The 144,179-nt window shown below is 38.6% G+C and overlaps 4 protein-coding genes across 6 annotated transcripts in view; all 4 read left to right on the top strand.

The window, feature by feature from the left end:
• magi2a (membrane associated guanylate kinase, WW and PDZ domain containing 2a) overlaps positions 1–19,879 on the top strand; it is a 312,951-nt gene extending 293,072 nt beyond the window's left edge. The window contains exons 21-22 of the mRNA XM_036577226.1: positions 7,866–8,004; positions 18,680–19,879. Coding sequence (XP_036433119.1) covers positions 7,866–8,004; positions 18,680–19,377 — 837 coding nt within the window. The 3' untranslated portion in view covers positions 19,378–19,879. The remainder of the gene's footprint in view (positions 1–7,865; positions 8,005–18,679) is intronic.
• A 21,235-nt stretch (positions 19,880–41,114) lies between these two features.
• nup107 (nucleoporin 107) lies at positions 41,115–65,412 on the top strand. Its single transcript, XM_036577227.1, has 26 exons — positions 41,115–41,197; positions 42,287–42,375; positions 43,982–44,077; positions 45,402–45,511; positions 46,089–46,218; positions 46,661–46,764; positions 47,671–47,798; positions 48,179–48,227; positions 48,459–48,530; positions 48,636–48,724; positions 49,913–50,105; positions 50,236–50,326; positions 52,330–52,409; positions 52,862–52,921; positions 53,724–53,869; positions 54,496–54,544; positions 54,946–55,015; positions 55,105–55,220; positions 56,189–56,378; positions 57,666–57,778; positions 58,993–59,095; positions 61,451–61,611; positions 62,183–62,308; positions 63,080–63,193; positions 63,884–64,051; positions 65,208–65,412. The coding sequence occupies exons 1-26, from the start codon at positions 41,190–41,192 to the stop codon at positions 65,313–65,315; spliced, it is 2,763 nt and encodes a 920-aa protein (XP_036433120.1). The 5' UTR covers positions 41,115–41,189; the 3' UTR covers positions 65,316–65,412.
• A 932-nt stretch (positions 65,413–66,344) lies between these two features.
• On the top strand, positions 66,345–77,087 carry slc35e3 (solute carrier family 35 member E3). Its single transcript, XM_036577228.1, has 5 exons — positions 66,345–66,737; positions 67,682–67,792; positions 70,089–70,247; positions 71,138–71,220; positions 75,513–77,087. Exons 1-5 carry the CDS (start codon positions 66,345–66,347, stop codon positions 75,697–75,699), a joined length of 933 nt encoding a protein of 310 aa, XP_036433121.1. The 3' UTR covers positions 75,700–77,087.
• Positions 77,088–81,050: 3,963 nt separating this feature from the next.
• On the top strand, positions 81,051–105,338 carry mdm2 (MDM2 proto-oncogene). 3 transcript variants are annotated; one of them, XR_005007531.1, is made up of 13 exons: positions 81,051–81,115; positions 82,992–83,060; positions 83,237–83,311; positions 84,489–84,622; positions 84,994–85,043; positions 85,203–85,261; positions 85,780–85,849; positions 87,331–87,488; positions 88,001–88,144; positions 88,501–88,569; positions 89,186–89,832; positions 94,405–94,462; positions 103,235–105,338. XR_005007531.1 is itself a non-coding variant. In XM_036577229.1 (11 exons), exons 2-11 carry the CDS (start codon positions 83,001–83,003, stop codon positions 89,822–89,824), a joined length of 1,458 nt encoding a protein of 485 aa, XP_036433122.1. In that variant the 5' UTR covers positions 81,051–81,115; positions 82,992–83,000; the 3' UTR covers positions 89,825–92,402. The 3 variants fall into 3 exon arrangements, 2 of the variants coding, with proteins under 2 accessions (XP_036433122.1, XP_036433123.1); XM_036577229.1 differs by lacking the exons at positions 94,405–94,462; positions 103,235–105,338 and having other exon boundaries at positions 89,186–92,402; XM_036577230.1 differs by lacking the exons at positions 81,051–81,115; positions 94,405–94,462; positions 103,235–105,338 and adding an exon at positions 81,963–82,898.
• Positions 105,339–144,179: the final 38,841 nt, after the last annotated feature.

A 144,179-nucleotide genomic window follows, 5' to 3' on the forward strand; every position in this document is an offset into this window, starting at 1 on the left:
CACCTCTGGCTGAAGCTTATTTTTCCCATTCCACCTTAAATTGTGCAGCAGTAACATTCAGGTGACAGAATGGAACTGCTGCATGATTTAAGGTGGAACTGGAAAATGTGAGGGCAGCACGGTGGCGCAGTGGGTAGCCCTGTTGCCTCACAGCAAGAAGGGCCTGGGTTCGATTCCTGGCCGGGTGACCAGGGTCATTTCTGTGTGGAATTTGCATGTTCTCCCCATGTCTGCGTGGGTTTCCTCTGGGTACTCCGGTTTCCTCCCACAGTCCAAAAACATGCAGTCAAGCTGATTGGACACACTAAATTGCCCCTAGGTGTGAATGTGTATGTCTGTCTGTCTGCCCTGTGATGGACTGGCGACCTGTCCAGGGTGTATCCTGCCTTCCGCCCAATGACAGCTGGGATAGGCTCCAGCACCCCACCACGACCCAGAAGGATAAGTGGTTTAGATGATGTATGTATGTATGTATGGAAAATGTGAATAAGAAGGCAACTTCAGCCTCTTCAACTTTTGGAGGTCTCTCCACCGGTGATGTGCCCTTGCCTGATTCTTGTCTTGAACCACTTTGTTTATTTCCCATTCCCCATTAGGGCTTTGTATGAACACCAGATTTTTTTCCAAAGCGCACAGAGAACAGATCAGATTGCTAAATTTGACAAAAAGTGTATTGGATTGAAATCATATACTTTACCTTTAAAAAATATATTTTTTGTGAAGACTTATTTTATTTTGTTGTTATTTTATTTCTTTGACATGATGTTGACTTCTTATTTATCAGCTCCATTTCGAAATTAATTTTACATATAAGGTGACTGAATGTAACTGCTGCTGGCGATTGAGACACCAACTCCAGCTTAATTGTGTTTATTATTTAGCAGCTTTGGCAGTTTTGGTAGCCATTTTTATTAGCTTTGGTCTGTTTTGCTTGGTCTTCCTCCACCTGCAGGGTTGAAGCTGCAGCAATTTTGACACAGTTAGGGTAACAGCTTGCCTTCCAAAATGGCAGCAGTTCGTTCTTAATGATGTAATCGAAAACTGGTTGTACTAACAACAGTAACAAAAAACAAAAAGGTGTAAGCTTTTACAGCATCCCAGCTGTTCAACATCATGAGAGAAAAGAGGCTGTAGCGCTGAGCCAATGAAATAGAAATCATTGGATAGCAAGAATAAACAGGAAAAATTTCAGCCAGCTCCCTATAGTGTTCAGAATTGTTCACGATTGATAATCGACATTGATTGATATATATTGATATATTAATAATGCAATAATGCATAATCAAGCCTCGATAACTTATCAGTTTGGTATGGATCAACACCACCGATCAAACTGAGCTTTTTTCTTGATATCTTGAATTGGAAGCCATAACCGGCACTGACTGCTCACACACAATATGCTGGCTGCAGGACATTTTTCTGGGTTTTGCGAATTCTACCTACAGTGGAAGCATACTAGAGCTATTGCATATATATTATTGCATATTATTTATTGCTTTGCAGAGGCACATAAGTAGCAACACAATGACATCCAGTGAATCATGACTGCACTGTAAACATTAACCCCAAGGAAAGACATCAAACATGAGAAGAGGATAAAGAAGTACTGCTCTGAGGAGTGTGCTGCAGATTATAAGGAAGCTCCAGCTTTCCTCTCTCTATAGCTTTCTCCTTTCTGCATACTGACTGTAATCTGGTCTGCACCAGCAGGATCAGGTTTAGCGCCACAGGGTTTGCTGTAGGCTAGCTTTTGGCACATTTCACTCACTCACACACACGCATATTGTACTGAAACACACACTCACGCACACACACAGACACATACACACACACTAGAGCTACTAATGTGGATACAAATATCCTTTTGTGATTATTGGATTGATTGATTGTGATTAATTGATTATTAACAAGTGCTGTGTGAACCAGGTTGTGATGGTTATAGATGAATTTGCCTGCAGTATTTTGGACAAAATGATTCAAATGATTTACCTTTATAATGAACACCCACAGAAATGCATCCTGTATTATACGGTTCTGTGCAGAAGCCCACCTATCATCGTTTAATTAAATTTCCAGTCAAAACAGTCAGTAAGTAAAAGTTATTAATTTTTCAGTGTCACAATATTAATTTTGCAGCATTTAGTTTGTCCACACTTTGCCTTTATTACATCTTCCATTCTTTTGAGTAGACTTGCTTTCAGTTTTTTTAAAGGAATCTGCAGGGATTTTTTTTCCACATCTCTGAAGTTCAGTCTTAGAAGTTGGTTATACTTTCTGCTTCTCACGATCCAAATAATCTCAGACATAGTGATGTTGAGGTCTGGGTTGGTCAGTCCATTGTTCTGAGAACACCAGCAGCTTCTTTGTATGATTAGCAAATGGTCTGCAACCAACTTCTAAGACTGAACTTTGGTTTTCTCAGTAATAGCTTCATGACAGCTACGTGTCCTTTCAGACTCAAGGCATTAAGTTGTCTTCTCACAGTGGTTGGACAGAAACACTTGTGGATTTTTTTTAGATCTTAAGCAAGAGTGGAGCTTGATTTTCTCAAAGATGAAAGCTGTAAGTACTGTTTATCTGACTGTGACAGTTTAGTGGTCTTGCACAGTTCTAAAGAGTCCTGTTATTTCTGTATTTTTTAATCATCTTTGAACTTCAGTTTTTGGAAACCCTTTTTTCATGTTTTCTTTTGGCTTTGCCCTTCCTTACACTAGTGGATTAACTTATATCTAATCTCTTCAGAAATATCTCCTGAATCAATTTGTACTTTATATAATAGCATCTAAGTAATGTTCCATATACCTAACCCTATCCTTTGAGCATTTTGTTTGTTGTCTGTAAGTTACATGTGTTTTTCTCTGTTTTTTGTAGTCAGGTACGAAAACAAAGACACTCAGGCACACACACACACACACACACAGAGTTGGCCCCTGTGGCCAATGCAGGATGTTTGTCAATAGTGAAATAGTGAGAGATGGATATGTAGGGGTCCGCTGCTCTCTGTCCTCCATTTAAACAAGCTCTTAATGAGGGCTAATGAGCTGCAAGCTCTGGCTCCCTGTCCCAACCGCCATTACAGCCAGACCGCCACATTTATTACACTAATTACTTTATACATTCCCTCCCACACAGATCTTATTAGGAGTCCTCACAAGCTACACTTCAGCAACAGGTTGCGTATCAGAGAACTCTCACTGTAGAGAACAGACCTTTACATTTAACCCTTGGAGGTACAATCGTCATTTTGCTATACCTTGAGTTTCCATTACATAATTCACATTACATATTACCCTAACTTTTGTGCCACTATAAAGCTGCAAACTGTTTTTGTGACGCTTAAACTCTATTTGGATTGGACTAATTTATCAGGGGGGACATCCATGAAAATGCATGAGGGCAACAAAGGCTATCCCCTCTGGTCTGAGCCAACAGGAGGGCTACTGTGGCACAAGTCATTGAAATTTTTAATGCTGGTTACATGAGAAATGTGTCACAACACACCGTGCTGCTGATGGGGGTGTGCAGCTGCAGACCAGTCACAGTGCACATGCTAACCCCTACATCAAAAGCACCTACAATGGGCAAGCGAGTGTTGGAACTGGACCACGAAGCAAAGGAAGAAGGTTGCGTGCTCCGATGAGTCCCATTTTCTTTTATATCACATGGGCAGCTGGGTATGTGATGGTACTAGGATGTGCTGTGGGAAGAAGACAAGCCAGTGGAGGGAGTGTGGTGCTCCGGGCAGTGTTTTGCTGGAACATCCTAGGTCCGGACATTCATGTGGATGTCAATTTGGCACGTGCCACCTACCTTCCATTGTTTTGGACCAGGGACACCCCTTCATGGCAGTGGCCGCTTTCAGCTGGATAATGCACCCAGCCATACTGCACACATTGTTCAGGAATGGTTTAAGGAACATGACAATGGCTTCATGGTGTTGCCCTGGCCTTCAGATTAAGCAGATCATTAGATCTCAATCCAATGAAGCATCTGGGAAATGTGCTGCAACAAGAAGTCCCATCTGCAGCAGCTCAGTCTCGCAATTTACAGGACTTAAAGGATCTGCTGCCAACGGCTTGATGCCAGAGACCACAGGGCACCTTCAGAGGTCTTGTAGAGTCCATGCTTCTGCAGGTCACGGCTGTTTTGCCAACAGCATATTAAGCAGATGGTCATGATGTTTTGGTTCATCCCTGTGGCTGCCATTATATTCACCACTTTAATGAGCCTGGGAGGCTCTCTATTCTCTTTTTGCTTTAGGGGACCGAACACAGTGAGTAGCAGTGGTCAGAAACCTTTTTTTTTTCAAAGCGAGGTGACATCTGCCTGGAGAAACACAGGGAAAATCATGGACATGACCGATCCGGACGGCAATGTAATCACCATGGAGCTCCTGTAAAAGCCTAAATTGACCTAGGATCCCATATAAATTTAATCCTGTCCAAATAAAATATCTGCTCTTCTACTTACAAACACAAATGTAGTGTCAGTATGTGGAACTGCTAGCTAGCTAATGTAAGGTTGTAGCGTATACCAGTAGCTAACATGGATGAAGAGATATGCTGATTTTCACTGTTGTTCTTGACATATATACCAACATCATCACTAAAAAACAGGAAGCAGGACAATATGTTGCCTCAAGCTGAACCAGTAAAATTAAGCTATGAACACAAACAGACACAGAGAGATACAAGTAAGAGCTTAGCTAAGTAGCATTGCTAGAACTGTGGCAGCTGCTTTGCCTATCAGATATTTATATCTAAAAACCTTAGACATATTACATGACACAAAATTGCACTCAATCTGTTCTGAAAGTGTGATCTAAATGTCATTTGAAAATAATGATGCACTTTAAATGTTGGTATTTTGACAAAATCTGCAGACTGTCATTCGGTTGAATGGGATTTTTTTACTAACATTCTGTAGGGCTGAACTTGCTTTTGGATTGCAGCCACATATTCACTCAAACTAACTGTTTCTGCCCATGTGTAAGCTGTCACTGCAAATGTAGATAAGATTTTACATTACTGTTGTAAGAATATTACAGGATGATTCACCCCATTTCACCCCAGTTTTATCTAGTGAAATTACTTTATTATACTGGTAGTTTTTTGGTTGTTTCGAGAAATAATGCTTGAAGGAAAAATTGTGATCTGCCAGTGCAATAAGACCATTTCCATAGATAGAATGACTTAAAATAAGTAAAATGTCTAGAAATTGGTTAAACAATGTCATAATATTCTTATAACAATCCTTCTCACACATACACTAGTGTATATCTCTCATCTGCAATAAAGCTGAGTAGATCATCAGTATTCTCCCATCAGTCATCGCTGCCCACAGAGAGGCGGCAGCAATGATTCATTCATTTATTCATTCATTCACTGACATTAGCAAAACGCTGCTGCAGTTAATTACTGCTGACGGCCATCCATGAGTGCCAGCGCCAATTAGACTTCAGCCTGAGTTATGATTTCTATTGATCCTAATGAGCCGTTATTCATAAGGAATGACATTCATACGCACATTATCACTGATGCCAGATTGGTTGTATTTCCATAATTTTTTTGTTTCTTTATGTTTTGACTATATTAACATATGGTATTTCAGTTATAATTGTAAATGGGAGTATTTACGGTGAACAAATTGATTACATCACAGACATATTGTAGCGACCTGCTACTGGCTGGTGCTGACTCTGAGAAGCTTGGGAGTTATGGCCATGCGAACGGCCACGCAAGAGGCTCATGGTAGGCGCGCACCCTCCTGAAAAGGGACTTTGATGTCTTTGCTTGTTAGGTAGGTGATAGATGCTGGCCGAGAGGTTCAGAGGTGGCCACGGGCTGTGCGTCGAGCACACCATGGACAGCAGATGGCTCATTGTGCACACCATTACGGTCTCACTGTTCCCACTTAGACTAGGTGTGCTCATGCACACTGAGAGGGGCACATCAGACAGCAGGAAGGCGATGATTGTCCAGCTCAGGTCAGTCACCAGCAGCAGAGGTGGGGTCAAAGTGCACACAGGGCACTTATATTAGCATCGATGGTGCAGTGGGCAGTGAAGAGAGAGGAAGGTGGCTGGGTGGAGCTGCCCACATCAAGTCTGCTGCAGCTGGCGCGCTGTAGGGAATTCTGCAGGCGGAACCGGCACACTGTAGTGCTACTACTGCACGCACCCAGGTGCTTGGCTCAAGCTGGTGGGTCACCGGGATGGTCTATCTTTGAAAGGGGTGCTATGTAGCAACCTGCTGCTGGCTGGCACTGCTTCTGAAAAGCTCAGGAGGCATGGCCATGTGAGTGGCCACATGTGGAGGCTCATGGTAGACACGCGCCCTCCTAAAAATAGACTTTAATGTTGTTTAAATGTGATTGTTTCTTAGTATACAGATGTGTTGTGTGTTATTTGTGGTTAATTGCGTCTTGGGGGTGTGGGTGTTTTCTGGGGTTCTTTTTTGTGTTCTGGGGGGTATGGGGTTTGGTCACTGTAAGGGTGAAGACTATGGCTAGTGGTGACCTCACCCGCAAGTTCAGTGCTTTGTATGCGTTTTTTTTACCTTGGTTTTTAAGAAAAGCACTTCTCGTGGTGAAAATTACTGCCACCCCTTGTGGTGAAAAAGCACTGCTTCTACCGCTTCCTGTTGACACTGCAACAGTTCAAATAGTTCAAATTTAAATAAGGCTACAGTTAACTCATACAAGTCTAGTTAACATTGTTTTTCTATGGATTCAGTTTACAATGCCTAGTTATTTTAATATAACTACAAAATTGCATAATAAGACTTTTAGAGGTAGTGGTAAAAACAAAACAAAAAAAAACTCTGACAATTCAATCCCTATTGGATGCTAGGCACAAATCAGATGTATAGTATGTTAGCGCTAAGCTAACACTGGTGCACACAAACATTTTTTGACTGTTCTAGATTAAATACAGACATTTGAAGCTTGTGAAATGCATTCCGTATGTTTTAGTTGATGCCTCTGTTCTTTGTTTCTCAAAACTGACTGAAACCTGGTTAGACTACTGTTCATATTGATAGTCAGTAATGCATCTAGAACTTTCAGAGTTTCACAAAATTGGCCCCACGCTTTGAAAATATAAACATGATTTGTTGATTCGACTGTCAGTTCCTAATTAGGCTGGTAGTTAATCTAATGTTTGAGGCCTTCTGTTCAGCTCCTGAAGGCCTAACAAATGGGTGAGCTAACTTGGTTGTGTCTACCTAGATACCACATCAAAGAGATCCTGATTGGGTGATGTCCATTTAGGTTTTTCACAAATATAACTCTTTTGATTCCAACTAAATATAAATAAATACAAGTATTTCTATAAACTTGCAGAGTTTAAATATAAGCATGAAGATTCTATTAAATAACAATGAACTAAAAATTACAGACATGCATTTTTCAGTACTCAGAAGTCATTAGGCATTCTCTGAAAGCCCAGAAGGCTCAGATGGTTCTGCGCTAAATTAATTGCATAGTTGTGCAATTCATTACATTTATATCCAATTTCTTGACAGGGTGGAGTGTACACTGCACTTTTACTTTTCTTTTTCTTCAATGTAATGAAATGACATAAACATGGCAAAATATAGAGGGTGTTTTTTCCTTTCTGCAAAACAAGACTGTACACATATGACAGTAACTTTTCATCAAATACAAATCATAATAAAATATATCCTCATCTGCTAGCCCAAACACATGCTAACTCTAGTTTCTCTCTAGTCTCTCTCTATTTACTGTTTTTGCTTCTGGATTTCCAACCCACAACCTCTAGTTATTTCCCCTCCCAATGGACTAAACTACTGTATTCTTCCCTACACACTAACCACTGTGTTTCCCCTGTGTGTATGTGTGTGTAGGTTGGAGATCAAATCATTGAGATAAATGGAGAGAGCACGCGGGACATGACCCACGCTCGGGCCATCGAGCTCATCAAATCTGGCGGCCGCAGAGTTCGCCTGCTGCTGAAGAGAGGCACAGGGCAGGTCCCTGAGTATGGTGGGTTTAACCCTGTTCTGTACATGCACACATGTTTGCTTTTTATCAGCTCTTCAGAACAAGTTGTCATACATGTCTCCCATTTGTATTACTTAAATATAAGTGCCTATATGCCCCATATATATTATGTATATGTAAATACAGTACAGTACAGAAGGCAGTCACAAAAATTGTTTAAAACTATTTATCTGGGCAGTTTTTGCAGGCGGAAACACTTTAGAACATAAATCCAGTAAAACATAACAAGAATGATTTGTTTTCAACAATGTTATGCATATGTTTAGATAAACACAGTTCTTCTAAATAGCACAATAACACAGGTTTTGGGTCTTGACTTCTTGCTGCACTCCAGTCATTGCATGCATTTCTTACATTCCATCAGCAGCACCTGATTTAATTTAATGAAGGATTAATTAGAAAAACTGTATTGGATGGTAAATTCACTTCCATGAAGAGAGCTTAGGAAATGGCCAAGGTATGGAGCTTTACATATAATTTCTTCATATACCTATGGCTTTTGCATAGTATTGTACCTATGTAATAATAATAATAATAATAATAATAATAATAATAATAATCTCTGCAGTAACCATGTTGGTGCTTGTAAAAACACTATATATCATTAAAATAGACACAAATAAGCATAAATACAGTAAAAGGTAAGTAGAATTTCTTATTTTGAAAAAGTAGTGGATATCTTGTGAGTAAGTTTGGTTCCAGATGTCTCCTGGATGCCGCCAGCCATTACATAGAATTGTTAAACTGCACTGATTAGCCAAAACAAGTGTTAGATGGTAACCACAAATAATACTGGGCTGGCATGACAAGATGTTTGTAAATGGTTAAATATTAATATTATCTTTTTATTTTAATATTACTGTTTTTCTGAACAAATAAACACTTACTGCCCAGATAAATTGCTTTTAATTCAATTTTCTCATGTGTTTAAACCTTTTTCAGTACTATATATGTAAGTATTTCTATGTAATAATAATACATTCTAAATGTATTACGTATACAGTACTGTACAAAGGCTTTAGGCATCTGAGAAAATGTAAGCTATTTTTCTGGGCAGTAAGCATTTTTTGCTCAGAAAAACACCAAAAACTGGTTTGTCTAATCAATCTTTCATTGAATTAAATTCAAGTGTTCTGATGATGAAATTTAACAAATCCATGTGATAATGGGGGGGAGTCTAGAACTAAACCTGTGTTCCACAGACCAGCTCACAAGACAACAACTGCTTTCTTGAAAACTTCTTTCTTGTTACTTTGTACTGCTTTCATTTTTGTTTGTTTTTATTCTAATGTTATATAGTGTTTTACTGGCAAAAATACACATACTGCCCATATAAATAGTTTTAAACAGTTTTAACAGATCGCTAAGACTTTGCACAGTACTGTATAACTATTAATAACTTGACATGGTTAAAAGTTGGCCTGCATTAATTAGATCTAAATCATTTACTTTTGTTTGGATTAGATGAATATCTTGATTAATCAAAACACCCATAGAAACACTCATCTGGATCAGTAGAGCAAAGACCAATATCATGATAATAAATACCAAACGATATATTATGCAGGCATAAATCTGGAAGTGAGTAGAGTTCAGAGACGAAAAGAAATTTGGAATATTTCACTTTATTAATGTCAGTGAGGCTCTGAGTGTTTTAATACCTCTTCAGAACCTCTTAATAATAGTAGTCACTCCTAAATTCCCTCTTCTTCTTTCTCGCCAACACTCTTTCATAACAAACCCTATCGAAGCATGCTCTTTGTATTTATTAACAATGGTGTAATATAATTACTCATTTTCTTCTCAGCTAGTGAATTATAGACTTCTTTGCTTTCTCCCTGTGTCTCAAATCGAGGACTTGTGTAGTATACAAGTGACTTTTAGTGCAAATAGTGTATTCACACAGGAACCATTGAAAAATGAACCGTCAAACACTGCGCACTGTTTGCTCTAAGCAACTGCGTGCTAACACACATAAAAGAAGTATGTCCATCAGAGGAAGCTCCAGTTGAAATGTTTCAAATTTTCACATAAGTTCATCTGTCCTTAAATAAATGTATTCTATGTGACAGAGATTCACATTAGGCTATTTACACACTGATTTCAAAATGTAATTAGGGAAATGGATATGTTATGCTACAGCTAACTCACCTTGCTAAAGTTAGCTAACTGGGAACCTAGGTGTGATTCAGTGATGTCATATTGCAGTTTGTTAGCATTAGCTAATTGATAAACCTGATTAAGTGATGTATGAATGCAAGACATTAGTGCTTAATATATGATTACCTTCTACATGGAGTCTAGCAGAGATCTTCAGATCTGGACTTTGAATCTAGTCCTTGTTTTTGTAATCACTGGTAGCTGTGACACAAGGCCAGGGTGTCTCATTTTAGACAACAGGCCACATTACACAGCCCAATGTCAAGTGGGCTAGAGCAAAGAAATCAGTTTAGTAATAACACAACAACTCCTTAGAAATGTGTTCATTTGCCTGAAAGGTAGTGAAGGAGCAAACTGATTCAACAAATATCACCTACAAAAAAGAGTAGATGGTCAGACCAAAGTCTGTTGGTCCAGTGTTAGATGCTGAGGATATCGTCTTTTACACAAAGCCTTTACGAAACCTCAAATAATTCAAAGGATTGCATGCATATGAGTGCATTAAGATTTATCTTCAATCATAATGTTTCAAATACAGTCCTGTTTAACTTATTTATTAAGCTGTCAGCAATGTTAGCATCTAAGCTGAGAAAAGCTAACTTAACCTGCTAAGTGATGTTAAAATGAATGTGCAAGGTTATTTACTGTTAAGACATCATATTAAAATGGATATTACCAAATACAGTAGTCTATATTAAGTTGAACATACTTTAGAGCTGCTTGTTAGTAGTTTTCTCATTGAGTGTCTTCCACACAGTTTAATCCATTAAATAAAAACAGCACCACCCTCCAGATGACTAGAGTAGCGTGCCTGAATACACATGTCTCAGTAACACCTTTCCACCTCTCTTAGCCTGAAAATTGTGACTAATTTACCACCAGCACTGTTGTCGCTCCAGGTTTATTCTGAGAAGTTTTTCTGGAGTTTTTAATTCACTTGTTGGAAGAGTTAGAGCTTAAAGACTGCTGCTAAGCAGTGATTAATCGAGCATCATGTCAGTCATATTGCAAGTGATCAATTACGGTCCACAAGATGATTTTAATTTAGAACATGAATTCTAAATTCATCTGGTGGCCGACTGAGAACCGTAATCAGCCCGCAAGATTTATGTTTGACACACCTGCACTATTAGTCACATCAGCAGTTCTAAAACCTATTACAAAATCCAGGACCAGAAACTAGACTCCAGATTTGGAAACCTCTGATGTATAATCATTCATAAGAATGAAGGACATAGTGCCCGAATTGAGACACGGGGTCTTTCTCAGTCTAATATAATCTCTCTTGCACACAGTTTAACATTTGTTCTTCAAGCTATTGTTCTAACCCTAATGATTGGTCTAGGTTGTTACTTCCCCTTTTATAGGAATGGTACCTTCCAGCCTCTCCATGTGCATGAAAAGTGACAAGCATGGCTCCCCCTATTTCTTCTTAATGGGACAGTCTAAAGATACGGTTTGTAACAGAGTGCATGCGTTCTAACACAAAAACTTCTACTACTGGTGTTGTGTGCTGTGGGTGGAGAATTTTTGTTTTTTAAATTGCTTCGTGGTTTCCTTCCTTTGTTTGGAGTGTATTTTTTTCCATGCAGTTGTTTCTTTTTACTTTATATGTGTTTTGCTTTCTTTCCTAATGGGTAACATTTGCATTTGTGTCACAGTATGTAGCTGTATTGGAGCTGGATTAGTCACTGACAAGATCTATGATTTTAATCCAGAACAAATCTTCAATATTGTTGTCTGACAATAAATGGCCTATTTGTCAGTGGTGAACTGTGACTATTAGGGGCAGTCGTGGGCTGGAGGTTAGGGAACCAGCCTTGTGACTGGAAGGTCACCGGCTTGATCCCCTGAGTGCCTTTGAGCAAGGCACCTAACCCCCAGCCGCTCCCTGGGCGCTGTGGATAGGGCCGCCCACTGCTCCGGGCAAGTGTGCTCACTGCCCCCTAATGTGTGTGATCACTAGTTTCACTGCACAGATGGGTAAAATGCAGAGGAGAAATTTCCCCGTTGTGGGACTAATAAGGGTCTCTTAATCTTAATTAATCTTAATCTATCAGAGCCAGGACTTCAGGCCAAAATGATCAAAACTTGGTCCAATAATGAGGGAAAAACACCTATTTCTGCTAGTGCTTTTTTAGCACTAAGCTAACACTGGTGCACATGAACTCTAGATTTAAACATGGACATTTGAAGCTTGTATAAGGCATTCTGTACATTTTATTTGAAGCTTGTAACAGACATTAACGTATATTTTACCTTGTATGTAGCAGCTTTACAGTGACTCTTTCAGTAAAGAGCCCTGCCATAGAGCTGCTTCCACTGTTTTCTGTTTCCATTTCTGACAGAAACTTAATGGTTTGGCTACCACTGGTAGTCACAGTCAGTGACTTCCAGAAGGCCTAGAGAGGTGTTTTTTTCTCAAGAAATTGGGCCCATCCATTTGCTAGCAGCCCAGAGCTTTACTTTACTTTTGTAGATTTTGAATATAACATTCATAATGATATTATTAAATATAAATGAACTAAAAATTTCCAGAATCCCAGAAGTCATTAGGCCTTCTCTGAAGACCTAGAAGGCCCTGAGTGTTCCCTTCTTCTATTTATTCTCCCCCATAAATGCATTATCTCATAGCAACAGGTGTGAGGTTGGACTATAGAACACTGGTAAAAATCACACTGGAACTAATGAGAAACTGTACCGCTCTCCGGATGAGTTTCTAGTTTAAAATGCTACACTACTGAGCTGAGCTATAATGTTGTAGCTAATCGAAACTAGACAGGTTGGAAATGATGGTGACAAATGTGCCGTCTTATTAATTTATTTTTTTAATACATGACAGAGAAGCTACCCTTGATGTAGCCTAACAGTGCGACCTTTTATAAATATCATTTGAAATTGATAACTCACTCTATATGTAAGTCAAGTTGGATTTTTTACCTTTTCTGAAAGCTTGTCCAACCTAGCAACAGTAGCTAAGAAAGTTTGTGGGCAGAGCAAGTACAGGCTGTATAGGAAGAGTTAATGTAGCTCAGATCCACCTCACGCTAATGGAATAACAGAACCTACTATTAGACACGGCTGTGCGGGTTACTGTCATTCTTTGTGTGTTATTGTGGCATATCACTGACATGAACATCTGGCCTGACCTTTCAGGCTAGGCTATCTTTGAGAAATTGGGGAGATTACACAGATACTTTATCCTGAACCAGTCATCCAGTCTGACAAATGACATTGCACATCTTCCTCTGTTAAACAAATGCGGCTCCAATAGGGCTTTTGTCAGTAGAGTACTGTTGTCTGTTGTGATTGTGTGGGTTGTGGGGGTTTGAAGTTATTTATTATTTATCTGTTTGGAGTGATGTAACAGTGTGTTCTCAAGACTCTGTCACTGTTTTGTTTTAGGCAATGTAGAGTGCACACACACACACACACACACACACACACACACACACACACACACACACACACACACCTTTTCAGAGCAAACACACATTCAACAGGTGCATACCATCTCTCTCTCTCTCTCTCTCACTAATGAATTGTTATGTGTATATATATATATATATATACTACTGAATTGGTTCAAAGTCAGAGCTGAAAACACATTTCAGACTTTTAACTGACTTTCACAATAAGCTAAGCTTTGAATGACCCTGTAAAAAACAAATGATTGAACAGTCCTTTTTCTACAGAGCCCCGCTGGTGACATCCTGTATAAATAAAAATAATGTGTGGCCACGACTTATTAAGGCGTGGGAACGAGATCCGTATGACTTAGTAAGCAAGATCTTGTTCCCACGCCTTACTAAGTCGTGACCATGACTTAATTATCTCATTGCCATGCCTTACTAAGTCGTGGCCACACCTTAGGATCTCATTCCCACACGTTAATAAGGCGTGGCCTCGCATTATTTTTATTTAGATAGGATGACAACAGCAGGCTCTGTATTTTTCACTACCAAAATTTATATAGGTAAAATATATGTATATAGCCACGTCCTGAAAGAAAATACACTATGAATGATGATTTTGTTTATATTTAGCTTATTGCTACAATTAATGCCCTTGGGATAAATAAACACAGCAAATATCAATGTTTTGTTCACATATTTTGTTATTATTGGATAATACTCCATACATATATTTCTCTCCCACTATCTGTGACTTTCTCTGTCAAACACCCTGCCCCCCCCTGCTCCCCCAGACACACACACACACTCACACACAGCAGGTTCTGGATTCAGGTTGAGTGTAGCAGTGTTACACTTTGGCTGAAACACACTTTCCCGAGTCAGCGCTGCAGGCTGTCTGTCTGTCTCTGTCTGCAGCAGTGAGTGTGTGTGTGAGTGTGTGTGTGTGTTTTTGTGTGAGTGTGAGTTCAAAGCCCTTTATGATCCAGGTTTCAGTGTGTCTGAATCACTGTGTTTCTGCCCTGGAGCAAAATAAACCCAGAGAAATACACCCCCCATAGCCACTCTGCAGTCAGCCCACGCCAGGCATGCTAAATCAAATGCCTATTGCCTCTCTCAGGAGTGCCAGTTTATAGCACAGGAGTGGATATGTGGGTATTTGTTTGCTTTTGTCTTGTCTGTATGAATGAATTGTTTGGCCACACTTTGATTGTTGACATCCATAAAAGTGCCAGCCTGATTTAATTTTCTGTGTGTGAGTGTGACTGTGTGTGTGTGTGTGTGTGTGTGTGTAGTGAGATGTGAGCAGAATGTGAAATCTTTGTTCTTTTTTGTATGTGTGTGCCCGGCAGGAGCCCTCTGGGACCATATTATTTATTCTCTGTGTTGTGTGTGTCATTCTGATATCAAAGTTTAGAATGATGTGTTGCAGGATTAGCTAGTGTGTCTCAGTTTACACCAAACACACTGAACAGCGTTGTATGTTTTCTTTTCTAAACTAGACTGCTGTGTAGTGTGGTGTAATAATACATGACCAGTGTTGGGGTAGTTACTCAAAACAAGTAACTGATTACAAATGACTCGTTACCTATCTCAAACTGTAATGGGATTACTTTACTTATTCTTTCTGGAACCGGGGTGATCTTTGCACTAGGCAAAGAAAGGCAGCCACCTAGGGACCCCATGAGCCAAGGGCCCCATAATAATACAAATTAAGTAGCCCATGCTCAGCAGACCATACATAATGCTTGTGTTAATGTTATTATTGATAGCACCAGTGTAGGGGTAGTTATTTAAAAAAGTAACACATTACAAGTTACTAGTAACTTCTCTCAAACTGTAATAGGATTACATTACTTATTATAGACACATTATATATATACGTTAATAAAATAACCAAATTATCTGTACCAAATTATCTCACTATATTGGTAGATATTGCTTGTTCCAAGCATATGTCTTGAAACAGGTAAAATTATCTGCCAATACAGTGAGATACTGAATAAAATAAATTTATGAGGAGGGCAGACACTTCCAACCACTAATCACACTACAGAGCCCACCCTCCTTGGACACAGTTTACTCTAAACAGCACAACTACACTAATAACATCAACAATAACAGCAGCAGCTGTATCTTTTTAACCCAGGAGTGCGGTGCCACCCGAGATCCGCTTTGCATGGCCACTTCTCAAAGTTCCTCGTGGCTGTGCGGTCCGTGACAGATGCCACAATATCATTTTTGCAGTGTAGATAGTTGTGCCACTCAGAAGCCCAGAGCCACAACTAATTTAATAATGTATGTCCAGGTGGCCCTGTCCTTTGACTAAAGCCCTAAAATCATTAAATCCACCTCTGTCTGGAACAAGTAATTTATTTACTCACTTACTCAACTTCTGCATTATTTGGTAAAACCCATTGACATCTGTACTAACTGTACAAGGGAAAACCTAGTAGTCATTTTCAGTCATTTATTTGGAAAGAAATATACAATCACGGTAAACATCACCTAAGGGTTTTTCCGCAACTACGGGCAGTTTTGGCTGTCCAAATAGTAAGATAAATAATGAACATGTCTTCCTTGTGATGAGGTCAGTAGGTCTGCCCCATCACCAATACTATTTTGGGACCTTTTGTGTAGACTTTGGGGATTTTAAAACAAAAACATATGTAAAAATGTGCACAATTATTTACTGACCTGTTGATCTTGTCTTTCAGGTCCAATTCGTTTAGGATATTGGGGGAAAGAACAATGTGAAGTAGAAGCAATTGAGAACATACTTGCCGCTAATATGAGTGAAAGGCCAAATGACATGTCAGCATGTATTTTGTCCACAATGATGTCTGCATTAATATTTTTAAATTCTTGTACTATCCTCTGTTAACCCACTTGCTCATAGCAGTGGTTTAGCCCAGTCTGATTGGGGCAGGGCTATGAGTTTAAATGGGGGGAGCGTGAGGCCTGTATGTGGGGTTAAAAGTCTAATCGGCCTTGTGGCCTCAGTCGTCATCCTGTAGTGTAGTTGAGTCAGGAAAACGTCCTTTATTAGACTGATGTTTGTGGCTAGAACAAGTCAACTAGAGTCTGTATGTCTGTAAACTGCTTTTAATTCATTTACTTTCCTTTTTGCAGTTTTTCTTTTTTTTCATGTGAACACTAATAAATATGCACAATATTTATGGCACCTTAAGTTAATTTAAGTTTCCGACACTTTTCCGTGTTCTCTTTGGATAATGTGTGTTTCCATTGAAAGTAGGTCTGTTTGGTATTGAAAAAAAACTTTATATTAGGTCATTTGGTCAGTGTAAGGACATAAGAACACAGAACAGATGTATTTATCAAAAAAAAAAAATGACACAAGTGATTGATCAATAACTATATTTGTTTAAATATGTTTTTATGTAACATTTATACCATGCAGTTTTATCAGAATTTTTGTATTTAATTTAATATCTTATTTTAATGCATTGAAAGATTAATATCACAGATGCAGACCATAAATAAAACTGGTATGTAGTCCAAAATATGCTTTATAAATTAATTAAATGAATTAATGTAAAAATGTCTTATGACACTAATAAACTATTTTCTGTGTTTTGCTAAAAATGTGAATCCAAAAAGCCACAGCCGAGACCTAGAAGTGCCAGTAGCTGCAGAAACCCCCTTTAAAATCATGTCAGTATTCCTGCCTTTGAAAAAACTCAGCCAGTTATGTTAACTGAAACAGTGATGAACAGAAACTAGTTAGCAGAAACAGTTCAAAAACTGCAGCTTCGAAATAAAATCTTTTTATTCTGTTCTGTTCTCTGTTTACAGATCTGTTTATTAATGAAAATTGTGGCCTGTATAGGTGAGGCTGGCTGTGGCTCTCTCTTCTTCAGCTCCATCAGTTTTATATTAGCAAGATTGGATGCTTCGAAAGATTGCTTGTCAAGTTGACGGCCCCTCCCACGCTTGGGAAGATATTCCCAATCAAATTCATGTGGTCAGCTGACACAAGCAGGACAGGACAGGCACAGACAATCTATATAGAAGATATCTATGTTTTAAAAGCATCGTGCATAATTTCGTTCTCTTTGAGACTTTGAGAAATGCAATATGTCTCAAACACAGGTAATCAAAGTAACTAATGAGATTTACAAGAATTTAAACTGTAATGGAACACTGTATCACTACTTGGTTACAAAAAAAGTAATTCTATTACTGTAACGCATTAACCCCCAACACTGGACATGGTTAGTACCTTGCACATCTTATTATTTAAAGGAATAGTCAGATTTACTGTTTCTCCCTCATCCCCAAATTTGGCGTCTGAAGTTTGCTTCTTTAGGTTTGCACTGGAGCTGTACGGTTAATTTAGCTAATGAGTAATAGAGCCTCCATTATAAGCCATTACAAGCTAATCACAATCATCTCTAAGCATTCCTTCCTTCATCAAGCTAAAACATTTTAGAACAAACCTGCAGTGAGAATGGTGGCAGCAGTAAATTGGTTAGAATTATTAAACTAAGAGAAGTGAAAATTGCTCCTGTGTAATTCAGACTCATGCTGTCCTGATTTTAGTCATGGCCAATTCACACCTAGGTGTCCATTTATCACACAATGCTAGCAGGCTAGGAGGGTGAAGGCGAGCACAGACTTCCCCAGAGACACTTATAGCTCCACAGCATCGTTTTTAAACTGCTGCTAATGCGTCATTGGACAGCTCAGCATGCTTGGAAGAGAACTTGAACTGCTAATTCTGTTCAGCTGACACCCAAAACAAACAAGTAAAAAATCGATTTTAATTCCTGAGCCCAGTTGACAGCCCTATTTGGTAGCTACATTAGTTTTTTGCTTTACTAAAGAAGCAGATGTTTGGCACCAAGCATGTCTTGGCTGATCGACCTCTTTTTGGGTAAGGGGATTCCTTTAATGACATCATCTGATGATAGCTTGTCAATATAAGTGGTGTCTTAATTCTTTTCTGTTGTTCTCCATCATTCTCTTATTCTTGCTTTATTTCACCTTTAAGTGTGAAAGCTTGTTTGGGCTCAAAGCTTTGCGCTGTCACTTATTTTATTGCTGTGTTTTTCCTTCAGCAGATAGCTCCGCCCCCTGGGATGCTAGGCCTACAGCCTCCCCAAGCCTGTCGGAAGTAGTAGCCCCACCCCTGGACAGTTTAAACAATCAATCGCCTTCATCTCACGTGAACTCACCATTAGATCCACCTCACGTTTCACCAATGGAAGCCCCTGAAAGCTGTCTAGAGGGTCTTAGAGGCCAAGGCCCGGAGCCCCACAGTGCCGGGAGGCGGTCAGGACAGGCCGGGGGGCGAAACAGACCCAGAGAGGGGGGCAGTGGCAGGAGCGGTCGCCATAGCAATGGAGGCAAGGGACATCAGGGGCATCAGCAACAGCACTTGGATGAAATTACAGGGGCGTCTCGGGATGCCAAACCAGCCAAAAGCAGCCGGGCGCGATCCAAGGAGCGGTCCAGTAGCAGCCAGTCAAGAAAACGGGATGTGCCTAAGTCCCCTAAACCTTTGAGAATGGATACTGGCATTAACGGAGGCAACAGCAGCAGCCGGGATGGCAAAGCGCAGCTAAAAGAGCCAGAAAAGGTTGCAGGAGAGACCCAGCCCAGCCGTATCTCCAAGACGACCAACACCACCACCAGCAACAGCAGCAGCAGCAGTTTGGCAGGCAGAAAAGCTACAGTGTCCCCCGGACCCTGGAAAATTCCTGGCTCTGACAAACTCCCAAGCAGCCTGCGTTCGGCCACCTCTACCATTAGCAGATAACAGCCCTCTGTTTAGGGCCTGGGCGATGAATCGATATCGATAATTATCAAAATCAACATAAGCTTAGGGATGCTTTGATTTGATTTGAAGAAAGAAGCAGGAAACTCGCTATTACACATCTTAGAGCAACTTTGTAGTGCATAGTTAACACTGGAAACTACTTATTTCTCGTAATCACTCTAAAAAATTAGTCCAAAGTATAACACTGTGCTTATACTAAAAACAGAGCTATTTTACCATATTATTTTAGCATTTTAAAGTAATTGGCAGCCTAACACATCTTGCTTAAATTCACTTGGCTTTACTAACTTCCATATAATCGCAATGTGCAGCTGTGTTGTCTAAGAAAATACAGTTAGTCAATATTAAAGGGGCATTCTGGCCTAAAACTAGCATGTAATCAGCATCATCTGTTTGAGAGAATTTCTGACTTTATATCCTTTTTGTGTTTTCATCCATTAGTTTTATCTCACAACAATACCCAGCATGCATGCCGGCCTAAAACTAGCATGTATTATGTCATTTGTTACGTTTTGCAATATTCTGTAGCACGGCATAACATTCCTCATCCTCATCGATCTGACAAAATTCATGATTTTGTATCCATTTTGTGTTTTCATCCTCAGTGTTTTTTCACTGCGATACCCAGTATGCCTGATGAGGCCGAGGGATGCAATGCAATATCATCATGCAACCCTTGATGTAGCCACGACTGTAGAGGCTAATAAATGCAAATGTGATCTTCGGCTTCCTCGCAGTAATGTTAGTAATCTGGCTTCGTTCTGCATTTGCCAGCTAGTGGAAAAAATATTTCAAACAGCCCACCCTCATGTGTCCTCCGCTAAAGCAGTTTCTCAAAATTTTCTCCCACCTTCAAGATGCGTCATCAGAATGGTTTAAACAGTAATCGTTACATTTGTATTTTGGTGAGAATGCCTCTTTAAGGACTTGGATCAGGACCAGGGGAAAAATGGATTGGCATATACTTACATTGAGATATTTTTAGTATAGTGATCATACAGTCATGTTCTTCAATCTGGTATTAGCTCCAAAAGGCTTGAACTTGAACAGCTGTACACTAGCCGGCAATGTTCGCCTTTCAGGCGCTGTACAGAGAGGGAAAGCAGTCTAGCTGTTTACTTGCAAAGCACAAATTAGCGGGATATAGAGAGAAAATACTTCCACGAGTATCCAGGAAAACATCTTGGATGTTGTGGCAGAAATGTATCTACAACCCAATGTGGAATGAGTTCAGTATTATTACATCTGATGTAACCCAGAGCAACCAGATTAGCATTTTGTTCTCTTCAGGGTTGAGAATATTACTTAACATTCAGCAGAAGAAAACATTAAAAATGATTATTGATAATTATCGATATCGAATGAAATGGAAAAAAAAATATTCTGATTACTATAGTCTGATTGGCCAATATCGCCCAGCCCTACCTCAGCTCCACCAGCACGGCTCTGATTTCAACCTGGCTAAGCTACGTTTAGGCTTGGTTCCATTTAGCTTGCTTTTTGCCCTCCTTTGGTTTGCTGTCAGGCCTGGCTGACCAGTGTCCACCTGCTTTGGCTAGTACTTGGCCTGGATCTGAATAAACCTGGTTAAAAACCTGGATTTCATACCTGGATTAAACCGGTGTGGGCCTGAATCCCTTTTCCCCCCCACAACATTCACGAAGGATTTCTCCACGCATTCACAAACAGAAGAGCATTTTTTAAGTTATATTTTATTTCTAAATTATTATTTTGAAGAGACGTGACACCCACCACCTTAAAAAACTGGAAGTATCCTCTCGGAAAAGGACCCACGGCAGGATGTGCGTGTGTGTGTGTGTAGCGTGCGGCTGGCCTTCTGTGTGTCCGGCAGAGGAGAAGCACCAAAACTAAACTCTTTACATGCATTACAGAACCACTGACTTTCAGCCACGAGCTTGTGGCCACAGCAAGTTTTATACAACGGAATCTATTTTATGAAAAAAAGAAAAGATGAAGAAGAAGAATGTTGAAGGAGTTTGCCTGACATATAGCTTTTTGTGTGTGTATTTGAAGAGAACGAATGCAAGTGAATAAAAAGAGATAAAGAGTATATTAGAATATTAGAAGACACTCTACAATTGAACGCCTTAAATAAAAGAAAGAAAGCTGTACTGATCTGCAGATATCTCCAATAAAGATTTATGTAATGATTATAGAAATAGGTATATTATATGAATATAGATCTGAGACACAGTGTAAATATGGTCATTATCACAACATCCCACACAGCTGCAAGTGTTAGAGACCAGAACCCTTTCTGTATTTGTTCACTAAAGGCCCGGTATTGGTCAGGCTTTTTTGGGAAACCACTGGGCACTGACCTTTCCTCTGTTTGCATTGACCACTGGCTTGCTTCATTCTCCTGTTGTTCGCAAACAAAGCAATCGGAAGAGGCTTTAGGAGGGTTCAGGTGAAAACAGAATGGGTTTTGACTGGGCAGAGTGCCTTATCCAGAGGGTTTGATGATATTTTTGAGCTCCAATTATCATAAAACTAACATAACACCAAGAACAGAGGCTGCTAATGAACTATGGGTTGGTCTACCAAATGTGGATTAAGGCTGGGATTAGGCTAAATTCTAATACTAGTGTCTATCCATGCTCCACTCACAAATGCATCACTTTATATCAGCTGTTGCTGAAGTCCCATTGAAGCTAACAAGAAACGAGTGCACAACTCAGTTTTAGTCAAAATACCTAAATTTAGAGCGCAAATGACATTTGTTCTGTACGTGTGTTAAAAGTCACACTTTGGAAAGATGAGGTGTAGTTTATTTTGATGTGTAGACAAGCTAATGTTAGCATGTTTGTCGGTGTCATTTCTAACCTAAGTAGCTTCGATTAGCTGCAGTAACACACTCTAACTTGGTAGCCTAACATTTTAAACTGAAAACGCAATGTTATGTAGTCAAATGCCTACATTATTCTCATCAGATCGCTCCAACAGAGTTGCTTAGAGTTGCTAAATGACTGCTGAGCTGGACTGCATTGTAGTTATTTGAAAGTAGGCAGATGGAAAATGCCACTGCGCTAACACTAGCTCAATTACACACAAAGAGACTACACCTGATCTATTCTAACAGTGTGGCCTTTCAGACAAGAACAAAGTTCATATTTAAAATTAATATTATAGCAAGTACGATTTCAATCATGCTGACTAAAGCAATAAGTCATGAGAGGCTGTGGGTTACTGTGATGTTTATCATGGTTATTCTTATGCACGACATGAAGCAGACTATGGGCTGCTGAAGGAGGACAAGAACTTTCAGTCACCTATCATTTTATATTGCGGTAATTTAATGAACTTTTCAATTTTTTGTCATACAATAATGAAAATGTCAATATACAGCAGTGATTAATGCAGAAATCTTCATTGCATAATTAGCTTTTTCTTAGCAAATTACCACCATAACGATAATGCTAATCTTCTCTGTGCGATTTCCTGTGTTATGCTAGCATCAAGCTAGCAGTGCCAATTTTTCCCCACACCGTGTTTAATAGTGCAAAAGGCAAATCTAACCAAAAGCATGAACTTTTGAAGACATTCATGTTACGTATTCTTTCCTTTTTTAATTTTACTGTCATTTAGTAAATATACTTCAGGTCAAATCCTAACTCTGAATATTACTGGAGGAGCGGTTTAGCCTGTTAGCTATCTTTTACCCTGTTTAGTCTGCTATCTTTTAGCCTAATCAATTGTTGGCACCTCAGCTTAAACAAAACAGAGTTCTTACTTCATCTATCAGTACACTAGGTTGTCCATGCACACAGCATATTCAGTTCAGTTGTTGTGAGGTGGTCAAAGATGTACAAATAATGAGCACCTTGAGCAAACAGCTCCAAACGTTGCCTTTAATAGAAAATATAAAATTCATGAGCAGAGCATGGATAGGACAATAGTAAGGGGTTCTACCCATTAAACCATTAAAAATCCTTTACAGTTTACACTTAATCTGGTTTTGGGAAACCAACCATGTGTAAATCAGTGTGAGAGTACACCATGATCACCATGATCCAAAATGCTGATTTGAGGGATGTTTTTTGTTTTTTTTCCACCCTAATAAATACAATTATACAGCCAGAGGAGACTTGATCAGTACACTCACTAATGCACCGAACTTACTTGATTTAGTTGTGTGCATCATTTCTGCAAATACATCAGCCATAACATTATGACCACCTCCTTGTTTCTACGCTCATTGTCCATTTTATCAGCTCCACTTACTATATAGGAGCACTTTGTAGTTCTACAGTTACAGACTGTAGTCCATCTGTTTCTTTACATACTTTGCTGGTCCCCTTTTACCGTGTTCTTCAATGATCAGGACCCACACAGGACCACCATAGAGCAGGTATTATTTGGGTGGTGGATCATTCTCAGCACTGCAGTGACACTGATGTGGTGGCGTGTTAGTGTGTGTTGCGCTGGTACAACTGGATCAGGCACAGCAGTGAAGCTGGAGTTTTTAAGCACTCACTGTCCACTCTATGAGACACACCTACCTTGTTGGCCCACCTTGTAGATGTAAAGTCAGAGATAGTAGCTCATCTGTTACTTCACAGTTTGTGTTGGTCATCCTCTAGTCCTCATCGGAGGTCACAGGATGCTGCCCACAGGACATTGTTGGCTGGAGCAGTGACACTGAGGTGTTTAATACCTGCTCTGTGTTGGTCCTGTGGGGGTCCTTACCATTAAAGAACAGGGTAAAAGGGGGCTAACAAAGTATTCAGAGCAACAGATATACTACAGTTTGTAATTGTAGAACTACAGAGTGCCCTTGTATGGTAAGTGGAGCTGATAAAAGAGACAATAAGTGTAGAAACGAGGTGGTTTTAATGTAATGGCTGATTGGTATTACATCATTCAGTTACTGCCAAAAGTAAACTGAAAGACAGCTTTGTGTTGATGAATTATAGTTCCTTCACGTGGAAATGATGTATACATTTGAAGTAAATTCAACGCTTTATCATTTTTGGTGTACTATTACTCTGTGACTTTAGTTAAATATGGGCTCTGGATTGAACATGTGTGCTTTATATTCCTGTAACTGGATGCTGGATGGTCCAGCCTCAAAAAAGGCAGGATTTGTGTAATTCCTGATTTAGATAGGTCTAGAGATCATTATATAATTTAAAGAGGCTATTTTCATATATGGGAAATATACTCAAAGGTGGCAAATTCTTCTAAGAGAAATGTATATATTTATCAGAAGCAGGAGGCAAGAGTCCATGTGGGTGTTCAGCACTTTGTCTATTAGTAGACACTGAATGGTAGCGTTGATATATATGCAGTATTGGAATATAGGAGAAAAGAGCGGTCAAGGATGTTAGACTCTATTTCTGTGAAGGAACATCATCTTCAGTGTTCATCTTAAAGATTCCTTTTTTTTTAAACTGTGTTATACAAATCAGTGGTAACTGTCCCTAATGCTTTCAGTTTTACCTGTGTGTTGTACTCTGTGATCAGCAAGTGGGTGCAATGTCAGGTTTGCTCCATACTGTAGTCCATACTGTGCAAAAAAATCACCATATATGGATCACCCACGAGTCCTCACAAACATAAATGCAATGTAGCAGTTTCTATCACCTTAAAGAATAAAGAATACGTAAGTAATGGGGAAACATTGAAAAGTAGAAATATCCCAATGTTCATCATATATGCATGCTCCACTACCTGTATAACTTTTGACTTAAACCTGTTTGGCAAAGGTTTAAAGGGCCCATATCCATGCAATTTGTTTCTCCCTTTGAGGTGCATATAACATTATTTGTATTTTTATGTACCAAAAAGTCATAATTTATTTTTTCATGACCATTTCCAACCATGGTTTATCAATTAGAATTAATCAGGCTGTTTTGTTACTGTCCCTGTAAGACTGCTGCATTTAATTGATCTCTGTTCTGATTGGTTGCACTGTATTGAGTGTATTCTGGGCTGAAACTTTCTTTATTACTTCATGACTGGGCGGGGTTAAACTGCAGTAGGCTGAATAGGTGGAGAAATGTAAATATGTTAGTTATCATGACATCACAGAATTACAACGAATTCAAAACAGGATGTTTGTGCGCCTTAGTTTCTATGTATGGACTGTACAGACTAGGGACAGAACGTACAACAAGGACAGTTCAGTTTTGCAAGAAATGGGCCCTTTAATCTCTGAGAACTTTGGCTGTAGGTGATGGCATTAAAGGAGAAGTCTGCCGTGTTTCAACTTAATCTCTGTCGGCTCCATCCGTAGCATATGAATAATTATAATGGACAGTAAATGTTGACTCAAAACGCACTTACAGTAGAAGCAAATGGGCAGATGCTTAATGTAAACATTGTGGCTTCAGCATCTGCCCATTTGCTTCTATTATAAATGTGTTTTAAGTCAATTATTTTTCTGTCCTTTTCTAACTACTTTTACCAAATTACCATTGTCTTTGGTAATCAACCATATGTTACAAATGCAGCATATAGAGATTAGGTTGAAAACTGCTGGAGTATTCCTTTAATTCATTCATTGCTTCTCTGCAGTCTGTGATGGGTCGAACCATTTTAAGCTCTTTTAAGGTGACCCAGAAATATGTACTTGTGTTTTTTGTCTGTCATCTCCCACCAGGTCATCACTGGTCTGCTGTTCAGAGGGAGGAAAGAAGCAAAGATTAATTAGACCCTCTCTTTCTAATTGTAAATGAGGACAGGGAGACCCGACAGTGATCTAGTAATTACAAGATAGTGCGGGTCATTTCACCGATAAAGAAAAAAGTAATTGAACAATTGGAATGTGGTCCTGCCTTTGGAGCAGTTAAACCTGGCTTGATAAATTTCCTCATAAAAAAACCCTAACAGTCTTAACAAGAGAGTGACTCTGCTTTAATCCTAGTACTGAAGGTCTCTCTGTGCATATAAAACAAATGCCACATTTAACAACTCTCTGTAGCACTGTGCTCTTATAAGAACTTGTCTGGCATAATTATCTTGCCTTTTGTGTTTTTACCACCCTTACCGAAAGGTCACAGGCATATCACATGTGAAGTGTCTAAAAAATACATGTGATCACGTGAAGTGTCTAAAAAAATACATGTGATCACATGTGAGGTGTCTAAAAATCACATGATCAAGAAAACACATGTAACATTATGTGAATGTGTTCAGATGAGGTGGCATGCCCTGGAACGGCACTTGATCACATACGTTTTTCACATGTGATCATACATTTTCTTCATACGTGATAAAATGTGTGATAACATTTGATCATGTTTTTTACTCGTGATAAGACTTTTTTTTTACACATGATCATATATTTTATCACACATTTGTCACACTTAATCACATTTTTTGCATGTGCTAACACGTTTTTCACATTTGTTGACCTTTTTTACATGATCACATTTTTCACAGGTGATAACATATCTCACGTGATCACACTTTTTTCATGTGATAAAATGTTTTTTCACATGTGATTGTTTTTTTTAGATGATCACATTATTTCACAGATGATAACACATTTGTTCATAGGTGATAACATGTCCCACATATGATCACTTTTTTTCGTGTGATAAAATGTTCTTCCACATGTGATCATGCGTTTTTTCACATTATCATGTTATTTCACATATGATAACACATTTGTGTGAAAAATAGCATGTGAAGTGTAAACCACATGTTTAGAATGACTGGATGATATGGATCAAGGGGGAAACTGTGGAAATTAGATTTTTTTTGCATAGCTACTTTAATCCGATGCAAAGTCACTCTCTTTTTACATAACTTTACTCCCCTGAGCAGGTAACAGAGCGGGCCATTGCTAAGTATTAGCCCAGGTTTAACCATTAGCCCCAATTGTATTTTCCCTAATTATTAAGATAATTTATATTGTTTATTAGTGTACCAACATCACGTTTAGTACTTCAAGGAGACAGGAACATAATTCAGTTCTAATTCAGTATTAGCATTGGTCATGATGGTCATACAGTTAGCATACAAATCTGCATCTCATAGGTGTGATTCCATTCTACTTGCCTTTCTGTCCAGGCTTTTATGACCAACGGAAACTCAAAACAGTTTATGGAAACGTGCAGTATGTGATGTAACATAGTATGAAATGAGACTCTTTGCATCCTGTGGAAAAAAAGGCAGATTGATGAGTCTGACTGGGCTCGAAATCACTGTGTAGTGTTATATTAGCAGTGACACTGTTCAACCTGTAAAACTCTATAAAACAAACTCCATGTATACTATTACTAGTCACAAAAGACTGTAAGCGAGCAACTATTTTTTATGAAATGCAACTCTATGGATATAATAACTTTTGCAGAACAACTTGTTTATTGTACAATACTCTGAAATACTGTCAAATAAAACCTTGACATGGTGTAAAATATATTCAGTTAAGTCACTATTGTGGCTGACTTATCCTTTCTTTCACTTCACAATGGTGTTGATTTTCTAAAGCAGGGCTTTTTCAGTAGGAAAACATCTGTAATTTCATAATTTGTGGGTTTTTTCCTTTAGAAAAGGAACATGAATTAGGTTGGACAACACGTGGCTTAGAAGGTGATAAAAATTCATTTCACGTTTAAACCCAATCAGAATTTCTGCAAAGGTAAGTCAAAACACAGATGAGAGCCGGCAAATTGTAACCTTTTATAACATTTTCTGTCTAACCCACAGACTACTTTAAATACACTAGTCACCTTTTGAAAAACAAAAACATAATGTTACATTTAAAGGGGAAGTCCATGTATTTTTCAAAATTTATGCATAAACCAGTAACTGAGATGTAAACAAAGCCATTCAGATTTATTTGATGGGAAATGGTTCATTGTAGAGTGTATTACTCAGATTTCTTTCCATGGTGATGATAGCAACCAGGGGTTCTGAGTTTTTCTATGTGAGAAATAGTGATAAATCAGAAAAAATATTTTTGGGGGGACTATTTAGCCTGACAGCACCTTATGTGCACCTCTGCACCATGAATGTATTTTAAAGATATGTTTTAGGCCAAAATCATACCGTAAAACTATTGCAAAAACTATTGTTGTCAGGAAACATATTTGTAACCATTATATGTAAAATATTTAACTGAGGGAGCCTTAAGAGGCATTAAACTCCTCAGACAGCTGGTTCCTGGCCCCCTAATTAAGACTCGAAACAACAAAAAAAGGTAAAAACAACAGTTCGGGGGGTCGAAACGTTTATATATATTCTTCTTAAATGTAATTGTAAATATAACAATAATTCATTTCCAATTTTCATGCCAGGAAAAATCTTGTAATACGATTTCAGTCAACCCTAAAGTGGACCTTGACGTTAGATGTATAATTCCGGGTTTTCTGGGGTCCGCTCCTCGACTACTTAATATGAACCAAGACGGCCCCGGAGCCGATGATAAAGGGACACAGCAGAGATTAAACCATCTTAAACGTAGTTTACCCACTTTTGAGTAGCTACAGATTACAGTCATATGAAAATTCAGCTTAAACTGTTCTCAGTTTAATAATAATAATATATGTATATGTATTAAACTATGTTCTCAGTACTCGAAGTAGAGTACTGAGAACATACTGTAGTCAGAATGATCTGAAAAGGAACCATTTTCAAATTCTTCGTCAGTTCTGTGAAAATGTTGGATGTAATCTTGTTCCTCTCTTTAAGAGGCTGAAGTTGGCTTTGTATTCGGATGCTCCTTGGCTTTTTCGGTCCACCTTAAATAATGCAGCAGTTAGGTGCGCCGGGGGTGTTGTAACAATTTATCCTACCCATCGAGTGGTCCTACTGAGCATGCGCATATCATTACTATAGCGTAATAATTTAATGTTTCAAACGTTTTCTTGTGTTTTTGGTTTTTGGTGTCTTGTGGTAACGTTAATTCAGTACATACTCCGATTAATATTATTACTTAGTCCCTGATAAGGTGATTTGGGGATCACAATATCCTAATTATTCTTTTAATGCTGGTAACGTTACTGATAAGGAGATTTAGGCTATCAAATTTTCCTACCTATAGATTTCACTGCTGGTAGCATTTTCTGATAGGATAATTTGGGCAATCAAAATATCTTACCTACAGTTTTATATAGAGCGCTACTTAAAATATGCAGTACAGTAGGACATTTCGACAACGTAGCACAACTGCTCAGAACACCGGCGCTAAAACAGAGATATTATTGGGAACTGCAGCGCCATTTAAGGTGTGACGGAAATTTGAATAAGAAGCAAATCTCAGCTTCATCCACAACGTTTTGTGAAAGATATTGTTTTCGTTCCTCGTGCCGTTTATAATGGGCACCTCAAATCATGAAGAAGATGAAGGGTTGTGGTACAGGATGTATAGACAACGGTTTTGTGAACAGAGTTTGTGCCCACAGCCGCTGGTGAGAAGCGGTCGCATTGTTTAAAGCTGGTAATCAAACTCAAACTCACCCAAACTTACCCAAACTCACTTTTCCTGCGTTACACTCGCCTCTGTCAGAATGTCCCTCGAGCCGATTACACTGAAAAAAGAGAAGAAGAGTCGACTCTGAGCATTTCTAGTCAGAGTCATAGGCCAAGAGTCGACCCCGACTCTCAGACGTGCTGTATGTATCATATCAGTATGTTATCACATCAGACATTAAGGCAAACTGTACTTTCAGAAACTGATGGATGCACAACAGTCATGTCCCACTGTTCTCAACTATTTGCTAGGACGTTTAATAAAGTGTGGCTACTGATAGTAAAGAGAGCTCAAAGGCCTAAGCTACAGTGACTATCTCTTCCATTAATTCAGAAATTAAAAACATATGGCTCTTATGGAAAAGATCCTGTAGAATATGGATTTAATTTTCAAGGAACATTTACATTATTGTGTGGTCTACGCCTTTAATGTTAATCAAGCACAGGCCTACCTGCTATGTGATTGTAACACATCTGCTTACCTTTTTGGCACATTGACAGCATCTCTGGCTCTGGTATAGCACTGTGTGGGTCTGTGTTTGAGCAGAAACGATGGTCTGCTTTTGTTGTGTGTGTGTGGGTCTGACTTGCTGGCAGTTTGGCTCTAGAATATTTTGTTGGTGACCCCTGACTACAAAGACCTCTTTCATACTCAGAGCTGTTTTGTGGGTTCTGGCAATATGCTCTGCATTCTGACATAGACATCTTCCATCCTCAAGAAAACTAAGACATGAGCTGCTCTGTACTGCTGACTGTATCCAGTGCTAGATAATTTATTGGTGCTTCTCGACCTGTTAGTTCTTTAATCAGCATTTTATATCCCCTAACAAAACTCTCTACAGTAATTATCATAACAATAGCAACACTGCAGCAATTCTCAGCAATTCTCACCCCCTCATTAAATCAGTTCCTGCTTTTGTTAAGTTTTAACATACAACTGAATGAATAACCTGATGTAAGTTTAAGTTTATTACAGTACTGTGTACTTTACTATGTAAACACTGTACCTAGGTAAGTTATTTCAATACCTCAAAATCAGTTTTTTTTTTGTCCATAGTTGCCTCTGAGGAATGAAATGTTCTCACTTCATTACTCAGGCAGAGAGAGAACCTCAGTGAGCATGTGCAGAGTGTCATCACTTCTCATTGGAGGAGCTAACTTATGATCCTGCTTTAGTTACATAAATATTTCATTATGCATATTTTTATGACATTAATGTCGAAGAATCAAACCCTCTGGAAGCATCCTATCACCATACATAGTAAGCCATATGGTATTTCAATGAGTGAACCCCTCCCTTTGGGATTGTATTGGGTTTGTGGAAATAAGGCTTATCCATCATTTCCAGCTGATTCATGGTGTGGTTCATGTTGCATGTTGTTATGTCTCCTATTATGGTCCATTCCAACCCATGGATCACTTTACAATCTCATGGTCGTTTACATCGTATGGAAAAGAAATTGACACCACTAAGTCAGGTAGACTAATATGTAATGGTCATATTATGGAGGTCCCCTGGTCTAGTATAGCAGAAACTGTATGATGAAAATATTTCCATTTGTAGACGCCTTACAGAAAATACATTTCTTGGCTTATAATATTGCATAAGGCGTACAGATCATTCCTTCAATGTACATTAATATTAAAAATGTTTTTCCTTCCCTTTAGGGCAGGGGTGTCAAACTCAACCACTAAAAGGGCCATATTAAAAAATGTTGAGGGAATGCCTATTCTTTTAAATTCATTTTTAAATAGCATTTTGCTATGACCTAAACTGGACATTGTTTATTCAAAATACTGCAAAAAGTCAACAGCAAAATATATGCACTTGTAGTAGATCTTGAAATATTATATGAGAACTTGAAATATTTTAAAAACCTATTTATTTGCTTGATCTACACATCTGCCACCTTTTGCTGTAAGTTCATTCATTCGTAGGATCAGTTGAGCTGCTGAGCCACTGAGCTGGGCGTTTATAGTGTTGAAATTTGTTTAACTTCAGCTGAAATGCAGTTAGTGTGTTTTGTGATATGACAGGTGTGGTAGGATTGAGGTGTAACCATTGTCTCATAGATTGTTTTTGGGGGGATTTTTGGGGGTGCGCACCACAGTTGCAGTGCATGATGAGTATTGTAGTGCAGCACAATGTGAAACAGCTAATATTAATAGAAAATAATATAATTTTGCGGGCCGGATAAGATTGTGTCGCGTATGGACTTCAGGGCGCCATGGACCACACATCTCTGAGAATTAGGTAAGAGTGAACAGTTGTTTTTGGTTGTATTTGGCCATTGTAACATTATGTTGAAAGATTGTTGGCCAGCAGAGTCAGATTATTAATAGCTACTGTTAGCGATAATGCTAGCTAGCTATGAAAACTGAGACTTTATAAGAAATATATACAATATCAAAACACTCTCTACACATTTCATATACATTTAATGATATAGGGATATCTCCACAAGTATTAAATCCATGCTTGACAAATGTGACTTTTTACAATTTCTTTTGACAATTCACTATTATAATAATTAATTATATAATTAATTAATTATTTCCACCACATTGGTAATTCAGTTCATGTGAGCCTGACACTGATACAAACTCCTCTCTTCAGCATCTAGCAGCGATTATAACTATCAAGATTTGAAATAACTGCAGACAAATTTTATTTGCACTCATGTAGATCATAAACCCTTATAAATATAAAAATTGTTGAGAAATGTAAACACTATAGTGCTTTTTATCCAGAAAAACTGCAGCTCCTCCCTTGTATTTATGTACAGGCCAGTCTTGCCAGGACCAGTATGCCAGACGTGTTGACATATAGCAGCAATGAGCCAAAGCAGCCAAAGTCTAGGCATTGATTGGTTAATTTCTGAACTGAAGGGTAATTAAACAAATCGATCTTAGACATAATCGAGGTCTATTTTTATTGCTCTGATTGTGATTGGGCATCTCTGTTTTCATACAATATAAGAGGTAGGTTATTTTATGTTGTAGTGTGTTTAGGGAATGTGTTTGGGGTTATTCAGAGGGTGCTTTGCTGGGGGACTTTTATGGTGAAGAGTGATATTGGAACTCAGCATCTTGGGCTCTAGTGGGAAGAACAAGGTCACCAGCTAACTCATCAGAGACCTCTGTTAGCATCACATTCCTTATGTGAGGCAAGCTGTGTAGTGTGTATATATACACACACTACATATATTATTATTATTATTATTATTATTATTATTATTATTATTATTATTATTTTAATGGTTGAAATTTAAATATATGTTACACATATATGCTTGTACAGGTTAATATGTGGCTTAAAGTAACCATTCAGCAGAATCCAGACGCGTGTGGATAAAAATCACAAGATTGGTTTTATTAACAGTAGGCAAAAACGTAGTCAAAACACAGGCGTGGGTCAAAACCGAGAAGTGCAAAAGATCACAAAAGTGATCATATCACAAGGCGAACAAAACAATAGGGCAAGACAAAAGACAAGGTCAAAAGGCAGGCAAAAATAGTCAAAACACAGATCCAAAATACCAGGCAACAGTACAAAAGGAAACAGGCAAAAGGCAGAGTCAAAAACAAAGCAAAGGTCAAAAACAGAATCAGAAATAACGCTCAGTATGTTCTCTGGGAAGCAATACCTCGCACTGATACTCACTAAAGCCCGGGCTTATATACTACTCTAACTAAACACATGACTAGGCACACAGGTGAAACCAGTTAATACTCAGGAGACTGAGATCTCTGATAGGCGTGTGAGAATGTGTCGGAAGTCACATGACCCCCGCTTGGCTCTTGGGTAATGGAGTCCACTTTGGAAATTTGAAGTCACGTGATCTCCCAAGGGAGCTTGGGAAATGAAGTCCATTTCAGTCTGCGAGCTCGTACAAGGCGTGACAGTAACCCCCCAAAAGAGTCCGGGTGGGCCTCGGTACAAGGGCGACCCGGACAACCCCCACGCCTACCAGTGGATCCCTGAACAGGGGCCGAACCAGAGCTGCCGAGGTGCTGGACCGAGGAACCCTCCTCACGGGAACCTTGCAGGCGGGCCGGAAGAGAACTGGTCAGTTGCTTACGGGGCAACCCCTGGGATGAGGAGCTGGCTTCTCCAGGTGTCGACTGTGGAAGTCCGCCACGAGCGCTGGGTCCAGCACATCCTTAGCTGACACCCAACATTGCTCCTCCGGGCCATACCCCTCCCAGTCCACCAAGTATTGAAGAAGCCCGCCATGTCTTCTGGAGTCCAGCAACCTATGGACAGCGTAGACTGGAGCCCCGTCTATCACCTCCGGTGGCGGATGGGAGACATCTGGAGTAGCCTCGTCCAAGGGCCCTGCAATGATAGGTTTAAGAAGTGAGACATGGAATGAACGTGATACCCGGAGGTAAGTCAAGTCTGTATATGACATCATTTATTCTCTTAACTATCCTAAAAGGCCCAATATACTTGTGCTGTAATTTCCTACAACTTCCCTCTGAGCTGCGGAAGTCCTTAGTGGCCAGCCACACCCGATCTCCTGGTTGACAGATGGGGGTTGGACCTTTATGTCGGTCAGCTTGTTCCTTTTGGCGCTGGAGAGCAGTCTCAATGCGTTGGTGGGTGTCCTCCCAAACCTGTTCGCTTTTTGTCATCCACTCATCCACTGCTGGAACATCAGTCTGCACCCTGGTCCAAGGCGCTAGGGGTGGTTGATAGCCTAAGACACACTGGAAGGGAGTCATCCCTGTGACAGAACTGGTTAGCGAATTTTGTGCAATCTCAGCCCATTCTAAATATTTAGACCAATCAGAGGGGTTTTCGTGACAGAACAATCACAGGAACTTGCCTTATTCTTGATTTACCCTTTCACATTGGCCGTTAGACTGGGGGTGATATCCTGAGGATAGACTAATGGAAACACCGAGGTGTTCAAAGAATGCTGCCCATACCTGGGATGTGAATTGTGGACCTCTGAGACAATGTCTTCTGGAATCCCGAATATGCGAAAAATGTGTTGGAACAGTGCTTGAGCGGTTTGAAAGGCACTGGGGATGATGTTAAATGGCACAAATCTCACTCCTCTAGAGAATCGATCAACTACAGTCAGAATCATGGTATATTCTTGAGATGCTGGTAGATCAGTGATAAAGTCTATTGTGATGTGTGACCAAGGTCTGTTGGGTACGGGTAAAGGTATTCATTTTCCTGCGGGTCGAGTTTTAGGTGTCTTACATTGGGAGCATATGGAGCATGAGGATACAAAGGAATGGATATCTTTCATCATTGACTCCCTCCAATAACGCTAGGCAAGGAGCTTGTGGGTTCTAGTTTCACCTGGATGTCCTGAAGTTAAAGCGGAATGGGACCAGGTGATCAGTTGGTTACGGAAGGGCTCAGGAACAGAGTTTCTGTGGGGGACATTGGCTGGGAACTTGGATACGGAGCAGTGCCCTTTCTATTTCCTCATCCACCTCCCAGCGTATAGAAGAGACGATTACATCAGAAGGCAGAATGCATTCTGGGACTTCAGGTTCGGCTGTGGAGTCAGTCTCCTGATGGATTCTGGACAATGCATCGGCCTTGGTATTACGAGACCCTGGTCTATATGTTATGCTGAAATGAAATCGTGAGAAGAAAAGGGACCACCTGGCTTGACGAGCATTAAGTCTCTTCGCACTTCGAAGATACTCCAGATTCTTGTGATCTGTTGGCACTGTAAATGGATGTTTACTCCCCTCGAGCCAATGTCGCCACTCCTCCAGTGCTAATTTTACCGCCAATAGTTCCCGAACTCCTATGCCATAATTTCTCTCGGCTGGTGATAGTTTATGGGAATAGAATGCAATAGTGTACATCTTCTGAGGAGACCCCGTTCTTGGGGATAGCACCGCCCCAACCCCGGATTCAGAGGCATCCACTTCCACTATGAATGGCTTTGTCAGATCAGGGTGTTGCGAAATTGGGGTTGTAGTGAAAGCGTCTTTGAGACTCTTGAATGCATGCTCTGCCTGTGCAGACCAGATGATCTTCTTGGGGGTTCCTTTTAGCAGTGATGTTAGGGGAGCTGCGATGCTGCTAAAGTTTCTAATAAATCTATGGTAAAAATTGGCAAACCCCAAGAATCTCTGCAGTTCTTTAACTGAAGTAGGTGTGGGCCATCGAATGACAGCATCTACTTTATGGTCATCCATAGTTACCCCTTGTGAACTGATGATATATCCCAAAAATGCTACGGACTGTAAATGGAACTCACATTTCTCTCCTTTTAAAAGAACAGAACAGATCTCACATGTTGGACATGTGTTTCTAAGTAGGTGAATACACCAGAATGTCATCCAGGTAAGCGATAACATACTGCCCTAGCATGTCTCGAAGGACGTCATTAATGAATGCCTGAAACACCGAGGGGGCGATAGAGAGTCCGAAGGGCATCAACTGGTATTCATAGTGCCCCCTGGTGGTCACAAAAGCAGTCTTCCACTCATCCCCTTGCTTAATCCTAACGAGGTTATAAGCGCTACGTAAATCCAATTTGGTGAAAAATCTTGCCCCTTGCAATTGTTCTAAAGCTACCGGAACCAATGGAAGAGGGTAGGGATAGGCCTTAGAGATCTGATTCAGAGCTCTGTAGTCAATGCAAGGTTGTAGACCACCATCTTTCTTTTTAATAAAGAAAAAACTAGAGGTAATCGGGGAAGTAGAAGGCTGAATGAAACCCTGCTGGAGGGCTTCTTGGATGTACACGTCGAGGGCTTCTTGTTCTTCTTGTGTTAAAGGGTATACTCAGGACTTGGGGAACACAGGGTCCTCTATAAGTTCAATTGCACAGTCGTATTCTCTATGTGGTGGCAGCTCTGTGGCCTTTTGTTTGTTAAAGACTTCTTTGAGATCTAGATACTCAGGGGGAATGACAAATGTGGTATCTGCATTGAGGCTTTCTATCGAAGTGGACAAAATGGACATAGGTGTTGTCAGGCAGTACTGGACACAATAATCTGACCATTTAGTGATGGTATGTTCAGACCATGAGATAGTGGGGTTGTGTTTTTCTAACCAGGGAAGGCCTAAAATTAAGTCAAATTCAGATTGTTCAAGAACTAGGAAGGACAGTGTTTCCTTATGGAGGGCGCTGGTTTGTAATTCGAGAGGGTCTGTGATGCGGGAACACCACATGCTTTCCAGGGGTCGGCGCCTTGCTTTGTTGTTGTCTGGCTCTGCACTCGCGTACTTGATGTCCCACCTTTCCACAATAGAAACAGAGCTGATTGGTCAGACGGTGCAACCTTTCCTCCTGAGACAGTCGTGACGAATCACATTGCATGAGCTCGGGGAATTTCTGGGGTCTCTGGAATGGGGTTTTCACCCGAGGGAAAGTTCTTTCGAACGTTTCTTCCACTCTTTACTTGGGTTCGATGGTGCATGAGATGATCCAACTTGATGGCTAGTGTTATTGATTGGTCCAGCGTCAAATCGTCATCCTTGCTAGCGAGTTCCGTTATTACTTCAGCATTAAGTCCTTGACGAAATATAAGTATATAGTAGTGCTGCCTCATTCCATCCGCTACTCGCGGCTAGAGTTCTAAACTCAAGCGAATAGTCTACCACTGAGCGATTTCCTTGACGTAACTTAGACTATATCTCTCCACTAATCTTACCCTCATAGGGATGATCAAACACCGTCTTAAATTCAGGAACTGAGCATATGAAAGGCGGTGTATTTGATTCCAACTGGCAGTGGCCCATTCTAGCGCTTTATCTGCTAGTCTAGAAACTATGAAAGATATTTTAGCTTGGTCAGAGCTATCAGGGGAATTGTCAAAGTAAACCGAACACTAACAAGAAACCATGACATTTATCAGGGTCTCCCCCGAATTTATCAGGCTTACTAACCGGATATACAGCCATTGGTGTGCCTTCAGTCGTGGTTGAGAGCCCAGTGTTGGTTGAAGTGTCCGTGAAGTTCATCGTCTGTAATTGTCTGGTCAGTCCTTTCACACTAGCAACTAGTTGAGCCAACTGCGCCTGTTGTTCAGCTTGCTGGTGAACGAGTGACTCAAGGGAGTGTGTCACTCCGGCCAAAAACTGCTAGTGACGACCTAGTAGTTGCCCTTGTTCGTTCAGAGCCTTCTGAAAGGCTTCCGGGTCTGCGTCTGCATGTTAGGCGAGGTATTCTGTAACCATTCAGCAGAATCCAGACGCGTGTGGATAAAAATCACAAGATTGGTTTTATTAACAGTAGGCAAAAACGTAGTCAAAACACAGGTGTGGGTCAAAACTGAGAAGTGCAAAAAGATCACGAAAGTGATCATATCACAAGGCGAACAAAACAATAGGGCAAGACAAAAGACAAGGTCAAAAGGCAGGCAAAAATAGTCAAAACACAGATCCAAATACCAGGCAACAGTACAAAAGGAAACAGGCAAAAGGCAGAGTCAAAAAACAAAGCAAAGGTCACAAACAGAATCAGAAATAACGCTCAGTATGTTCTCTGGGAAGCAATACCTCACACTGATACTCACTAAAGCCCGGGCTTATATACTACTCTAACTAAACACATGACTAGGCACACAGGTGAAACCAGTTAATACTCAGGAGACTGAGATCTCTGATAGGCGTGTGAGAATGTGTCGGAAGTCACATGACTCCCGCTTGGCTCTTGGGTAATGGAGTCCACTTTGGACTCCGATTCTGAAGGGAAGTTTGAAGTCACGTGATCTCCCAAGGGAGCTTGGGAAATGAAGTCCATTTCAGTCTGCGAGCTCGTACAAGGCGTGACACTTAAAATTATGTCCCATACTTGAAATGGCCAATTTAAAAAATCTTGTGACAAATGTAAACTAATGAAAGGGAAATCCATATATGTTAATATGTCATATTGAAATATACATGTATATTGCCATATATCAGATTTCTGTATGGGCCACCAATCAAAGAACACCTGTGTGTGTAATTAGGTGCACTTTAAATGTTGCTGTGTGAAATCCAGCTGAACCAAATGAAAAAGATACAATGTCACAAAAACCTAAACTCTTGTGTGAACTTTAGCAAATAAGCTTGGTGTGAGCCGTACAGCCTTAAAAGGGAACTCCACTGATTTTTTTAAATTCTGTTAAGATATAAAAAAAAAAAAAATCATTCAACGTGGTTTGAAATGCTCCATTCTAAAGAAACTTGCCAAATTGTTCACAGTGGAGGTGATAGGAACCAGGCATCCACCTCTAAAAACTCCCTTACAGGAACTTATTACATGAAATGGTTATGAATACACTGCCTGATGTCTGAGCTTTTGTTTTATGATAGTTTTGTGATAAAGTTTTGGCCTAAAACATATTTTAATCAATTTATTTTAATCTAGTCATGGTGAAGGGTTACATTAAGGGTGTTCAAAGTTAACATAGTCCCCACAGAAAACTCATTTTTTCAGGTTGACCACTATTTTACCATCAGCAACATTACATATAAAAGCTCAGAAGACATGTGTAGGTTCACTGGTGATTTCAGATAATAAATAAAATGGCTATACTTGTGTTGTAGACGTTGCGACCCCTGGTTCCCACCATCACCACTATAAAGAAATCCGAGTCAGTAAGTTTGTCTACAATAAACCATTTCACATCAAACCACTCTGAATGACTTTGTTTACATCTCAACCACTAAATTACGCTGACATTTTGAAACATTGGTGGAATTCCCCTTTAAAGTTACAATTTCAGATATCTCAAAAGATGTTTCTGGAGATTGTGTGCTGTTTCAGGAACTGGAACTTTGAGGAACTGAGCAAAAATGTAACCTCATTCACGCACCTGACTGAGCTCCAGAAGGGCTTTTTTTGTAGTTAAAGATGTGATTCAGGTTTAAGAAAACAAACCACAGCATGTTGTGTGTTGATTTAATGTAGCATAATGTTTCGCAGCTCCAGTCTTGTAGTCCAAATTCTTGTTGCCTTGCAGCTGAATGACATCATTAGGTTAGCTAATGATCCTTCTGAAGCTGAATGAGTCAGGGAAGGTATACAGCACAGGTGAACAGGGACTGAGCTGGAGGAATTCTTGTATCTAGAGCCAGTTTAGGGGATCACGACCTAATTTTTATTCATCCTGTTATACCAAATTCGTGACTGCAAAATGCTAAAGGGCATGTATGAAGGATTCCTCAATGAATGAGACTGAACAGAGCTATTTGGCTAAACATGTTAATTACCTTCTATTACATAAAAAAATCAGAGAACTCACTGGTATTTCTCTGTTTTTCAATGCTATGCAAACTTTGGACAGTAGGACACTTGCGTTGTTGCTACTATACTGTATGCAAATAACATTTTGCATGTAACACAGCTTTCCTGTTGTGCATAAGAAATTTATGAACAAAGATAGAGAAGTGCATTTGAAGATCGTTTACAATACTTACTACAAATGGGATAACAACAAAATTCCAAAAACAACTTTAGCTGCCCCGTCTGTTGAGTTAAATGTGAGTCTGTACCTCATTTTTTGGTTGACTGTCCTGTTGTTTCTATTCTGGCTCTGACTTCTCAATTTTCTTTGCAAAGAAAACAAACAAATACTGCCTTTAACTAAAAGTTGTGTGATGTAATATGCTGCTTCTCATAAACAGACCAGTTGTGGAGCATGTGGTAAATATTATGATTTTAATGAGTAAATAAATACCATATACACAAGTGCAAAATGTTCCCAACAGTTCCCAGGTTTGATTTCTTCTTAATGGACGTTAGTTCACTATTAAAGACATTTAGATTGATAAACAACAAGAAAAATTTAAAACCTATTAGAGTTTATGATTATTTCATGAGTGCCTTATGAGTTATTTTTTCTTTTCTTTTCTTTTTGCTCTTTTCGTTTTTAGATCACATATGTTAGTGCATTATAGAATATATTCCTGTTATCCATATTTATTCTCTCTGTCATGTAACATATTATGAGGACTGAAAGTCGTTGCAATACAAAAGCACGTAGCTCCACAGCACCATTCATTTTGGACACGTGAGCGCCCTCTAGCGTCAGACCAGTCTGTTAAAGGTCCTTGAGAGGGAGCTCTGCGTTGACTAAATATTCTCCACGCTGTAAAACCTACAACGAAGAAGCTTCTTTTTTCACGTAAGAGTAAGTCTGTTTGTTAGTTGTATTTTCAGGTGTTTTGTTGCCCGTTTCTCGCACTGTTTTGTATTGACTGTGTGAATGAAAACTATCAATTCTCTGCTTGTATCGTTCTCCGTTTCCCTCCTACCCGGCGTGGTTGTTTCTTTCTTTGGCCGCTGGCGGCAGCAGCGAGCAGAAACAGCTTCGCGTGAAGCGGAGAAGAAGAGCAAACGGCAAAGGCGCAAATCCAGCGGCACGAGTTCGAAATGGATTGGTAACAATCAATTAATAATCATTATATGAGTTAATATTAACAATGAGAGATTATCTTTTTGTACCTTTAAATTTGGGACTCAGCGAGCTAACGCGAAATAAGCTTCTACATGATGTAGTGTGAAGTAGTTAGCATGAGAGGCTAAGCTAACTGGCCGTGACGTTCAGTTCAGAGACTTTATTTATGTTTACTTGTGTTTTGCACGTATTTATGTCTTTTTATTGCCTGTAAAACAAAAGCTTTTCCCTCATGTGCTTTACTTACAAAACCTTCTTCTTGTTGCTGTAACAGTGTTGTGGCTGCTGTCAGTATGATGTTATAGAAAAACATGAAAACGGTGGTGGGAAAAATATTGAACTCAATAATGTAAACCATTAGTGGTTATTCTACACACTTAAAAGAGATGGTTCGTCAAGGGTTCTATAGTAAAGGCAGTAGTGCTGTTTAGTTCTGTATAGTACCACTTAATGCTTTTTTTGTGGCGTGGTAAAATGGTTCTTCAGATTGGTGTGTTGTATGTGGTAAATAGTTCTATATAGCACCGAAAAGATTCTTCTTTTAAGCTTGTAACAACAGAAGAACCTCTGCTGGTGCTATATTGAACAGTTTTCTCAAAGGTTGTATTTAGAACCATATGCAACACATTTTCTATAAATCTGAAGAACAATTTCACCTTTAAGCTTGAAATAATTTTATCTAGATCTCATAGTTCTAATTAGTTAATTAGAACCAATACCTTTCTGAAATAAACCCTTGAATAATCATCTTTTTTTTAACTGTATAGGTCTGATTTGCTTTATTCATTTAATTGCTTATTGGTCGTTATCTGTTTATATCATTCTTTAGTGTTCATAGATTAGAGTTGTAGAAATAATTTAGTGCAGTAAGTTACTGTAAACAGTTGCAGGTCATATTTTGGTGAACAAAGGATGATAATTTTGTGGTTATGTTCAGTTGGGAAGTTTGATGGAAGAGCAGTTAAAGAAAAGGCTAGATATAGTTTAAGGTCTTTACCCCAGATTTAGCACTGCTGGTTGTAAATCGTGATTGTAATGTGTTCCACATCACTGTGTATTTGTTTTGTTGTAGGAGCCAGAACTGGTTGAGTTCTCCCGTTGTTCGCGACTCAGAGGTGACTCGAGCTGCGCGGAGAAAAAGCTCTCACAAAAAGGTGGCATGTATCCTTACCAAGCCTTGCCAGGTCTGATCTGATTGATGTAGAGCTGTGTCAGTACTGGAACCTGGTCCACTGATTGTAAATGTATATGTTTTTACGTATGTTTTAATAAATCAGGGTACTTCATCCAACAAAAACTAATCCAACAAAAGTTAATTATTTTGGTAAAAAATAATGCAGGACAATTTTTAACCATGTCACTAATTACATCAGTTACATCTATGTGTACATAATAGCTTGGAGTTTGTAAAGGTGCCATAGAATGAAAAACTGTATCGACATTGGCATAGTTGAATAAGGAGAGTTCGGTACATGGGAACCTCAAACACTATTGTCTCCACCTTCAAATGCAAATCCCACATCTGCAAAAGAGGGTGGTAAAACAGACCAGTTCCAGAGTCCTAAACTGTTATGTTATAGTCTTGGCTTATTAATATTTATGCTCTCAAAATTTACTTGTAGAGGCACCAGGATGTAACTGCAGCACTATTTATTGTGGAATGGAAAATTGGCAAAACAAGTTGGCGCACAGGAAGCCAACTTGAGCTCCCACGTCTTTAACAGGATTCTGGACAGTTTTAATTCAAAGTTGTTAGTTTGCTCTGCACATTTCACTCTGGACAGTTTCTCAAATTTTGGACTGTATTGAGCTCCTTTTGCTCAGCGTTTGACACTGAAGAGAGGAGCAGTTCCAACTTTATTAGTATCACAACCTCAACAGCAACCTGTAAGTAGCCATGCTGTGTGATTTTATCCACTTTTTTGATGGATGAAGCCAGATCATCTTTAATTGCAAGATACAGTTGAGAAATAACATCACAAGTGAAGTTAAAAGAGCTTCATTATTGGGGCACGGATGGCTGGAGCTTCAGTCACGAAGACTGCTTAACTGTCTAGTGATTCAATAGGAACAGTGACTAAAAAGACATCTGCGTTTAGATATTTGGGAAAGATAGTAAATGGGATTGGAAATTGTAGTTGAAAGTTCACATTCAGTGAGTGTGACTCTTTAATACTGTAGGTAAGGAAAACAGAAGCGCTGCTGTTCCTCAGATGAGTCAGAATGTCAATGCAGGACTGTCAGCTAGAACAGTTTGTCCACAACCGCTTAGAGAGGGATATCCTAGTAGAGCTGCAGTGAATAAATCCCTCATTGCAAAGACAAATGCTTGTTTGTGAGGGTAGTGTGAAAAGCTCGAGGCTCTGCACTGCAGAGGTGTGTAAAGTGGTATGATCAGATGAGGCATTCTTCCAAAAGAATAGTACAGGCCTGAATGCATGAGGCCTACAGAGAGGGGTCTAGTGACTCTGTTATGCTGTGGGGGCCATTTTCCTGGTCTAGTTTGATAGTGCCTGTCCTCCTTAGGTGTCATAAAGCAGGCACACATGGTATTACAGAAAATGCTTCAAAATGTCAAAGCAATTCTGTGTGAGAGTCAACGGAGGTTGTTTTCATCGAACTCTATCTTTTGTAATCACATTAAGCTTAGTTGGACCATGATAGTCAAGCTGCACTGTGTACCTGGTCATGTTTAGACTAATATTGTGACTGTAATAGTATTTTGTCAGTGTAGTGCTTTCTGTTTGATCCTTAATTCTTTGTCCAGTTCCACTTGCGCAGGTTGAGTCTCCTTCAGCCTCCACAGCCACTCCTGCTCGAGCTCTGCTACGGCACACTCCTGGGTCACTCATCAAACAGTCCTGTAAGGTTTCTCCCAACACACAAGCCTTATCCCTCCCACCATCAATGTTGTTCCCCTCACACATTGCCAACTATCTCAGAATAACACACTAATTGCTAGGCTAGGGAAAAAAACTTGATACCACATATTATTACAGTATTGTGACATTTTGCGATAAACAGAGGCTTAAGTACATTTAATTCATTATATAGTTGTAAAAGCATTTATCATAATATGGTTCTAAAATCTGATTGACAGAGCTGTGTTCAAAGCCAGTGTAAAACACTGTATGCTGTGCTGTGCACATATCTATGACCACCAATGCACCAATCGCTAATGCATCAATTACTATAACACGTTGTGCTGTTAATAGTGTTATGCCACTCACATGGTCCGCTGAGTGTACTGATGGTAAATATTCAGGTTTGTTTAAACTGAGGTGCTGACAACTTATTTTCTTAAAAACTAGGCTGAAACTACTTCTCCATTCAGTATTTGAATTGATGTATTTACTATATTCACTGTAAAACTGCAGAATAAAAAGGAAAGTGTATGTTATTTGAGTAGCTTACATGCTTTACCTGTCTGTATTTTTAGTTAAATCTGCCTTAAGTAGTGTTAAACGCAGTGTTTACGAAAATGAATGTGTAACAACGTTGGCGTGATGCTGTCTTAACAGGAAATTGAGGTGCTAGATTAGCATTATCATTGAGGTGGTAATTTGGTGAGCAGAACTACTAATAATGAGAGTTTATGGATTAAACGCTGCTATATTATGATGCTTTCATTGTTATGTGACAAAAAATGTACAAATTTATGAAATGACTGCAGTTTACAATGAGAGGCAGTGAAAAGTTCCCCTCCTTCCACAAAGAAAGGTAATTTGTGTAGGCTGTTGTTGTCAGGCAGCCATTGACTGCTGAAGAAGGAGACTGATGTATGTAAATGACCTCTTCTGATTGGCTGCTCTGTACTGCGCCTCATTCAAAAAGCTGTCTTTGAAAACGTCAGTGTGAATCGGCAGGGCTAAACAGCTGTAGGCTGGATCGGCTGATATGTAAATATTTTTGTTGTTGCTGTTTTTTTACAAACATCACAAAATGAATGAATTCAGGTTAGGTTGTTTTTTCTCAGTTTGCATATGTGTAGTCTATGGACTGGGGAGTGAATGGTATGTGTTGAAACAATGTTTATATAGTTACATACATAATTGAATGTGCAATTGATTTTCCCTGATGAGTCCTTTAAAAGTGTCTTTTTTCTTTTTTGTCTATGTCCCTCTTTTTCTGCTGAATATTGTATGTGATCTCTGGTGTTGTTTTGTTGTTCTCACTCTCTTACGTAGTCACCCCCAGAAGTGCTCTGAAGAACCCAGATGTGTCGGCTATTTTAGGCACAGGGAGCAGGCCGTCCCGCTTTGTGAACACACCACGCCCCAAAGGCAGCCTCAGCATGGTGAGAGTCACACCGGGTCACCGTTTAACAGCTTATAGTGGTGGCATATATAACTCTGCCCTCATTACGATTCCATTACCTTTTTTTTGAAAATTGTTTTTATGGTTAATCAAATCTTGCATTTCACCTCAGTTCAGTTCAGTTCATGCAGCAAGGGTGTGAAAAAGGCATTGATGCATTTTATTTCCTCATTTTATTTAAATCTCTTTTATGTTATAACTGATTAAATCTCATAAAGATAGAAGGTGAGATTTGGACGTTGTGGACTGATTCCCAGACTTGGATTAAGCCTAGTCATGGATTAAATTGCAGTGCTAATGCTCAATCACCATTGAAAATTCTTTTTAATGTGTGTTTGGGTTTGAGAAACTTTGTTTCAAATATTTAACATTTGTAATATTGAATGCTCTAATAAACAAAGTTTGCATAATACATCAAACTCTTAATATCGAATATCGAAAAATGTATTGAATCAAGACACCATTGTATCATATTGAATTGAAAAATGAATTTTGTAAATCGTTACACCCCTACAAATTATCTAAAATCTCTCTCTGCTCTTTGTTCTACACGCCAGAACCTGGACGACAGTGACTGGACGAACAGTCTGTATCCCTCTCCGCTCTCTGTGCTGGGGGACGCCAGCTTCACTGATGAGATGAACATGAGTGCTGTGATGCTGAAGGAGGAGGACCCTGGAGAGGCTGGTACATGCTCACGTTTCTGCATATTTATAAAATATAACTCTTTCTTTCTCTGTTTCTTTATTTGTTACTACAGAAGATTCTCTACTCTTCATATAGTAATAGTAGTAGAATGGAGGTTCCATAATTTGAGCGATTAGCGATGAGATCTGTGATTTTACTTCAGTATGAATCTGCAATGCGGTGTTCAAGACTGCTCAGTAATAATTCTGGAAAGAATTATCTTCTATAATTCGCTATATCAAAATAATGAGCTAATAGTACTCCGGTTCGAATAGACATCATAGCACAGGGTCCTGTCGTCTAAACTGACTACTGATGAAGGACTAAAGTGCAGCAGAATGCCCAGTCAAACACCGACGAAGACCATGTAAAGGTCATGCCAATAGATGTGAGTAAAATTGATAAATAATGCACTATTTAATACACTCTTTTTCTCTTTCAGCCTCTGTGAGCCTGTTTCCGGAGTTTCTGCAGTCGTACCTGCGTCACTCGTCCAGCGCTGTGTTTGACCTGTTGGAGGAGTATGAGACTATCTGTCAGGATAAGGTATAAATACACACACACACACACACACACAGCTCCCTTTTGACTCTGTCGGTCATCAAAGATCTTCATATTGCTGCTGTCACAACAAAGCCTTGTATCTCCGGAAGTGGTGACTTTCAACTCCTGTTTTGGTGCAGTGACAGTAATGACAACACCGACACTGTTTATCACTCATAAATGATCCACTACTGCTGTGATTGTTTATCCATCAAATAAGCTTAGTAATGCTGACCAAAGCCATCATAAGTAATCATGCCCCTCCCACCGAAAAAACTCCAGTTAAGCTTGTAGATGCATTTGTGCAGAACACATTACACACATTAAAAGTAAACATTACCTGTGCAAGGGAACCACAATTCCACTAGCCAACAATAGCATATCGCTAGCTAGCTTTTTTGTGGATTTAATCCAACAGTTCAAACAGTGCAGGGTAGAGCAATTTGGGGGCAGGGTTTAGAGAGTGTACCAGTGTTAGCCACTGCAGTCCAGCACCAGAAGTTTAACAAGTCTTGTAAATTCTCATAACGACATCATGTCTGGCCTCACGAGGCTACACCAGATTCCTCAGCACTCAGTGATCTGTGACCTCATAATTTACGAATGAGGTGCTTGATTTTGAATTCAGGAGACATTTTTAATACATAAAATATTTTAGAAATTCAGTCGATTCTTGAACTCAGAATGAACAGTCAGAGCGGACCTGGAAATGTGTTTTGCTGCGCCCCTAAGTGAACGTTGTCCATTCATTATGAAAATTCATGCAATGTCAAGAGCAGCTGGTGTTTCAGATGGTGGGGGAAAAAAAAAGCAGAACAAAAACGTTTTAAGGTTGAATATAACAGTGATGATGACTACCATTAAACTGTCGGTAAGTCCACATGGTCCTGATGGTGAAGTATTGTTTAGGTGAACACGCTGCAGAAGTTGGTTCTGCGCTCATCCTCCAGTCAGCAGAAGTCCTCTAAAACTGCCAGCATCACCTGGCTACTGCAGCAGGAGATGGTCACCTGGAGACTCATCACCTCTCTTTACAGGTACACACACACACACACACACACACACACACTGACCAGTATCAGCATTTATCTTTCCTACACTCATCATCAGATAAGTAACACTGTCCTCTCTGTTTCTGAACTTTTTCTTTCTTTGTTTTTTTTCTTTCTATTTCCCATTTTTACTCTGTGTATTTATGCCTCCCTCTCCTTTCATTCGTCTTTTGTCTGTCTTTTTTCTTTCTTTCTCTCTTTCTTTCTCTCTTTCTTTCTTTCTATTTCCCTTTGTCTTTTTTCTTTCTTTCTTTCTATTTTACTTTCTGCCTTTGTTTTTTTTTCTTTCTTTCTTGTTTCCCCATTCTCTCTCTCTCTCTCTCTCTCTCTCTCTCTCTCTCTCTCTCTCTCTCTCTCTCTCTCAGGGACAGGATCCAGACAGCTATGGAGGATGGGCTGATGATGGATATAACTGTAAGTTAATTCTGATGGCACACTGTGCCATTTGTTTGTGTTTATGTGTGTTTGTTTGGTGTGTGTTCATGCGTGCTCTGTGTTTCTCTTCGACATTTTCTGCATTGTTTTGGGCACTGAATGATCTAAGAAGAAAAGGAGAGATGTTTGAATGAGAGACTATAATGATGTTATAATGGTCTGTAGTGGTGCTATAATGGTCCTAAATTGCGCTATAATGGTTTGTATCAGGCACCCAGTGAAAGTGAGAAGGCAATAATGGAGCAGTTCTTTCAGAGGGACAGCATGGTCCGACAGAGCCAGGTACACACACAGATACATACATACACAATTTTATAAGTAGATGCAGGATTAAGCCTTATCTGGGTAACTCCTCCGTTTGATTATTTGTTTGGGTTTCCCCTGCAGCTGGTAGTGGACTGGCTGGAGAGCATTGCCAAAGATGACATTGGCGATTTCTCTGATAATATCGAGTACTATGCCAAGTCTGTGTACTGGTGAGTGAACATTTCTCCTTATGTAGTGATCAGAGAGTTGTAGTTCTTTTGTTAATTATTGACTTTATGGTTTGTGATTAATATACAAAGACCACAGAGCCCATAAGGCGCTTTCTCATTGGAACCCTTTTGTTCTGAAACTCTTTTGTTGCTCAAAATTGTACAGCAGGGGTGCTCAGTCATGGTAATGGAGACCTAACACACATAGCCCTAATATTCAGATGCCCCTAAAAGCCATCATTTTCTGGATCAAATGTGCTAAATTAGTGTTAGAGCAAATGCTGCGCAATGGTTGCTCTCCAGGACCATGACTGGGTACCCCTCATCTTGAGGATCTAAAGAGTTCCGGGACCTCTTGAGGAACTAATGAGTTCCGGAAGCTCAGGAGAAACTGCCGCATTCTGGGACCTTTTGAGAAGCTGAAGAATTCTGGAATCTCTTGAGGAACTGAAGAGTTCTGGAACCTCAATAGGGAACAACTTATTCCTGTGGGCTTTAAAAATGTTGGACATGAGGGCTCTGTGAACCTTTCATTTAACCAGTCAGTGATGTTTAGGATAGCAAGGATGAAACTGACCATAGACCAGCCAAATTCTTTGTAAAACTGGGTGATGATGGGCCGGTTTGGGTCAAAGTGCCAAGTAAAACCTAATATTTCTAATGATGCTACTGGTTAAATTGCCATTTAGTGACAGATTAATAAAAAGAAATCTAGCATATGACAAAAATATTTTTTAGACAGCCAAACAGCCTTTTGGCTGCACTAAACTGTCTTCACTTGAGTGTATTTGCTGTTTCTCGATGCTTAATGCCAGCAATGACATGAATGTGTGACTCCAGCATTCCAGATTAAAAGTACTTTTAAGGTAATGTAAGGGAGGAAGGTCAATTAATGAGGAAAAACTAAAAGTAGGGGGAAATACAAGGGTAAAAATTGTTAAAGGTGGGAGGCGACTTGTGAGAACCCAAAAGTGAAATCCTATCAGTGAAGTCCTGTCAGTTTTGGACAAGTATTTAAAGTGGTAATAGGTAACTAAAAAAAGGTCCTGCGGTCAAAAGGTGCCTGTAGAGACTAGAGACTATGCTCACATTTACATCGTCGGATAGTTAACTGGTGATTTGACTTCAAAGATATGTCAATAAGACATGTCAGTCAGTAGACTTATGTGCCTTTGCTCTTGTGTGTAGGGAGAACACCCTGCACACTCTGAAGCTGAGGCGAGATCAGTCCAGTGCAGGTTTCAGCAGGCCACTGGTGACGGAGCTGGACCCCGATGCCCCCATCAGGCAGAAAAGGCCTTTGGCTGATTTGGACCGAGAGGACGACGCTCGACTGCTCAGATTTCTCTTCACACTCATTCGCGCAGGAATGACTGACGAGGTGAGTCTTTATAGAAGATGTGGGTCTGATAAATAGAATGTGAAGATGGATTATTCTGTGCCATGCTTCTTTTTTATGGATTAATTATGTTTTTTTCTCTCACATTCTTCATTTTCTATTTTGCACTTAGGCTCAGAGGTTATGTAAGCGCTGTGGTCAGGCTTGGCGGGCTGCCACTTTGGAAGGGTGGAAGCTTTACCATGACCCCAACATCAATGGAGGTGAGAACACACACTAATGTACACAAATGTTAATCCTGCCTATTTGGGCTATCAAACACTTAATAATTAATTAATAGTGATTAATCACATTATTTTGTGTAGTTAATTGCGATTAGTTGCATGTGTCTGATCAGATTTGACCCCTAAAGAAAGATTCTTTCTGTTTAAAAAGCAGTGCATTTTCTTATGGCTCTATGAGTGGACAAAATTGGCTTCATTAGAAAGGATTTTATTACTTTCTGTAATTCAGTATCAATGTTTTCATTGTGTGAACACAGAGTTCACTTGAACCTAAACAGGAAAGTCATGTGTTTTCCATGGAGTGAATATATTTTCCAGGTTTCATTACTGACCCCCAGTGATTGTTGCCCACTCACTCTTATACCATTAACGGAACCAGTAATGGAACTTCGTACCTTTTAAATTCTGTATTTGAATGAGCGGGCTACATCTGTGGCCTCTATTGTGGCAACAGCATGCAAGCAGCTGGGCTACAGCTGATTTGAAGGTTCACACTTGGAACATGCATTAGTGGCATTAATATATCACATTAACACTGTAACTATGACACCACTAATTCATATCTTAATCTGAAACCTAGACAGATATTTACTCAGTTAGATTTTTATAAGAACTAACAAATGTTACATTAATACATTAAATAAAAATACATTATGGAACCCAAAACATGCAGGGTCCTCTAAGGCTCTAAGGTAGAGAAGAGTTAGCCTACTTACCTGTAGTAGCCTGAACTGATAGGTGAGAGGGTTAAATAAGAGCAGCAGGCCACAAAGGAGAAGTTTTATTTTGCACTGAAACTTTTAGGACTAGCCAGTATTTTACAAGCTTTGAATACTTGTTGGTGTTTCCAAACATATACCCTAAAATAACATTTGCATATCATAATTACCCATAATTTTAAGCAATTTTATTACTGCAGTCCAAAATATATCCAGTAGGTGGCAACAATAGTAAGTGTAATACTAGTGATAGTAAAGTATGTAGGGTAGCAAACAGTACTCAGATAAGTATTGCTATACTTACATATTTGAGATGATTTATCATATGGTTGGGCAGTATGACAATATTTATCGTTATCATAATAAATTGCTTCACACTATGTTACCAAATTTCCTTTTCTGAGCACATTGTGGATATTGTCAGTACTTCCCAAAGGCATTTCCTAACAGCATGTTTGATTCCAATAGAGCGTAATTAAATACCAACATAACAAACTAGTACTTGAGTAACCAGATTATTTGGGTCAGCTCTTGTAAATATCGTGTGACATCACACTGTATAGTCACTGCCACTTTGAGGACCGAATCAGGGAGTGACTGTGCTGTGCAATGCCTTCAGTTTGCTGTGCTTAGTGAATGATTCACCTGCAAGATGCAACAGAAGCCTTGAATGACGAGAGACTACACAGACCTTAAATTCAGTGTAGTAGAATTTCAGGAGTATTAATTTTTGTTGTTTTCAGTTTTTGACATAATTTGAAAATGCCTGTTGCCCATTACATTGTTTGTAAATTTCATGATGAATGGATCAAAAGAAACGACCCTAAATGAGTTAGAAAAAAGTCTGGTTCCATTGACTTACATTAAAAGTTAAGTAGGTTTTTTCCTTCTCCTGTGAAGTTACCATTTTGGAGATACGAGGTTTTCTTCTACGTGAAGAGCCGGTGGGCTTCTGTGCTTTTAAATGCTTTGACAGACTCCCCAGAATAGGGAGAGGGTTGTGTATGAGTTAAATATAAATGTCAGGAAAACATAAATTTACAAGCACAAACCAATACAAACCTTTAAAATGCAATTAAAAAACGTTATTATTGACTATTAAAGGCAATCTTAGTTAATCATTAAAAGCCCTTTGCCTGCAGGATGCAAGGTTGGGCAGTTAATATTGGGCAGAGTACTGCTCTGTTAGGAATTGAGTTCCTTTTTTATAGTTTTATTCTCAGTCAGCCTATGTCTAATGCCTGTTTGTGTCCGTGTGCGCAGGTGGTGCAGAGTTGCAGCCAGTGGAAGGGAATCCTCAGAGGTGTGTGTGGAAAGTGTGCTGTTGGAGGATGGCAGAGGAGGTAAGATCCAAACACTAATCACTTCACTCAGTTCCAGCAATAAAGAGTCCAGTCTCGTGAGGTTCTTTCAAACACACTAACCCCTCTATTCAAAATAGCGGAAAAAAGCAGCTATAAGCTACATATTTTTATAAGCTAAAAAAATTTGGGTCAGAATTGTCAAATATTCCATAGAAGAGCCATATTTTTTTTTGCTCTTTTGTTTAATCATAATTTACATCATAAGAGTGTAAAAGATCATTATTCATGTTTTTTCACCATAATGTATCACATTTCATCATCACATTTTTCCACCGTAAGTAAACGTACAAACAAATTCAGAGAAATTAATTCTATATTTTATGTGTCCATCCAGTCTTTTTTATTTGTTTATTTATTCATTCAATATGTCAAAATTTACCTAAATATGTGGATTGAAACCTGTCTTGTGTGCATTTGATATTTGTGCTCAGGAGCAGTTTAACAGGTATGAAAGAGCCATCTATGCTGTGCTGAGCGGAAACCTTCGACAGGTAACTCTTCAGAAACACCCACTATATGGGACTTTATGAACGAATTGTTTTGTTTGTTTATTTCTTTCTTTCACTCTTGCTGCTGATGATGCATAAACATTTTGTAAAAAGTAGAAATTGGTACCAATCCATCTACGTGGATTAGCATTACAGAGAAAAAACGACATTTATTTCTGTAGGACTACAAATGCAGTTAATACAATTTAGACATTTTACCACAAATATCGGTATAATTGATCTATATTGATCAAATGTAAACATCTTCCCAAAGCTGTTGTATTTTTTTTAAGCAAACATCTGCGTATGATTCCGATATCATTGTACATCCCTTTTTCTTTTTATTTTATTTATCCAGTAGTGTGAAGAGTAGCCTACACCCAAGCTCTAGGAAAAATATTGTTAGTGCAGTGAAATAATGACTACAGTCGAAGTGCCTTTCAGAAAAAGAAAGTTGCTATGAAAGCAGCAACTCAAAACACTGCTGAAGTGTTTGTGTAACTTCTAGAACTGCAGTGGAAATTCTTATTACATCCAGCATCTATTAACTGATGTTTGTTCAACTCTTCTTCTCTTTTTGGATCCTTTTTGTCTAAAATAACAGAACACAAGAAAAGAATTAATAACTAGATGTTAATGACTAAAAGGTAACAGAGTAAAAGGTAGTTTGATTTACTCACTAATATATTTGAGAAGAAGTAAAAGTATCATTAGAAAATACTCACCAAAGGTCAAATCCATCATAACAGTAATCAAGTACATGTATTTGAGTAAATGGAACTACTTTGTTTCTCTCCCCTCATAGCTGCTGCCTGTGTGTGAGACGTGGGAGGACACTGTTTGGGCATATTTCCGTGTTCTGGTGGACTCTTTGTTGGAGCAGGAGCTCCGTTCCTCAGGAATGAGTCACGAGGACCTGGAGGAGCTGCCCAGAGAATACCTGGAGGCCAGGTAAGGACCAGCGGACAGCATCCAATCATGAGCAAAGAGACGTTTTTTCCTTAGATAAAACTGATTTAAATGAGCTGTAGCTTATTGGACTCTGTTGTGCTACACTGAAATGTTGTGAAAGGATAATTTATTGAATTTATTGGTGTCTGAAGTTTGCACTGGAGCTACCAGGCTAATGAAGCTAACAAGTACAGTAAGCTTAAAGTCATCAGTCAGCATGGTGCTAACTGCCTAAATCATCACACACCCACCTCAAACCATGTCGAACTGTTAAGTAATCTTAAATTGGCTTGCTGCTTATGTGGTTTCTGACACTGTACACATAAATGACGGATAACAATAAAAAAACAAAAGTACAGACAAAAATCTTGAAGGTTTTTTTTTTTTTTGTGTCATTGCAACATACTTGTCTATATGCAAGCACCATGTAAATGTAAGCCCACCAAACCCAGTGTTTCAGCTGACTGTACTCGATCCACAGATTTTCCAGTGTTACAAGGCTTATTCCTTTCTGCCGCAAGTAAAGGAGTTGGAAAGCACTCTGTAATTACTGTTTGTGTTTGAGTGAGTTAAAGGTACACTGTGTAGGGCTTGATTTGATTCTTTGTCATTATATTGTTTTTCAGTTGGACAATGGAGAAAGTATTTGAGGAGCTACAAGCTACTGAGTCAAAGGTTGGTGTGATGGATGGTATTTATCCTGCAGTAGTGTCATAATAGGATTACATCAAATGTTGTCTGTTGACCACTAAGTTGTAAGTCTTAAAGAGGACTTCCACAGTTTTTCGGAGTGGTTCGACTCCGATATTTTTACAGTGGTGGTGATGGGAACCAGGTGTCCCAATATAGCCATTTTATTCACTATCCAAACCACCAGTGATGCAGTGATACAAAATAAATTAATTAAAACGAATCACATCGATTGGGCTTTTCTTAAATATTTCAATATCTGAGGTAATATTTATAGAATATTAGAAAAATGTTTAGTAGTTGCAGTCCTACTTCATAGTCAAGCTGTCAGTAATTTAGCTTGTTCTTGTAAATATTCACATATTTTTTAATTGTGTGTTTGACAGAGGGTTCTGGAGGCAACCAAGGAGCACTACCACATCATCCAGAAGTTTGTCATCCTCGGAGATTTGGATGGTAATGTTGTAAGAATGGAGGAATGTGTGTTTAAAGTGCAGTGTTAAGGCATGTTTTGTGGGTTTGAATGTGTTTGTGTTTTGTTGTAGGTCTTCTGGAGGAGTTCAGTGACTGGTTGGGGAGGAGTCCGCCGTTGCCGGCACATCTGCTGCGCTTCATGACACACCTGGTGTTGTTCTACCGCAGTCTGGGCATGCAACTGAAGGTGCACACATTAATGTTAGAAGTTGTAGACGATTCAAGAAGAAACTTTTTTATGAAAGTTTTCTCCGACAGGGGTTCTTAACCTTTTTTTATGGTGTGATCTTTTTTTTTGAGGTTAAAAATATTTCGCGACCCCCTCTTTGCTATCCAGCCCCCCTCCCCACTCACACCAGTATACACATTAAGGCAATTGCAGAAGAATAATCAAGTAATAATCTATTCACGTAGTGAGCTTGTATTCCTTAGCTAGCACTTCGCCACAAATCTTTAGAAGAAATGCTTTTAGCGGTCAGTCAAGACATCTCTCGGTAACACGCTCACCCAGTAGAAATTTAAAATTGACATTAGCCTCTCGTGTGGCCTGTAGGTGAAGCCATTCAGCAGAGAGCTTGTATGCACACACCAAAATTATTCTGTCTCTGTTTGATAAGGTAAATGTCTTGTTGGACCGCTCTCTTCTTCAGAATCTGACCAAATGGGCTGCAGGTCGGATGTTCTAGAAGTTATCTAATACATCCATTTTCAATTTCTGTATGCATGGTAAAGTAGGAACATAGTAACAGCTGCAGAATAAAGTGAGTCATTACTTGGCAACCAGTGCGCAGCGGATTAATACAGTCATTGTGCAAAGAAATTTGCTGTTATAACAAAAAAGTTATTGAAAAAAAAAACAACACAAGTGAAACATTTCTTAACTAATCCAATTGTGCCGCCAGAGCTGACAGTTACGTAAAAAAGCGACATTGTCCTTGAGGTCATGTGCTACAGTGATTTTACTCCACTTTACACTGGGTCTAAAAACAAACCCTAACCATCAGAAAATCTCAGACTTGAGGTTTTAGAATATGTAGATAGAGGTCTGGATTATATTGTGTTTTTAAGGGTCTCTTTTCTCTCTCTCTCTCTCTCTCTCTCTCTCTCACTCTCTCTCTCACTCTCTCTCTCACTCTCTCTCTCTCCACCCTTCAGGAGGAGGTGTGTGTGGATGTGTTGAAGGCATACATCTCTCTATTAGTGAAGGAGAAACAAGTGGAGCTGATCGCATTTTATGTCAGTAACCTGCCAGCGGACATAGCTGTTACTCAGTACGCTCGATTCCTCGAGGAAGTGACCGAGACAGAGCAACGAAAACGCTGCCTGGAGCTGGCCAGCCAAGCTGGTGAGAGAAAGCACCTCCTTCATTCATTCACTACATACTGTACTATGTCCATCCATGTAATCATGATACTTGCCCGTCAATCTATCATCAATCCAGCCATCAATTAATTCTTCCGTTCTTCATTTCATGCATTTATCTGTCCATCCTTTAGTGAAATTATTTGTCCATCCTTCTATTTACCTGTGTTATGCATCGGCCTGTCCTTCATTCCGTGCATTCGTCCTGCTATCAGCTCGTTCATCGATTCATCGTTTCACTCACCTGACTAATGCATCCACCCATCAGTTAGTCCATCCGTGTATCCATCAGATCATTCATTCATCCATCCATGCTTCTGTTTATCCCTTATGGATCCATCCATATATCATTTAATAAATCTTATCATTTCATGATATTTATTCTTACATTAGTTAAAGCATCCAACCCTCATTGAGGTTATTAATCTGTCCTTCTTTCCATCCATCCATTCTTCCATCCATCAGTTGATCTGTCTGTCATTTCATAACATTTATCCATCAATTTATTCAGCCACCCTTTGAATTCATTCCTCCATTCTTCTTTTCCTCCAGTTATACATACACCCGTCAAGCTCTAGATTCAAAAAGGATTAAATAATTTCTAGGCAGTATTTTTGCCTTGTGCATATCTTCCAACTAAATTGTCACCAGTTATTCCTATAAAGGAGGAGGTTTAAATACTACTTCTTTAAAATGCAATGATTGGAGCTCGATGATGATGATTTTTCATACCAGTGGCAGCTCAAAGTGCTTTACAGACAGGGGATAAAGCTTAACACTAACAGAAGAAACTATTATTATTTATTAAAAATCTTATAAGACAATGACACAGATCAAATCAAAAAGATAAATACCAAAAACACACAGAATTTTAATTAAACGCTAAGTTAAAGAGACGTTTTCATATGTATCAAAGGTAGAATTGAGGTCCACAGTTTAGAATATAGTAAGAAAAAGAAGCCTTTCCATGTTTTCTGTATTTTTGGGAAGGTATTTGAAGATTTCACTTTTTAAACATTTTTGAAAACTTTTTTTAACAGTCTGATTCTGCCAACTCGGTTCCAGAGGCAAGTCTAGGGTTGGAAGATTAATTGTTTCTGTATCAAAATTGCAACAGCTGCCATTTTTATTATAGCCTATAATATAGGCTTGGCCATTTAAGACAGCATGTTAACTCTGATTAGTTACTGTGAAGCTCCCGACTGAGGGAATCAGCATGAGAGAGAGAGAGAAATTTATTTATGTTTTTGCGTGTGTGTGCGCTTTTCAGGTCTGGATGTGGCAGCGGTGACTAAGACGGTGGTAGAGGCCATCAGAGACAGAGACAGTGAGGAATTTTCTCACCATGACCTGACACCTGCACTGGACACGGGGACTTCAGCGGTACAAGACATACACACTCGCACACACTCACACACAGAGCTGGGACTTATACAAGAGATTTTTTTGGTCTGCAAGCAGAGAGGCACTGTGTATATTGGTAATTACAATATTTATATTATTAGAATTCATTTATTTCAGTTCTTTTAAATCAAGCATATGTTATTAGTTAGGCACCTTATTTCTAAACAGAAAGAGTCCCTCATGGAGAAGTAAGATTCTGATTAATGGATTCAGATTGAAGTCAGCTGAAATCAAACTATACCCATATAACCATACTTTTCAAAAACCTACAACATCAGTATCATGAAACCACTGTATCTTTCCTCTTTACTCACTAACTTTACACACTAGCCCCTCTTGTAATGCTTAGTTTTTCTGAGTTTTTTCATGGCTTTCATTTTTCCCCCCTCTTTCTGTTAGCACCACCTATCGGTTCCCGAGTTCCGACACCACCAGTCCCCAACCCCCTCTAAAATATAAATGGGTAGAACGTGTTTACTTGGCTGTTCAGACATGGAGTGGAAAATTGGGCACGTCATAATTTTGAAATTCCTCACGGTATTTCATATTACCGTTATATTCCTCAACCCTAATGCTGATCAAAATGTGAGATGCAGGGTTTACACTGCCCTCTGGTGGAGAACAGTTCAGACAACTCAAAGTTTCAGAGAAGCTGAATTGATTACCAAAACATCTGTTTTACTTTTTGACTTAAAACGTCCATGAAAAGGTGAAATTTCTGACTTATCCATAGTAGATACTCAGCTTTCTTTAACAAACGTTCAATTAAATATGTATTAAATACAACTGAACTTTAAGTTGAATATAACATACAATTAATACAGACCTTTTAAACATAATCAGCCCAAAACCTAATGCTAATCCTATTCCTAACACTATAAGTGAAATTCACCAGGTAGTTAATAATAAAAGCATCTGAGGAAGCTCTATAGAGGACTGTCAAAATGAATGTTACCAAGAACGTTGTAGCTCTTTCATTATTGCATTAAGTTGACCAGGTCTGAAAAAAAACACAAGATCTGCATGCTTTTCGTGAGATTGAGGCTTATAAATTTGACCTGATTGCTTAAAAAAAAGGTTTATGTTTTAGACCATAGATGGATTTGGAGTTATAAAACATGCAGGTCTGTGTGTAAATACATATGAACAAAGATATAAATCCTTAAAGCCTTTTTCTCTTTTTCACTCCACAGGAAGATCAGCAGAAAATTGATGTCATTGATTGGCTGGTGTTTGACCCTGCCCAACGTGCCGAGGCTTTGAAGCAGAGTAATGCCATCATGAGGAAATTTTTGGGTGGGTGGAGCTTCAGCACAGCCTGAATAAAATCAAATATTTATTTTCCCACATCTTCGGATCTGCACACATGACTATCAGTATTGTTATTTGTGGTAGAGTTTTCAGCATGTAGTCAGAAGTCAGTGGTTGAACTGCAACTGTAGATTGTTGCGGCCTATCGTTTCGAAGTATTGGTGACTACTTTTATGTCCACTCCAGTTGAGAGATCTGTCCCAATTGAATTTTGTAAGTTTTGTGATTTTCTCTTTGAGGCTGTTTACACTTTGCATCAATATGCACTTTCAGTGATCGAATCAGTTTCGGATTTCACTTGACCAAATGTAAAGACAAGCATAAACACACCCAGGATGCATTGTGTTTGGATTACGATCGCATCGCTCAAACCATATTTGGAGGTGGTCTGATACGGATCTTGACCACGTTCAACATAAGCTTAAATGGAATACGTTTTTTGTATCTGAACACAATTATGTAAGCGGAAATTAGTCAGTAACACAATTAAGTAATTACAGAAACTGCAAGACAAAGCCGTCCCCTCCGCCAGTGCAGACAGTCTGTTACCTGTTTTAAATGACTTCTTCTGATAATAGACAGAGTGTTTAGGAGTCCTTGGTACTTGCACTTGGTAGTAGCAGGTGAGAAACCATGTTTACAGCAGTTTACTAGAAGTAAAATGCAAACAGTGTATGTAGTGGTGTTCCTTTTACACAGGAAAGTAAAATCAGGTCTCATCAGATTACACTGCAGTACTGTGCAAAAGTCAGAGACTGCTGTTTTGTGCCAACAAAGAGAGGGTCAGGAGACCAGATTGCCGTGATGAAGTTGAAGGTGAAGTTCTTTCTTAGAGAGGGCGCTGTCCATCTTAGAATGTTAAATAAATATACAGACATTAGTACTGCAACTTGGTAATAAAGAATAGCGACTGAGACAACACTGCAAATTATGAAAACCAGAAAGTATGACAATAATAAATTACACCCCACTCGTTTTGACAGAAATTCATGTTATTCAGTTTTAAGCGTCATGCAAAAAGTGGGAGACCTCAGTTTCGCAAAGAAATCTGCAGGGATATTTTTCTGTCTTGTTTGGTTGCATTTTCTGCTTCTCATGATCCAAGTCATCCTATACACATGATGTTGTGGTCTGCTCTCTGGGGTGGTAGCTTTTTGACAGCTACACATCATTTCAGACCCATAGTTTCTTGACAGCTACACGTCAATACAGACCCACAGTGTTGAGTTGTCATCTCACAGTGGAAGGATGGACAAACACCTGTGGATTTTTTAGATCTGAAGTAAGAGTGGAGTTTGATTTTCTCCTCTCTCTCAAAGATGAAAACTTTAAGTACTGTTTACTTATGTTTTGGTGGTCTACAAAGTCTTGTACAGTACACTTTATCATCTCTTTATCTTTTAGTACTTCAGTTTTGTAAATTCCTGTTTTTTCCACATTTCTTTTATTTTCCTCTTCTTTGTGCAAGTGGATTATTTGATATCCACTCTTCTCAGAAATATCTCCTGAAAAAATGAATAATTTGCACTGGCTGTTTTAAGTAAGTGTTTTGTAGGTGGTCTCTTTTTATTATTATTATTATTATTATTATTATTATTATTGTTATTATTATACTGTATATTCAGATAGGATCCAAACATGAAACACACATTAATGCAAGTGTAAATAGCTGATGCTCATGATGCTCATGGATCCTAGGTGCTACTCTCTGACTTGGAGGTCTACGGTATATATTCTTTAAGCGTATCAGAAATATATTCTGGACCTCTTGTTATTTATAGACTAATAGCAGCACTTTAAATCTACTCTGTAGTTTCTATAGTACATGTCTGTTCTGTAGTTTTACTGTACAAAGCATTAACAAAACTTTAGATATGGACTCATCTCTTCCATTTTGGGAAGAGTAGCATGAGTACAATTCAGTCATGTTGTTGTAGTGGATAACCAAGAACAAAGTCATGATAGGGTGTGCCAATCAGACCGGCTCTCCTCGATGCCATGTAAACTAGTACGTTCTTTTATTTTATTTATTTTTCATTCATTCTGTCTTTTCTTGCTTTGCAGCCATAGTACATGCGCAAACTGTTTAAACACAGATATTTAACACAAGACTTATGAAATGAACAAAGACTTTTTCAAAAAGAAATGATAAAATTACAAAGACCATAAATGCATCAAAGAAACCTAGAACCTGTTACGTTTTCAGTCTGTCCTTCGTTGTTTATCAGCATTATTATGCTGGGAAAAAGAGTTTTTAAATTTAAACATTTTTTTGTGTTGTATTGTTTCACTCTCATTGCAGCACTGTTTCTGATCTAGTGTCTGATCTCTCCCTTCCAGCCTCTAAGAAACATGAGGCTGCTAAGCTGGTCTTTGCCAAAGTTCCAGAAGATTCCATTAGGGAAATCTACCGTCAGTGGGAGGAGCAAGGAATGAACACGGCGGCTCCTGCTGAGGAGGAGAATGCCATTCGTGAACACCTCTGTATCCGGGCCTACCTGGTGAGAAGGCTTGCTCCCTCTCTACACTGAATTGTTGCTCAGTGTGACAAATCAAGAGATCCAGTGATTATTCATGAAAATGTATATGTTGTCATCAGTGTTGTTTAAAGAAAAAAGTTACTTGAAACAAAAATTATTAATATTTAGCATTCACATGATCCATATGGGCATTCTGAGAGATTGTAATACACTAAAGGAAGTGTAGGGGTGATCTGGCTTCTAATGTTTAATTTAAAAGGACTTTATAATACCCTGTAATGTTCATATGATCACTTATTCTGACAGATTGTAATACACTATGGCTACTATGGCTTATATTGCTTTGTTACACTGTAAAAGAAGGAAATTGCTTGTTGTAAGGTGTAATGGTTCATTTAGTTAATTAATAAAATAATAAGTAGATTAACTGATTTTGGAAATAATTTTTAGTTGAAGCCCTACAGTGAATCCTGTATTTCTGTACTAAGTTTATATTGTAAAAAATGTTCGTTTCTTCTGGTCTTCAAGTAATTTAAGTGAGGCCCTCAAGCTGCATTTATGGTGTATGTTATATGTGTGTGTATTTTATCAGGAGGCTCATGAGGCCTTTAATGAGTGGTTCAGGCACATGAACTCTCCTCCCGTACAGCCCACCATGCCAGCGCAGGCCAAGTTCACTGAGAAGGTGGCCTTTGAGATGAAGGAGAAAGAGTACAAGGTCAGCGGTATCCACCATCATCACATTCATCCTACATAATGTACACTGTTGTCAGAAAAAAGGACAGTTCAAGGCAAAATAACAATAGTGAGATACTAATAGCTGCTTACATCAGAACTGGAAGCACATTTTCATGCATTGTAAGGCTTAACAAAGACACACAGTGTCAGTGATGCAGAGCTCAGCTGATAACACTGAGAATGACAATAGTCATCATGTATCATGTTTTAAGCATTTTTACAGGTTAGTAGTTCAGGATATTTTTGAGCTGGATTTTGTAACTGGCAATTTAGCTGAAAGGTTTAGTTACTTGCTCTCCATGTGGGAGAACAAGGTTTAAGCCCACCACAAGGAAGCACTTGTTGGGCTTCAAACCCTACTTTCCGCTAGTCTAATTACGTTACTATGGCACTTTTTATCTATTTATTTTTAATTATAAAGTACAATTTATAGTGCAGCCCTACTCCAGTGTAGGCAGTCCCAAATTACTGAATGTAAAACAGAGTTAGCTAGAAATACTGTCATTTTAAGGCACACATTGCATTTAATGGTTAATGACAGGCTGTTATTGGTTTGTAATAGAGCTAATCTTGTTTTCCCCTACATTTGAGAAATTTACCATGTTTAAAATATGTTTGCATAAGTAAGCATGTTTGTGTCTTTATGTTCAATTGATAGAAAAATGCATGAAATAATGTTTGGAGAAAGCAAACATTTGCATGCAATTAAGTGCTATTAAATATTATTTTTTCATTGTTCTCTCTCTCACAGTTGGAGTATGAGAACTGGAAAGGTAGGCTGGATGCTCTGACAGAGGAGGTGAAGGAAAGGATCTACAACGTTCTGTTGTTTGTGGATGGCGGCTGGATGGTGGATGTCAGAGATGTGAGATAAACACTATAATACATCCTTAGATGATGATCCACACAGTCATTCTGACATACAGTAATACTGCTACTGTTTCATTCTAAAAAGCTATGTGCTCTGTAATAGACCTCTGAAATCAGGCATCATTTCGTAGTCAGTGTTTTGCATGCTTAAAAAAGATGGTTCTTCAGGGTATTTTTTGGTAAAGGCAGTGGTTCTGTTTAGAGCTATGAGTTTTGTATAGAACCATGTGTATGCTTAAATGGTTCTTTTCATGATGAAATTGTTCTTCAGATTGATGGAGAATGTGTTGTATATGGTTCTATGTAGAACCTTTTTGAGAATGGTTCTGTATAGTACCATAAAAGGTTTTTCTACTGTTAGAAGCTTGACATCATAACAATAGCAGAACCCTTTTTTGGTGAACCATGCAGTCATTTCAACAAACTGTAATACAATAAAAAAGTGCAGAGGCTTCTATTGTTTTGTTGCACCATGAAAAAGAAACTGCTACACAAACATAATAGTGGTGGTGGCAAAGTAAGAAGCTGAAGTAGGTGTAATGTTTAGTTTATTAATCAAATAATATACAATAGATAAATAGTTTTTAGAAATTATCATTAGTTATAACTGTACATTTGTAGATCAGATGTTTTCAGAAACCTGGTAAAAGTCCAAAACATATTGTTTGCATGTGTTTATTCTCAGGATGCTGAAGAAGACTCTGAGCGCTCTATCCAGATGGCTCTTTTGCGGCGTTTGTGTTTACCAATGATGACGTTTCTGCTGCTGACGGTTCTGCAGCGGACGGAGCGGCACCAGGAGAGCCTCCGCCTTGCTGACATCATTGCCTCTGACCAGCACAGGCTATATGAGGTCAGTCTCTACTTTCTTTTCTGTCCTTTCCTCATGTCCTCTTCTCCCTCTGCTCGCCTGTCTTCTACACACTGGCCTGTTTTCTCTAACCTCTCTGTTTTAGATATTCACTGTAGTGGAAACAAGCTTGTATGCGAGGACAACAAACTTCTATATGTTGCTTGGTTGCCTCTGACAAGATGATTAAAAACAGTTACTATTTACAAGAAAAAGCAACTGGCATTAACAAGTATTCTGCCATTACAAAAACTATAACTGTGGTTGTTGTTGTTGTTGCTGTTCAAAGTACCAATACATAAAGCATCACATATATACATACATAAATTACATATATACATACATAAAGTCGATTTGTATGATAATTCCATTCATTTATTAATTCAGACATGCCGTATCTACTGCTCTGTCATAAATGAATCTACAAAGGCAGATTTAACTAATTAGTAATCTAAATTAGGATAATAGTTAGTTATAGCTGAATTACAGTTAAGCCTGCTCAGTGTGCAGCTTTCATTGTATCAGCTTGTCATTTGAGTTCCTCTTGAGTGCAGTGCTTTATTTGTGCTTTTAATAATGTAAGCATTAGCCTAAGCTGATTTAATACACTTTGGACATTTTATGTGAGGTAACCAACCACAGTATCTGGTGGTGAAGCAAATCTACACATCAGATGTAAAATTTAGCTAACAAATAATTTTGGACCGAGTTTAAGTATAAATTGTAAATATGTTACGGGCCGTATGAAGCTGTCTCGTGGGCTGGTAGTTGAGACCGCTGTTCTAAATGCAAACTTTACTTACAGAATGCTTTCCATCTGTTTTACAAAGGCGTAGCCAAAAACAGTAGCAGCAGACATTTTATTTTGTCCAAGTTTATAGACAACAGTATGTCATGCAGTGTCAGAAACCATATAAGCAAGTCTATTAGAGATGACTTTACTGTTCAACACTGTCTGAGCCAGTGTGCTGATTGGTGTGGTAGAAGCTTCAATTACTTTAGACACCAAACATATGTTGTCTAATCAACTACATTTGGGCTAAGAGGGAAACTGAACTATTACTTTAAGACTAGCAAATCTTTTTTTTTTAGTACGTCTGTAATGTAGCTAACAAAAAAAGTCTTTATCTCAGCCTCAACCAAACTGTGTGTTTCATAGGTGTTCTCTAAGGACGAGCTGCAGAAATTTCTTCAGAAGATGAGGGAGTCGTCTCTGCTGCTGTTAGATAAAGGACTGGATCCTCTTGGCTATGAGCTTCAATCCTAAACACCACTTCTCACTCTCTTTCTGTTTCTTATGTTTAAAAGAATGAGATTTGTTTTCTATTTTGTATTCCAATAAAGATTTGTTAATGGTTTGTGAACTTTCTGGATGCCTTTTTGTAGAAGCAAACAAAACACTGGATGTGCTACAAGCTTGCCATTTTATCACGTGTTGTTGCATTGTTGCTCAACGTTTTCTCTCACCAGCTTTTCAAAGGCCTGTGTGATGTCCGTGGTGTTTATGTAACGGTTTTTGTCAGGACAAGTTTAAGGATTGAAATTTGAGTTTAAGAAGGGTACAGTACACCTACTTACTGTACTAGCAAGAAAAGCACCATAAGTGACTCTGGGTAAAATGGTTATTCTCTCTTAGATTGTGAGGTGTGATGTCACACGTGTATGAAACAGCCCACCAATCATTACTCGGTAGCAGTAATGCCAACCAATCAGCACCCAGTAGCAGCAATGCTAATCAACCAATCAGCACTCAGTAACAGTAACGCTAGTGTCCTAGGTCCCTAAACCTGTTTGCTGTAGAAAAGAGGAAATACGGGGGTGAGTTTTCCTTCCTGGGCGAAGTGGTTTGATTAATTTTTATGTTTAGCTCTATTCACCCCCATTCATTTAGAGCTCTTTGGCGGGCGCTCTCTGGTGTTTTGTGGTCATGTGTCTGATGTAACTGGGGAGATGAGACGTGGCCAGGTTCCCCTTAACGGGCTCTGTCTATGCTCGTTTGTGCCACTCGGTGGCGGAAGGGCGCAGTGACGTGGCAGCGCGGCGCCGGAGTCCTCCTCCGAAGCGGCGCCTTACTGACGTCAAGCGTGCTGCGTCTTGTTGAAAGTTGTCCATCAGCGGCGGGCAGCGCAAAACCGGCTCATCAACTGAGGGAAACCTGCGATGAAATCAGGACTCTACAGCTGCTCCTTGTGGACTGATCATCTGGAAACCGCTCATGCCCTTCATAGAGGGCTCCTTCGTAACATATTCGGTCCAGAATCGCCTCTGAAAGTTTATTAAAGGCGAGTTTTGCGCCATGCCTGTTCGACTGTTTGAGAACAGCCGCATCGCCACTGGACTGCTGGTGAATTTACTCTCCTCTATCTGCATCGTCTTTCTGAACAAATGGATCTACGTCCACTACGGCTTCCCCAACATGACCCTGACCCTGGTTCACTTCGTGGTGACCTGGCTCGGTCTGTTTGTGTGCCACAAGATGGACATTTTCTCTCCGAAAAATCTCAGACCCACCAAAATCATTCTGCTGGCTCTGAGCTTCTGTGGATTCGTCGCTTTCACTAATCTGTCCCTCCAAAACAACACTATAGGCACCTACCAGCTGGCCAAAGCCATGACCACTCCTGTTATTATCGTCATCCAGACCATCTACTACAGAAAAACCTTTTCCCTGAAGATTAAACTGACTTTGGTGAGTAGCCGGACGTGAATCTGAACAAATCAGTGTGTGAAACTTTACCCGACAGCTCTTTCCGCTCCACGCTGACTGGTTGGGTTCATGTCTATTCAGTATTATTACACGGCTACGGCTGCATGTATCGTCCACTTTATTAGAAACTCTTCTCCTGTAGTTCCCCTTTGCTGGTGTACAGTTGGAGACTGTAGGCCTTATGTGTTAGTCGTTCTCTAGTCCTTCATTAATGGTCAGTTTCTGACCATAGAGCTGCCATTGGCTGGATGTTTTTAGGTTGTGGTCCACTCTCAACATAGCAGTGGCGCAGCTGTGTCTGATACACTCGTGCCTACAACACACGTACACTGCCATGGCAGAGTCACTGCTGTGCTGAACATGATCCACCATCCAAATGATGTCTGGACAGCAGCAGGCCTAGAAACTGACCGTTGTAGAGCAGATGAACTACAGTCTGTATTTCTACACTTAGGTAGAGGAACTATAAGGTAGGTGGACCTCCTTAAGTAGCCAGTGAGTGGAAGTACAGGGCAGGAGTAGAGGTGGACAATATGTCACAATATTTATTTTTTCAGACATCTGATCAGTTGGAACAGAGAAGAAGAACTAGTAGTGCTACTTAAACCTATCAACAACTGTGAATACAATTGTTTATTCAATATGTTGCACTAAATCCAGTTAAATGGGACTAATTTTGCTGTCTTTATAATGAAACAAGCAGTTGGTCAGTGTTCTACAAGTACTGACGATTTCCATGATATGTTCAGGAAAGCACATTGTATTGTATTGTGAAATCATTTTTCACGATAACGAAATATGTTGTCTTATTGCCCAGCCCTAGATAGGAGTATCTAATAAAGTGACCAGTGAGAGAAAGTAGAAGGTAGGTGTTTCTAATAAAGTGGCCAGAGAGGTTGGTTTAATATGTATTTGTCCTTTAACAGGTGCCAATCACTCTGGGGGTCATACTGAACTCCTATTATGACGTGAAGTTTAATTTGCTGGGCATTGTTTTCGCGACACTGGGAGTTTTCGTCACATCGCTGTACCAAGTGGTAAGTGGTATGTTAGTGAAAGAATGACTGTGTTGAAACTGGCAAAGTGTGACTTTTGTAGCATTTTAGTAAAACATGTTACTGATTAAGGATTGTGCACTCTGGTGACTCTCTGACCACTGTTATTATCATCAGTGTAAAAATCGTTACTTGCACATTGCTAGTGAATTGCATTCGCACTGCTGTCACAAAGGGGTTATACTTTAACTTATTTTATTTCTCATGGTTTCAAACACACCTTCGTTCTTGACACGGCAGGGGAATTAGAAAGCAAGTGTAACTGTGATGAGGCCTCTAGAGGGTGTAGAGTGTAGAGAGAGATTTGCTAGTGGAGCTTCAGCTAATGATTTCAACTAATCTAACTGTTGTGTCTTCTTAATTAAACTATTATGTGTTCTTCACTTTGCTGCCTCCATCGTTTAAAGTTCCAGCACCGCAACAAGTTGTGTCTGCGGAACAATAGCAGCCGTTTTGACCTGTACACTTTCTGTAGTGCATTACGATCTGACGTAAAATACACCATACAAACATTATAGAGTGCTCTTTTTGACTTACTGTTATTGTTGTTATTATTAATATTAAGATTATTATTAGTAGTAGTAGTAGTAGTAGTAGTAGTAATAATAATAATGATGATGATGGTGGTGGTGATGATGATGATGGTGGTGATGATGATGATGATGATAATAATAATAATAATAATAATAATAATAATAAAGAGAAGGGACCCTTAGAACTTAATAGAGAATTTTAGATGGCTTCTGTTTTTAAGCAAATATTGCTTGTGTTATTTTGTGTGCAACATCATTGGTGACAGATCATTGCAGCTAATGTTTGTTGTGTATAATGTTGTTAGTTCTGGGTGTGAATTTGTGTCTGTATATCTAACATAACAGGATGCACAGAAACATTCAGAGAAATGAGGTAGTAAAATATAATTGTGTCGTGTGCGTCCTTGTGGTGAGCACAGGTACGGCAACACCTTAAGCCTTTAAAATCCTTTAAAATGATTACATCTTGAACTTACTTTATAAAAGGCCCAGTTATTACATGGACAACAATGCGAAACGACTGAGTTATTCTTCAAGGGGAATTCCACCAGTTTTTCAAAAGTGGTTTGATGTGAAATGCTCCTTTCTAGAGAAACTTATAGAGTCAGAATTGTTCACAGTGGTGGTGATAGGAACCAAAAGCACCTTCGCAGAAAACCGTAACTTGAAATGGTTATGAATAAACTGAATGATATCTGAGAAATTGTTTTACAATAGCTTTTAGAAGGGTTTGGCCTAAAACACCTTTTTTAAATCCGTTCATGGTAGAGAGATAGATGCAGGGCAAAATAGTCACAAAAAAGCTTATTTTTTCCACTAATTTATTGCTATCAATATTTCATACAAAAACCTATACACATGTAGGTTATCTAGTAAGTAAAATGGCTGAATTTGTGTTGTAGACATCACAACCTCTGCTTCCTATCATCACCAAAGAAATCTGAGTTCATTGTGAAGTTACAATGAACCATTTCACATCAAAACACTCGGGATGGCCTATGTCTATGTCTCAGTGATTCAATTATGCAGAATGTTGAAAAATTAATGGAATTCCCTTTTATGTTAGTTGTGTCTAACGAACGTGTGGAGCCACAATTAGGTCCTGGCCGTTTGAGGGTTTGAACAATCTATGCTGTGCCCAAAAAAACATGTTCTTTCATAACAATTGTTGAAAGGTGTGGAACACTGGCAAAACCCCCTAAAATTTTTAAAAAGTTACCCACCTAAAAAGTACCTGTGTTATTAAAGCGGAATTCCATTTATTTTTCATTTTTTCTATGTAATTAAATTGTTAAGATTAAGTCATTCAGAGTGCTTTGATGGGAACGCTGCTTGTGAACCTACTGTATTTTACTATTCAATGCCTATACTTGCATTGTAGACATCTTGACTCCTGGTTCCTATCATGACCACTTTAAAGAAATATAAGTCAGTATGTTTCTTTACAATGAACCATTTCACATCAAACCACTCAAAGACTTTATTTACATCTCAACCACTGAATTACACAGGAATTTTGTAAACTTTGAGAAACTTTGGTGGATTTTCCCTTTAACATCATATGGTATTTATTGAGTATGAACATGAAAGGTCACATTCCAGCATCATTCTGTAAAGCTTGCCCAGTGTTGCAAAAGTAGCTACAAAAGGACACATTTAAACATGGCTAGGTCAAATCAGTGCTCTGTTGTGTGAGAAGTAGTTCTGGTTGGTGGAGCTAATTCTTTCCTCTGCCTCCATTTTAGTGGGTGGGTGCGAAGCAGCATGAGTTGCAGGTGAACTCCATGCAGTTGCTGTATTACCAGGCCCCGATGTCCTCCGCTTTCCTCCTCATGATCGTCCCCTTTTTCGAGCCGCTCACTGGAGAGGGGGGCATCTTCGGCCCCTGGTCCATACAGGCTGTGGTGAGTGAGTGGGTGTGAGAGCGTCTCTGTTTGACTGGGCAGACACACCTCTACTGGCTTAGCCACAGGAAATTCCTGAACGCACTTGCACACCCGGTTGTAACAGAGAAGCCTATGTTAGCTGCCCCCTCAGAACACTATGCGTGTGCACTATTTTGAGAAGCATTACCTTCACTCTTAAATCTGCGCTTCATGCTTGCTTTAAAAGCCGCTTATCATGGAAAAACAAATTTGACTTGCATTTCTGGAATGAGTTTGATATATATTGTGTTAAACATTGTTAAAATTGGTTAAAACACTTTAAAGAATGTAAAAAAATGTAAAAAGAGTTCCAGAGATCCACTTCATTTATTTTTCTACCTGAAAAAAAAAACATTAGCATCACATGTACAACTTCAGCCGTCAAAAAGTTTTTCTCCACTACTGAGTTGACGGGTAATGTATGAAAATCAAAAAACCTGGCTAACACTTAGCAGGTTGGTCCAGCTTTGACCAGCCGGGGGGTTAACCTTTTTTCCTCTTACCCTTCTGGCACTGGGTGAAAAAAATCACTGGGGAGCTAAGTGGCTAACAATAAGCCTGCTATACCAGCTTTATAACCACAAAGGGGTGATTGTTTTTTTTTCGCCACCTAAACCTTTGGGGACCAGGTGAAAAAAGGTTTTAGCATTAGCGGTTAGCTCCCCAGTATTTCATGTGTTTCATGAAGGGAATGTGAGGGGAGAACAAGCCCTTATGACTGTTTGACTGTTTTGGGTATGTAAAATGAATGTGCTCCTACGACTTCACAAAGGATAAAATGGGCCTTTTAAGGCACACAAGCAAAGGTCAGAGTGGGAGTCTGGTTTGGATGTTTGAACACCTTTTTTCTTCTTTACCTCTTCTTCTAGACGATGGTTTTTCTGTCGGGGGTTATCGCGTTCCTTGTGAACCTGTCCATATACTGGATCATTGGGAACACCTCTCCAGTCACGTATCCTTTCCTTCTGAATGATCAGACTGGTCTTGTTTGTTGGCCGTTCTGAAAGTGTGTTCCTTGCTGCCAAACAGTTTTGTGTTTAAATAACCATATGCTGAACCTTTGGTAGAAGTTGGTGGCATCCACAGTGTGGTAAAATCTGTATTGTGGGTTAATGCCACATCACACCAAGTTCTTTTTGGACAAAAGAAAACTATGCAGTTTTTGAAGTAGTGGAACCTTTACTTCATGTCCAATGTGTAAACATTCTTGTGGAAGAATGCAAGAGAAGAAATGAGTTTTTCAAGTAGTAGCGAACCATGAACAGACTAGAATATACCTACACTCTTAAAGATGGTTCTTCAAGGGTTCTTTGGTAAAGACAATGGGCCTCATTCACCTATATCTTCCTTTTTTCTTAAATTTGTTCTTGAGAAAGGTCCTAAGAAAAAGTCACTGTCAGATTCATGATGTGTTCTTAAACTGCAGAGTTGTCTCCATCTTTGTGCTCTTGAGTGTGTTTAGATTCTGTTCTTACCCAAGAACAATTCCCAAACAAGAATACACTGGTGAATATCAGAATCTTCACGAAAACTGCATAAGTGGGTTTTAAGAAAAATTTCTTCTTAAGCACAGTTGGTGAATAAGCCCCCCTTGGTTCTATGTAGAATCCTGAATGTGCAAAGTACCATCTGCATGCTTTAAGGGTTCTATGCATCCTTCTTTAGATTGATGGAAAATGTGCTGTATATGTTTTTTGAAAATGACTCTATATAGCACAGAAAGGGTTCTTCTGTTGTTACAAGCTTGATATTGTAACAGTAGCAGAACCCTGATCAGTCAGCCTGTTTTTTTTAATACATCCTTAAAATCGTTGCAGTGTGCAAGTTTCAGACTTGATGAGAAAGAGCATTAAAATGCATGTGTTTCGTTTTCAAAACTAGATGTGAATATGCCTTATGACTGAAAAGCTGCACCCATAATATTTGTTCAGACTGCAAATAACATAAGGACTATTGAATTATTCAAACCAGTGCAGTTGGTGACAGTAATATGAAGCCTAAGAACACGGGTAATGTATTCATAGTGGTCTAACTCTGTTACTTTGAGAGATTTGAACTTTACAGTGTAATGCCATTTCTGTTTCTTTGACCCAGAAGTACTATTAAATAGATAGCGTAATAGAATATCTAAGTTCCAGCACCTCTTAAAAGTCCGTTATAGATTTGCAAACTCCATTTGGTCTTGATGATTATGCCTTGCTTCATACTACTTATAGTACTTCAAAGTACTACTATTATAACCAGCAAACAAGCACAAGAAATAGCGTTCTTGCAAACTTAAATGTGTGTTGTTGTTTTTTTGTTACTGCCTGTTTGTTCTAGTTCACAGGGGTCTGTCTGCAACCCCATCCATCAGCGTTTTTCCAAACTAAAGCTGTTGCTTTCCTGTCCTCAGAACTTTTCCTAGTTTGACCAGTAGAGGGCGTCCTGCTTACATCAATCTGCTTCCAGTGATTTCAGAGAGCATAAGCTGGCTACAGTGGCCTGCCATAGCTGAATAGATAGCTTCTTTTAAATCAGCTGATGTAAAAGGAACATGACTACCCAAGGTAATAATAATAATAATAATAATAATAATAATAATAATAATAACAGGCAACAACTTCCTAATTTATATAGCATAAAAACAGCGAAATATGCAACTTTGCAGGAGAATCAAAAAACATTAACTTTCAGTGTAAGTAAATGTAACTAGTTTTTATTCAGAGTGATTTTAGACTATTTCTGTTGGTCCGTTTGTCATAAAATTTTGACACAGTTTAAACAGCAGCTGTTTTTGAATATATATGGTAAAAATGGAGATACACGGTTTTGTTCTGACAGCAATGATTTATAAATAAAATAGTGAAACAGTGCATGGCAAAAAATAATGTTAATAAAAGACTTTAATAAAAGTAAAAAAAATAATAAAAAGTATAATGATAACAGAAGGCTGCATTTTGTACTTCATCCTTGAAATACCTGACGATCCACATAGTCTGTCAGACATTCTGAAATGTATGAAGGTCCAGTAAAAGAACCTCATTGTAGAATTATTAAAGGCACAGGCAGCCAGTACATTATCCTTAAACATGTGCAATGCATGTAGATCTAGATTTATTAATGTTATGGAGTGTACAAAATGTACCAGTCCCTGTGTTTTAGACAATTCTATGTTAATTTAAACTTGCTGTGCTGTGTAGTGTCCTGAAGTGGGGAGTTGTTCACACAGGAGGATGTCTTAGCTGGATAAATTTAGCCCAAAGTGAGGATTACCCAGTAGAAATGCCACTTATCTCTTATCAAGCTGTACAGGCTTGACTTTGGGCTTAAAGGAGTACTCCAGTGGTTTACAACCTAATCTCTATCTGCCATAGTTAGCATGTCAGTGTCGGACAGCACTTTACAGAATACATGCTTAACACACATGCAGACTCACATATGTATAGACACACAATGCATACGAACACATGCATGGTACATAAATACTTTTATATGTATACAGTGTCTATAAAAGAATGAGTCAAAAGCTTTGACACTAAACATGTCATTTTTAAAACATCAGTTTATTGTCATGAACTGCGTTCTTGAAATGCAAAACAAATTATTATATAATAATATTGGAATGTTGCTGCTCTTCAGAACCAGTGTGCATTGTAGTGGGCATCAGAAATAGCTAGTAAACAGTAATAGGGCTGAACAGTCTGGTTCCGGAAGTAAAAATCCCATTCATTATCCAGCCAACGTAGACTTACTATGTGCTATGAGATTGTGAAGTGATGATATAAGAACTTTAGTTAAAGCCACAGGTCAGTCTGATTTCACAGTTCCAGCAAATTCCACCAATCAGGGACGTCGCTGTTACCATGGAGATTCAAACAGTGTGGTTTGACACAGAAAAGCACAAAGTAAAGGGCTCTCTGTCAGGTATGATGTGTTTATTTAGGGATAAGGAGAAGACATTTGTGAGCGGTTCGGAGTCCAGCCAACTAGTGAAATGTAGTTTGTGTGGGGGCAGCTGGTCAGTTCTGTCAGAGTTAATATGAAGGACATCACATACAGAGCTGTGGAGTGATTTTTGTGAACAAATATTATTGACGCAAACTCCACCCAGATCATACCAGAATGTCACATTTCAAAATATATATAACCATGTAGACGACAAGATTTGCCTGAATTGAGCAGTATTAAAATTACAAGCTAATGCGAAAGGTATACGTTGTCTTTCACAAATTTGTCTGTGCTTTGTTTCAGGAATGACAGGAGGGCTTGCACAAACAGGGAAATATTTTGTGAGTGCGCCGCCATCCAAAATTGGAAAAGTTGGAAATATAAAAACTTTATAAAAGTCATGAAAAAAAAACCCTGATCTAGGCTCCCATACATATATTGAGCATAATGTAACATGGTTTAGTCTGAAAGGGTTAAATGAATATGAGTTAAATATCATATTAATTATCATAAATACCATATTCAAAAGATTCCAGTAAGACTGTAAAACTCAAACAAGCAAACTAAGAAAGTCATACTTAAATCTCTGCTTCGGGCTTCTATTGCTTAGCACATGTTAAATAGGAACTAACGTAATCGTAGGCTTGATGCTAATATAACATGGGAATTCCCATTGACAGGCTAATAGAAATTAGCATTCTGCTTGTGGTAGAAATTTGATGAAAAAATTATTTCAACTTCGTGCTGCACGCTATTTTAATCGTCCTTTAGATGACAAGACAGCGTTAGTCTGGAGCCTTGCCTACACACTTAAAAATGATGGTTCTTCAAGGGTTCTTCAGTAAAGAAAATGGTTCTATATAGCACAAAAAAAGTTCTTCTATTGTTACAGGCTTGACATTGTAATAATTAAAGAAACCTTTTTGATGCTATATAGAACCCTTTCTTAAACCATCTACAGCACATCAGTATAAAGAACTTTTTCACTGTGTAAAGAACCATTTAGTCATAAAAAGAGAACCATGATAGCTAAGATTAGATTTACTGATTGGTGGTGCAACCAAATTTAGCAAAAGGATAGTTTGAAACTAACCAATGTTAACTAAGTACTTAGTAAAGACTTTATGTACAAATGTAAGTACAATGCAAAAACCTGTGCAGCCCAGTCCTGCTTTGTGATATATACCCCCCTGGCCTGTAGGTTGCAGCGACTTTTCCTTCATTTAGGCTTGTAATAGAAGCTTTTGTCTGGCCCTTGAGTCTGTATATGTCTAATGAGGTTGTGTTATTGCTCTTTAACCCTAAACTTTTCAGCTACAACATGTTTGGACACTTTAAGTTCTGCATCACTTTGCTGGGGGGATATGTGCTGTTCCACGACCCGCTCTCTCTGCACCAGGGCCTGGGCATCCTCTGCACGCTCAGCGGCATCCTCGCATACACACACTTCAAATTGGCTGAGCAGGAGGAGGGCAAGAGCAGGCTGGCTCAGCGCCCGTAGGCCATCCGCCAAGTACTGTTTAAGAGTTCCGGCAGTGCCTGAAGGACGTCAGAGACAATATAATGGACCATAACCCAAACACTGGGACAGTTTAGCTGCTGAAGTTATGAAGCAAAGGTTTACGAGCCAGGTAAATGTTCAAAGACAAATGAAGAGTCTGATTGCGTTATTCAGTGTCAAAAAAAATTAAATGTCTGCTGTAAAAGTGGATGGTACACTGTATGTCCCAAAAGTATCCAGACAATCTTTCGAATGAGTGAATTTAGCTGCTAAGGTGCACCCACTGCTGACACAAGCGTTCAGTTGTCAGATTCTATAATCTCCATAGAAAAACATACAACAGCCAACAGAATGCAGAGGTGCAATGGAACTGGACTGTGTGATCCAGAACTAATCATCCAACGTCAGTACCTGACCTCACTAATGCTCTTGTGGCTGAATGCAGTCAAATCCCCACAGCAATGTTCCAACATCTAGTGTAAAGCCTTCTCGGAAGAGTAGAGGATGTTACTGCAGCAAAGGGGAACAAACTCCCTAGTTATGCTCTTGATTTCAGAAGAAATGCTGGACAAGCAGGTGTCTACAGACTTTTTGGACATATAGTGTACATATTTTTGTATTTACTCTTTTTGATGGATATGCCCAGTGCAAATGACCCCACGAACGCCAACAAACAAAATGAAAGTTGCTCATGCTTGATGAACAAGAAGTGTTGTTTACACTTTAAAGACACCATAAAAAGTAGTGTCTTATGTTTCAAATACAGTATTTTTGCATTATTCAGTATCAAAAATATTCTGTAACAACATAAATGTCTACTGTAAAACACTGTAGCAGTTTTTTTTTTGTTTTGAACATTGTGTTTTAATTGACATGCCTAGTGCAAATGACACAACAAACCTAAATATTGGGTTAATTTGCTCTACACAACTCTTAAAAACTTTCTACAGTGTTCCCATTAAAATGAAGGTGTTTGTTTGCAGAATGTCAGGTCAGTATGCTGTGTTTAGATGACCTGATTTGGTTTCAACACTCAGTCAGCATGTCAGTGCTTCGTGACACGATTGCTCAAGATATAAATGTGGTCCAAATTGGAATTGAATGCAGTGTCACTGGGAGAATTGGAATGGAAGAATTTGGAATTTTGTGGATTTATTTTCTTAACTTAATTCAACATAGGTACTAACTACATATCAGATATGTGAACTGTGCAAAACAGAAGCTGTTGTATTTGGATGTGTCCAAACAAAGCCCGAGTTGTGATCACAAGCTTGTTTACGATGTCTGAATGTTCAAAAGTTATTGCTTTTTTTGTATTTTGATGGTTTTATTTAATCATGTACTTTTTCATACACTGTTGTCTACAATAAAACATTTTATTGATTTCAGTTTTCATTCTGTTTGACTACACAAGATTGAGGCAATATGTTTTCCTCACTTACTTAAGTAGATAGCCATTCTGTGTTATGTAATCTGTTCAAGATGCTGTGAGCTCTTTGTGTCTAGTCACGTCTCTGTAATTCACACATTTAGGCTGTAGGTCGCAGCTGACTGGTGTGTTTGGCTGACTCTGCTCACTATCTAAGGAATGACTTTCATGCTATCTGTAAAAATGTTTCCTTACTTGTTTTTTTTTCTCTCTGCCAAAGTCCTTCAGCTATCTTTCTCATAGCTTTGCACGTGAATGCTGCCTTCAAGGCTTTAAGAGTCGTATATGTCCGGTCATGCTCAGGATCCGCTCTAGAAAAGCTTCTACAGAAACTAATGCTGCTTGCAAAGCAAGATGAAGGTGCCAAAAGTGGTGTGTTGGAGCAATATCAGACGGTTCCCTGAAGAACCCTTCAATATGTGGTTCAATCATTAAGATGTAAACAAAGTCATTCAAAGTGGTTTGGTGTGAAATGGTTAATTACAGAGAAACTTGCAGTGGTGTTGATAGGAACCGGGGCTCACAATGTCTGCCACACAAATATAACCTTTTTATGTACTATCCAAAACCAGCAGTGGACCTTCTTGTCTCTTCTGAGTTTATACAATGAGGAGAAACAAGTATTCAGACACTTTTGTTATTCAAGAAATTTAGTATATTATTATGTGTTTATATGCATAAACAAAAATACATTTAAGAAACGATGGGGGGGGGGGTATTCAAATGCTATATTGAAGTCTACATATCTATGTAAAGGTTAAAAATTGAGTCACAAATCAAGTAACTACATATTAAAGCTGCAAAAATAAAGATGTTCTCTTGCAAATTGCACCTGATGTCATTGCCTTTATTTAGAAAACTTTATTCCTTTATTGTGAAGGCTGTATATAACGTGCATAATGTTCAATACAAAAGGTTCTTGACACTCATGTATCTCGTTTACAAAACTGGTTCTTCTATGGCTTTGCTCCAAATAATCCTTTGGCATGTAGCTAAGTAATGCAAACTTACTTGCCACCAATTAGCATGAGTACGCACTCCCTGCCAGCACCACAAAGTATCCAACTGCTTCACAGAAACTTAGGCCAGATGTTTCTCATAGTTCCGTGGTTGGATTTGAGTGTTTAAAGACTCGTGGTTTGTGATTGTTTGCTAAAAGTGCTCTGTTAATGAATGTGGAGTGAACCAGGCTTGAAAGCACTCTACCCCATACTTCTACTCAGTGGCCACTTGATTAGAAACACCTACCCTGTACTTCCACTGAGCGGCCACTTTACTAGAAACACCTACCTTGTACTTCCACTCACTGGCCACTTTATTAGAAATATCTACCTTATACTTTCACTTACTGGCCACTGTATTAGAAACACTTACCCTGTACTTCCACTCAGTGGCCACTTGATTAGAAACACCTACCCTGTACTTCCACTCAGTGGCCACTTGATTAGAAACACCTACCTTAGACTTCCACAGAGTTGCCACTTTATTAGAAACACCTACCTTGATCTTCCACTTTCTGGCCACTTCATTAGAAACACCTACTGTGTACTTCCACGTTTATTAGAAACGTTTATCCACAATTACCCAATTTACAGACTGTTGTCAAGATATTATTTGGTGGACAGTGATGCTACTGGAGTTTTTACACAAGTCAGTGTCCCTGCTAGGTTGAGAGTGGTCCACCACCAAAAATATCCCACCAAGAGTGACTGATGAAGGGATAGAGGATGGCTATATAGAGGGAAAGAGGGCACTAACTGAACCTACAGGGTAGCATTTCTAATAAAGTGGCCAGTGAGTATAATCCAAATGGCTTTATAGTCAAAGACATTGAACAAAATGACTGTAAGAAATACATGAATGAATAAAGACATATACGTGAATGATATGAAATAATATAATGATATCCATTTTAAAGTGGCCATTCTTTCCTGTCGGACTATGCCCAGGCATGATTGTACATTCAGAGCACAGATGAGATGAAAAGAGTTAAACTGGCCTAAAGGAGCTGGGTAGACAGGGTGTGTCATAACGTAATGTCTCTGTATTTTTATGTGAGTGTTTACATGTCTCTCGACCTCACACAGACAGTTCTTTGTCTCCCAACTATAAACCCAAAACTGACATAAAATGTAATTTGATCATACTCGTTCCACTGTAATTTACTGTAATTTGCGGTTGTAGCACTATAATAATGTGCAAAATGTAATTACAGATAAAATACAATGATCCTTAGAAGATCCAGAGGCATGTGAGGCATGTTCAGATAGGCAAGACTCAATCAAACAGCTGTGAAATGGACGCAATACATTTGATCTAATCTGAAGTGTTTGACCCTTAATCTTGGTTTTTCTCCAGCATCTTTACTCGTCCAGGAATTGAGTCACAATTTCAACCTTACAAGCCCAAACATGTCGAGCTTAAAGGAACATGCAGTTCTAAAATAAACCCTGAGTCATTAAACTGAGCACTCACAGCCACATGAATGATTCAGGAGAGAGAAAATTCTCTTCCTCTAATGAATAATGCTAGCTATGGAGTCATAACAACAGTCGTCTGCCCCTCCAGAACCTGCCCAGGACATGTTTCCTGTGTGGATAATTGTCCTTCAGTGAACATTAGTAACAGTGTTATTTAGTAATTTGTTTATTTATTGTATTCCATGTTTTATGCTTCATCTTTTGCCAATTTTGTTGCAAAATTTATATTTATTTGCTTATTTATTTATTTATTTATTTATTGGAGTTTTACATATTGTAAAAACATAAAATGTACAGTATAAAATGTGCCATGACTTTTGTACACAACTGTAAAGAAATGTTTTGTAAATAACAATAATAGTAATTATTATTATTATTAATATTATTATTATTATTATTATTATTAATAATAATAATAATATTGTTATTGTTGTTGTTGAAAAGCAGGGCATTTATTTTACACAGTGTGTGGTTCATTGATCAGCTCAGTGAATGTTAATGCCGTGATTAAAGTCCCATTTACCTTCTGGACCCTATAGTGGATGACAAATACTTTAATCAGTGAAGTCTCTAATCAGCGTCTCTAATCAGTTTTGGTAGGACTAAAACATGATAATATTGTTTAGTGGATGCTTTTAGCAACTAAAAATGCAGAACATGAGCAGTTTTGTAAAGTTAATGTGGTTTGAGTGACACAGCTTTATAGATTTTGGGTTACTGGACTTGGTTAGATAACCACACTTTCATTATTAAATAATTAATAATTAAATTTAAAGGAAACTGTCAGATCCTTCACATATAGAGTGCAAAAGTACAATAAATCTGCACGTGTTCTTTTATTTGACAGTGTGAGTGTAGGTGAGGGCATAAAGGAGGACATTTTCGTTTTTACACTTTATATTTTACTATTTAAAAATGAAAATCTTCGATCGGTCGCTTAATGACTTTTATTGTGAAATCTGATTGAGACCCTAAATAATACTGACACGCGTCTCATATACCATTTTGGTTAAGGCTTCTTATTTCTTTCATCCATATAACCACTCAGGTGGAAACTTATTCCACTTTTGATTTTACATTGTATTTATATTGTTATTATATTTTAATAAAATCTTATGTCATGTTTTGTGGAAGATTTTTTTTTATTTACTTTACTGTTTTGTGAAGCACTTTGAGTTGTGTTAAAGGTGTTCGATAACAATAATATTAACAATATTAAATAAATAACATGAACTATTTCTAAAGAATAAGAAAAAATAAAAATAACAACGTCAACAATAATAATAACAATTATAATAATAATGGGCAGCCAGAGAGCTGAGTTTTAATTATTTGTATCTTATTATTATTATTATTGGTATTATTATATTCATATTTGTTGTCATTTTACCCGCGTGCGCCGCACGTGAGCCTGTGGTTCGTTATTTTTCAAATTTTTAAATTGTCTAACGGTCCAGCAGGAGGCGCTGAAACAGGCGCGCGCTGGAGATCCTCCGCGGGAGCATCGGTGAGAGACGCTTATATGTATTCTATAACGTATAACTTTCGGCGTTATGAAAACCGCAGATATGTTAACGTCGCTTTCCTGTTTAAACCCTTTACATGTTTAGTTCGGTCGGTGAGTTTAGCAGGTGAGCTGGACTAGGCTAGGCTAGCAGTGCAGCGGTGAGGCCTGGTGAAGCCGCGGTGTTTCCTGCTAACAGAGGCGCTCAGAGTTGCGGACAATGGCCGCGCTTCTCCGCTAAACTAGCGTTGTACTTTCAACTCTGTGTGCTTTAGGACAACTGCATAAACTGTGTCAGAAATGTTCCTGGAAGGAACAGCCGTGTAACATGATAAGCGGCTACATTATGCACATACAGCATTTCAGTTTTTGCCAAGTTAGTGAAAACTTACGGTCAGCGCGACTGTGTTTGTGTGTGACGTGCAGTTTTTGTTTATTGCTGTAGCTCTGCGGTTTGCTTCAGGATTAATAAAGTATATAACAGGCTGTCTGTCGCTCTGCTTATCTGTACATACGAAGCACCTGTCTAGCCTTGGCTTTTTCAGACTTGGGCTGTAACGTTAATTTCACTCTTCAGCTGTCGCTCTCTCTCAACACTTGTTTGCATTTCTTGTTTTCTGCAGCTGTTGTTTTAGTGCTTGCGGAGTACAAGTTCACTGTCGTTAAGCTTTTTGAAGCTGCTGTAAGGTTTCTTGGTTGTTAGTGTTTGAGAATGTAAAGTGTTAAATGCAATTTGTTACTTTACTCTATCAGACGACTCATATCGGCCTTAATTAACCAGTATCATCTTTTTATACAGCAACCTTATTTTAACCTGTCAATACTGGACATGCGCAGTGTTGGAAAATATAATGCAGCAATATGTAATGTAAATGCAGCCGTGGCCTATGTGTTGTTTTTATTAACAGTCGCTACAATAGGTACACATATTCGTATTATTTGAGTCATTTAAGCCGTCAGTGTATATATTGCAGATTTTACATATCCTTTGGTCCATATTGCTGAACTTCTTGAATTTTTAAATCGACCAAAACCATATGGCTGAAAATGAGTTTTATCATATGCGTTATCATATTAAATTCAGTCTTCTCCGTCACACTGGACTACAAATAGACATATAGAGAGAAAATTAAGAGTTTGGAAATAGAGAAAGTCATCCGTTAAGAAGTTGGACATGAATGCATTAAGCAGTTCACTAAGTTAGCTAGTTACTGTTTTCAGGAAGAACAGTTAGCGGCTTGGACAGTAAGGATGAAACGTAACGTTAGCACCGCAACGATATAAACGACTGGAGCATCAGCTGTTTATACATTTCCATCGTTAACAGTGGCATTAATGGGTGCAAATTATTAGTATCGTTTAAAAGTCTTTTAATCTTCATTGTTATATGTCCAGTGATTGATCCAGAAAGTTAGCGTTGGTCCACTTGTCTCCAGGTCTTAATGTTATTAGCTCCAATCAGTCCGACTCTCTGTGATGACTGTTACACAATGCAGACTGCTTTGTGTGTAAGGCGCTGAGCCGGGGAACATGTCCGGACATGTAGCCCAGCTTTAGGGAAGCGTGTGTTGATGCTTCCCGGCCACTAGGTGCCTCCCACTATTGCGCTAGTCATGCTTCGACATGTCAGCTGCTCTCCGCCCTTACACATCTTTTGCTAGTCCTGACATGCCTCTGTAGGGCTATTTAAATCAGGAGCCGGCTCTCAGAAAGCTCCCACTTCTCACTGAACCCAAGCACTTTATGTACAGTGTATAGAATATTAGCATTACCTCTATTTATTTAGGTAAAATTTGTCATTCATTCTAACTTTTTCAGATGTTTTATTGTGATGTTGGATGGGAAGCTAACTAAATTCTGCTTGTTTTCATTTCTACAGATTATCAGAATGGCTACTGAGAGTTGTTTAAGCAGCTCCCAGATCAACAAGATTGACAATGAAAAACTGGTGAGTAAAGTAACTGTACCTTTAAGAACCTTTATTTGTATTATTACTATTTTTTGATGTGTATTCTTGGATCAGTTGGCTTCTTGTGATGTTGAGTAGGATTATCAGTAAAATCTGTCTGTTTTGCTTGTATTTGTGATGTGAGACTTATGTTCTCTTTCTTTTTTCTGGTTCAGGTAAGACCCAAAGTGCAATTGCAAACCCTGTTAAAAGATGCAGGTGCAGACAAGGATGTTTTCACCATGAAGGAGGTAGGAAGGGCTGTATCTGACAGGTTTTGCCTGTCTCCTCTCATTACACCTGAGCCTAGGCATTGCACAGATTAAGTCAAGCCCTACATTATTAAGGGTTCTAATGGAAAATGACACTTGCAGAGTGAAGCTTTGTCTAAGACTCAGCTTAATGTCTAAAAATGTGATCTTTTCTGTGTTCTGCGACATCCAATGTTAAGACAAGTTAATATGAACACTGATGTTAGTCATTTTTGCATATATTGTCATAGAAGAAGTGCTGGTGTGGTACTTGTTGAACATTGCCTCTTTTTGGAGTGTACACTTCACGTGAAGACAGTGTCTTTTGGCTGTGAAGGTTAAAAATAATCAGTCCTCTCAAGTTTCAGTTGCTATCCCTCAAACTAGTTCACACGTACTAGTACACGTATCTTTGTAAATTGTGCAGGCGTGGCCTTTTGAGAGTTGTCAGCATTTTTTAAATTCTAACTTGCTGTTGTGCTTTCAGTTTTGTCTGTTTTCTATTTCCTCTTTGAGTCCAAGTCAAAATGTTGTTATCTTATCATTTGGCATGCTGTGTGCAGAGTAATATTCCATTTTACTTTGCATATGTTTGAATAATGGAGGTACAGCTTGTGATTGGCTGTTCATCCTTGCACAGATAAAAAGCTGATGTGTCACTGTGACTCATTTACTGTGGTTTTGTCTGCTTTTTTTATTGGAATGCATTAGTCATGTGTTAACCACAGGAATGGACGGCAAACATGAGATGCTTTGTTTGTTTATGCATTGAACACAAAAATAATAAATTATAGGTATACTTATTTCAGTCACTGAAGTATGTGTGCATTTTCAAAGTTGTCTTTTGTTTTTTATGTTTATCTGATATGACTGTAGTGTGATCTGACTTTACATTGAGTCTGCCTGAATTCCTGACTGTAGTCTACAATTAGCCGCATTCATCATAGTCTGCAGTTAAGCTAGTTCAGTCCTTGCCACTAGGGCTCTCATTTCACTCATTTGCTTAAATGTATCAATAGCCTAAAGTGCTTGGAGACTGACTACATCCTTAGGTGGTTTAGTATTCACTTTGTTTCTCTTATCAATGTTGTTTTGTCTTTGTAGGGTCAGAACATGATGTACGTTTGTTTTGCTAATCAGCCCCTATTGTGTTCTTGTGTATATATTTTTTTTTCAGGTCATGTTTTACCTCGGTAAGTACATCATGAGTAAGGAGTTATACGATAAACAGCAGCAGCACATCGTCCACTGCGGGAACGATGCACTCGGTGCAGTGCTCGGAGTGGCCAGCTTCTCAGTCAAAGAACCACGGTGAGTTTCCCCTTACACTGCCCTCTGGAAGCTTACCCATCTGCTGTGCAGTTTTGGCACGTTGAGAAGGGCAGGAACAGCTGTGCTGTTGCTGTGTCTCCTGGGCATGAAGGGTGGGGCTAACAAAGCACAGGTGGCTTTTTTTTTTAATCCATCTGACAGTAAAACCTGACATTATCTATAATATGTATCTGCAACATGGAATAATGGATTTTAAAAAGGCATATATTTGTAAAATGTATATTTTTGATGAACACCTGCCTTTATTGCTGTTGCAGCTGCATTGTTTCTGTGTTTATGCAAATTTACAGTATAGGAACTGAAACTGAATGTTATCCAGGATGTTAATTATTAGGCCTTTGTCTTTTCAGAGCTTTGTTTGCAATGATTTCAAAAAACCTCATAGCAGTGAAAAACCCAGGTATAAACACTTTGATTGTATTTGTTTTTAAACAAAGTGCTGATTCATATATATATATATATATATATATATATATATATATATATATTTATTTATTTTACATTTTTTTTTACATTTTTTTTTCTAGTCCTCTAAAACCTGTCTTCTTATTCTTTATAGAGTCTCAGTCAACCTTTTCAGAACCCAGGAGTCGAACTGAACCTGACAGAGGGCCAGAGGTAAATAAATACACCATCATTGTCCAGCATAATCTGACTAAAAACAAAATGTATTACAATGTCGATCACATTCACATTTAAAACCAGCACATTTCCCATTACTAAGAGAAAGAGATCTTGTGCTGACATTCCTAGTATATTTTTTTTCCTTGTAAATTTCACACTCTAATAGCAACTGCTGTTATTATAAAATATTTCAGATTCTGAAATATCAGATTCTGATTTAGCCTGACTTTTGGATATGTGGAGCAATTACTGCTCCATATTCACATTATATAGACATCGTTTTAATTTGTATTTCTGTAAGACTCCCAGTTCCATGCATGCTTTAACTTTGACATTTATACACGTGGAAATCAGCAGTTGTTTTGTTCCACATCACTCTCCAAAGCACAATCAGGGCAACTGGCTCTTTGAAGCAGTATCACACCGATGGTCTTATGGGTTGAATGGTTTTATAGAGCTCCTGCTCTTTTTGGTCCTCAGTGGTGAGACTAAATCTTGTTTATTTGTTCCAGGGGATAAACTCAGACTCATCTACCTCAGTGCAGCAGCAACAGCGCAGGAGACGGCGAAGCAGTGATCCTTGTGAGTGTACACACACACAGACCCAGACCCACACCCACACACACATTTAGACCAGAGAAATTGAAATGTAAAGATACAGAGGCAGTAGGATGGTTTGCTAAAGAGGGTGTTTCCAAAGTCAAGTAAACATGCTGTAATAAACTGAATGGCTGTGGTATGTTAGGCAGAAGTATTCAGATATATATATTCACATGTTATATTTCACTTTAACACAGCAGTGTCCAACATGGATCTAATTTGTGGAAATCTGAGACTTGCCTAATCTGACACACCTCATTCTACTACACATGGTGTTTTCAGTGGCATTTTAGTGTGAGATTAGATTAGAATGTTAGCTGTAGTTTCTTTTAAGGTTGTTCCGTAGTGTTAGACTTTATTTAAAAACCTAGAAAGCATCTTTGTAATGGAATCATATGTTTAGGTTTGCTAGAATAACTTGTGCTGATATTAATGAAAATACAGCATCAGCTGTTATAAAAATTTGAAGTCAAGAACATCAGTGCTGGAGTGATATGAAGTCTAGGTTATCAAAACAGCCATGCAGGCCTCTCAGACAGGCCATATTTTTGTTTCCCTCCAGCTTCCCACATAGCTGAGGTGTCTTTTTTTTTAAAGGGCTGTTAAAATGCTGATTACATGGTTTAGGTGTGTCCAGAACTGGAGTAGAATAAACAGACTTGTTAGGGAGGCCCAGAGGACCTAGGTTAGTAACTTCTGTTGCGTAGGAAAACAGAAAACCTGATCCTAGATCAGCATTTCTATTTTCAGATGTGAGCCCAGGCCCTGGAGTATGACACTTCCCTCAGTATATGGCAAGTCCCTTACCCCAGAGAAGAGCACATGTGTGGGCAACATGTGGCAGCTAATGACTGCTCTCTTTATCTCAGTGCACAGCCACCCATTAGCCGTAAAGGACACAGAGGTCTGGAGGCAGTGCAGAATGTGCTCAGATGACTGTTTCTCTATAGTGGCTCATTTCCAAGCTGAAAACGTCCACACAAAAGCAGCCTGTTTCATCAGGCAGCAGTTAGGAATCTTGTTGAGGCACCATTTAGAAACTGTGTTATTGCTTTAAGTAGTTGTGACATAGCAGTTGTACACATCAGGATATTAGGTAGTACAGCAAACTTGTTGAAGTTCATGTAGTTTTCCCTAATGATGTTTATGGTGATGAGTTTCTTATGAAGAATGAGAAATGAAATCAGTGAGTCCTACTCTTTGCTTTGGCAGTTTTTTAGCATTGAGATATTGTAATGCAGTGTTTAGGGAAGATTAAAATCCCTTGGCAGGTAGTGAAAGCGGAACAATTTAAGTCCAAAGTGAGCACTGTTCAATAAGAATGTCCTGAACCTCTGCTCACCTTGAACGGGGTTGACTATGGGCTAAAGTAATCTAATTAACTGAGAAGCACTGCTTTGTCAGTTACCTCCTTGCAGAGTTTTGGCTCAAACTTATTTATTCATTTTTCTTTTTTTTTCCAGCAAGTTTCTCAGTTGAGGATGAAAGCAGCGAGCCCAGGAAAAGGCACAAGTCAGACAGCTTCTCTCTGACGTTCGACGACAGCCTGTCATGGTGTGTGATCGGAGGCCTTCGCAGAGAGAGAGGGAGCAGCGAGTCTTCAGACTCATTTAGCAATTCGGTTAGTGCTCACCATATATGCATACACCCTTAGGGATCCTTTTTCCTACGTTAAGATGGTTACTGTGTATGAAAATACTTGTGTTTTTGGAAGGTATATGTTTCAATGCCATACCCTGAAATCAAGTTAGTTCGTCTGTGTTTGAACTTTTTGGAGAATATTGTTGCTGCCAGTTTTTATTTATTTATTTATTTATTTATTTATTTATTAGAATTGCCCAACATTACTTGGAATAAAATTGTGTTATATTAACTGATGTTAAAGATTAGAACAGTATTTCTTAAATTAAGTTACTGTTACATAGATACAAGGTCTTCTTGTGACAGTGAGTGACAATATATGAACACAGCTTTCTAAGAAAATACTATATTGGGTCCTTAAAAAAAAATTTAAGGTTTCAACATATTTAATTCCCTGGGATAGTATTGCATTTAGTGCCTGGAGTGTGTTGTGATATGCCATAAATGTGTTATTTCTCTTGTCTGACTGGAGTTTCTGTTTCTGCTCCACAGGATGTAGGTATTTCTCATAGTGAGAACAGTGATGAGAGTGAAGATTCTGACTCTGATAACTTCAGTGTGGAGTTTGAGGTGGAGTCCATTGATTCGGACGCATACAGCGAGAATGATGACGACTCTGTACCAGGAGAAGATGAGGTCTCAAGCTCTCAATTCTATGGTGCCATTAAAATAGAGCTGTGCCCCTCATGTTTAGAGGGGCACAACAAATGCTACCTCAAATTTATAGGCTCATTAAAAGTTATATACATTCCTTCCTTTCATTGTGAATGTGTTCCCTTAATTTGGTCAAAGGGTACAGCAAAGCACACTGCTCCCTCTTGTGGTCATGAATTGCAATTTCATGTGGTGGCTTGTCCTCTAAGTTTGCTTTTAGAATCAGCTGTTGCCATGACAGTTCTGGAATCTGCCATCAGCTTCTTTCTATTTTATATTTTTTCTAGTTTTGTCTTTCATTTTTGTAACAAATGTATTTCTTAAATTTTTTTCCATAGGTATATGAGGTTACAATCTTTGCAGAAGATGAAGACTCCTTTGATGAAGATCCTGAGATCACTGAGGCAGTATGTTTGCTAGTTACTTTTTTATCTGATCCAGTGACGGTTGTTTAGCTGTAATGACTTTTTTTTAATAAGTTGAAATGTTGTCCACACTGTCTTTGTGAAATAATGATGGCCATGAAGCTGTACTGTGGTTTAGTTTGTCTTGGTTTGCACTATAAAAAAGTCTTCAAAGAGTTCTTTATTAAAGGATAATATATAATATAGTTTATATTAAAGGTAATTTATAGAACCAATCTAAATCTATAAGTCTACAACCAATGACAAATATCGTACTTTTTGCACTATGTGTGCTGTTCAAAGTATGTTACTAACCCAAAATTGTGAAGGTTGGTTATTTTGATGGGGAATCTGCTGTACATACCCCTTTAAAGAACCATTTAAAATTTTGTGTAGCACCAAAATGGTTTGTCATAGAACTTCTTTATTTATTTTTTTCCATTTATTCATTCATTCATTCATTCATTTATTATTATTATTATTATTATTATTATTATTATTATTATTTTTTGTACTGTGTGGCATCTCATTTCTTTGGAGAGGACTACATTACTGGACATGGTCCCTGTTTAGCTGTAAAAGCACAATATAATGATCTGTGTGTTCTGTGCGTCTTCAGGACTACTGGAAGTGCTCTGAGTGCGATGAGCTGAACCCTCCACTCCCTCGACACTGCAAAAGCTGCTGGAAAGTTCGACCAGACTGGCTGCCAGAGATAAACTCTAGCCTAGAGCATCCCAGCAATGACACCGAAATGAGCGCAGCTGCTGATAGCACCTGTCTCAGTACAAACCTCAGCTCTGCCTCAGAATCCAAACCCTTACCCTCAAAGCCTTCCAGCCCCACCCATGATCCTGATGAAGGTATGGATGTACCGGACGGCAAGTGTTCACGATCACCTGCCACGAGCAGAGACGAATCCACAGCTGCCACTGCTGCAGCCACTTCCGTCTCAGATTCCCAGGGTTCAAGCCTTTCCTCCTCTCAGCCCTCCACTTCCTCCTCACAAGTGGCACACAGCCAGGAGGAAACTCCCGAGCTGGAGCGCTTCAACAGTCTGGAGGCCTGCCTTCCCGCCACCTGCCTGGAGCCCTGTGTCATCTGCCAGAGCAGGCCCAAGAACGGCTGCATCGTCCATGGCCGCACAGGACACCTCATGGCCTGTTACACCTGCGCCAAAAAGCTGAAAAACCGCAACAAGCTGTGTCCCGTCTGCAGAGAGCCCATTCAGTCAGTTGTGCTGACCTACGTGAGCTGATGGACTGCGTAAATAAATCATCAGTTACCTCAAATTCCTCAACCCCCCACCCCCACAGATAATTAAATTAGAAATTAAAAATGTAAAAAAAAACAAAAAAAAACAAAAACACTGCATTATACATTGTGTTTTTGTGTTAATGTATTATTCGCAAGCTGCAGTACTTTAATAACTTTAAACTGCAATAGTTTAATAGACTAAAGAAACAGGTTGTTTGAGCTGAATAATACCATTTAAAATATCTTTTTATTTAAGTAGCAGTTAATGCCATATCACATCTGTAAACGTGTAAAATATTATAAAGTTTCTTTGTATAACTATCTTTCAGTAGGAAATATCATTTGTAAGTGTGAAATTCTTTTTATGTGCAGTCAAGATTGTACAGTAAGTAAGTTATATTAGGAAAATATGCTCCAAATGAATGTTCCCTGTAATTTTTTGGACTCTCTGAAGAAGCTTTTATATTTGATCCTTTTTGAAATGCATATGAAGTTCTCTTTTGCACTGTACTGTGCTGCACAGTTGATACTCACTCCTTATACATTACTTAATTTCACCAAGTTTGCTGGGATAATAAATACTTGATTCTGATGTATTTATTTTATTTTTAACCATACGTTTGTAGCTTTATTATTTCGCTTTCCTGGTTCGCTTTTTGGTCCAGTGAAAGGATTTTCTTGGTGGTTTGAAGGTGGTTTCGCCCTTTAAAGATGCAAGAGTAAAGTTGGCAGTCTGAATTGATTTTGTACCACTAAAAATGGCACTTTCACAATGGCAGTATTGCTATATAGTATTGATTTCATCACATCTTTTTGTGCAGTGGAACATTTCTTCAGTAGGATTAGATTTCTCAGCTTCTGCTCAGTCACTTTAGATTAATTACGAGTGAAAGCGCACAATCCTCTTAAAGGGCCCATGTACAAAAACATTTGATTATAGTGGAGCTGGTGGTTTTGATATCAGTACTCTATCAACAGGTACTTAAGAGGTTTGGAACTTAGAATTGGTATTACCCTAATGCTGGGTATTGTATTGGTTTACTGATTTTGATGTCAGTCAGTAAAACTGATTTTCAGTGGTTTTGATAGATAAAAGTTTAGTTAACTGCAATGTATGTCATTAGTTAGGTGCCTCAGACTGTTATGAAAAGAAAAAAGTAGAAAATACAAATTTTCTGGAAATGTGATTTCTGTCTGTTTAATATGTCAGGATTATAAGACACTGTGTAGACGCAGGGGTTCTTAAACTTTTCCACTTCAAAGTTGTTATCACTAAAGCATAAAAGAAAGGATAAAGGCACACGATTTTGGAAAATTTTCAGCTATGTTTGGGTGCCTACCCTGCAATATGTTATGTGGAAATAAAATGCCAGCAGGTTAGGTTGTTAGCTTGTTTACACCACAAATCAGGCATAATGGTTGCAAATAAAGTGGAATGTTTCTACAACAGTTTTTACGTCAGTCGCTTGCGACTGGACAGCTGAAACATTGAGAGAAATGAGAAATAGGTTTTATATTTCTATTATTATGTCAATTAGTTTTTCACTGATTTGTGTGACAAATGCCATCACCTGCCACTTTGGACCACTGGCACCCCCCTCGGTATGGGTCCGAGGACCACCAAAGTGTGCTGCAAGGTCCATTGCATAGTGCTTGAGAAGCCCTGTGCTAGAGGAATGCTCTACAGGTCTGACGTATTAACCAGATGTTTTCAGGAAACACAGGTTCATTAACATTATCAAAATATTACAATAGCATGACCTATCAGGAAAATATTGTGATTGGGAGTTCTCAGATAACTGAGTGTAGCACCTAGTGCATTCATGTTTTTTAACCACAGACATACTAATCAACTAGACAATAAATTGAAAATTATTTTTTTATTTATTTTTCTACTCTCTCTTGCATCTGTGTGAGGTTTCGATGAGCTTTTTGTTTCACTGGCACTTAAAGACGGAACTCATCCAATACTGGGTGTCAGTATTGGGCAGTTATCAGCAGACAGTGCTAGGCTGGATATTGTATCGTGTATTGTGTGCATTTCTTCCTGTGGGCTGGTAGTGTTTTGAGTAGTTTGAGCATGATGGACTACTTTTAGATGCTTCATTTACAAACAGCTAATTTAAAAACCTAGTTGAAGAAATACCGGATTGGTATGAGTTGACACTCAGGGTTTCAATATTGGAAGAGAAAAAGGCCCAGAAAAGTCTGTTGGCTCTGTGTTGTGTGCTCAGCTGGTGGCAGGTGCTTTTGTCGTTTGTTGTTGACTTTGTCTATGGGTTACTAGGAGAATCCTCTAGTTACCAGACCCTTTCTTTTCATTCAGGGGCAGGAGGCATGTTACAGCCTGTTCAGTGTTCACAGAGTCTCCCTGATGACAATCTGGTACACATACACAGACAGTTCTGTCAACTGAATCAGCTCAATTCAGAATTCCTGGAGGGCCTGCATATAATAAACCAAAATTCCCCTGTCCTGAGGTCATACCTGAATTTTATTCTAAATTTGATAAGTTATCGCCATGTGCATACGGGTGATTACTAAAGTGACTTGAGCACACAGTTTCTGTGGTTTGGAGATTCACACAATAATTTAAGATCAGATCTGTGCATACAAATGTTTTCGATTGAGGGCCGCTGATTCTGGAGTATCTCTGCTCCGGAAGCTTGTTTCTTGCTCTTATGAAACTTTTTTTTATCCATTTTAATGCTGCATAATTGCTAAGAGGCGTATGAATGTGTGAGATGAGGAAACAGCTTTTCAATATTTCTGTTGGAAAGGCACAAAGTACTTTTGTTGCTAGAAGTAATCTTTTAAATATAGATTGGAGTCACAAAACTAGTTTCTACCAACAACAAATTATCACGCCATCCCCTTTGTGTTTTCAAGCTCTGTTCTCTGTGACAGTGTTGAAATATAGATGCACTATTGAAGTACAGTGGCCCTAATAATGGAAACACCTAGGGATATGTTGATGTTAAGTTCCTAATAAAGTGCACCAGGCTTTTCCTTCAGAACAGCTTCAGTCCTGCTTGGAATGCTGTTGTATAACTGTATAATCTTGAAGTGTATGTAGAGGTATATTGGACCATCTAGAAGAAAAGCTTGAGGAATGGAGAAGGAGGTCTACTTAGTGTTGCATGCCAGAGCTTTCCATAGAAGTTTGATGTTTGGTGATGCCATGGAAGACATTGGACTTGCTGTCGATCATCTTGCTATTCATAGAACATATCAGTGTGTATGGAGGTACTAAACAGGGTTTATTGTCTCATATTTTTTGGTCATTATGAATCAGATAGGCCTGGTTCTAAAATCTTGGCTGGGCCACATTGGAAGCCGTTAATATACACATGTATGGCTCCAAATATCAAATGAATTGTGTGTTAATGCATCAAGTTATTAAGAACCATTGTGCCCTTCATGGAATAGTTTTAAATAGCTTATTGTGAGCAAACTACATTGCATGGTGGAAAAATTGTTCATTGCAATTATTATTATAAGTATTACATTACTTTGCTTGGTCATTCCTTACAGCACCCCTTATTGGTGTTAAAATCACTGTAATTCATGGCCTTAAGTGGTTCATTGCTTTTATGCAACCATTAAGGGCAACTAGGTCAGATAGCTCCATGTAAAGCCATTACATGGGACCACCATCGTGTTTTAGTTGTGGGTCGATGCACACTTTGGCTTATATTATTTTTGTTTTTGTACTTTCTATGCCACATTGTGTCTTGTTGACCTTATATAGAAGTGGTTTATGAATACAGTCGTTATCATAAGTACCAGCTCCTCATGTACAGTGTTTGTTGAAACTCGGTCATAGAGATGCTGAATTCTGTAGACATTCTTTAGGCTGTAATTTTGTTGTGTTTAGCAACTATGCCCTTGATGACACATCTAGGCTTCGGTTTGAGACCATTGTTCCTCCTTGCTAATGCAGTTTGTCCATAGTTGGCACATTGTCAGGATGTTGAAGTCTTTTTCCCTTGACACATCAAATAATTGTTTTCATTCTGATGGACATGAAATGTGGATACCAACTATACCAAGGGTTATTATTTAACCACCAAATATTTATAAGAAGCTTAAAATGAGATTGATCTGATTATTACCATTATGTACTAGACCAGTGTATCTATGCTGTATGTTATTGGTCCAATACATATTTAAGCATCTAACAGAGGTTTAGGTGGTTCCTGACATTTGACTCATCCTGCATTTTGTCAATTTTGGATTTTTAGTTGCTTTATAAAGTCATATATCAGAGTGCTGATTGACAGGCCTCTGGTACCTCTTTTAACTTATTATCAACTACCTCAGTTTGTATTTTATGTAAACATTCAGTGGCATTCAAGCACACATTTGTAAACCTGTACTGTTGTTTAAGTTGTTTTTTCTTGATTGTATAAATGTCAAGGGGTGGGCTATTTGAGGATATGTCCTTTTTATCATGATAAATTACATCGCAATTCACTTTTCTGAGTATATCATATTTATTGTCAGTACAGAACAACTGAACAACTATATGGTTCTTGATTTGTTCTAATACGACTTGCTTCTTCTTTTATTTTCTTTCAGTGTAGGTGCAGTGGTGTATTGATGGCGCCCCTGCCACTTTACTTAATATCCTGGTTGGGTAAGTATTCCATCACCTTCTTATTGATTTTGCTCTACAGGCCTTCTGAAAATAACTTTACTCAAGTACCCAGTCAGCTAAAGAAACTGTCCAGATAAATACAGTGAAACTGGATGAAGATGCACTTGACAGTTTACTGGAATAACTTGTTATTGCATGTATTAGTGGCATACAAAGAGGAATACTTGTATAAGTACAACATACATATAACCACATATTATCCATAAGTGCGGCTCTGAATGACAGGATAACCTATATTGATGAACTGAAGGTGCATTAATTAACTTGTTTCTTTTGTTAGTAGTACAAAAATTAACTAGTTTTAGCAATGGCATTATTTCAAGGTTATTATGTGCCTAAGATCACATGTCTGTCATGTTATAAGACCCTCCCCTACACCACATAACTCCACCCCTACCTGTGTCTGCATGGCTCAAAAACATGGCGGAATTCAGTTACTGGCTCGCGGCACCAGGTTCTAGTACTGCAGGGAAAAAAACCTAATGACAAGAATGACCAACTTTACATATCAATTCAAGTGGATAAATGTTTATAATTTTGTCATAAAGTAATGTTTTGGATCAACCACCTTCATAGAAATGTATGCAATACTAGTCAACTGCATCAAACTCCTGTGCAGGTAACAAAGCCAACTCGATGAGGCTAAAGTTGGCTTCTTATTCAGCCTTTCCGTTCCATCTTAAATGCTGCTGCATTTGCCTCATTACAGTTCATTACAAAGAAACATTGGATACTCTTGACCATTCTTGAGCAGCAAAACAGTATGTACTGAATGAATGGTAAGTGTTAATAGGCTTCACAGTTCCCCTGGACAAAAGAGACATGGGAGGTTGATGCTCACTCTGGCCAAACACCGCTGCTATACAAAGAAGTATTTGAAGAGTACTTGGATAGTGTGATTTCACAAAAAGTCTTTAATAAACAGCCTAACTCATCACCAAACAATGAAGTCATGAAAATGCTTGGCAATGCTCTCAAAGTCTGAATGAACCTGACACTGGGTACCGCCTGATTCTGTGGATGTGCTTTGTGTTGATAGGCAGGAATGGGAGGTGAATTCAGAGAGTAAAAAAGGCCATTCCAGTGTTGTTGTTCTTCACCTATTTAACCGCTAGAGGTCTGCGAACCTTCAGTTTTGACTCATGCACCTTTAAGCTGCATAAACAAGCATAACAGTCTTCCGGAATGGAAAACTGTGAACTAAATAATAGCAACTAGGCTGCCAGCATCATAACAGTAGAATGGAAAGGTTTGTGTGCCCCTGGTGAAATGATGTGTTTTATTGATCTTCTAAGTAAAAATCAGTAAACACATCCTCTACAGAGAACACACTTCTACACAGTGTAATGCACAACTACTGTTTATTTGCTGAATTTAACATATTAGGTGAAAAAAAAACATTAAATGTGGCCTGTGAAAAAGTTACTGCACCTTCTATGCTTCTTTTTTTTAAGCCCAGCAAATAAAAAGAAAATTTGCCTGAAAATGCCGTATTTAAGTTTGTTTCCTGTAGAGGTTATTTTCATTAACAAAATCAACAAAACATGCAATTCCTCTCTCACCAGAGAGGTCTCCAAATCCCCCAAACCTACATAGTGCAGCTTTAAATTTAGTGTGAATTGAAAAACGCAATGTATTCTTCTGTCCTGTGTGATATTTCTGTTCAGTATCAGGGAGGGTCTCTGAGCTAGCTAAATATTTTCTCTCGATGATAGGTGGCGGTGAAAGGGGGAGCTGAAACATGATATTAATGGTTAGTCTTATTTTTCTGAGCTCACTGGTGCACGGTGAGGGAATCAAAAATCAGAAGAAGTAGAGGTGGGGTAAAAGTCTTAACTCTTCGATGGAAGATTATGGAACAAAAAATAAATGTATTTTTTTAAATGATATGATGAGTCTAAATGCTAAATAGAATCAGGAACGTGAACTAAGAACATAAAAAAAGGTCAATTTTGATAACAGGTTGACTTTAATGCACAAGTGTTGGCGCTTCATATTAAAGAAGGTTTAAGAGCATCCTGACAGACAGAAGATAAAGTGCTCTCAGCTGTAATTATACTCTATGAAGTGTTCTCAGATGCTTTTCCTAACTACACAGCAGCTGATAAATATGATTACATTCGTGCAGATGTTTTCCTTTGTAAACAGTCTGTCACTAAACATTAAGAAATGAGATTTATTTGCTCTTAAAACCGTGCATTATTCTTGCTGTATGGAATATTCCTGTCAAGCAAGTTATTACATTACATTAACTTCAAATTAAAATTTGCATAAATCAAGCTAGTACTCCCAATATTGAGAAAAAAACATAGTGTGGTACTTTTGCTTAGTTTGACAGTAGTTTATATATCACTTGTATTAGATTCCACCGTCAGTTGTTAAGTGTTAACGCCAAGATTTTCAACTTAACGGAAGAAAAAGTCCCATTACATAAAATAAATGAAGTTTTGCCAAATCAAAGCAGTGCCAAATAATGAAGTCTACTTCTGCTACTTTTGCGGTTCCCTCTGCCACTGACGGGTCACCTCATCTGTTATATTTTAATATTCTGTTCTTCCTAGTGCAAATCTCTTCTGCCGTCTTAATGCTGCTTTAACTGGCTTATCTGTCAGCTCTTTCTCTTCTGTCCTCACATGAGCTGGAATCCTAATAAAACGCCCCCAGCACCCTAATATTTCCACCCTTTTCAACCCTTCAGCTATTAACTCCCCTACAGAGACTTTACAGGTCTAGCTTTGACCTTCCCTCAGTGCCATCAGCAGAGCAGCTGAATATGGACACAAAACAGCCTTATCAGGTTCCTCACAGTGTTTTTCTGACTTACACAGCTGTTATTGGAATTGTGAATTAGTTACTTAAGTGTTTTTTTCTCATGGTGTTTCCATTATTTTGTTCACAACGTGTTTGTGTATTAGGCCGCTCACCGAATGAAAAATGAAAACGCAGCAGATCCTCAGTCGCCTCCAGCTGTCTGGTCTGTTGCATCTGAAGTCCACTTTGTTTTCGAGGCAGCATATATAATGGAACTGCCAACGTTTTTTGGGGTTGGAGGTAAACGTAGCCTAACATGGATACCAGAACAACGAGGCCTGGCTGAGGAGCCTGTCGGCCTCGTCTGTGCAACAAGCCATGGAATAGCTGGTAATGATAGCATGAATGACTGTTAAGAGTCATTAAGAAACAAAATGGCAAAACAAGTGGTATTTATTTTAAACCACTCCAATACTGCCATTTTAATTCTTGACAAAGACTTTGAAAAGGAGACTGATGTGTTTTACAGCATTATTTCTTTGCAGACTTTTGCAGGTTATACGTCCAAAATGCCTTTTAGTTGATGATCCCATCAATGAACACAAGCTCACCGACACCATAGTAAGAACAGCCTCAGACTTTGATGTTTCTGCTAGTAGTGGGAGGTTCATCTGGTGTACCGGTCAAAAGTCTTCCTCAGGTAAGAGTTGTGTCAGAACTATTATACCTATATGCCAGAAATAAGTGCAGATAATGCAACATACAAACAGTGCAAACCATGCTGACATTGGTCCTTTAGCTAGGTGGCTGAGTCATGAATGTTTCAGTCACCTTTCAAATGAAAATGAAAATGCAGAAGACCCTCATTCCCCTCCAGCTGTCCAGTTGTGTGGTCTTTTGCATCTGAAGTAGCCCCTTTTGTTTTTGAGGCAGCATACATAATGGAACTGCCAATCTTTTGAAGTCAGAGGTAGAATTAGCCTAACATGAATACCGGAATGATGAGGCTTGGCTGAGGAGCCACTCGGCCTTGTCTGCGCAACAAGCTGTGGAACAGCTGGTGCTGATAGCATGAATGTCTGCAATATTTTTCAGACTCCGTCAGTGTCTACAGTCGGAGACATGAATACATGAGTTTATGAGTGTATACACACGTAGGAGACAAATGACTGAGACAAATTTGACAAAGTTGAAGTTGGTTTCTTATTTAAATTTCCAGTTCCACCCTAAGTTATACTGGAGTTCCAGCCAGGCGCCTCCATGAGTGCCAGAGTGTAACTGCTGCTCTAATTAAGGTGGAACAGAAAATTCGAACTGAGTTTTGTAGAAAATCAGAGGTGACCCAATACTTGGCATCATTTTTGCCGGGAAGCAGTGTTGACAGAGGTTTATTTATATATTGTTTAGTTTTGTTAAATATTTCACATTTATTTTGGTTGTTTAAAATGGTTCTAATTCAAAAGTGAAGGGGCATCCCAGAATAATAAGCCACTGATAATCTACAAAAGTGTGTTCACTTAAACATCTAGAACTGTCAGAAAGTTGAATTATACTATGATAGAAATTTTTGGCCGCACCACCTACTACTAGTTTCTGCCTGTGTGCTTTACAGTACTCTTAAAAGTTTACCAATTGTTAAATTGTTAAAGTGTCAGAATAATTTTGGATATGGTTTGGCTGATATTGGCCACTATTGATCATCTATCCATTTAGTGTGATGTGTAATGTGGGGTTGAATTTCCTGGCCATAAAGATCCACTCCTTCTCCTCTTTGCAAAACCTGTCACAAGCAGATTCCTCGCGGTTCAGATGAAGATGTTTTTGCAGAATACACTTACGGCAAAATGTTGCTGCCATAAAGTGAGAGGGGAGACAACAGGTGATATTTTTTTCCTCTATCTGGCGTCAATGGGCGTCAAAATGAATATACACCTCTGTGTTGGGTGCCTTTTCCTGCTTAAATAAATAATGCTGCAAAACGTGAGGCATTTTCACTGATCTCAATCATAAGTGAGAGTTTGTTTTACAGGAGGTTCATTAAATTACATGAAAAGTATATGTCCAATGTCTCAGTCTGTGTCGGTAGAAATGGCCACAAAGTGCCAAGCGGATGTCTTATAGTCTATTTGTTTACACCTGCATTCTGGAGTGCTACAGTAAATTTAAAGAATACATAGGTAGATAGGTTGCACTGATTTCTGACATGCTGATGGTTGTTTTCAGTTCTATTTCAGAAATGCGAGTGCCAATTAGCTAGCTGTCTGGAGCAACAGCTGGAAACTTATTTGTTTGGTGTTAACAGCACTGACTAACAGCACTGAGTTTAGCGAGAGCTCAGGAAGAAACACTTAGCCATCAGTGTAGACTTCCAAGCTTAATGCACATTGTACACCAGTGTACAGCATATAAAACCCTCAAAACACAGCAAGAAGGTGCTTATCTAATTTTCAATTTTCAATATGGATTAAGGTATGGCTGGAGCTATAATGCATATTTGCTCAATACTAACAATAGTGTAAATAAAATAGTGTCACTGAAGTTCACATCAAGTTAAGATACTTTTGTTTGGGTTATAAAATGAAACAAGCTTAATACAAACCCAGAGGAAAAACAATTACACCAAGCTCTGTGCTTCACCAACCACATAGTCATATTTATACATAAGCATCGCTGTGTTCCCCTCTTTATATAATCATTTCCACCCTCCTGAGTGCTGTGTTCTTTAAATAGTATAATTTTAGATGGTACCTTTTATAAATTGCTGCTCTGGAACAGGACTGCGCTGTCCTGGCTGAACCCAATGCAGCATCTGTGTGTGTATATCTATGGTTTACTCCCCCTCTAATAAAAGTGTGCACATGCTTCACTTGCTTCATTGCTCTGGTGCCTAGGGGTTAGAAGAATACAGTTAAAATACAGGTTTGGTTTCTGCCCTCTCGCCTAACTTCAGTCATTACATGGATTTGTTAAATTCTTAAATTCATTGCATGGATTCTGGTAAAAAGGTTTACGTTAGTGCAGTCCTCCTGTACTTTAGACATTAGGCTAAATTCTGTGTATTGCTGGAATCCAACATTATTTTCTATCATGTTATTATACTAAAGCTACTTTCACACTCCATTATTTTCGCCACAATCCCTTTAGTGTTGCCACTGAACAACTCTGCAGGTTAAGGACAGAAGCCACTTACAGTTCTTGGCCTGCAGCTTTTGGCCTGGCTTTCATTTTCATGTGATGAAAGTTGTCATATAAACAGATTTTATGCACATGATCTACAATCTATCAAACAATGTCCATCAACAATATTACATATTCTTTCCAAAAAAATGCTTATTTTTATTCATAATGTAAACTTTACTGTTTATTCTGATCGATCAGTCTGTCTGTCGATCTGTCTATATATCTGTCTTTCTGTGTATGTATGTATCTGTCTGTCTAGCTATCTGTCTGTTGTATGTGTATGTATGTATCTGTCTATCTGTCTTTCTGTATGTCTGTGTATGTATGTATGTCTGTATCTATCTGTCTATCTATCTATCTATCTATCTATCTGTCTGTCTGTCTGTCTGTCTGTCTGTCTTATTGTCTTTCTGTCTATCTATTCATGTCAGCCAATATAAGTATAAATAAAGGAACAATTGTTGGACACTTTAAAATAATTATTATTTGAAAGCCTCTTTTTGTGCTCCAATAAAGATTTAATGTATCTTTGTGCCCATCAGTTAAAACATTTTGAAAAGATTTGCAAAATTACATCTGAACATTTTAAACTACAGTTTGAGTAAACAGATGTGTTTTGTGTTTTGGACCATATGACAATAATCCCAAAATCCCCCTTTGGTCATTATAATAATCGTTATGCTTGTACATTAATATATGTAGTACAATAACAACAAATAGGGCATGATATCTACCAGCAGTGTTTTAAGGGCTGTGGAATAGCTTGAGGTATAGTGTTAGATTATTTATTAGTGTTGTGTCTGTAGAACCCCAGAAGAACACGCGCTGCATTTTTTAATTGTAAGCAAATGGTAATATGCCCTTTTCTGTTCATGCTGTAATAAATAATGCTGTTTCTCTCTAGATATGATGTACCTGTTGATCCAGATGGGACTTGCGTGGTAGCACACTTTCAGACAGTAATAAAGCGTTTTGCTGAAGGGAGAATATCTGATAGGTAATTTGGGAACATAATTACAGTGTCACAGATGCTTTTAAATATAAAAGTTTACAGAACCAAAAGTTAATATAACTATAAGCACTTGATTTTAAGTGGCAGATTAAAGGAATAAAAATCAGTAGGCCACAAACTACTGCACTATATGTCCACAAGTTTGTAGAAACCTGCTTGTTCAACATTTCTTCTGAATTCAAGGGTATTAATAGGGAGTTTGTACCCCTTAGCTGCAGTAACAGCCTCTATTGTGAAGGCTTTACATGAGATGTTGGAACATGGCTGTGATCTGATTGCTGTAAGGTCAGCTACTGCTGTTAGATGATCAGTTCCTAGGAGCCTTGTATTGTGTGCATTAAAATCTCTCTCTCTGTAAGTGTGCCCCCTACAGGTCAAGCAAAATACAATAGAGGAAGCCGGACATTGAGATGTGGCTGAAATTGTAGCACACAGTCTTTTTATCACCCACACAGAGCTACCTTGCTGGTAGCATTCAGGCAAAGTTGCCTGAATGTGTTTGTTAAATACTTGGAAATTTCAGCCTTTTATTTTCTTAGCTATTTTCATCTGTCTGTCTGTCTGTCTGTCTGTCTGTCGAGTCAAATCTATACTTTTTCAGTCATCAAAGTGGCTTAAATTAAGAAGCATTTAACCACCACAGTTCCTGATCACATACTCCACTCCAACTGATCTCAAAGGAATTGGACGGAGCGCCATCATTCCAGAGAATGCAGTTCCTTTGCTCCACAGCCCAAGGCTGGGGGTCTTTTAACCCCTGTAGCTAACAATTAGTATTAGGCAAGGTGATGTGAGGCTCATGCGTGGCTACTCCAGATTGTCCTACTCTATTTTCAGTGATGTTCTATGGAGATAATACAGCTATGGGTGCACCTTAAAGTAGCTGAATTCACTCATTAGGAAGGCTGTCTGGTAGGAGTGTAACGATACAAATTTCACGATATCATACGTATGGCCAGATTTGCCTCACGATATGATACATTTTTTATACAGAATTAGAAAAGAAATACTAACATAACTATTGTATGTATTTATCTATTTGTTTATTTATTTGTTGGTATTTTTCTCACCCAAAAAGACAACAGAGTTTATTGAAAAGATACCCGGCATAAGTCATTTTCTTAGAAGGCTTAAAATAAATAAAAATAGTGTAAATTAAAGTAAAAGGTATTTTACATGTTGAACTCGTTTGTTTGGCAAAAACGTGTTAATATGTGTCTGACCTTTACAAGTTCCGGTAACAGAGACATTTGGGTGATGTCTTCAGAGTCTGTTAACATAGTTGAGGTATTAGCATGGATATTTGATAGTCGTACAATGTCAGCACACTGTCACTGTTCAGTCTGCCACTCTGCCAATCATTATTGTACTCAACTGAGAAGCCGAAGCCAAACAGTAGATGAATGCAAGGATAACTTCCCTTGTTCCAGCTCAAATTTGCTCTCTGCCCGGCATTTCAAACAGCTTGACTGATCAAGCATCGAAATTGTAGACAAAGCTGAAATTAGATTCTAATTCGCCAGCATCTTATTGTGCGCCAAAGTGTAACTGCTGCACCATTTAAGGTGGAATGGAAGGTTTGAAAAGAAGTTGGTTAATAACAAGCTAATTTACAAGGTAAGCTAACCAAACCAGTGGTTCCAGTTCTGAGAGCTGAGTTGGTGGTTATTACTTTTAGGAATATTATGAATTGTTTAGAGTAAAACTATAGAAACCTTTCCTATTTTCACACACTTTATAGCATGCACTGTATTTGATTCACAGTATGTCATTTATTTCTAGTAAAATTCCTTTTTTTTTTTTCTTAGATTTCATGGAGGTTCAGCTGGTCCAAAAGTTTCACTCCTTCATTTGCAGTAGGTACAGAATATATAAATATGTCAGATGTTTTCTTCTTAGAGCAGCTTCTTACTTAACAGAAACTGCCACCTGTCTGTCCTAGAGGCACATTTACTTCATTTTATTCCATGAGTTTATGTCTTTGGTGGAGTAAGTTGTTTTCCCTTTACTCAGCACTTCATTGTGAGAGCACTTACCTTCAGCCATGTGGTCACATTCACTTATCTTCTGCTTAAAACCAGATGACAAAGAAAATAAAACCAAATACATGAAAACAATCTTGGCGTGGAGCCATTTTGCATCACTCAGTATTTGGGCTGTGCTTTGCAGACATTTCTGAAATGTGGTTGTGAGGAACAGATGTCCTCCCAGCCTGCTATATGCAAATGAGGGTAAGTAAATGTCTGCAGTGAGAGTTTCATTCTCAGTAACAAGAAGAGATGTTTGCTTTTTTTCTTGCTGCTGACCTACAGTAGCCCTCGACATAAAGTTCAGTGGCCTGGAAGTCTGCACAAATGCCTGAATTATAGTAATGCATAAGAACCTGAAACTGAGTTCAATAGTGTTGTTTATTAGTTCTTTAATAATATGTTTATTAGATTGGACCATGCCTTCAGCCTGTGGTTGTGGTGTGAGAAGAGACAGTATGACTGTAGGAGTGCATAGAACTCTGAGAACCTGGGCTTGAGTTCTTGGAGGCTTCTGCTTTCAGGTAGAAGGCCGGACCCTCCCTTGACAAATGGAGGCATGACTGAGGGAGTCCTAAGGAACAGGGAGGAGATGGGATCATCATGAGGTGTGATAACTAGATAATTAGTAATTTCATAACTCCACTGATATTTTTAAATATGCAAAATTCATATTTATAATCAGTTAATAATTTACTGATTATAAATATAATAATATTAAATTATTAACTGATTATAAAATAATCAGTTAATAATTTAAATACAAACAAATTATGGCACACAAAACTTAATTGGTATGAAAAAAAAATTTCCTTCTTTAAAGGGCCTCAGGGCAAACAAACAAGTCACAAAGTTAGCCTAGTTATTTGTAGTAACCTTAAGTGATATTTCACCTAATGTTAAGAGCTAACATTAGCAATGTAGGTCCCTAAGTGGAACACTGTATTCAACAGATATGCTTGATAATGCCAGGCAGGCATGAAAAACATTTATGGCCTATTAAATTTGATAGGCCGTGCAGCGTATTGTTGTACAGACTTTTTATACAATTAAACAGATTCAAGTAGAACATGTTTTTGGTCATATTTTCATATTCCTTTAGCAATTTTTAGAATTTTTACATCAGGTGGACAGATTATTCTCCACATCCACCCTGCAGATTGTTTTTGTACCATTAAAGGCTCTGTTTTGTATAATTTCAGTCATCTTTTTTTTTTGGCTGTAAGCAACATTTTGAAGCATGTAAACAATTCACAGTGAGAGCCAGCCAGACTAAAGCACATCCTCCACATGGTGAGGTTAGTTTTAACTCACATAACTAAGAGCCCCAGAGTAAATTATAAGAAAAGTCCAAGTCAAAAATAAATTAGACCTATTTGACACAGTCTCTTTTCACTAATCATATTTGATGCATTTTTATTTAGGCCAGAAAGCAGGGATGCAGGTAGTCTTGCAGTTTGAGGTGCTGAAGTTTTTAGCAGCATATCTCTGATGAACACTGACATCATGCTACATTTTTCCGTTATTGTTTTTAGCAGGTGCAGTTAAACATTCCTGAAATTTGGGAGTGCTGCAGCCCCCCAGCATCCCTACTTCCTGCATTCCTGTTGGAAAGCTTGTCTGCTCCAGTCGCTGTAGGATTGTAATAATTGTGTTTGCAGACTTGTGAGCGATTATTACTACTCGCCCCTCCATCTGTTTTATTAAGTTTGCATTTCCATTTGTAGCAGAAATGTGCATGTTTCTTAAAAAAAGGACACCTGTTGTTCAAATTCATTTTAAGAATTATTTGGCAAGAACCAAAATTAGAGTTGTGCCCTGCTCTCCCCTACTAAAATAGTCCTTTGTCTACCAGATGAAGAAATAGCTGAAGTTGTTATTCTTACAATCAACCCATTGATACCCCATTAGTACCCAGTAAGATGGATTATGCCAGGGTTAGGTTTTAATCACAATCCTGGTCCTGGCGACCCAACACTGGGTCTATTTACACCTTGTATTTACTTGTGTCTTCGATGATTGGATCATGTTCGGGTTTCACTTGGCCGCATGAAAAGCCAGGTGTAAACACCCCAAGACGCATTTTGAGTGGATTACGATAACTCAAACCATATCTGGAGGTGGTCAAAGACGGATCTTGACCACATTAAACTCTTGTGAATGCAATGTTTTTGTTATCCGTGTACAACTACATGAGCCGAAATGCGTCTGCCGAGCGCTGACCAGCATGTGAAAGAATAAACAATGAAGGGAACGATGGAGAACACATGACGCTGAAGTTAGCCAAAAACAAAAGTCTCCAGGCCGATGGAAGTGTCCAGGCCATGCTTATCCATGCATTTAGTAACAGGAAAAGATTAAACAAAAATAAAACCAGTGCTCATCTGGTCACACTTGGGACACATTTTAGTGAAAAGTGCAAACGGAATCTGGCCAAAGGTTATCCATATGATCTGGACACGAAACCCACATTAATACAAGGTGTAATCAGGCTCACTATGCACATTTTTGTGCTTTGTGTCATTGAGCTCACCTGATTCAACTCATTAAGTAATGAACAAGCATCTCATTTGCTGTGTCAGGTGCGCAGAGTAGGGAAAACACAAAAACGTGAAGGCACAGGGTCCTGAGGATTGGGATTGGGAAGACCCGGATTATGCCATTCTGTGGATTGTGTTTACTGTACACTTCCAGTTTTTTCTCCAGCAGAGGGTGCTCTCTCACTGTGATTGTGTGCTTTCCAGGCAGCAGCAGCCTGCAATGCTCTCCATTATGATTCATTCTGAATAGACAAGATAGTCTCCTCCCCTGCACCTCCACTAAGACCTTATGGACAGCACTGTGGACTGAAATGTCACAGCACCTGAGCAATTAGGACTCCTTGTCCTTATTGTTGGCTGAGTTGTTGTATATTGAAACAAAGAGAGAAAAATAAAGGCCAGTCGATAGTCATTAAATGGTATGCAGCTTGACCACCTGGTCCTTTATTTTTTCGTCCTTTTTCACCCAGTGCTCGCGAAAGTGTTTTGGGTCGAAAGCAGCCAATCTGATTAGCATTAAAATGAAATTCATGTTGTTACCGACGGCTTCGCTGGCAGATGAAAGCCAATTAAATGAAGAGGCTTTATTTCATTGGATCATTAAGCCTTAGGTGCATCTCTCTGCAGAAAAGCAAACAAAGATACTGAACCTTTGTTTGTACTTCTCTGTGATTGGGCTGAAACGCTTCAAAGGGAATAAATAATCATCAATTTTGTTTGTGTTCGGAGCGGCGTATGTGTGCATGTCTGCGCGTACAACAACAAGCTGATAAGCTCCCTTTTCCTCGCCATATTTGGAGGGAAAAAGAACACCTGTTGCTGGAAATCCCATCATGTCCGAAAGTGTTGTGCATGTGATGTGTGAAAACCCCATGGTGAACACGCTTCAGATGAAAAGTGAATGAGGTTCAGCCCTGAATCCATTTTTCCCCCCTTTCGCGCAATTTAATCCTTCCAGAAACACGAGACATGGCAGGTATATGGTATAATCCAAGCATTCGGTACGCTACCACTGCAGCAGACATCTACAGCTGTGGTTGACCACTGTAATTTTGTAAATATGGTGCATGCAGTGATAGATTTAACCACTCCAGAGACACAAGCATAAATAAGTAGTATGCTAAGTAATTTTGCATTTTGCATCTTTTAGTAAACAAAAGCTACAAGACAGTAGAATTATCTGCCATGGCAACATAATTTCACTTGACAAGATCACTTAAGGGGGTGTGATGTTGCATGATGCTTGAGTGGATTCAGAGAGTGGGTTCCCCACAAATGAACCACGTAAGTTTCTCAAGGTAAGCTCCAGTGCTCATTTTATTAATGTGAGCAGCATCCAAAACAAACAGACACACTTTGTACAGTCCCGGAAAATGAATAAAATGACAACGCTCAGTTTTTAAAGTGACTTAGCCCCTTGACTCTCCAATAAATAGCAGCTTCAAACCCACGTTGGTATTTAAGTCTGCGAAATATCCAACACATTAGCATTCACATAAAACTAAATGAACTTCCAACACACTCAATCCCAGAGTTTATATACCAGAAGCCCCCACTAGGGGCAGTCATGGGCTGGAGGTTAGGGACCCAGCCTTGTGACCGGAAGGTCGCCGGTTTTATCCCCTGAGCTGACAGTATGTGAGTGAAGTGCCCTTGAGCAAGACACCTATCCCCCAACTGTTCCCTGGGAGCTGTGGATAGGGCTGACCTGCTCTGGGGAAGTGTGTTCACTGCCCTTAGTGTGTGTGCATTAACCAGTGTGTATGTGGTGTTTCACTGAACTAATGGGTCAAAATGCAGAGGTGAAATTTTCCTGTTGTGGGACTAACGAGGGTCACTTAACTTGCTTAATAAACCAGCATATTTACAAAACATTTAAAGAATCTTTTAGACATGTCTGCTTTAATACCATGGCTCTGTTTTAGGTATTCTTACCAGGAGCTGTTGCTCCTTGTTTCAGGACATTGGACATTGTTATGGCTGTTGTTGTTTGCTGGTTTAAGATGTGTTTATGTGTTGTTTGTGTTTTATTGTGTATATCTGTTAGAGTGGTTTTGTGTGTCTATCAAAGATAGAAGTTGTATGGCTAGTGACCTTTGCTGTTATTCCATCTATTTTTTCAGTGGCCTTTTCTGCTTCGTTCAGTAAAATAAAATTTCCTTGAGCAGAAATAATGGCATCCTCTGGTTGTTCTTCACACAAATGCCACAGTATGTTCATACAGTACATCAGGGTTGCACAACTTTGGTCCTGGAGGGCTGGTGTCCAGCACAGTTTGGAAGTTTCCCTGCTCAAACACATCCACTTAACCTGGCAATTAACAGATTATTGTAATCAGGTGTGTTGGAGCAGGTAAATCACCAAACTGTGCTGGACACCAGCCCTCCAGGCCCGGAGTTGTGCACCCCTGCACAACATGGTCAAAAGGATGTGAATACCTGACCATCTCTCTCCCAACCCAACCAGTTTTGAAGAGAAAACCGTCAGCTAGCTCAGTGACCCTCCTTGATACCTTCTTTCACTCAAGACGGAATGCGAATGCCTAATGATTACGCTGACTGTGTGTAGAAACTGTGTTAGTCAATAAGAAGCATAAATTAAAAGGCAGACTTAATTATTTTTGCACCTCTACATAAAAGGGCACAGGGTCTGTCTAGGTGATGTAAGAAACGCTTGCAGTTGGCTTGCGTTGCTCTGTATAGACAGAGTGAAATTCTGCAGTCCACCTCGCTCAGTCAGAACATGGCCAGCCATATTTTTATGCTGACCATGAACAGCAGAAGCGACTCTGGGAATTGAACAAAGGCTCCAGAGACTGATTCACTGTTTGGTATCTGGCTGTCTTCTGATGTATCTTTTTTAAATTGTGGAAACGTAATAGAAGTTTGATTTTGCGCAGGTACATTGTCATGACAGAGGAGCAGCATGACAATAGACAAATGGACATTGCATAGCTATAAACAAACCTAGGAATCTGAATTGTGTCCAGTTTTATAGATAACAGTACGTCATATAACATGGGTGATACCTACAAATAATAAGCATGATATGTTATTGTTGGCGGCACGGTGGCGCAGTGGGTAGCGCTGTTGCCTCACAGCAAGAAGGGCCTGGGTTCGATTCCCAGTTGGGTGACCAGGGTCGTTTCTGTGTGGAGTTTGCCTGTTCTCCCCGTGTCTGCGTGGGTTTCCTCCCACAGTCCAAAGACATGCAGTCAGGCTGATTGGACATGCTAAATTGCCCCTAGGTATGAGTGTGTATGTCTGTCTGTCTGTCTGCTCTGCGATGGACTGACGACCTGTCCCGGGTGTATCCTGCCTTCTGCCCAATGACAGCTGGGAGAGGCTCCATCACCCCACCGCAACCCAGAAGGATAAGCGGTTTAGATGATGGATGGATGGATGAATGGATGGATGTTATTGTTGCTCATTTGCTTTCTATGTTATCTTAGGTTTCCTATACTTTCTATACTTTTTTAATGTAAATGACTAATGACTAATTTAATGTAAATCCTCATTTATATTAAAATAATACTTAGTAACTCAACATTTTTGTTAATATATTATTTTACCTCTCATTTTCAAGGTTGAGACTGCAAACGTGCATTTGTGAGCTCCTGCTGGTGTGGGTGCATGGCATCTTGCTTATTTAAAGCTCCTCCTAGTGGAAAACCTTGTGACTGCTTGGGTAAATGAGTGAATTCCAAAGCCACATCCAAGTGACTTCCATATTAGAACAAAAAGCTCTAGAATTCAGCTATACATGCTTGTGGGAAACCATGAAGTGTTACATTAGCATAATTTTACAACTCATCTGAACCACTGTAGAGATTATTTTTCAGACAGTATGTTTTACTAAGATACTTCCAGCAGAAATGATAGGAAATATGGCTTACTAATGCTCATAAATAATCCATTATTTTAGCAGTAAAAAGTTATTACAACATTACGTGTTCATGTTATTATTTAGCGAGTTGTCTCAAATGAAATTAGTCTTCTCTAGCTCAGTTCTCTTTCCCAAAATGGCAAAGCATCATCATCGGCTTACTTGACAATCTTTGCCACAATATTACATCACCCTTTTGCCCAGGCCTAGTCAGAAACCACATAAGCAAGTCTATTTGACCATTACAACTGAATAGATTTAAAGCAAGTTTATGATTATTTTGGCATGCAGTTAGCACAATGCAAACTGGTCGCCATAAAATTCCATTGCTCGTTAGCTCCATTAGCCTCGTAGCTCCAGTGCACAATTACGAAAGCAAACTTCAGACACCAAATATGTCTTGGCTGATGGGGTGAGGAGGGAAAACTGCAAATTAGATTTTTGGCTAAACTTGCTACTAAATGCCCTTCTGTCTTGCAGTATGAGTGGAGGTGTGAAAGAAGCGGTCAGTGAAGTCCAGAGAGATTTGCACTGTGGCCTCACAGGCAACATTTTCACAGCTTGAGAAGGGCACGTCGGTAGGAAGCTGTTAACTAAAAGCAGCAGTCTTGCTGTTGATAAAGCTGCAACAGTTAGCAGAGGAGCAACACTCTCAGACCTGAGCGTGTTGTTCTTTCAAGACTTCCACGAAGTGTCTGAGCTGCCGATGAAGAAGGCTTTTTCTTCTCTTTTTCCTTTTTTGGGATCATGGGTCCTATCATATGCAAAGCATTGAAAAAATGTTAACACTCTGAAAACACTGATGAGTTTGTGCCAGCTGTGCTAATTATGAAAATAAGGTACACATACAGATCAAAAAATTAAATTATTTTGTTGAAATTAGTTGTAGTCCGGGTGTTTTTTTTAGACGTGTGACAAGGATACTAAACATTATATAAAAAACTTTTGGCTCTTTGTTGTAGTGATAAACACATTTATTTGAAAGATCTAAAGTGCTGTCTAATAACAATTTAAATACTTGTCTGCAAATTCTTGAGGGCAAGACGTCAGTGGTTAACACATTAGTGATGTCATGTTGGTTAAATGCTGTATTATTTTGTATTATAGTTGCATTAAGTTGGACTGTTTTTATTTTTGGGCAGTTTTTTTATACATTTTGGCAAGGTTTTGAACATTTTTGTCTGGAAACTAAAGAAGCAATCTGGCAACCCTGACCCCTGGGAGTAGCTCACTTTTGCTTTGCATTGTGGAAGTTGTAGTCTTCTTAGATAAAGCTTACAGAGACCTTCAGTGGGAATTAGTATGTCAATTTCTCAGACTGTGGTGGGGCAATTTGAATCATTTTTGCATTGTTCATTTTCAGAGAGGGTAAATATTTGGATTCTATTGGTCAGAAAAGCAGTAAATCATCCCTTTTACAGTTTTAGGCAACTTTGTGATGATTTGGGCATGCAGTTTCCATGACAGTAATTGCTATTTGCTTCCATTACTTGTTAGCTACATTAGCCTCGTAGCTCCAGTGCAAAGCTAAAGAAGAAAACTTCAGACATCAAACATGTCTTGGCTGATCAATGGTTTCCATAAGCAGGGAACCTGTGTAAATTTGATTTGTGGATAACTGTCGCTTTAAATATCCTTGCAGAGGGAGTGGGGGGTGTGAAAGAAACAGTCACTGAAGTCCAGAGGGATTTGCGCTGTGGCCACACAGGCAAAGGTGTCCTCAGCTTTTCACGGTTTGAGAAGAGCACGCTGGTAAGTAGCTGTTGACTAAAAGCAGCAGTGTTCAGAGCCTGGAGACAGTTCTGCTTCACAGAGAGTTGATGCCTTAGCTCCTGTTAAAGGAAAAGGCTGCGAGCCATTATTGAGGTACTCGCCATCACCGCTTCATGCTAGGCAATCACGCTCGCTCGGCAGAACTTTCAAAGTGTTTCCTTTCATCTGTCTTGACAGCTACTCTGAAACTTGGTCTCAAACGGAGGGGGATGAAAACAAATTGTCTACACATCTATTTTGCATTTATTTGCGTTCGCTGGCAAACAAACTGACAGTTAATTTTCTTGGCTCCAGCTGAAGCAGTTTTCATAAACATATTGATATTGCCAATTAAAGGGCAAGTCCTCATGTCAGACCTATACGGTGCCGAAAAGCAACAAGAAAGAAAAATAGAAAAGTTTTCTTTTGAAGTCTTGGACATTCAAAGAAAATGCTTGCATTATAATCCGGAAATAGTTCTAGTCATGAAGAGTTGGCTGCAGCTTTAGTTTTGTTAGAAACAGGTTGTTATATTCACATTAATTAATAATCACTTTTCATGTTAGCTGCCTAGTCACTCTTAATCTAATCATTCACTCCTAGGCCTCTCCCATGGCAGTGCACTTAGAATTCATGATTTATTGATTAGGGAAGGAGATAAATCATTAAACAAAGGCTGTATTACACATGCTGGCAGAGTGTTTGCAAGAGTGTCGACCATGCGAGGTCGTTTAGGATAAAGATCCTGAACTCAAATGCCTCCCCTTTGAATAACACGCCATTCCTTTTCCTCAGAAACATTTAGTGTTAGTTAAGCCGAAGACCCTCTGCCTCAGTTTGTGTTCTCACAAACCTGAACCATGTTGTAGTGTGTCTCAGAATTATAACCTAAGGCACTGTACACAGAGTATAAAATATAGATAGACTTCAATGGCAAATAGTGTTGTCATGTTACTGAAATTTCCAACTTTGATACAGTGCTTTTAAAAGTATCAATTTTCAATACCAATTTCAATACCAAAGAAGGTTTGAGGATCAGACAACTGATGTCTTTTTTTGTTTGTTTATTTTTTTACAAAACCAAACACAACAAGATTTTTTTGTGAATCAAATTTGTCTTGTTCAAAATCTCACTCTCAGATGGAGACATTTAAAAGTCAATTAAAAAAAAATTCAAAACATACATTTTATTGCAAAAATTTTTTATAAAATTTTTGCTTTATTATAAAGGTGCACTGTGTGCTGTCAACCACAATAGTATCTCCCTCCAACAAGTCTGATCATAGACTGTAAATTAACTATTGCTGTGAGGGATTTTTTTATAGGCCTGTAGCTTAGAGGTGGTTATCATAAAACTTGAAATGATTACCAGATCTCTGCTAATACTCAGACTCACCTCGACTTAAAAATGAGCATATTAACTTTGTTTTCATAACAATGACTGTTCACACTACGTAGCAAAAGAACATTTTAGAATGCACAATATATCCAACCTTGAGGTTGATGGGCTACAACAGCAGAAAACCACACTGGTTTCTTCTAAAGGAGAATGGTCTGAAGAATCTTGATTTCTGCTGAGGCAGCGTCAGGATTTGGCACCAACAGCATGAATCCATTGACCCAACCTACCTTGTGTCAACAGTGCAGGCTGGTGGAGGTTGTGTAATGGTGTGGGGAATGCTTTCTTGGCACTTTGACCGTTAATACCAATTAATCACCACTTGAATGCCACAGCCTATTTGAGTATTGTTGGTGACCATGTGCATCCCTTCATGGCCACAATTTACCATCTTCTGATGGCTGCTTCCAGCATGAGAATGCACCATGTCACAAAACGGTCTCAAACTGGTTTCATGAACATGATAATGAGTTTAGTGTTCTTCTTTGGCCTTGTCTGTCACCGGATCTGAATCCAATAGAACATCTTTGGGATGTGGTAGAACGAGAGATTTACAGTATGAAAAGTGCACCTAAAAAATCTGCAGGAATTGTATGATGCAATCATGTCAACATGGACCAGAATCTCAAAGCAGTGTTTCCAACTTCTTGTGGAATCCATGACATGAAGAATTGAAGCTGTTTTGAGAGCAAAGGGAGGCCCTACCCAGTATTAGCGTAGTGTTCAAAATAAAAAATAAAGTGCTTGGTGAGTGTCAATGCAGCTATTCAAAAAACTCAGAGTTAATGTTTGTTTTTAGTGCAAAACTAAAATGAGGTTCACGTTCACACAGAGAGTGCAGATAGAGAGACATGAGAAAAAAACAGCAATACAACTATATATATCAACAACCACAGTAACCTAATGCTTCATTTTTAATAAACACTGCATGCATTCAGTTGTCAAAACAAATAAATGCTGTGCCCATTATTGAACGCTTTGCAGTTGCTTCAGGTTAGCTTTGCTTAACCTCTTGAAACTCTTTATACAGGTCAGCATGTTGGTTTTTCAGATGTTTTGTCTAGATGTGTTTAGACCATTAGTTTGTACTGTTCTGAAACACTGTTTGCTTATCGGCTTGCTTTTGTCCTTTGGCTTTCCGTTAAGCCAAACTATGTCCACACAGCACTCCTGCTGTTTTATTTGTCGACCACAACCACTCACAAAGCTGTGAACGGGCTGCAGTTCCTATTTTAGCAAAATATACTGCACCGTAAGTGAGAATAGGCAAGGCTGCAGCTCCATGTACCAATGGACTATATGTACGGTAGCCTATGTGTGTCAAATGAAAGCGAGCAGGAAAGCGTGTTATGTATAGAATCACTACTGCTGCAAATACGTATTGGTACTTTTTCAAATTTTCTGAATCCATATGTATTAATATGTATTGATATATCATTGTTTTTGACATCACTATTGGTAAACCATGACTATTAGATCTAGGTCTTCAGTTCAGGCAATACATATAATATAAACAAGGGACATGAACAAGGGAAAAGCACCTCTGTGATTTCTACTAGCACATGTTTGGGATTCTAATAGTATGTTAGCACTTATCTTGTGCTGATGGACATGAACATTTTGGACTGTTCTAGACTTAATGCTGATTACAGTTTGCAAAAGATATTCTATTTTTTTTTGAAGGCTGTAACTGACGTTAACATATATTTAGCCTTGTATGTAGCAGTTTTACAGTGATGTAGAGCTGTTTCCTTTTCTAGCAACTGGCTGAAGTGCATTGGTTAGGCTACCACTCATAGTCAGTCAGTCAGTGATGTATCTAGAACTTCCAGAAGGCCTAGAGTGAGTTTTTGTTTGGTTACAAAATTGGTCCCAACCATTGTAAATCAAAACATGACTGGTTGATTCAACTGTCACTTCCTAATTATGTTAGTGGTTCATCTGACAAGTCCTAACAAATGTCTTGACCTTTACTTATTTTAACAGAATATTCTAATGTGTAAAAAAGTTTTATTTGAATGTTAGAAAATGAAAAAAGTTAGTTGCAGTCCCTATAATGCACAGTAGAAATGGTGTAAAATAACTGAAAGTTCTGTTACATTAACCTACATTAAAGTTTTTTGCCCTTTCTTATGAAAGTTTATCATCAGGTTTTCTTCCGAGAATGACACTGTATATAAATACAGCAAAAGAGTTATTAGCAATAACACCTGATGCAAGCAAGCATTAGTGATGCCTCATTAAACTCCATTCCACACTTTCATGTTCCGCAGTTTATTGCTACAAGAAATTTGATGTAACAGCATAACATCAGAATAGAGAAAGACATTCTACCACAGAAATTTAAGTAGGGCTGAATTTGGAAAAAAAAATCATTGCAATTTTTGTAACTAATGTTGTAATTGTGATTTAAATGTGATTATTTTCTATAAATTAAGCTTCATGCCTTTTTGTTCATCAAGAAGACCTTCCAATCCATTTTTCTGCACTGGTGGCCTAAACACTAAATGTAGTGTGCCAGACCACCAGCTCATAAGCTCTACATTATTAAGTTAAATTACCCCAAACAACACTTGTGAATAATGTTATAATAACTCAGCCCTAAATGTAAGCAGAAAAATATGTAAATAATAATAAAAACAGTAAATACTTGTAGTTTTCTCTTTAAGTGTAATCATATGTACACATGAAAGTCAACCTGAAATCAAAATGGACCTTACCCTTTCGGTTCATGTACTTGCTGAAGCACAATTAATCATATTATATTATTTGAAAGACAAAATTCTTGCTTTCTGTAAACTTCCATCAAAATGTAATGACTTTTGCCTCATCAAAACATCTTATGATTTTTGATTACATTGCCATGCACCTGTGGGCATTCAGCTAGCTCAGAGACCCTCCCTGATATTGCATTTCACTTGCAAATGCGTCACCAGATGGAAGGAAAATATGTTATAATTCCCGATTCACGTTAAATGTCACCGAAGCATATTGCTATTTTAGGAGAGGTAATATGGATACATGCCATATTAAGTAGTTTTTCAGAAGGCGTAAAACTTTATTGGATTGTTGCTTGCAATAAAGGCAGAAGTGGGTTGGAAAATTACATTATACTATGCCAAGCAAGTTTACCTCAGAAGCCCCTGCTAAGAAAGTGAAAGGGTTTAAACAGTAAAGAGTATTAGAGCACTCAGCTATGAGGCTACACGTTGCAGGTGCTTTGGTAGGCTAATTGTTGTTTTTTGTTGTGTAGCTTCTTTCTACAGGCCCCCTTTTGGCTATTCTACCAACAGAATGGACAATGACTTGGAGCAATCAGGGGTGAGCGTGAAGAAACCCACACCAGTGGTAATGCATGTATGAATGGAGTCAAAAATGACAAAACAGACAGTGAAACAGTTTATTACCTAAAGGTAAGACTCACTGTTATTTAAATATATTTGATTTTAATATAGTTAGCTTAATCTTAAAAAGGTAAGATATTTTTCCCCAGATAAACTGTAAAATCTTATATTGTCGCTCGCTTTAAATATGACATTTCACATTACAAGGCCGTTTGTTTACAAACACAGGGATTTGTTCTCTACTGTTTGAATTACCAGATGGACTACAACTACCATGTCTACACTCATCAGATGACTTTGGCAGTTGGGAAATATTGTTTGATATTGTACAAGACAGTTAGAGTAGCTGACTATTGCATGTGTGCAACTGTGATCTTTTATGTATTTACAAAGAATTAATTTCTCTTAACTTCTCCTCGTTAGTGCAGCTAGAAGGGGAGAGTTCACGAGCAAACTTTAAGCTCATCTGGCTTGACAAAGCTGTTGCATTGGTATCCCAGGAGGTTGCTAAGGTGTTTCTAGGCCATTTCTATGTTATCCCAGACATTTGTAAAATGCTTGTTTGTAAATGCTGACGTATTTGTAAAAGCAGAAGAACACTATTCCTTATAGGCTTCACGATTGTGCAAAGCTTTGTGGTTTTAGTTCAAAAATTGAGTAGAAATAAAAAGGGTAGAATAATAAGATAATGACTACTGGCTACTGTAAAATGGGTGTTAACGTAGCCCTCCTGTTATCCTCAAATTTACTAACATCTTTTATTCTTGCACTCTCAGAAAAAATGTATGAAACTGTCACTGGGGCAGTATCCCTCTTGTCACTGGGGTGGTACCATATGGTACCTTACTGTACCATAATCCATTGAAATTATATTCTCTATGTTGTGTTGTCTCGTCTCCAAGCTTTTTTTTATTGTTCTGTTTTAGAACATTAGGTTGTGAAAAGATACAAATAAAATACTTTCCCCCTGGGAAAAACTTATTTAAAGTTCACAATTGGACCTTAAAACCACTGTCATACCTTTGAGGGTACATTTACACTGTTTGTACCTTGATGAACGAGAAATGTACCTACACAATGCCTTTATTTCTAACAGTGTGGGGTCAGTTTGACCCCAGCAGTTTAAACCTCTGGAAAATTTCAAAGTTCTTGTGGGGGTTATGTTTTCCCCAACCTCCATGTCGTGTGAACTGTAGGTTATATTAGGTAAGGGCCCTAAAGCAAGGGATGTTTTTGAAGATTATAAAATTTACATATTATAGTGACCTGAGTATCATCCAAAACCACCAAAACAAATGTGTGTAAAATGTTGATATTTTCTTAAGCACTTTTAATGACAGCAGTGTATGAACGGTGCTATAGAAATAAACTCGCCTCGCATTATGTTTTATACAGCTAAAATGGCCTGGGGTTAAATTGACCCCAAATGTGTACAAAGTGGACATCATATTAATTTTACAATTACCCAGTTCTCCCCATTAAATTATGAAAACTCATTAAAAATGTAAAAAAAAAATCATATAAATCATTTACTTAGAGATGTTAAACATTGTGACATTTTAGTGACATTTTCTATAGAGGTTAAGTTACAACAGCTGTAATCAGACGTTTTCAAAAATCAACTCATTGTGTCACCTAATTACTCAAAGCTTTCAGTCAAAGGAAAGGTCTGTGTTTTCAGTGAGGATCATGTATGCTGCATCTGCCACAGGTTATTTTCAGCATCTATCCATACAGTGTTCTGTACTTTTTTTTTTCTGTTTCTTTGTTTGTTGCTCTGTCTTTCTCTAAGCTTCTCATTAGATGCTCCCCTGAGCATGAGGCACATACAAAACAAAATTAAAGAAAACAAAAACAGTAGCTGTCACATCAATGTCTGACGAACGGACATCCATTCATTTTACCTTTTGCTACTCTGCATGCTTCACTTTGAAGTCTTGCAAACAACACCCTGGAGGTAAAAAAGAAAAAAAAAATCTGCTCTGAAACGCTCTCCAGTTTTCCCACTGCCTCATTTTGAACAGCACCTGCGCAGCAGTGGCACCACAGGCCCTGAAGGGAGCGCTAGAGTGATGCAAGGGCTGCCTTTTTAGATTCATAAAACCTGCTGACATTCTCTTTCATCAACAAAAGAGAAAGGAAATTCATACTGAAAACGGTGCAGGAGCTCGCCCCACCCCGGCTAGGGCTTCTCTCCTGCGTCTCATTTGCTGGCAAAAGGAAGTGGTTTCCCTTTGCATGATTATAGCGCTCCCTCCCAACGTGTCCTGTGTTGTTCTTCCCGACTCAGTGTGGAGCCATTAGATGAAATAGAGTTTTACTCATCCGTGGCCTTGGCGATCAGAGCTCCTGGATGTGTGCTGCAGGAGCAGTGGGCTAGCCTGACGTGTCTGGCTCCAGCTGTGCTCTGAAGGTCAGGTGACCCTCTTCATCTTTCCTCAGCCACGAACACATGCAGTGAAAAATGGATTTTTCAGGCAGATATGCAAGCGGTTCTCTGTATAAAAGGCTGCAGCCAGGCTTCATTCATTCTTATCCTCCTTCATGATGTGTAATATGCATATTCATATACCGACAAATTAAAGAAAGCGACTGAATAAACGAGTGTAGAACCATAATGAGTGCAGATGCTTCCAGACAGGTTTTACTGCATGATACAATTAAGCAATTAACGTCCTACTATGCTCTGTAGCATGTATAAAAACACTGAATGGGCCCAGCTGACCTCAGTTTTGATAAAGATGGTGAGAGGAAAAGATGTAAGCTGCCAGGAACTTCAGTCACAAAGACTCAGCTCAGCTGGCTGGTGTTTCAGTAGGACTAAAGCAGGAGTGTCCAATCTTATCCACAAAGGGCTGGTGTGGCTGCAGCTTTTCATTCTAAACAAGCTGGAGCACACCTGATTCTACTCGTTAAATCAGTTGGTCTCAGACTTCAAACAGTTGGTCAGGAGTGCTCCTGCTTTGTTGGAATGAAAACCTGCAGCCGCACTGGCTCTTTGTGGGTAAAATTGGACACTCCTGGACTAAAGTGAGATCTACGTTTAGATCTAAGGAAAATACATCAGTAAATGGGGCTGCAGATTGTGTCGGAAAGTGCACATTCAGTAAGTATGATGCTCATGCGTTCAGACTGTATTAGTGAAGGGGTTCATTACAGTGAAGGGGTTCATTATTCTGACTGAATAACTTTATGCTGTGATGAAACATTTCTATTCTGATGGGAGTGGCCTCATCCAGGATGGCTGTGCCCCCACTCAGTGGGCAGGAGGGATCACTGAATTGTTTGATGAATATAACATTTATGTAAATCACATGCTAAGATCTTCACAGTCACCAGATCTTAACCAAGTTGAACACATATGGGAGATTTCGGACCGATGTGTTAGACAGTGCTCTCCACCAACTTCATCAAAACGCCAGTAAAGGGGATCATTTTTTAGAGGAATTGTGTTGTGTATTCCATTCTAGTGAGATTCTGTCCCTCAAGTATCTATGCCAAGGTGCAGTGGTGGCCTAACACTTTACTAAGACACTTTATGTTGGTTTTACCATTTATTGTGTACATATGCCAGTATGTATAACCACATAAAAAAATAAACATATTGAAAATATAAAAATATATTCTATTTATATTTTGAACATACTGATAATGCACAGCTACAGGATTTATGTTTATGGGGTGAATTCTATCATATATATGGTTAAAGAGGCTAATAAATACGCTTGTGAGATCTGGCTTCTGAGCTGTAATGTTAGCTATCTGGCAAAATGTGTGATGTGCGTAGTTTTAAAAAGTTCCTTCTATGTTCAAGATGCATCATCTGAAGGAGATTTTTTCTAGTGGTTAATGGACCAATTCCACTGCTTCATTCATCACTCACTGTACACATTCTATAATAGGGAGATTTTAAATGGTTTATATGTGAGAAGATAATATCAGAAAAACAACAAAAAACTTTTCTTGTATCAGAATTGACCCCATTCTAGTAATCACACTGAGGATTATCTTGACATTGTATGAGATTTTGTATTTGCTGTGACCATGACCATCAAGACACTCCGAAAAAAGCTGATTGATATTCAGTCTGAAATATCTAACAGTAGTTGCTCCATTGTTGCACAAACTGGTGAAACGCACAGCACACTCCTACATAGCTGATCCGGAACGAGAGAGTCAAAAGCGCCGTCATGATCACTTAAGGCACAGCAGGACTCCCTTAGTCATTAGCTACGGTGAAACCACAGAGACAATTATATACAGTGCAGAGAGGATGAATGACACTTAGCTGGGAGGCCGCTCCATGCTAGCCTCGTTCTACTCCTAGCTAATCACAGCGGCTTCAGAAAATCTCAGAAAAGCTTATGGTGCAATAATACAACACTCCTTATAAGGGTTTGGAAAGGTTTTAAAGAGTAGATGTAAGTCTGCAATGCACAGCACTCCAAGGTCAAACAGGAGTGGTATTTTGCTCTTGCTAGGCTAGTGGCTACAGTAGTTTCTTAGCGAAACTCGCTAGAAGAATACAAACAGGGCTGGGTGTTGTTATTGGGATTCCTCTTTCACTACTGTGAGCCTCTCCTGGGTAAAGCCCACTGTATTTGCACCTCCTTCTGACACACTGTCAGGCTGGTGCAAACCAATTTGTCTCTGAGTGTGAAGGTCTGCTGGTTTTTGGTATGAAGTTACTCGCTAAGCTAGCGTAGCCCTTGTGAGGCTTTGCTGCCTGACCTGCCTTGGCCCAATGGAGGGGCGTAAATTAGCTCCTACGGCTCCCTAAAGGGGAACCCCAGTGTTTCTGTCACTGCCCGACTGATACCTGGTGGCTGAATTGGGTTGTCTGTCAAGCTGAACACTGCAAATTCTGTCTGGCACGCTGTAATAATAAGGAGTTACAGATACGCTGTGCTTTTCTCTGTTAGTGTTTATGGACATTATAAAACAGATCAATCTTTTAAAATCTGATTGGCTGAGCCACATTTAAAGCTGATTTCTTGGTATACACACTTGCACTAGGGCTGTGCCCAGTCATGGTTAACCAAGTTACCACAGCTGTCATGCCTGTACACAAAGTCGCCTGTGGTATGGTGTACATTTTCAGATGCATCTGATGAAAGAACTGTGGGTCTCACACTGATACGTCTCATTAGCAGTGAACAAAAAAGGGCCTCAGGTTAAGCAGCCATAGTCATGACTGCCTCAAACAAAACAGCCTTGGGCGGTAAAGTTTGACAGTCAAGTTCCATGTTTCATTAATGTAATTTCAGTTTTGTGGCAAATTAAAGATGACAGTGTACTACAACCACAACTTTTACTGGACTGCGCATTTATTACTTCCTTTTTATTTTACCAAGAATAAAGTTCACGCTCTATCACAGTGTTTGCTTCTGCATCTGCTTCAGTGTTACAGTCCGGACAAAAAGGTATATAAATGCTTTATGGACATAGAAAAAAAAGTAAGGCAAGGAAAAGAAAGTCCTGGTTTAACCATTTACTATGGTTCTTTTCCAAATTGTTACCTGAATAAGCAACCAAACAGGCAAGTTCAACAATTAATTCATAAAATTCATGTCTTTGTATGTGGATAACTCCCAGGCCTGCTTATAACTCACCAGTCTCACAGTCCAGATTTCAGCCTATCATCAGAGAATCTGGTGCAATCCCTAATCCCTTACTGATTGACAATCTCATGTTTAGCAGTCTGAATATTTTCCACTAGCGGAGCTTTTGGCACTCAAGCTGTTTTTGTGTACATTATTTGAAAGAGAAGAACATGGCATGAACTCTGTGACTGTATGCAGTCCTTGCATGAACTCAAACCAGGCTAAAAGACATTCTTTTTTTTATAAAAGCAATAATCCACTGGAGGATGCGTGTTAGTGATTTTACTGCCTGCCTAATAACACCCCTGAGCTGCAGTACAATCACTGTAATGCACACACTTTTGTGGCATATTGCTTTATTAGATGTTCAAAAAATGGCCCATTATTGATGAATTCAGTTTACGAGGAGGCTTGTTCTCAAACAGATGCCCAAGTTCAAGGAGAAGGACTTGTCTGATTAGAGACACCATCTGCCTAATTGCAGCAATTAGCAAGGTGTCACATTGCTTCAAATAACCCTGGTGTCAAAGCACATCATCCTTCATAGCACTATGTGTACTGTAATCACCACAAGCGCTGTGGAACCCTCCAGAGAAACGAGCATATGCATAATTTACATGGCCCTATCAATTAGCAACCCAGAGCAGCTATGGTCAATCAGTTTGTTAATGAATTCTTCCTCTCATACTGTAAAGGAGGTGACCATAATGGGTTTCATTTTGGCTATATGAACATAAACATGATCCAGAAGAAGAAAACACGGAATTGGCAAACTTCAAGGAAAACCCGAGTGATTTTCAGTTTGATATCTAGCTGCCACGTCTGTATCATATTACCAATTACTGTGGACAGTTATAATAGTGATGGCCACTTTTTGTCAATAAATCCACAAAATACTAACACTAATAATAAAAATAATAACAGTCATAATAAGGTGTGATAAAAAAATTAAATAAAAAATACTAAAAGCTGTGTTCTCTGTGGATTCATTTCGTAATTCTGACATGCTGTATCTACAGCTAAATCCATAAAGGTCTATATTAACAGACTCTAGGACTGTTATTAGTGTAATGACAGACTCCAAGACGATTTCTAATTGCACATCACACAAATGTCTACCGTTTGCTACAGTTACACAGAATCAAAAATAAAGTCAAACAAATTTAACATTTTCTCTTGCTGCTAGCATATAGGCTATTATAGCTTCCCAGCTGGTTAAATTTGCACTGGCATTACAATGTTACAACTCTTTACAACATGATCATTTAAAAAAATAGTGCATGACACATCAAAACACTACTCCAAGTTTAAATTCTGGTGCTCTCGGTGGTCATGTAATAGTGCTTGCTGCCTTTTCCTCACCTGAAAGAGTGAAAAATTGTTAAATAGCACTGCTTATACTGCAAGATGAGGTGACAATGTCGCTTTATTTAATTAGAGGTGTAACACCACCCACTGTTTTATCCACTGTCTCGGGTGACGTTTGTGCATGAGTGTTTCAATAAAGGGTGTTAGTCAGTCAGTATCAGTAAGAGACAGCGACTCTTGTAGTCTGGCCCACTATGTAGCCCAAGCTTAGAGGGCAGAAAACTGGTTGGCTCTAAATTCACTTATTATAGAAACCTGTGGGCAGTTGTTATAAACAATTGAAATACATGACTACATAACATAAATTTTAAACTAGAATAATGACACTTTTTTGCCATTACAATGTGAGTGTAACATGAATAAATGACACAGAAATGCCAACAAGAATAACATTAGTTTTTACATCAGAAAACAAAACAAACAGGTGGGATGTCTTAAAGTGACAAACATATCCTTTGCTCCTCATAAAAATGGTAACAATGACATTTTAGGCTTTTGGAAAGCTGAAAGAAGAATGGAGAGTTTTGTTGCCTCATTCAGAAGATGAATGCTTTGGCATATAGCTCAGATGTCCATAGCCCAGTTTCTTTGGAGATACTAGCACCATACATAATAAAGCAGAAGACAAACTAATATGAAATCTGTCAAAAAAGTAAAGGATGCTGGGGCACAGCCGATAGGTCATACTGGTTGTTACTATGCTGACACCACAGACAACAGTGATAGGATGAGTGAGTTCATGTCATGTGTGAAATTCAACAAAAATCACAGAATAAAAAAAAACAAACAAATGTTACATTTTCAACATTTAGAACTTTTCATTTGGTATGCAAGATATAATCAGTGATTAATGCAGTTAGTGATGAATAAATGGCATCATTAATCCTAATGAATCTAAATTAGCAGCATTAATCTAAGGGCCTTAAGAATACGGTGTTATTGTAAGACAAATTGAGAAAACGTCCTACCGTTTTCATTAGGTATTAACCATCCAACACTGGAGCAATGAAGTAAAGGAGTTCCAGTCACTTTAATTTTTTCTAAGGTTTACTGGTATCCATGGTGATCAGGCAGATCTAGTAAAATCTCTACCCACACCACTACAGTGATAATGAATTAAAACAAATTCTTCATTCTGGTATTCCTTTAATTTGCAATTTAAGAATATCATGTTGACAGGGTGGGAATGTAACAGAATACAAGTATTGGGAATACATATTCAGAATACAGAAATTAAGCATCTGTATTCATTTTGTGAAGGCAGGATTCAGAACACAGTTAGTTTTTACATATACTTTTAGAACACTTCTCACTAAATGAAAAAAAAAAATAGTATATTCAAAAGAAACACCAATGCTGCTTCTTTATTAATTACCTTAGAATCGGTGCACAGCCTGTAGATAAATTCTAAAGAGAATCTTGATTGATGACTTCTTTACAAATGCTGAAGTTCCTGCTAAAGCCTGAGTAGACTGATAAACCAATGTGATGATCAGTTATTAATCTCAGTGTTACTGAGCTCAAATGAATGATCAAACTAAAAGTCTTCTCAGTAGTGGACATGTTTGAGATAAGTTTAGCATCTGTGTTGTACTAGACTTCTGCTTGGGGGATTGTGGGATCAGCAGTGGACTGAAGCATGCCATGAGATTTTAAAAAAAGGAATTGTTCTTGAAATGTATTAACAGAATAATGACATGAAGAAAACTGCCAACCCATAACAGTGACAAGCAGTATGAATTAAGAAAAAAAGTTTTTTTTTTAACCAAAATATATTGTAAATGTATTCAAAATACATTACTGAATACAATTATGTGTTCAGTATTCAGCCATCACTACTTTTTGCCCAACCCTGCCTGTTGAACACCAAGTGCAACTTCATCTCCAAGGTACTTTGACAGTATGACATTTGGAATCCATACATTCATAGCAGGGGAATAATATTTGATAGTGCTTCTAGCTTCAGGACGTGGGTAACATTACGACAGCTGAATGACACAGTACCAGCTAACAGGGCAGAAACGCTTCATTAATTCTATTTACAACCTCCACTGACAAATCACGTCATGAAACCCTGACGCCATCGAAATTAGCTTGTCCTCCATAATAACGTGACATGTTCTCCAAAGTTTCAGCCTGAGTCATCAGAAGCTACAAGCAGAACTCAAAGAGAACTGAACAAAAGCATATTCCTCACACTACCCTGTATTCATTTATGCAGTGGATCAGCATTATATATCCCGAACACCCTGCTCTGTCCATTGTTTCTTTATAAATACTGGGCTAGCAGACATATAGCTGCAATTTCCCGTCTCAGCACTGCTGTGCTTGTGTGGCTTTGGAGGTTATGGATGGAGAAGTTATTGTGTGCGGATGCAGTTGTGACTTTTAAAATTAAAGCAGTGTAAAGATCAAATCCGCGATTCATCCATCCAATAATACGTCACTCAGAGTAATAAATGTTTTCACTGCAAAAAAATGCTACCTTAGTGAGGGAAAACTTAAATCCACTTAAAATATAGTTTTATGCAAAAGTTTGGGCTCCCCTGGTCAAATTATGCTTTGTTGATGCTCTAAGTCAGTTTCTCAGTCCTAGTCCTGGAGGCCTGCTGTCCTCCACTTTTTGGTGTTTTCCCTGCTCCCAACACACTTGAGCCAACTAATGAGCTCATTACCAGCCCATTATTGGGTTAAAGCGGGTGTGTTAAAGCAGGAAAAGCACAAAATGTTCAGGGCAGTGGGCCTCCAGGACCAGGGTTGAGAAGCAGTGTTCTAAGTGAAACACGCCCTCTACAGAGAACACCTTTCCACACATTTTAATGCACAATTATTGTTTATTTACTGAATTTAACATACCATAAAATGTGGCCTGTGCAAACGTTATGGCACATTTTATATTTTGTTTTATTTTTTTTTCAGATATGTTCAACCCAGCACATAAATAGAACTCTCCACAAAGGGGGCCTAGACAAAAAAAACCCCATTAGCTCAACTGCTACAGTCTCCCCACAAAGCACACACCAGGACAACACATTTTACATAGTTATTAAACTAAACAGTAAACATTAAATGTGCTGGGGACAATAAGCCACGAGAGGTGTGCATTACAGTGATTTTACTTTTACTATGGTGCTGGTAGTTTTTATCAACAAAGTGCTTTTACAAAAGAGTTCTGACAAAATACAGGATGATAAAATACACCCATGTTCCGTAAACAGCTTCATTTGTCAATAATAGGCCTAATCACAAAGAACAGATCATCCACCATGCAATGTAGTTCCTTAATAGTAGGCTATGGTTGGAAAGCAAAAATTATTCCATGAGCAGCATGACAGTTTTAATAACTTGCCACTTTAATGCAGAATTCAATTAATGTGTGTGGTCGTATGTGTGTGTATCGAATATTTTACCCTGAATGTGGCTCAGCCAGTCAGATTTTCGAACTGGAACTATCCGTTTTATAACTGTCATGTTATTGGAGTGAATCGAATGACTGCAGAGGCGTGACGAGGACGCATTTCCCTGCTGTTGCTCGAGCTTTTTTTCCAGCGTTCATGTTGGCCGCCACCGAGCTGATGCAATCCACTCAATGGTAGAGTGAAATTACGCTGGCCCCAGATGTCCTTGAACTTACGCTGGTTGGAATTGGGTACATAATGCCACTCTTCAGCCACTATTAAAGAAGACGCACAGTTGTGGTTGTAGACATTTGTTTTTTTGTTTTTTTTCACTTTTTTTTTCCTAGAAAGGAGATAAAGAGGACATTCTGTCTTCACCCTGAGGATGAGAGAAGGGTTCTGAGTAGAAGCAGCTGCAGATGGGCAACATTAATCAGAGAGATATAATCAAAGCCACAGTGTTTCACTGCTGTTCTGTGCATTCATTACAACTCTTTCACTTAACTCTGCCCTATATATAACACAAACGCTATTAAACCCCAGTCGTCCAGTGCTGACAAAAGTAAGCCTGTAGGCTGTATAGTGGTGAATATATCTAAATAACTGACCGATCAGATATGGCTGTGAGTACATTGCCCGTGTCTAGCATGTGAAATTAGCAGCATTAATCTAAAAGTTCTCCCTCGATGCGTTCTGTTTGCAACACATTGATTAATCAGTAATAAAATCCCACTCTTACAATATCTAATTAATCTATCCCAGTCCAGTGGGACCATTCAGAAGCAGATATATACACACAGACGACTATAGCAGTCTCTAATGTGAGAGGAAATTCAATATTTCTTACACGACTCTCTTGCATTAATAAATTAACCTCTCCTGTGAAAATTTAGCTCCTGAGCTTGTCACCTAAAAACCATTGAGAAAGAGAATAAAACAGTGTCAATGGGACGGCTGAGCTGTGATAAAAGGAACCATGTAAGATTAAAGCAGATATTGGAATTTTGCTTCCATAAAAATGAACTGGTACCAAGAAAGCAGATGAGAATGGGCAGCTCTATGTTTTACAGTAATTTAACCCCTTAAAATCCAGGCTTATTACACACTAAGCCTTATTATTCGGTAACTACAGTGACTTCAATGCAAACTGGTTGAGTTATTCTTAGGTTATAGAAGTGTGTAATAAAACTTTGGATGGATAAATATGTATTAATTACAAGTAAAGTCTGTACATAATTTGCATTCTGGTTATACGGTATACAACATTATAAATAAGGAGTTTGATGTAGTATGTAAATAATGTTGAAGTTTCAAAATGTACCATTCACTTTTTCATCATCCATACAGTCCATACATGAAAAAACAATGAATGAGGCATAAAAACTTCACTGTTTTTTTCAGATGTTTTCTCTGTAAAATCTGTGTAGATATATGGAACAAAAGACATTTACCTTATTTGTCTTTGTTTAGTAAAGGTAGTTTAGTTGTAACACCATGTAACAACTAACCCCGCAGTACGGAGGCTGTACTTAAGCTTATCTAGCACTTGCTGTAAGTTTGTCACATGCTTCAAAACAGTGCTACGTTGTCGGCAACAAGATGATGATTAAAGTAATATAAGGTTAGATTTTGTGATTTACACAAACAGCTCAGTAACTGAATAAAAATGACTTACATGCCCTGAAAACACTCTTTGGCACAGATCTCTTTAAAATGCTGACAAATCGCTCTGAATTTTTGTGGGACACTGTGGCTAGGAAATGTTGTAATGTGGCCAGAAGTACACGATGCTTGACCTTGTATAACAACATAAACATTTTGTGTTAAATTGTGCCCTGTATTAGGTTGTTCCCTGCACTCCCCTATGTGAATTTCTAGAGAAACATACCAAGTCAGAATTGTTCACAGTGGTGGTGATATGAACTGGATGGATGAAGCATGTCCTGCCTCTAAAAGCTCCCTTACAGAAAGTTATGATACCAAACAGTAATATGTTGCCTAATGTGTGAGACATTGTTTTATGAAACTTGTGAGGTAAGATTTTGGCCTAGAAAACATTTTTAAAATACATTCATGGCAGACAGGTACATGCTGGGCATTGCGAGGCAAAACAGTACAAAACAAAACATTTTTTTACATTTAACATTACTTTACTATTATTATTAACATTATATATAAAACTCAGAAAATGTGTAGGTTCACTGGTGGTTTTGGATAATTCCCATCACCACCACTGTAAAGAAATCTGAACTGGTAAATTATAAGTATTGGCTTTGTTTACATCTTAATGACTGAATTATTCACTAACACTAACAGCCTGTTTAATTTGAAGGGTTAAAGGAATGCTGAAATATGTTCATGCAAAAGTGAATTACAGTTGCTTTTGGTACATGAAGTCACACAATTGTTGTAAGTGAATCTCAGATACAAAATAAAATACAAGGAAAAATATAAGATATAGGCCCTTTAAGGTACAAAGTAACTTATGTGAAGAATATCAGGTATGTACAGATGATTCAGTGCTACAGTGCAATATTTACTGTGAATTACCTGTTTTTGTTTTACATTATGTACAATGTACTTATATAATTAACGTGTATTCCATTATTACTTGGAAGTATAACATAATACATGTTAAATTATGATCGTCTGCTTGTTTCCAAAACAGCTTTTAAAAAAAAATCCAGCTATACATTCCCAGTAGTTTTCACATATGTTTTCATGTACTTTAATTTACAACAAACAAAATATGTACAAGACGTTACGTACTAAACGCAAGTGATGTATGTACTAAGCATTGCTTATAATGAGTACAATATGAAAAATGGGGTCCAGATCAGCTGATTTTTTTTTTTTTAAAAGCGGCTTTGGAAACAACTAGATAAAATAGAATAATGCTCATTAAAGGTTGATGACTATTTTTTTTAAAGAAGGAATAATTATAATATAATTAAATGAAATCTAACCTTAATACTTCAAGAGCTGTTTCAGTTTGTTCAGTCTATGAGGCTTTTAATTTGACAAAAAACTGTATAATCTATTTTATGAACAAAGGAATGATTGCTGATTAATCATGCTTGGAAAAAAAAACAATAAAAGGAAAATGGAATTTCAACATCAAGAATCCATCAAATTAATGGAAATGGCACTGTAGACGATCGTTTCAAAGTGACTAATTAGGTTCAACTGTGCTCATGCATCTTTCTGCACGAAAAGGCCAAAGCTTAATTACCTTCGAGGTCCATGAGGCTGTTTCAGGAAAATCCATAAGCTCAGGTTTGAAGCTGTAGAGCCAGGAAAAGCAGCAGTGATGCAGTGCTACTTGTTGTGTCTCTGTTGCAATGATGACTATGATGGTGGACATACAAGATTAATGACCAGAAATGGATCAGCTGCCCGGGGCTTTGAGAGTCTCTTAAAACAGACCATATACTCTCTGACGCAGACCAATTTCTTTCAGGCTCTTCCAGTCTGGACACAAGCACAACATGCTACATCTTCACAAAACATAAGCTATCTGCCCTGCAGAGATAGATTCTTTTCCTTTAAGGGCATATACAGGGTTCAGTTCTGCATTGGTTTATAATAACATTGCAAAACAAATAAAATGAATGATAAAAGTAAATATCTATGGCACTATTCTTCGAATTAAAAAGGCTTTATTTTAACATGACTATAAACAAAAGGTAAATAAGACTCCCTAGTGTGTTTTGGCATTAGGCTTCTTGAAAGATCCAAGCTATGGAAGTTGATGAGTAAGTTTGTGATTTCATTCAAGGCCAGTGGATACTAACCCTCAAAAGCATTTGCCTTCCTTATTCAAAGACCAACTGCTAACTTTATTCAAATCGAACTGCTGACCATATTCAAAAACCAACCACTAACCTTATTCAAAACAAACCACTAAGCTTATTCAAAAAACAACCACTAACCTTATTCAAAAACCAACTGCTGGCCTCATCTGTTGTCCTAAGTGAATTTTTAGGGCTATGGCTCACTAAAAATTGGAATTTTAATGTGAATTAAAAACAAGGTAAACATTAACAAAGCATCTTCAGTGGACCATCAAATGAAAATGTTACCCAAATATGCAAATAGCATCTGAAACACTTATTCTTTTCACTCACACAGCTTACATATCTAATTCCGGCATGTTTCAATTCTAAAAGTTGTTTTAAAACAGCCACTTATTTTCAGGCTTGCAAAGTAACACGACTGAGCTAACAAGCTGTGAAAGAGAACAAACAGTTTGGTGCCCAATTTGCAGGTGTGGCAATTACAGAAGCAGAAGCAGCATAAAAACTTTAAACGTGTCAGGAAAAAGGGTGTTCAAATTACAACAGCACATTTCAAACAAACAAAGATGCCTCAGGAAGGAGAGAGAGCAGTTAAAAGTTGGAGCTCAGGGACAGAAACAGGTGGGAATGGAAACTGCACTGCAAAATAAATAAATAAATAAATAAAAATTGGCAAGAGAAATCATCTTAAATCTAGTCATTACATCTGATGTTTCTCATTTTCAGATTGTTAGAAAATGCTCTAACATTATTCGTGGACATTCTTGTGCTTGTTTTTTGTCTAGAAAAATGTCAACAAATGGGTTCAATAATCTTAAACAATATTCTTCCAATAATTTCATTCTGAGAAATACTATACTATACTGATGATTTAATTTGCCATTATATAATTTTTGCAGTGTGGGCAGTAAAATGAGCCAAATCTGCCTGACCTGATCTGAACTAAATCAATGCGTAGTTAAAGCCACAAAGGTTATATTGTGAATGTGTGGCTGTTTGGAAAGCACTTGACAGCAAAAGCCAATTTTAAACCAGGTATAATAAGTCGTAGTGAGACCTCAGGGCAGTGGAAACAAAATAATATTGGACAATTTTAAATGGCCAGGGCCACCAGCAGGCACAGGTTTTTATTACACACTCTTATAACACAAGAATAACTCAGCCAGTTCACTTTATATTCCATGTAGTTACTAAACCTGGGGTTTAAGAGACCTTAATAGGTTTGTTCCAATACTGACCCTCCGTTGGTTTGTTTAACTAAAATATATTAATGGGTTAAATGATTGGGCCATAGATCCATTAATGTTACTGATACAGAACATTCATTACTTTTATTTATTTTTTTGTTTGATATCTATATCTACTATATATACTATATATACTATATCTATATCTACATCTATCTATCTATCTATCTATCTATCTATCTATATAGCTATCTATCTAGCTATCTCAGCACTGCAGTAACACTGACATGGTGGTGGTGTGTTAGTGTGTGTTGCGCTGGTCTGAGTGGATCAGACAGGAGTTTTTAAACACCTCAGTGTCACTGCTGGACTGAGAATAGTCCACCAACCAAAAATATCCAGCCAACAGCGTCCTGTGGGCAGCGTCCTGTGACCACTGATGAAGGACTAGAGGATGACCAACACAAACTGTGCAGCAGCAGATGAGCTATCGTCTCTGACTTTACATCTACAAGGTGGACTGACAAGGTAGGAGTGTCTAGTAGAGTGGACAGTGAGTGGACACAGTGTTTAAAAACTCCAGCAGCACTGCTGTGTCTGATCCACTCAGACCAGCACAACACACACTAACACACCACCACCACATCAGTGTTACTGCAGTGCTAAGAATGATCCACCACCCAAGTAATACCTGCTCTGTGAGGGTCCATGGGGGTCCTGACCACTGAAGAACAGGGTAAAAGGGGGCTAACAAAGTCTGCAGAGAAACAGATGGACTACAGTCTGTAAGTGCATCTATATAGTAATTGGAGCTGATAAAATGGACAATGAGTGTAGAAACAAGGAGGTGGTCATAATGTTATATAATGTTATATTATATGTATATAATTCACACTTTGATTTATGCATTCCATTTTGTGCTGTTTGCCAAATTAAGGGGAGGGTAGGTGCAGATCAACATCTGGTTGCGTTCAAAGAAATTCATCACTGTTCATCGCTGTGGGGAAGTGTTCCATATCAGATTTAAAAGACTTTTGTGAAACAGACATTTTGTGACCATACAAGCACAGCAGCTGAGAATACATTATTAGGCAACGTGGGTGAAGAAACCCCCCACAGGGTGCTCCCACCATTCCTCCATTCCTAAATCGATTTATCAAATTAATTTGTTATAGTCTCTGATTATTGCCCTAGACTACAGGCCTTTAGCTGGGACACAACTGTGTGCTAGAAAGGTTATTACAGGATATGATTATGGGTGTTTGTGGAGAGAGCTGTATATTTGATTTTGAGAACAAAAAATTTCTTTTCATGTGAAAAAGTAAAGTTAGACCTTTGGGGTAATGAGTCCCCCAAGACACAGGACAAAACCACCCATTTAGCGTATTGCAACATACCTATATTATTTACTTAGATTTTCTTCATAAAGATACAAGGTTATTGAGTATATGAGTTTTGCACCTCAGCATCGCCTGATCTGTCACGTGCCTTTACACTTAGCAGTTAAATGTTGAATGCTATTGCTTTTATTAAAATGTTTTTGTTATTATTGTTGGTATAATAATGGTAAAATAATAATAATAATAAATGTACATAATGTTATATAATTAATATAATCACAATAGCTATTTAATTAATAAACAAAATTAACATTTCAAATGTTTCTATTTTAATGTTGTTAGTCTTATGTAATAGCTTCTATATATGAGGCGAATTCATTAATGCAAACGGTCAGAGGCCTCAATTTCATTTCAAACTCTAATATTTTTGTGCTGTTCTTTAATTAATAACAATTTGTGAAAAATGAAAAGACTAGGAATGACTTCACTTATGAATTATAGATGGAACACTGGAACACGGACTGACTTCTAGATTCACCAGGGGGGCTTCTTGGCTTCTCGAGGGCTTTTTTGTGCAATACAAATAGAATTGTCTACTGTTTCAGTTTATTTCCTCTAACTGTGTGGATGTTCATGTATCATCACCCTGTACAAACTCATACACAGATATGTTACTGTAAATGGACACAGTTCCTAAAGGGGCGATTTTAGGTTTAAAATCTCAGAAATCAACTAACTCAGTAGGCCTAAACTGATTGGTTAGGTAGGTTAAGAGTCAGCTGATGATAATTCCAGGGTGTAATAAATTCTCAGACTTTTCAAACCCTGCTAACTCTTAATAACCACCATGGGATCATCTAAGCAGTTGTCTGAGCATCTGAAAAGGACGCTAACTGATGTCCACGGAACAGGGGGAGGCTTTCAAAGCACTTCCAGCTCACAATTTTGACTGTCTAAAATGTTATTAAGAAATGTTAGTTAGGGGGAAATGTTGTCAAGGCAACATACAACATACTGTTTGTATGATGGTCAGAAAGGCAAAGCAAAACCCCCATATGACGGCAAAGAACCTGCAGAAAGGTTTAGCTGACACAGGAGAGGTGGTGTATCATTCTGCTGTGCAGGGGTGTGGCTAAAATAAGGCTCCACCCATGGACCCTTATTTTACCATGGTAGAACAGCCCTAGTACATTTGATTTGGGAAATGCAAAAGACTCCTTTTTTCATAGTAATGTTTTTATTCAGTTGATTTTCTGGCTGTTTTTCTGATGTGTTACCAGTTGTTTTCTGTGGTTTACGTATTGCATCAGCTGCTCCTGAACTTCTGAACATTCATGAACACAGACTATTCTTAACTGCATGATCCAGTATATGATCATATATATCACTGCATGATATATATCAATACTATCCAAAGAACATTATGTTTCTCTAAAATGGTAACTTTTCAGGAGAAGGACATTTCCCAAGTTTAATTTTGTAGAAAAATAAAAATTGATAAAAATTAAGACATGTTTTTCTCTGGACAGCAACGATATATAGAGGGATTTAGTCATTTAATGTATAGGTATGTAAAAGTGTTGATGACTAAGTAAAGCAGTGTAAAAGTGTAACTCTAATGAAGGCCAAAGACACTGAAAGGCTAAAGCGCAGTGTGATGCAGCTGGTCGAGACAAAATAATTGGCAGCATTCGCAATTAGATGGAACGATGGTGCTGAGGGCTCGTCGGTGCTGCGATAAAGACACGCTCAGCTCTTAGCGCTCAGGCCGTTAAGAACAGGATCAATTCTCTGTAACATCCAGCAGATGTGCTCATCCGTGAATTCATTATGTGTAAGGAAAGAGAATTTTTTTCCAAGCCGCCCTATTAATGTATGCAGGGCCGTGATCTAAATGGGGTCTTTCCAGAGAGAACACTGAACAAGTGAATAATTGCCATGAACAACATAATAATTGCCAAAAGTAACTAAACTGAAATACAATTTCTATACTTTATTCATGTGGAAACAGTGCACACATTTGAATCAATTAAATTCAGCATTTTTCAGCATAAAACAGAGATCTGACTGTATATCAGCACTGAATAATGAGTATAAATGCCTAATTTACCCCTAGTTTACACTTCTGCAAAGGCTGGGTGATATGGCCAGAAATCTTCTCTATATTATTTAACGTCCACTTATAGATAATTAGGCCCAATCCCATTTCTTATTTTTACCCCTACTCCTTGCTTTTGAGTGTTCAGTCTTGCCCATTGGAACTGAGTTACAAGGGGTCTTGGTTGAAATTCAAGAACCTTCAAAAACCCAACACAATACCAGTAGTCATTGACGGCTTTTACATAAAGAGACAAGATGAGTTTTGCTGGACATTTCCAATATTCCAATAGGCATCTTATTGTGATTGTCTGCAGCAAATCAGATAAATATTAGAAAACAAAGACGCCTGGGAATGCCAGTGGATCAGTTATGTATGTAGGATGTATACTACAATAAAGTTTTGCTGTAGCTAGTGTGTATAATGTTAGTGACATTGGATTCTCTTAACGTTTGATGAACCCAGTACACACGCGATGTGTTTATTGATTTATGTGTTGACTTCTCATAACACTCTGTTTGGAGTGTGCCTCTGAACAAACCTCTTTTTGTAGCCCATGTAGCCCATACACTTCGCCCTACCCATCTATCCCAACAAGAATCGGGACAACACTACCCCTAGACGTTAATGTGCAAAACGGAGGGGTAGGGCTAAGTGGTAGGGGCAAGGGGTGAAACAGGATTTGGCCTTACTATATTCTTCTCCTAAGGCTAAATACTAAGCCTGTACAGTAATTTTGAAGGATGAAGAAAAAAAAAGGAATCTGATTTAAAAAGCCAAACCAATTCCATCCTCCCAATGATCCTGTTTACACCTGGTCACTTCATGTGAGTAGTATCTGGATTGTATCCTGATATAATTTTAGCTGCGTGCATTTACACTTGGTAGTCAAACGTGTCTCCGGTTAGTCAGACTGAAATCTGATTTCTGTGTGGGATGGAATATGCAAATCCGCTTGTTATGCGGTGACCAGTTACCAATTGTTTATTAAGTCAACTACAGTTTTGCTCAGTAGTGTCTCTCCATACTGCTATTAAGCATTTCAGTTTGTCTGGTCTCCAACCATGTGCGTCCTCCATGATTATCTTCCTGGTAGACGCAGATCACACACGCAGTGATGTTCTGCATGGGGAGGAGTTTCAGTTGTACTGGGAGTGGTTCTGGTTGTCAAATGTGTCTTGGAGAGATGGATGTGTTTGCACTGCTATAACATGTGGCTCAAATGTGTCACAGACCACCTATTGAAGTGGTTTGAGCGGATTTGTATCTGTTTTAAATGCGTTATGGGTGTCTTTATACTTGCATTTTTATTTGGCTTGGCCTCATACTGATATTGATGAATCCATAATTTTAACACTGACATTAGTTGACTAACTGTCCTGCTGGTTTATGCTGTTGTACATGAATGGCTAGACTTCTTCTACCTCCTCCACTAGCGAGTAAAAGGTGCACATTCCCACTTAGTGTAGCAGCTGTTCAAAGTTCAAGCATCAAAGTACTTTGTAGGCTTGTATAAACCATCATGTGTCAACAGGGGGACAAACTCATCGTAGAAGAAAAAGATTTGCATGCTCTTTGGTTAAGGCTGCTAAGGCTATGCTAGTCACTTTGCTATAGGTTATTCAAGGTAGTTTCTGACAGATGAGTGTTGCTGAATACTGACCCAGGGTAAGACTTCAGAGTGATGCTGAAGTTGCTTATCTAGCCTTATTACTGCTAGAAAGGCACTGTGGACATAAGCAAAAATTTGTGCTGTTAATTTTTTAAAAATTTCAAATATGCATGGAAGTATAACAGTATTTCGGCACTAGCATATGTGCTAAAAGCATATGTGCTAATAGCATGTCTGTGCATTGCACTGTGGTGAAGTGTACTGTGGTGCTGGATGGTTGTGATTATTTATGTTTCGTTCAACACATTCACAAAAATTTGTTGGGCCTCTGCTACAAACAGTAGTATGGGTATTTGCACCACCCGATTTAGATTTGCAACATTAAGGCGCTGCTTGTGTGAATGTTAGCATCTCTTTAAAGCGGAACATAATGTCAGTGAGAGCTATGTGAACAGCTTCTGTTAGGAGGACGCAGCTATAACGGGTTGGTTTTAAGATTGGAAGGATGAAGGAGTTAAAAGTGGCAGTAGGTGCACAAAAATAAAGGTTGGACAAATTAAATACTGACAGATTTTATATTATACTTAGTTTTGGTATCATTTGTAATTTTAAAATTTCTGTTCAATGTATGCTTTCCGCATTTTTCAGATAATGATAAATTAGGTTTGGAGTGAGCCAAGAGTGTCTCTATGATCAAAAACTGACCACTGATGAAAGGCTAGAGGATGGCTAACCCAGATTGTGCAGGGGCAAATTCCTAAGCTTATGTTTATGTTTCTACATCAAGATTAGTTTTATTTTGTTTTGTTTTTTGATAACTCTAGCTCTGTAACAGAAAAGAAGCCAAGATAGTTATCTTCCATTCGAGATAACGACTCACTTCCAAACAGCGGCTTAGCTTTCCTGATAGCATTCTTTCTCCTTGATATGCTACACTCGTCATTTACAGTCTACAGGGGTGCAGTTCATTTATTTCTGGGCAAACTCCCCATGTCTCAGATCATGTATGTAATCTAAACCATTCTCCATTAAATCTCAGCGATAATAACTCAAGACTAAGTGGAATTAGAGTCGCTAAGACTACATCAGTCAACAAGTCCACACTGTGAAATATCCCCCCCACAAGGTGGGCCTGCAGGAATTTATGTGGTGTGTGCACTCATTAAGCGTTTGATACCACTGCGAAGCAAATTAGCAACTCAGCTAATTAGAAAATAAATTGGAGTCATTAGCACACCGAAGTGATTATACTCTTAGAGTATTGATAGATAGGAACAAAGAGCTGTTTATAAGTGCAGACAAAGACACTTGCATAGAGTGTTTGTTAATATACCATTAAAACCTACTTCTTGATGGAGAGCAATACAATAGGGACTGCTAAATAGGCCTATATATGTGCCCTCTGACTGACATTATGTGTATTACATGCAGAAAACATTTACAAATACTAAATATCACCATATATCACAACAAGCTATATGCAGGGCCATAACTAGCATCTAATTTTTGGTGAGGTCCATTTTGCAGAAAACATCATGTAGTGAATAAATTGACTACTAAATGTGTATTCTGCCATCCCATCCCTCCATTCTTCTACACTGTTCAATAATTTAATTATAATTAAATTATAATTATATACATATTTAATTATATATTGTACTGTATAAGTACACTATATATATATATATATATATATATATATATATATATATATATATATCTAGTGCACTTATACACTACAATGTATATACATTTATTTATATATTATACTATTCTTTGTTATCTTCTTTGCAATATTACTATTTCAAGCTTTCTTTTGTACCGTTTCTATGGGTTGCAGTTTGTGAGCTAAAACTACGAACCTTGGCACAACTGCAGAGTCTATACTTGTGTCCTTGGCAACCACCTGAGATACCATAGCTCACCAACACCATAACAACCACCTAGGTTACCATAGTAATAGCTTAGCAACACCTTAGCGACTTTGCCAAGCCAACTTACAGTTCGCTCACAAACTTTTCTCTTCTTGTTTAGTAAATCATTCAAGTATGACTATTATTTTGAAACCTAAAAACTAAATCAATTGGTAATTTCACATTTAGTGTGGTTTACAATTACCTCTCTCTCTCTCTCTTATTCCTCACTGTTTACTGCATACCTTATAATTATGTCAAAAAGGCCTCTGCCAAAATCCAGAAGCTCACAAGAAAGATAGTTGGCTACTCTTACAGTTAACAAAATATAATATAGCCTAAGCTAACTGTTGATTTCTTAGTTACTTTACATTTAAATATATTATTGAACAATGAACTTTCTTATGTTAGTTGTGGTATATTATGTAATGTTATGAGTAGGTTACAAAATAATAACTTTGAACTTCAATTAAGGTGTCATTTGATCGCTAATAACAGCAGACGTTGTAGCCTAAACTGAGTAGCTACTGCATGCTCGTTTAGCTAGTGACATTATGAGTGGTGTTAATAAAAAAAAAACAAGTAAAGCGGTTTGCATTTTACATGCATAATCTGTAGCGTGTGCTCATAAACTCACATTTATATCTTAGCTATATCAAAGTATGTGTGTTGCGTACTTGTACGTCTCATGAAGTCAAAGTCACTCTGGATAGTTCAAAGCTGAACCAGTCACTGCTGACTGTGTAGTGTTTTGCATAGAGGGCCTCTGCATTATCAGAATGTCACTGTTTCTACAGTGAACCTCATTAATTGTGAAATAAAACCTCCAGAACTCAGTGTCATCATGCTAATTATGGTCATGACCATATGGTATGGATGATGATGATCTGGAGAAAAGGTGTTAAAACATGAAACAGCAATAATAATAATAATAATAATAATAATAATAATAATAGCCGTAGGTATATTTTTTAATAAATGTTTTTAATAATTATGCATTAGAAAGTTCATACGTGTTCTCTGTAGATGAGCTAGTAGTGTAGTAGTGTGTTAACTTATCTATATAACTGTATCTATATATTTACCTTTTATACACGTTAACACGTTAAATGAATTTTGTTTTTTATTGTTTAAATATTTCACTTTTGTATGAATCAGAGTTACAATGCTTCATGTAAAATGCTGCTAGTGAGGATGTTAGCGGTGCTGTTAGCTAAACCATGTACTGAGGTTAACTAGCTAGCTAATTAGCATAATCCCTCTGATTTCCTTAGAAGAGTCAAACATTTACACCTGTCTTTGCATTTCCTACTGTACTGACACCAACAGATCATAACAAGCTGAATAATACTGAATTGGCTCCTCTGTACTAGGCAGAAACTTTGGAGGCCAAACATTTTTCTCATGATAGATAATGTGACAACGCGTGTCATTCATGCAGTACAATAGCAGTCTTCGCTACTCAATCAAGTGCCGCATGCTGAAGTACCTCCCTGGTTAATGAATTAAAACCTGGTGTGGAGGATCGGAGAGATTTCCCTCCGCTTCCTCCAGTAACGGTGTCCCAGTGGGTGCATTGTTGGCTCTGCGTGAGATGACAGATAAGCTCATTGCGCCGTAACTCTGCCTGATGTGGCAGCTAAACGTGATGGAGCTGTTTGTAGCCGTAAGCGGCGCATGACTGGGGACTGCCAGAGGAAAATGAATTGAGGGAAAGGGAAACAGAGTCAGTGAGGGAGAAAAAAAACTTTACACAGGTACTACTGAAGACTGTATAGGGACGCAGGAAGGGGGTGTTCTGTTCTGTAACTGGTAATAAATAATTAAAAAAAACTTTAAAACACAGCATTATGAATGTAGTAAAGACCTAAATGTATATTCAAGAAGAGGTTCATATTAAAATACTGTTCATTTGTAACAATTTTGGACATGCATTTTTGAAAAGAACCATATAAGTGTCACTGCAATGCTGAGAACAATACATCACTGAAATAATACCTGCTCTGTAGTGGTCCTGTGGGGATCCTGACCATAGAAGAACAGGGTAAAAGGGGGCTAATAAAGTATGCAGAGAAACAGATGGACTACAGTCTGTAATTGTAGAACCACAGGGTGGTGAACCTGTATGGTAAGTGGGGTTGATAAAATGGATAGTAAATGTAGATACAGGACGGTGTAAGTGGCTGGTAGATAGATAGACAGACAGACAGAAAGACAGACAGACAAACAGACAGACTATATTCCCAAAAGTATTCGCTTGTCTGCCCTCACACGCTTATGAACTTGAGTGACATCCCATTCTTAATCCATAGGGTTTAATATGATGTTGGCCCACCTTTTGTAGCTATAACATCTTCAACTCTGGGACTTCTTCTGGGAAGGCTTTCCACAAGGTTTAGGAGTGTGTTTATGGGAATTTTTGACCATTCTTCCAGAAGCACATTTGTGAGGTCAGACACTGATGTTGGACGAGAAGGCCTGGCTTGCTTTCTCTGCTCTAAGTCATCCCAAAGGTGTTCTGTCGGGTTGAGGTCAGGGCTCTGTGCAGGCCAGTCAAGTTCTTCCACACCAAACTCACTCATCCATGTCTTTATGGACCTTACTTTGTGCACTGGTGCGCAGTCATGTTGGAACAGGAAGGGGCCATCCCCAAACTGTTCCCACAAAGTTGTGAGCATGACATTGTAAAAATCTCTTGGTCTGCTGAAGCATTAAGAGTTCCTTTCACTGGAACTAAGGGGCCGAGCCCAGCTCCTGAAAAACAACCCCACACCATAATCCCCCCTCCACCAAACTTTACACTTGGCACAATGCATTCAGACAAGTACCGTTCTCCTGGCAACTGCCAAACCCAGACTCGTCCATCGGATTGCCAGACAGATAAGCGTGATTGGTCACTCCAGAGAACACGTCTCCACTGCTCTAGAGTCCAGTGGCGGCGCTTTACACCACTGCATTTGACGCTTTGCATTGCGCTTGGTGATGTAAGGCTTGGATGCAGGTGCTCGGCCATGGAAACCCATTCCATGAAGCTCTCTATGCTGTTCTTGAGCTAATCTGAAGGCCACATGAAGTTTGGAGGTCTATAGCGATTGACTCTGCAGAAAGTTGGCGACCTCTGCGCACTATGCGCCTCAGCATCCGCTGACCCCGCTCTGTCATTTTGCGTGGCCTACCACTTTGTGGCTGAGTTGCTGTCGTTATGTAATAAGCCTGGATTTCAAGGAGTTAACATATTGGAAAAATAGCACGTAAAATGTGCCCTGTGCAAAAGTTATGTCACATTTTATATTTCATAATTTATTTTTAAACTCAGGAAATAAACAGAAATTGTGAATTAGAATTTACAGAAAAATGTCATTTAAGTTTTTTCTTAGGTGTTAACTTTTTACTTAGAAAATCAACTTTTTGCTATTGCATTATGAATATCTATATTGTTCGTGTATCAAATCTGACCTCTCTGTTGTCCATCCATGCTTTCTTTTGTAGTAACTGTCGGACAACTTTTACATTTGCTATACAGAATGTTGGTAAAAATCCCATTTAACATAACTAACAACTGTACTGCACAGCCTTTTGTCAAAATGTCAAAATCTAGAATGTTATTCATTTGGAATAACCTATATTTTGTATGTGTCCTGTAGTCAAGCCAACGTTAGCACAGTAGCTAAACTCATATTGCTGTTGTTTCTGGCCTACATAGTCAGGCTCATTAGCATTTTAAGCAGGAAACTAAGACTCCATAAGCCAGATGCAGTAATTGTGCTGCTTGACACGACACACACAATATGCTACTATGCTAACAGATATTAACATAGCACAAAAATACGCTTTCCATCATGCACCATGCTAGGCTTCTAGGTACAGAATTCAGCATTCTTGTTATATTGTGTAGTCTGTGCCATTATTACAAACAGCAAACAGCTTTTAGTTGTAGCTGTGGCACTGTGCTACTACAAATGGAGATTGTTCTAGAATTGGACTATTGAGGGAAAATAACTGAGGAATCATTGAATCAAAGCCTCTTTAAAACAGTTCTAGCTATGCTCAAATGTTGTGCGCAAAGCTTATTAAAGTAGAGGGTTTGATGTGAAATTTGTGTTGTAGATAAACTTATTGAGTCAAAATGGTTCACAGTGGTGGTGATAGTAACCAGAGTTGAACACCTTTAAAAGCTCCTTCACAGAAAGTTATTACATGAAATTGTTAAGACTACACTGTGTGATGTCTGAAAGATTGTTTTAGTTCGTTTTGGCCTAAAATGCATTTTTTAATGCATAATGGAGAGGTACATGCAGGGTGTTGTAAACCAAAATCGTCCCCAAAGAAAAATTCTCTCTTCACTTCTTCAATGTACTCTATGTGAGTCGTACCTGGTGCAAATTAGCAAGTGTTGCAGAGCAGTTCAGTCTTGCCATGCGCACCATGTTGCTTCTGGTGAAAAATTGGCTCAAAGTCTCTCGAAAGAAACACTGACATGTTCTGATGTGAATAACTTTTTGACAGAAACTGAGTTGTAGGTTACAGGTTGTAGGTTAGCAACAGTTGCTATGAAAGAACACATTTGTGGATGGAGCATAGAGAGGTCAATTAAATGGCATAGACTTCAATATGATGTTACTGTGTATGTAACATACATGCTGCCTAAAATATCAGTACCTCCCAATGTAAAATGCCCTGGCAGTGCCCCTCCTGGAATGGGTAAAGCAGGGAAAGAGTGCAGGGGTCTCAACAGCATCAGATTTCTAATAAAAAGGAGACAAGCCCCCAGAGGTCCACAGGAAAGCTTTCATATCACACTGAAGCTTTTACTCTCAAGGTCAAATCCCCATCAGGGAGTGTGTCTGGGGGCCACGAGAACAGGATATTGTTTCTCCTTCAGTGTGTGAGCATTTGAGAGTGTATGAGAGTGGGAGTGGGTGTGTGTGTTAGTTTTTGTACATTTTCTGGACTTTGTAGTAAGACCAGAGAAAAACAGGACCACAGGAGCAACAGGAGCAGCCCTCTGTAAGGGTCTTCTTATAAAAGCTACATGGTCCACTATTTCTCTCAGTCCTCTTTCCCAACACGGTCATTTTTGCCTTTGAAACATTGCCAGCATTATGTTAATTTAAAACCATAAATGGCAAATTATATATTTTCGGTTTCTGTTTTTGGCTGAGTGTGTCCTGAATATCAGTTTTGGAAAAGAAATTCCATTTCGGTGCATCATTAATATGTTATGGGACATTAATATTACATATAGGTATATAGATAGATACACGTATATGTAATTGTTTTATGTATATCCTTTTTTGATGTTTTTCAGTTTTTGGCATAATTTGAAAATGCCTGTTTCCCTTTACATTGTAAGTAAATTTCATGATGAATGGACTAAAAGAAATGACGTAAAATGACTTGGAAAAAAGTCTGGTTCCATTGAATTACATTAAAAGTAAAGTAGGTTTTTTCCTTCTCCTGTAAAGTTACCATTTTGAAGACTATAAACAT

The sequence above is a fragment of the Colossoma macropomum genome, unplaced genomic scaffold (assembly GCF_904425465.1).
Source record: "Colossoma macropomum unplaced genomic scaffold, Colossoma_macropomum, whole genome shotgun sequence".
NCBI classification, from domain to species: Eukaryota; Metazoa; Chordata; class Actinopteri; order Characiformes; family Serrasalmidae; genus Colossoma; species Colossoma macropomum.

Coding starts and splice junctions, on each gene's coding strand:
- nup107 (XM_036577227.1), top strand. Junction 52,922..53,723: donor TGAGCGGAAACCTTCGACAG/GTAACTCTTCAG, acceptor CTCCCCTCATAG/CTGCTGCCTGTGTGTGAGAC. Junction 63,194..63,883: donor GGATGGTGGATGTCAGAGAT/GTGAGATAAACA, acceptor GTTTATTCTCAG/GATGCTGAAGAAGACTCTGA.
- slc35e3 (XM_036577228.1), top strand. CDS start 66,345: ATGCCTGTTCGACTGTTTGAGAACAGCCGCATCGCCACTGGACTGCTG. Junction 67,793..70,088: donor TCACATCGCTGTACCAAGTG/GTAAGTGGTATG, acceptor CCTCCATTTTAG/TGGGTGGGTGCGAAGCAGCA. Junction 70,248..71,137: donor CCTGGTCCATACAGGCTGTG/GTGAGTGAGTGG, acceptor CTCTTCTTCTAG/ACGATGGTTTTTCTGTCGGG.
- mdm2 (XM_036577229.1), top strand. CDS start 83,001: ATGGCTACTGAGAGTTGTTTAAGCAGCTCCCAGATCAACAAGATTGAC. Junction 84,623..84,993: donor TTCTCAGTCAAAGAACCACG/GTGAGTTTCCCC, acceptor TTGTCTTTTCAG/AGCTTTGTTTGCAATGATTT. Junction 85,262..85,779: donor AACCTGACAGAGGGCCAGAG/GTAAATAAATAC, acceptor TATTTGTTCCAG/GGGATAAACTCAGACTCATC.